This window comes from Psammomys obesus, unplaced genomic scaffold, assembly GCF_907164565.1.
Source record: "Psammomys obesus unplaced genomic scaffold, mPsaObe1.curated_primary_1811, whole genome shotgun sequence".
Taxonomy (NCBI): domain Eukaryota; kingdom Metazoa; phylum Chordata; class Mammalia; order Rodentia; family Muridae; genus Psammomys; species Psammomys obesus.
In genome coordinates, this window is record NW_026587032.1 from 1,979,668 (window position 1) to 2,120,121 (window position 140,454).

At 48.2% G+C, this 140,454-nt stretch overlaps 5 protein-coding genes across 12 annotated transcripts in view; 2 read left to right on the top strand and 3 right to left on the bottom strand.

The window, feature by feature from the left end:
- The first annotated feature begins 7,648 nt into the window (after positions 1-7,648).
- On the top strand, positions 7,649-35,589 carry Septin8 (septin 8). 7 transcript variants are annotated; one of them, XM_055602786.1, is made up of 10 exons: positions 7,649-7,922; positions 19,299-19,419; positions 21,271-21,466; positions 21,746-21,932; positions 22,715-22,876; positions 23,406-23,502; positions 23,891-24,059; positions 24,200-24,332; positions 24,464-24,654; positions 34,213-35,589. In XM_055602786.1, exons 1-10 carry the CDS (start codon positions 7,893-7,895, stop codon positions 34,376-34,378), a joined length of 1,452 nt encoding a protein of 483 aa, XP_055458761.1. In that variant the 5' UTR covers positions 7,649-7,892; the 3' UTR covers positions 34,379-35,589. The 7 variants fall into 7 exon arrangements, with proteins under 7 accessions (XP_055458761.1, XP_055458762.1, XP_055458763.1 ...); XM_055602787.1 differs by having other exon boundaries at positions 34,216-35,589; XM_055602788.1 differs by having other exon boundaries at positions 21,752-21,932.
- An 8,216-nt stretch (positions 35,590-43,805) lies between these two features.
- On the top strand, positions 43,806-78,510 carry Kif3a (kinesin family member 3A). 2 transcript variants are annotated; one of them, XM_055602830.1, is made up of 18 exons: positions 43,806-43,943; positions 46,611-46,884; positions 57,281-57,425; positions 57,522-57,606; positions 58,535-58,640; positions 60,649-60,788; positions 62,001-62,198; positions 62,671-62,845; positions 65,397-65,495; positions 66,907-66,978; positions 71,569-71,725; positions 72,116-72,296; positions 72,463-72,573; positions 73,032-73,157; positions 76,438-76,491; positions 76,777-76,845; positions 77,283-77,407; positions 78,418-78,510. In XM_055602830.1, the coding sequence occupies exons 1-18, from the start codon at positions 43,938-43,940 to the stop codon at positions 78,464-78,466; spliced, it is 2,172 nt and encodes a 723-aa protein (XP_055458805.1). In that variant the 5' UTR covers positions 43,806-43,937; the 3' UTR covers positions 78,467-78,510. The 2 variants fall into 2 exon arrangements, with proteins under 2 accessions (XP_055458805.1, XP_055458806.1); XM_055602831.1 differs by lacking the exon at positions 66,907-66,978.
- An 11,847-nt stretch (positions 78,511-90,357) lies between these two features.
- Il4 (interleukin 4) lies at positions 90,358-96,184 on the bottom strand. Its single transcript, XM_055602837.1, has 4 exons — positions 96,050-96,184; positions 95,722-95,769; positions 91,586-91,738; positions 90,358-90,453 (listed from the first exon to the last, which is right to left on the bottom strand). Exons 1-4 carry the CDS (start codon positions 96,182-96,184, stop codon positions 90,358-90,360), a joined length of 432 nt encoding a protein of 143 aa, XP_055458812.1.
- Positions 96,185-109,302: 13,118 nt separating this feature from the next.
- Il13 (interleukin 13) lies at positions 109,303-112,734 on the bottom strand. Its single transcript, XM_055602839.1, has 5 exons — positions 112,640-112,734; positions 111,731-111,965; positions 110,366-110,419; positions 109,679-109,783; positions 109,303-109,401 (listed from the first exon to the last, which is right to left on the bottom strand). The coding sequence occupies exons 1-5, from the start codon at positions 112,732-112,734 to the stop codon at positions 109,303-109,305; spliced, it is 588 nt and encodes a 195-aa protein (XP_055458814.1).
- Positions 112,735-126,917: 14,183 nt separating this feature from the next.
- Rad50 (RAD50 double strand break repair protein) overlaps positions 126,918-140,454 on the bottom strand; it is a 53,946-nt gene continuing 40,409 nt past the window's right edge. The window contains exons 22-25 of the mRNA XM_055602853.1: positions 131,402-131,487; positions 130,743-130,885; positions 129,029-129,162; positions 126,918-127,545 (exon numbers count right to left, since the gene is read on the bottom strand). Coding sequence (XP_055458828.1) covers positions 127,359-127,545; positions 129,029-129,162; positions 130,743-130,885; positions 131,402-131,487 — 550 coding nt within the window. The 3' untranslated portion in view covers positions 126,918-127,358. The remainder of the gene's footprint in view (positions 127,546-129,028; positions 129,163-130,742; positions 130,886-131,401; positions 131,488-140,454) is intronic.

Consider the following 140,454-nt stretch of genomic DNA (forward strand, 5'->3'; position numbering starts at 1 on the left):
TGAGAGCTTACAGGCCAAGAGGCATGCTTCCCGGACAAGCAGCAAGAAACCCTGTCTCAAACAAGGTGAAGAGCAAGGAACAAGGTCGCTGCTGACTTCCACACGCGTACTGCCCACACACACATAGGAGAGAGACACACAGAGAAAGAGACAGACAGACAGACAGAGTTAGTTTATTTTAGTTCCAGGTTTTGTTTTTGGTTTTTTGAGACACAGCCTCACTATGTAGCCCTAGCTGGCCTGGAATTTGCTATGTAGACCAGGCTGACCTGGAACTCACAGATATCCACCTGCCTCTGCCTCTGCCCTCCAAAAACACTTGCAGATCAGTAATATGAACCAGACAGATGTGCTGTGAGGCCTTAGCCCCCTCCCTGCTCCTTAGGCTTTCTAGGTGAGCTCTGTCCATTAATCAGGTCCTCAGCCCTCCCCTAGGGTGTCTGTCCTCTCCTTATTGCTTATTTATTCTTCTTTCCTGAGTGATTCCTGGTGGTTCTCCACAGAACCTCTCGCCATCTTCCTGGCCAGCCCACTGGCGTCAGGTGAAATTCTTCCTGTCCGCTCTCCAAACTCCGCCTCAGAGGCTCCCCTCAGGTTCCTCCCTCCTGCAGCCTTTTCCGGACTCATGTTGTCTCTGAATAAATTCCCCCAGGAGCCGAGGTTTCTGATTTATTTTTAGCTGTAGAAGAAGCCTTTGTTGAAGTGCGAGCCTGATGTATAAAGCAGATGGGGTTGAGTTATTTGGGGAGGGGGAAGGCTCCACCTGCTGGGCCCTTTCTCTTTGTCCTCAAGGTCCCTCTGGACCCAGCTGGATGGCTCTGTAGGACCTTCTCCCTGTTTTGAATCTGGTCTCACAAACGTACCTGTCCTCTCTTAAATGCTTTCTTTGACGTGACAGCCAGCATGAAGCATTCACTCTCTTCCGTTCTTTGAAGGTCACATTTTTCCCCCCAAAGGAAAACATTTCAACTTTCTCATCCCTGTGCAGCTGCCGTCTGCTCTTATCTCAGCTCTTTGGGGCTGATAAAGCGCTCTGTGCTATAGATTGTATTTCTTTAGTTATTTAGATAGTTGGCACCACCGCCACACCCCGCCCCAAAAGTTCTTTTGGGCCATAGTTAAGACAGATGAAAGCAGCCAGCTCCGTGGTACACACCTGTTATCCCAGCACTCAGGGAGGTAGAGGCAGGCAGTTCTCTGTGAGTTCGAGGCCAGCCTGATCTACAAAGTGAGTCCAGGCAGCCAAGGCTACAAAAAAAAACCCTGAAAAAAAAAAAAAAAAAAAAAAAAAAAAAGTGTGGGGAGGGGGGCAGGAGAAATCTCCTACCCTGTGTGAACCAGAGTTCTAGTGAGCCTAAAGCCAGGCCAGGCCACAGTCAAAGAACATGGACAAATTGCATACTCCTTACAAAGTTGAAGGCTTCTCCCAGACAGGCTTGAAGTGGTATTTCCTTCCTTCTGGGCTGCTCTGGACCATAGAGATGCACCAGGGATCCTCTGGAACTGGAGGTCTAGGGGTGTCTTTATGATTCATTTACTGAGGCACTCTGGGCCTCAAAACAACAACAACAACAAAACAAACAACAAGGAGGCTTCCATTTCCAGATTTCTCACTGGAAGGTGCCCCTTCTAGATCCTGTTGTGTATATTTTTGATTCTAAATAAGTAGCTAACTTCATATCTACTTTGCTTTTATGTGTGTGTGTGTGTATGTGTGTGTGTGTCCTGAGTTTGTTAAATAGAACCTTAAACCAGGGAGTGTTCACAAGGACTCCAACAAAACGTGAAGCCTGCCAATGCAGACTTGTCCCAAGGCTCTGAAGAGAGAGCTTACGCTGCTCTCGGAGGAGCAGCTAGAAGGCAGCGGGACAATGGTCAGAAAGTCTGTCTTTCCTGACACCGTATGTAAGAAACATAAAGAGGATGTGGACAAAGAATGAGGCCATCTTCCCTAAAAATCCTAGTAGAAGGAGAGCCTTAGAATGGCCTCATGCTACGCAGTCAGTTAATAAGAACATAAGGGCTGACGAGATGGCTCAGCAGGTGAGAGTGCTTGTCTCCAAGCCTGAAGACCTGAGTTCAGTCCCAGGACCCAGGGTAGAAGGAGAGCTCTGACCCCCAACAGCTGTCGTCTGACCTCCAGATACACAGATACTGTATACATGTCTGCGCACACACACACTAATAATAAAAATAATATTTTTAAAACAAATCAATTTAATAGCTAGAATGCTCAAAGAGGGAAAAATAAAACCAGAAAAATGAGACAAAAAGGAAACGAGCTGAAGACAAAAAAAAAAAAAAAAAAAAAAAAAACACAACATCATTATATAACAAATATATTGGTCAATTAGAACTAAAAGCAAAAGAATGGAGCCCACTCATGCCAAATAATTAACGTAAATGAAGAGATAAAAGCAGTTCTAAAGGAATGAAGGATAATGAAGAGGACATGACAGACAGTTCTAGAAGAGAAACTAAAGCCAGGGCCAAAGGAGGATTCCTCTAAACCACACCAAAACAAAGCAAAAACCTCCTGCCGCTGCAGACTCCGAACATGCAGTGTTCCAGGAAACACTGGAATACTGACTACTAAGACATCTCATAATTATCTTTTTTTTTAAATGGGCCATGCCTGGTGGTGCACGCCATTAATCCCAGCACTCAGGAGGAAGGGGCAGGTAAATTTGGTGCCAGTCTGGTCTATAGAGTAAGTTCCAAGAGAGCCAGAGCTATGTAGAGAGACTTTGTCTTAAGAAACAAACAAATAAGATTAAAAGTGCTTCCAAAGAGAAAAGCATTACTTCTGATGAAAAAAAAAAAAAAATCATTCAGGTTAGCTTTAGATTGCCTCCTGGAAGAAGAAAAAAGCCAAAGCTACTGCATTCTGTGAGAAAGGAGTTACGATTTTAAAACTATTCTAGGCAGGGCTGGGAGTGAGGTGTGTACACATTCACTAGTACGCCCTGGGCCCTCGGTTCAGTCCCAAGCAGGGCACAGTAGCAGCAGTGATGATTTACCCAGCTCCCTTATGGTTCCCAGGTACAGGCTATTGACACTCATATTTGTTTGTTTTTCTTTTCACTTTTCGAGACAAGGTTTCCCTGTGCATCTCTGACTGGCCTGGAACTCACCAGGCAGACCAGACTCTCCTCAAACTCAGGAAGATCTTCCTGCCTCTGCCTCTTGAGTGCTGGGAATAGAGGTGTGCCCACTCCTGCTGACTAACTGACATTCTTTAAAACAACTTTTTTAAAAAGTTTCCTCTGTGTGTGTGTGTGTGTGTGTGTGTGTGTGTGTGTGTGTGTGTGATTCTAATTTTTTTTTAATTGCAGATGAAAACATATTGTGAAAGGACAGTTGCTGAGCATCAAATGCATTAATTTAAACTGCATACCGAGCAGTTGTGGAATTCTGTTTCCAGAATGGAATGCCATTGTTCCTAGGCCAGACACTGTTAGAATAACAATTAACAAAGCCGCGGAGGGAAGAAACCAAGGCAGCAAAGACCAGCACATATAATAGAAGTGTGAACTTTAAGGAAACAATTCTCTGGATGGTGTTGCAACTTTCTGTTTTACCTCAGAGCTGTCTGTAGGAAGTAATGTCTCCCGCGGTCAGGAAACAGTCTTTGAGGCTCAACTCTTTCTTAACATTCCACTGCAAATTTTTTTTTTCTAATAGGTTCAAGGAATACTAAATAATATTTCAGTAGCATCGATATTACAGATCTAATATTTATTTCTTTGGTTGAGATAAGATCCTTCAATGTAGGCCAACTTAGTCTCGAGCTGCTTCTGCTTCCCAAATGCTGGGCTTAAACGTGGGTCCCATCACTCCTGGCTTTGCATTTGTTTATTTTATTTCTTGTCTGTATGTGTACGTTCGTTCAGACCACAGGGCCCGTGGAGGTCAGAGAAGAACTTTCAGGAGTCAGTTCTCCCAGGTGAGTTCCAGGAACTGTCAGACTTGTGGGCAAGCACCTTCACCCGCTGAGCCATCTCGCTGGCCCAAGGTGGACACGTCTACAAAGCATCTGTTACTTTTCAACCTGTCTGTAGACAGTCACATAAAGCTTTCCAGGATAATGCAAAGTGATGCTTGTGCTGGTCATTTCTGGGTGGTGCCATTGGGGTCGCGTAAACTTCACTGTACTATTAAAATTATTTAAAATGTATATATCATCCTTATAAAGTCTAGCAGGCTGACACCCACAGCATGGGGGTTACAGATCTGTGCTACCACACACGGCTTTTTACATAGGGGCTGAGAATCTGAACTCGGATCCCCATGCTTACAGAGCAGGCACTTTGCACACTGAGCCTGTTCCCCGTCTCCTTTCTAGTATTTCATAGACTTTTTCACTAAACACATGCTGGGCAAAATAAAGACCTCATTTCCCAGTTCTGGCTAGTGGGATGTACGCAGAACTACTGGAAGAACCCTGTGGCAGCCCCTGGAATCACTTGAGAGTGTTTGCTCATCTCCTCTGTATCCTCTCCATTGCCTTTTGCTACCTGTTGCACAGTCACACACAGTATCACCGAGCTAGACCATGAGGGCAAAGCCGTGGATACCGACAACAGGGTGGAAGAGTCGGCCAAGTGTTAGGCTGTCTACCTGGACAACATGGGAAGGAAGGGAGGGAGGGAAGAAGCGTTAATGCTGTTGAAGTGACTGGTCTACCAAGTTATTAAATCCTCTGCAAGACGTCTGTGGGCTCAGCTGTAACTAGAGTGCAAGTACTCCTCTGTGGTGCTGGGGATCAAACACAGGGCCTTGCCCCTGCTAGGCAAGGGCTCTACCGCTCAGCCACACCCCACCCTCCCATCCTTTGAACATTTTTTGAATCTGAGACAAGGATCAAGAACTTCTTTTAGGCTCCCCCCCCCCCCCCCCCCCCCATTGCTGAGGAGGAATCCCAAGAGCCCTGTTCCTGTCAGTTAGGCATTCCCCCTCCAGAGCTACATTCCATTCCAGAGATTTTATTAAAGAAGAAAAATGAAAGCCTTAACAAAAATAACAGGGGACCCATGAAAAACTTGAACCTGAGTGCAACAAAAGAGATGGCAGACTGTAAACAGACACAAGAGAAGCAAGAGGCCAGGAAGGCCCTGTTTCCTGGAGTGAGGTCTGCCTTGTTTAGATTCCTGCTGGTTTTGCTTATGGGGTGGAGATGGGTGGGGCAGGACAGGGCTGGGCAGAGATGGCACAGTAGGCTTTCTCAGTGACAGTGCACATCAGGCAACCAAAACCTCTGAGGACTTCCTCGGAGACATCTCGGCCTGTGATCACGTGACTCTGGGACCCGGCTGCCCTAGCTGTATTTCTGGGTGTATAAGGATCACTCGGGGCACCACTGTAGGAAGCCCTCGCTGCTTGTGACAAGCTTGTTCTACTCACCTTTCCGCCCCCGCAGACAGCCCTTCCTCCTTCGCAAGTGCAAACCCACGGCAGCGTAAACAGAGTAACGCTCACAATATGAGAAATGGGAGGCTTGGACATTAGGAGAAAGTTTTCCTAGGAGTGTGGACACATCTCAGGAGAGAGTAGTAACCTGTCTCCCTGGCACCTTTCCATCTCAGACGCCGGCCGGAAGTGCTAGATGTGTGTACACGTATGTGGTGTGATGTGTGTGCCCAAGGAGGCCAGAGGCAGCAGACAACCCTGGAGCTGGACTTACAGGCTGTTGTAAGCTGCCCCAGGACATGGATGTTAAAAACCAAATTTGGGTCTTCTAAAAGATTGCTGAGCCATCTCTCCCTCCCCTCCTCCTTTTGTTTTGAGGCAGGGTCTCTCTATGTAACCCTGGCTGACCTAGAACTTGCCTCAGTAGACCAGGATGACCTCAGCTCACAGAGATCCACCTGCCTCTGCCTCCAGAACGCTGCGATTAAAAGTGTACGCCATCATGCCGAACTCAGCGGATGTTTTGAAATAGTGCTCAAGCAGAAATGAAAGGGCATTTAAAAGGCAAATTAGGGCCAAGGATGTGTGAGGAAGAAAAAGGCAGCTGGGAGTCACTCCTTGCCTGTTCTAGGAAAAGAGAAGGGGAAGGATGATGACATCATCAGCCACATACATTCACTCTGTGGGGTCGGACATTAGGGCTATTGTGGTCTAGAGGAATTACCACTAAACAATAGATTTCAAACCCAATTTAAAGCCCGCTGCTAATTTTTCTTTATTTTCAGAGAACAGTTTGAGGGAGTCAGTTCTCTCCGTTTTGTGGATCCCAGTGACTGAATTTAGGCCCTCAGATCTGGTGGCAAGGAATTTCACCCCCTGAGCCATCTGGCTGCTCGTGAATACCTACATTTTTACAATCACAGGAGTAGTTTTCATAGGTTAAGAAGCTGGGTGTGGGGTGTGATTCAAACAGGAAAAGTTTGCCATTGATCCACTCTTAAACACCGTGCTGTGACCCCCCTGTTTTGTTTTCTGAGACATCTCCTGGCTGGCCTCGAATTTGTTATACAGGGGAGGATGACCTTGAACTCCGAATTGTCCTGCTAGGTTTATGGATGTACCCCGTCACATCTGTCTTGTGTAGTGTTGGGACAGAACTCAGTGCTTCCTGCGTGCTAGCAAGCAAACACTACGAAACTGAGCTTCGTGCCGGCTGTATTTCTTGTCAGAGAAATGTGCAAGAAACAACAGCACAGGGGAGCACACAACGAAATAAAAACATTGTTAAGTCCGGCTGGGAACCTTGGAGACAAGATATGGCTTGTAAGGAAAGGAGGGAAAAGCCGCTTCAGGGAGAGAAGGTGAGCGGTAGAGCTATGCAGGGGACAGGAAGTGTTCCGCAGCAGCGGCGTGCCAAGTCCAGATGTGGTCTCCAGATACCTCCAGCAGAAACAAGTTTCCACTGTGTGGGAGGACAGGGTTGTTTCTCAAGAAGATATTGGGGGTGGGGGTGCACACTCTTGGGAAGTGGAGGAGCAGAGGCCAATTTTGCGTCACTATCAGAGAGACCGGAGAGAAAGGCAGGGAAGGGAAGACGGGGCAAGCTAGTTCTTGTAGTCACTGAAAAAGACTACGGAGGCCCGTGAGACTTTTTTTTTTTTTTTGAGTGGTATGGTTGGTGAAGAAGACGCGCGTGCTGTGAGAACCAAGGTCCTCCCTGCACAATGACATAACTCCAAACTCGTGGGACAGGCAGGGTGAGGATCACTAGCAATATGCTACGCAGATGGTCGAGCTCCGCTTCCCGAACTGTGCATCTTTCTCCGGCTCATATTGCGCAAGGAGCCAAAGGCTGCCTGGCCGGACGCACTGGTCCAGCCCAGGGTTCCCGCCCTAGCTCCGACTTAGAGCATCAGGTGGGACCCGTGGCACAGGCAGAAGAGACTGAGGGGCCCTCTCCAGCACTTGCAGAACGTGAACCCGCCAGCTGGTGGTCCCAGTGCATTTGCAGCTTCCAGCAGGGACGGTCAGCCTGAAGGCCGAACCCCCAGGGCGCACGTAGCACCCCTCTGCGCTGTGCACCAATGCAGCTTCCTAGGGACACGCAGCAGGCCTCGGGAAGCGCCCCGGGTCCCCCAGACGTGGCAGTCCTGGCCCCCCCCCCCCCCACCTTGCAGACTACAAGTCCCAGCAGCACCCGCAGCTGGTGTCTCTCGCCAAGCCGCGGAGACCCCCGGTCGGTCCCAGCCGCGGGGAGCGCGCTGCGCTGGGGCCGAGCCGGGTAGGGAGGCCGGTCCCGCGGGCGGGGGCGGGGCCGGCTCCGCGGCTTCTCCCGCCGCCGCCGCCAAGGGGAGTTTCCAGGAAGTGGCCATATTGAATCCATTCAGCCGCAGCCGCCCGGGCGGAGCGCGTCCCGCAGCCGGCTCGTCCCCGCCGCGGCCCCGGCGCTCCCCGCAGCCCGCCCGCCCGGTGCGCAGCTCGCCATGGCGGCCACCGACCTGGAACGCATCTCGGTGAGGCCCGCGTCGCGCCGGGGCGCGGGAGGGGGCGCGAGGCGGGCTGTCAGCACCTCACGGCGGGGTCTCGAACCCGGGGACTCCGGAGCCAACCCCGGGAGGGGGCCTCGGAGTGTCAGGCTTCGCTCGACAGAAGCTCCTTTTGGGGGAAGAAGCCAAGACCTAGGTGGCTCTGGGCTGGTGTGAAGACAGACTCGTGTCCAGACGGGAGGATCCCGGACACCCCCAACTCTTCTCTCCCAAGGTGTTCCTGCATCTCTGGGGATTTGCCTTAGTCGCGCAGGAGCTGTTAGCTGGGTGCAAAGAGTGAGGATGGTGCGCCAGGGATCCAGGGATTTTTCATCCCCAGCACACACACTCCCGAAGGAGCTCAGGGGAGTTGCAGACTTTGGTCCGGAAGAACCCAGGCCTTGCTGTTCATCCTCTCCACGTCTCCCCCTATCCCCTAGCCTAAACCCTAGGTGCGACTCCAGACAGGTCCAGAGCCTCAGTGGTAGCGCTGGGTCTGCGGCAGCCATTCCCAGAAGCCGAAGTGATTCCAGATCCAACCCATTGAATGTTTGTTTGGGCCCCAGTCAGGGGTCTGCCTTCCTCCGGGCTGACGTCACTTGGTGGTCCTAACGCGGGTGTCTGTGGACTTGAGCCAGGCCATTGCACGCGGAGGGAGGCCTTTTGGGGGTTGTCTTGCACTGTCTTGGTGTCTAAGGCTGGATTTGGGTGTGTCTGGGAGGCTTGGCTGTGACAGTGAAGGAAGCTGTGTCCTCTTGCCAGCATGAGAGGCCCTGGTCGGCTGGAAGGGGAGGAGGGGAAGGGAGGGAGGAGGTGGAGGAGGGTTTAGGGCTGTTGGGAGGGAGAATTCTGAATGTGTGACCGATAACGAATTGGTTCTGGGGCTAAATAAAGGAGCCAGGACTTATGTAATTATGCTATAAATACTGTCATCTGAATTTATATATGCAAATTTCCTCTTTAATCTGAAAATACATTTGTTGGTCTTTGGGAATATGCATAACAAAGCTGGGGTTCTTGGTTTCGTAATGTGTAGACTGGTGTGTTCTGTGCTCCTTGGGCAGGGGGCCTGTGTGTCTGTTAAGTAAGTTTGACAACGTGGGGAGCAGATGCAGAGGCTAGGCCAAAGCAAGATCCACTTCACTCCCGTGGCTGTAAATGGAATTTATGTACTGCAGGAAAACAGCCGAGTCCTTATAAACCTGCCGAGCCCATGAAGACCAAAAGAGGTGTGTGTCTGTGTGCGGCATTTTCGGTGCTTAGCTGACCAGAAGGTTATGTCTGGGTTTGTTTTGAGGTCAGATGCTTGACTGACTGTTGATCTTGCCCAGATGAGAGTGTGTGTAGAGCAATAGGCGTTAGTGGCCTGAGAGGATTCTTGGAGAGGCCACTTGTTGCTCATGGGACCTCTGGCAAGCTCCTCTTTAACCCTTAGCGTTCTCATCTATACGGTGAGAGGAAAACAGTATCTCCCTCACAGAGTTGTGTGGATTGAGTGAAGGAATGCAGGTGAGGTACTTGATAAGGACTCAGGGAATACCCAGCCGTGGGTGAGACGGCTGCAGGGAATGTGTTTGCCTGGTTGCAGCGACTGCCATCCTGCTGTGGCCAGAGACATCCTCAGAGGGTCAGCTAAGCGTCTACACTGTGCAGCTGTGGCTTGGCAGGACCTTGCCTCTGTTTGCTTTTGGACCGTTTCTGTGGGAAGTCTTCATATTATCCCCGTAGTGGGCCAAAGCACAGGGAGGGGACAGACTGGAGCAGCTGGAATGCTGGCATCCTGGGGCCTTGCTTAGTATGATGGCTACACTAGAGGGATGGCTGCCTTCCTCCGCCCTCTGCACTCTGGGCCATCAGCCTCCTGGGAGGACTTGGATGGGATTGAATTTGGGTGGAGATATTGGGTGGAGTTTGGCCAGAATTTAGAAGTCTGGTCTCTTTTTTCCCTTCCTTGTCATCCTGGGAAGGTAAACTCCTCCCTTATCTTGTGCATAACCACACTCATTCCTTAGAGAGTTTCTTGAAGGTTAACTGTAGTCTTTGGCTTATGGGAGTCATGCTGGATGGACATTTTGCCAGCTGCAAGATCTGGTGGCACTGTGGCAGGTATCCACTGTCCCTCTGGTTTGTGCAAAGGTGGACAGACCAGCTCCTGAGGACCTGAAAACTGTCTTAATCTGGAGCCTACAAAATCACACAGAAGGGATCTGGCTGTAGCTCGGGGTGGACAGCTTACTTAATGTAGGAAGCCCAGTTCAGTCCCCTGTGCTGCCTGGAAGAAAAAATGAACACAGAGTGAGTACTTTGAGATGGAGATGTGTTGGCATCTTTTTTGTTTTTGAGTCAGGGTATCTCTACACAAGTCCTGGATGTTCTGGAACCCACTATGTAGACCAGGCCGGCCTTGAACCCACAGAGATCTTCCAGCTTCTGTCTCCTGAGTGCTGGGACTAAAGACATGCACCACCATGCCTGGTGGTGTGTTGGCATCTTGACCAACTCTTTCCAGCATGATGTATACACCAGAGGCCCATCTTAATTGTGTTTTATTTACGTGTTGTATATATGTTGTCTGAGTATGTACGTATGTGGGTATGCATGTGTGATGGTGTGCGGGGGGTGGGGGGGACAACTTTCTTCCATCATACGGGTCCTGGGAATGGAATTTAGTCTGTCAGGTTTGACAGCAGTTACCCTCACCTACAGCCATCTTGTTGGCCCGATATCTTTGACCCTGACTGGGTCCTGCTCGGCCTTGGGTCAGCTCAGGGGCTCAGGTTGCTGGCTGGTGTCTATGTATGTGGGGACAGCCCCCAACAGGTTCTGTCGTTTCTTGCCCTCCTTGGGCCGTCAGACTCCTTCCATACTCTTAGGGCCCCTCTCTTGTTTCCTGGGTCTCTGATTCTGAGGCTCACTCTCCTCCTACCCTGACTAGATCCTGTGACCATCTTGTCTGCATCTAATGAAGCAAGGTTCAGACTGCTAGCCGAGGGACCTGGCCGGTCCCGGGCAAAGTGAAGATTTGCGGGGGTGAGGGAAGAAACGTGAAGCTGCCTCATACTTGGCATCTTCCCCAGCCAGTCACCCCTCCCATCTCTGCTTTATCCCCGGCACCATCTGTTACATCCGTTGTCACCCCTGTAATCTTGACACTTCCCCAACAAGCATGCTATCCAAGGAGTGCCTATTTTGTCCTGAAGCTAGAGATGTGGGAGGCAGCCTTCTCACCCATGTGTGGCTCAAGGCGCCTGTCTCCTGGGATCTCCCTATCTTGTGAAAATGACCAGGAACCTTGCTGAGCCTTTCTGGAGAGAAACATAGCTGAGCAAGAGATGTCTGTGTAGCTCCCAGCAGGAGGTCACCAGCCTTGAGGGGTCACGTGTGAATGCCCCAGGCAAAGCCACAGCTCTACACTGATCTCTAGGAGATCCTTCCTTCCTTTCCTACCTAACACGCTAGGGGACCAACCTTACTGGGACTTTATGGAATGGATCAGAGCTATGAGTCTGGGGAGAAGGTGTTGATGAACCAAGAGAGCCTCCAACTATGGACTGCTTGAGGCAAGAAGAGACTGACCACTGTCGAGGAGGATCAGAGGAGGTGGAGAACTCAGGGCTTGTCCGAAGCTTTGGATGGCAGGGAGGACAATAGATGTTTTGGGCTCATCGTCTTTTTGATGTCAGCAGGCTGAGGTTGGGTGAGGAAGCAGATTTTGGTTGCTGGCCAGTCAAAGATGGGCCCGATACCCAGATGCTAGTTTCCACCTGAGGGCCCCCTGAGGAGCTTGACTTTTGAGCCCTAGGCTGTGTTTGGGATAATAACTATCCCGATGTCTTTATGGCTGAAGCCCAGCTTCCTTGGGGCCATTGCCCAGCTGCGGGATGACTGGGCACAGGAGCAAGGACCGGCTGGCCTCCAGCTGTCTCTCAGGGCCTCTTCAGCTTCCTGTTTCTGTGTCGCCTTTAGGGTCTCGGGACCCTCCAGCCACCTCCTACAATGCACTCGCTTTGTGGTCAGCCAGATGTGGAACTGGCTAGGCAGGAGGGAGACACATGTGCTTGGGGAAAGGGATGTCTCCAAGATTCAGAACGCCCTACTGGGGAGCTGGAATGTTCTCTATTAGCTTCTGTAGGAGTTGTGTGCATCCTCAGGGCTCATGTGAGGAAGCCTGGTTGGGAAGAGGCAGCAGAGGATGGGGCAGGGGGCTTCTTGGCAATAGCTACAGTTGCCCTGTTTGCTTTGGGGCACATTAGATAGTCTTAGGACGAGTGGCTCCCAGGCACATAGAGGGACAGAACAGAGGAGGCGGGAGTCCATCTCTGATCATGCTCTCTGGCTGTTCTATGAGGGGCCTTCTGGGTATGGGCCACTGGGGACCTGGGCATTGGGAGGGAGGGGCGGCCTGTGGGATGGACCCAGAATTCTCCTCAGGGACAGAGAAGCTCCTTTGTCTGCCTCTTGGGGTGAATGGGCATCAGAGATGCATAGCTGTAGCCACCTCTGGCGACCGAGGCTGGTGCTAGGCCAATCCTCTAGACCTAACCAGCACCACCACCCCGTCCTGTGGTGGTGAACAAGGCAAGGAAACGTTGGAACCCACAGTCCCCCTTCCAAGGCTGGTGCTTCATTCACAAGGAAAGGATGCCTCCTTCTTTCAATGAGGTTGGACCATTTGCTTTCAATGGCTTTCCCCATTTGCAGACAGTGGTGGCTGCCCCAGTCAGCCCCTAGCGAGGCGGTGCTGCTGTGCAGGGCGCCCCACATGTGCAGCGGCAGGATGGAACATTTCCTTTTCCTCTAGCAACACATCAAAGCCTAAGAACGAGTCTGTGTCCCAGGCCTTGTGGGTGGCGGGGACAGGCATGGGCCCAAGGTCTGTGCTTTTTCTTTTTTTTCCCCTTGGAAACCTGATTTTGGTAGAAGTGCGAATCAAACCATCCCTGGTTGATGAGCTACAGTCTGGCGGTCAGAAAAAGAAGAGAGTGTCCTGGGCAGAGAAGCAAAAGGCCAAGTCCTGGGGCTCAAGGATAACCTGGCCTTCCTACAAGAGCGCGGGAATGACTAGCCCAGTGAGAGTGACTGATGGCCCGGCAGCCCTCCTCACCGTGGTGGCACTATGAAGGTTGACCTGGTCTTCCTCCCAGGTGTTCTGCTGCAATGACAGATACTTTGCAGCTCAGCTGTCCTCCGGATTGAGGGCAGGTGTGTCCCTTCTGTTCTCCTTAGGTCCAGGATAACAGCATCTCCATCTTTGCCCTCCTACATACAGCCTTTTAGTTATTTCCCGTAACCTCTGACCTGGGTTTAGAAGCTTGCTTGCAATCCTGGGACCAGAGCTTCAGCCTTTCCTGGGAAAATTCCTAGGATTCCTCTTGGGCTCAAGGACAGTTGTGTTTAACACCACAGTTCTGGCCCGCAGGCCTCTGCTCTGGCTATTTTTAAGGCCCAGGCTGCTCGGAAGTAGCTAAAGCTGCTTTGTGCCAGGAGCATGAGTGGAGAAGGCTCCCCGTGGTACAGTGGTTCCTGGGTCCACTGCTCAGAGTGGTCTTCCCAGGGCCTCATGTTCTCCTGGGGAGTGGGCTTCCTGTCTAACTGACAGGGTAACCATGGATGCCTTGAGATGAACAAGAAGATAAAGCCTTCTGAATTTTAAGCCCTAAGATAGTCTAGGAGGCCAGTGGATGCTAGGCATGGGAGACAGGGACAGATGTGTTTAGAGACCAAGGTACTAGGGACGTATGGAAAGCCTGGCATTAGGGAGCTGCTCTGCATCCAGGATTCAGGAACCACATTTCTTAGATTGTGTGTCTGATTTCTGCGCTGCCCCACCTTCCCCCAACAACCAGCTTGTTTGGGGTTCCTTAATCATCCACAGCTTCGTCAATCTCAGCAGATTTCCAGTCTCTGAGGATAGTCTGTTTTTGTGGGCAGGGGCAAGCTTTGAGACCTGATTTCTTCCCAGATGCCACCTCAATTCTTGGTAAAATGGGCAGTTTGTTGTGTTCGTCAGTTAGGGTTCAGACGGAGCAGTTCCGGACCGGGAGCGGGATGTCCCAGTTACCCAGTGGGCTGTGTAATAAACAAGGTCCTCTGCTTTGTTCCGGATGGCCAGGCGTGCAGGATTGCACTTCCTAGTTGGGTTTTCTCTGATGTGCCAAAGAAAGGGTGACGTAGAAACCCAGGGGCTTGGCTCAGGATCCAGGAGCTTGTTAGTGATTAAAGAGGGGATATTGGCCTTATATTGTGTGTACATCTCCAAGCTGCCACCCCTTTCTGTGCCCAAAGGGTCTTCATGTTTAAAGCGCCTAATGAGCACCCTAGGTTGCTGGATATGAAAAGGGCAGGAGTCAGCAAGATCTACCCCCTGTCTAGGGCCTGCTAACCTAAAGGCTCATCCTCATGGAACAGTCTCCCATGCCTCCATGTCCCCAGAATAGCGTGGACACATCATCTTCCCAGATCTTCCTACCAGACTGGCTCACACAGTAATATCTTTGGTCTAGATCTGTTCTCGAAAATGCCTGAACACCGTGTTGGGCCCAGCATTCTCTTCTTCCTCTTTTTCTTTTCTTTTGCTTAGTTTTTTCTTTTTCCTTTTTACAGCTTTCTTTTTTGAGACAGGAAAAAGAACAGCCCAGGCTGTCCTAAGGATGGCCTTGAATTCCTGATCCTCCCGTCTTTTCAGCTCAGTGCTGAGATTACAGGTGTGTGCCGTCATCCCTAGTTATTCTTAATGTTGTACATCTTTTCTTTCCTTTCCACTTTGTTTTGTTTGGGGGAGGAACTAAGGCTAGAAATTGGGGCCTTTCAGATGGCATGTGCTGTGTCACGATTGCTGCCTTGTTTGTGGTGTTTTGGTTTTGGTTTAGTTGTTTTGTTGTTGTTTTTCTGTGTAGCCTTGGCTGTCCTTTGTAGTCTAGGCTTGCCTCAAACTCAAAGAGGCCCCTGCCTTCCCGAGTGCAGGATTAAAGGCGTGCACCACCAACACAGTGGCTTGTTTGTGTTTTGAGACAGGGTCTCTCTGCGTAGGTCAGGCTGGGCTTGAACTCCTAATCCTCCTGCTTCAGCCTCCCTAACATTGGAATTGCTTGAAGGTGTTGCCAAGGCCTGCTTGGCTCTCTGGGGGGTGGGGGTGGGGTTCAGATTTGGCAACAGTAGACCTGCATTCTCACTGTTGACAGCAGTCCCAGACCTGTGGCTACCCTGAGCCATGGCTGAGCATGGGCTCTGCCATGTCTACCTCTTTCTGGAAGGATTCTACATTTGACCATATCAGCTGCTGTCTTTGAACCAGAGTAATTTGGCCAGAGTGTAAGTCTCCCGGTCACGTCACCCCTACGCAGATCCTGAGCAGCATGGCCTTCTGGAAATGACTTGTGCCCCAGTGCCCCAGCGGTCTCACCTGTACAGTGGAAACCACACTCTAACCTCATGGGTCTGCTGTGTGGAGTAAGATGGAAGCCGTATATTTTAGAACTCAGTAGTAGTAGCTGTGACTGTGGGGGTCCTCAGCATTGCTCTGTCAGTCCTCTTTGGCCATATACGGTGCCTCTCTGGCCTCTGTGGCACTTGAGTTTAGAACAAGCCTGGAGTCAAGGCTGTAGCGCCCTCCCCTCCTCACTGCTGGCTGTCCCGGTGCCTGCCACAAGGCAGATGTGTCCAGCAATGACTGACTGTGATGGATTGGGAGCTTTCCAAGAGTGGCGGAAGCAGAGCACTTTGGCTAAGGGCTTGTTCTGCTTTCCATCCCTGCTGGGCCGGGCTTTGGTTAGTGCCACACAGGATGGGACACAATGACTGTAGCTCTGTTGGTTTGGGTCACACATAGTGGCTCATAGCAAGTGGCTGGTGACCTCCATTTTGCCTCCGAGGCTATAAACTCCTTGCCCCTTCTTGGAGTTTCCAGAGGGTCCCCACTCTGTCCTGACCCTGTGCCTTGTTCTGTGGAGAGTAGCAGTCAAGGCATCCTCAACCACAGCACTAAGCTAAGGTTCTACTCAGCTGGAGATAGAGCCCGGACACAGGGAGAGGGATCCAAAGGTAGGCCAGACAGGGCCCCCCTAGCTGCTCTGGCATTTTCTTGGCTTTAGTTTTAGACTGGCTCCCCCAGATGATCATAAAGGCTCCCCCTGAGCCACTTGCTTTGGCATCATGCTGACTGGCTACCGCCAAATGTCAGAGCTGGTACCCAGTGGGAGACCTGATGTTCTGGCTGAGTCCCGGTCGCTGCATCATGTAGGGGACCCCTTGGGCGTTACTAGTTGTTCCTCTGCTATGACTGCTCAGGCCAGCGAACGTCAGAGGGGACAGTGAGACTGCAATAAGTAGGACATTTTGGGTCACGAGTTATTGATGCCAAATGTGTGATCAGGAAGGCCGGCCTTAGCGAGAGCCGTCTCTCAGTGAAGCCGGAAGGTCACATCAGTCTCCTGAGGACAGGGAAGGACACTACTCTGTCAAGGCAGTAGCCGTTTCTCTCTGTGAGTATACTAAAGATGACACCCCACTCTGGTCCTTGATTGACCTGGGTAGACGTGCAGCCTGGGCAATAACTTGGGGGTGATGACCTCCCCGCCCTCCACACAATTCCACAGAGAGAACTGTGTTGTGTGAGGGAAGGGCAGGCAGGGCTGCTAAGCCTTGGCAGGTGGGCTTGTGTGGTCCTCAGTGTGAGACCTAGGCCTGCTCTCTCTTTCTTTTTCCTTTCTTCCTTCCTTCCTTCCTTTCTTTCTTTCCAAGTTCTCTGCTATGGAGTGTGTGTGTGTGTGTGTGTGTGTGTGTGTGTGTGTGTGTGTGTGTGTTTTTCACACAGCTGACTCGGTCACTTTTGGGGGCAGACTACAGGATGTTGGATTGCCTCCTGGTGTGTCACCCTTGAAAGGAGAGCACGAATAGCTACTCAGCCTTCTCGGCAAGCACAGCACGCCTTCAATTTTGGAGATTTTCAGTCTCACCTAAAAATAAGCTCCAGACTGTTCTGTCCTGCACCTGATCCTCAGGCTGCCACAAGCAGGAAGGAAGACTGAATAACGGAGTCCTGTGTAAGGTGGGCAGGCGACACCTCCAGTGTGACAGCAGCTGAAGATGGTGTTCATGAACCTAAAACTGAGCGGTGGTGTCACAGCAGGCAAGGGCGGCAAGCATAGGGAACGTGGCTTCCCTAGCCTGTGTCGACCTTTCTGAAGTGGGGAGTAGAGAACCAGGAAGCATAAAACGTTAAGGATCGGTGCCAGGACACAGGACCACTGTCCGGGACAGCCTGCTGTGTTGTGTAGGGGCCAGCTAGGGACAGGTGCCAGCAAGAAGGCAGAGAGTCCTGGGAGCCCAGTTCAGGGAAGCTGCTGAGCTTAAAAGGGGAATTTTGGGGCTGAGAGAGATGGCTCAGTGGGTAGAGACACCTGCTGTCAGGGCTGCCGACCTAAATTCAATCCCTAGAATCCACACGGTGGAGGGAGAGAACCGATAGGCTGCCCTCTTACCCTTGCAGGAGCCAGGAGTCTGAGCCCTACTCCTACCCCCACAAACAAATAAATCAACAGTAAACGAACAAACAAATAATAAGTGTGACAGAAGGGGAATGCAGGCATGGCTCAGTTGGCAGTATGCTCACCTAGCATGCACAAAGCCCTGGGCTTGATCTCCAGCACTGCGTAAAACTAGGTACGGCAGCAAGTGTGATTCCAGCACTGGGGAGATGGAGGCAGGGGAATTACAAGTTCAAAGTCATTCTTGGCACAGCAAGTTCAATACCAGCTTGGACCTGTCTCGAAACAAAACAACACCCCCCCCACCCCCCACACAGGAATTTAGAAGTAACCAGTGGGGCTGGAATCGAGCCTGTTGGGAAGGACTGACTGCCTGGCCGGGGGAGACAGGGAGGAGGCCTGGTGTAGCCAAGGCTCTGTGTGATGTGGGCACCTAGGAAAGAAAGCTGCCTGGTGGCCCTTTGTCAGGTCACACATGTGGCCCTAAGGGGACTCGCCCTGAGTGGTTAGAGTGGGACATGATTCCCTGGGAATCAGTAGGTAGGAAGGGTCATTGTGAAAAATAGGTCCCACTAAGAATCTTCGGAGAAAACAGGGTTAGGGCAAAGCTGGCTTGTTGGAAGCACTTTGAAGGGTCACATAAGATCTAGGATGCTTAGAGACATCCTTAGGGATGGTTTGTACAGCTCTAAGTATCCTAAGGCAGGTTGGGTTTTTGTGCCAGAGGCCAGACTGGCTAGAGAGGGACTGGCCAAAGGCAACAGGGTGTGGCTGCCAAGGGCTGATGCCCAGGTGCCGAGGAGGCTCTTGGGTAGCTGAAGCCACAAGGCCTCCTGTCTATCCACCTGCCCTGCCCCCGCCGACTCTTTTGCCCACTCCACTCCCAGAGAAGCCAGAGAAAGTATCCACACAAAGTTGAATCCATCCTTGACTCTCTCTTTGGGCCTGACGGGTTCTCTTAGTGCTGCAGACCAAGTCCGGTGGTCCCTGCGCTCTCAGGGCCTGCTGCCCACATCTCCGCTGAGGTCGGGCCTCCACATTCCCTCCCAGCATCCTCTTTCTAAACAGTCACGGCTTGGGTAGGGTCAGAGATCCCAGAGCCTAAGGTCTCCAGAGGCCACCACGGAGGAGGAAGCAGAGGCCTTCCCTGAGCCCTCATCCTGCATCCATCCTCAGGAGTCTTGGCTCTGCTAGCAGAGACTCTCTCTGTGTTGGATACTTGAGCAGGGAAAAGCCGCTGTGGAGGATCAGCAGCCAGCCCTGACAGGGAGGGCCCTTGATGGACTCAAGTCGGAGGGGCTGGGAAAGAAAGGCCCATGGGGGAGTGGCAGCATTCCCACCTTCTCAGAACTGGCTGCAGGAATATCCACACTCCAACCTGGGTCTCCTGGGCCTCCAAGATCCAGAGCAGGGCTTACCTAACATGCACAAAGCCCTGGGGTCCCCAGTACCACATCTACCCAGCATGGGGTGCACGCCTGTAATTCAGCACACAGGCGGTGGAAGCAGAGATGAGAATGTCATTTTTGGCTATGCAGCAAATTCAAGGCTATCTTGGACTACACGAGTTCCTGTTTAACGAAAAGCTCAGGGAGCTGGATGTGGTGGCGCACACTCATCATCTTGCACACTTTGGAGACCAAAGCAATGGGATAGCAAGTTCAAGGCCAGACTGTCTCAAAAGTGTGTGTGTGGCTGGGGGGCGGGATTGGGAAGCCAGGGCTCCTTCTGTGGGAGCATGACATGGAGTTGGCATCCTGGTGCCTTCGAAGAGTGTCCTGGGCCATGCTGAGAACACGGGCACCAGGGTCAGGGCTGCTCTGATGCACACATATCTTTTCCCAGGGGGCTCACTGTCTTGCTCTGTTTTTCTTGGCAGAACGCAGAGCCCGAGCCCCGGAGCCTGTCCCTGGGCGGCCATGTGGGGTTCGACAGCCTCCCTGACCAGCTGGTCAGCAAGTCGGTCACTCAGGGCTTCAGCTTCAACATCCTCTGTGTGGGTAAGTGGCCTGGCCAGTGGCAGAAGGAGGAGGAGACTTCTCGGAGACAGTGTTCAGCCGTACTGGTCACCTGTCTAGCTGGGCTGAGGGCTTCCCAAGCTGAGGGAGATCTTCGGTTCAGGCTTTGGTCCTGCCTCTGTCAGGGTTAGAGCCAGGATCTGACTCAGATGCCACAAAGAGGAAACAGAAGTGGGCCCATGAAAATGCTGTCTAAAGCACTAAAAATGGGTGTTTATCATAGAGATTCACGGTCATTTACCCTGAGGTTCACAGTTCTCATTTATTTAAAAAAAAAAAAAAAAATTTCAGAGCTGGAGAGATGGTTCAGTAGTTTAGAGCAAGGGCTGCTCCTCTAGAATAGAACCTGCCAGGTTCAATTCCCGGCACCTACATGGCAGCTTGCACCTGTCTGTAACTCCAGTTTCAGGGGATCCATTGCACCCAGCGTGTGCACACAGGCAAAATACCCATAACACATAAGATAAAATAAACAAAACTCAATTAAAAAAAATAAAACAGGTCTTCTGTGGTGGTACACGCCTATGATCCCAGCACTCAGGGAGGCAGAGGCAGGCTTATCTCTGTGAGTTTGAGGCCAGCCTGGTCTAAGAAGCGAGTCCAGGAAAGCCACAGCTATACATAGAAACCTTGTCTGGAAAAAACAAACAACCCCCCTCCCCCCGCAAATAAATAAAAGAAATGAAAAATTTTTTTCACGTGGCTGGAGAGATGACCCAGTGGTTATCTGGGCACTTGCTGCTCCTCCAAAGGGCTAGACCTCTGCTCCCATTATCCATGTCAGGTGGCTCACAACTGCTTATAGCGCAAGTCCCAAGGGACCTGACACCCTCTTTCTGGCTTTCGTAGACACAGGCACATACTCACACACACACATCAATAAAAATGAATCTTAAAACAAAAATCCTCCATCCTTCTGTGTGACAGGGATACAGCGGTGGCCCAGACCCTGCCCTGTCTCCAGGTCTCAGGGTAAATCTCAAGTACACCTTGGAACAAACACAACCTGACGGGGTGGAGTAGGTCTCCATGTGTCCATGGCAAGACTGCAAGGCCCTCTGCAGGTGTCCCCTGGGAAGGAGGCCATGCAGAGTAAAACTGCCCCAGCTATGGGGACCAGCTCCCGATGATTTCAGGTCCTGTTCTGTGGACCCGTGGCCGCATTGGCCTAAGAGGGAGGATGCCAGGACAGGCTATATGTTTGGTGACTAAGTCCCTCTGAAGCCAGCATACAGTGGTATCTCCATCGCCTGGCGCTGCCTTTTCCCCAGTCCCTGGGGAAATGTGAGAGACCCTGAACAGCCATGTCTTACATCAAAGGCTTCCTTTAGGACTCTCCTTTGGAATATTCTTTCTTTCTTCCTTTTTCTTTCTTTCTTTTTTCTTTCCTTTTCCTTCCTTCTCCCCCCCCCCTTTTTTTTTTAAACACATTTTTTCCTTTTGAGGGAACACCTGCCAGTCGACGCTCTCTCCTGCTGTGGGTCCCAGGGAACAAACTTGGGTTCCTAGCTTCTTTACCTTCTAAGCCATCTCACAGACCTGTTTTGTTTTTTTTTTTTTTTTTTTTTTTGTTTTTTGGGGGAGTGCTGGGATGGAACCCCAGGGCCTTATCATGCCAGGCAAGTACTCTACAACTGAGCAACAACAACCCGGCCCTCGCATTTCAGAGGCTGCCTCTGAAATGAGACAATGAATGATGGAGCAGGAGGCTTTCCTTCTCTCACTCTGGAGCTGAGGGTCTTTAAGTCCCCACCTCACCTAGCTGCCAGCTAGAGCGAGCCCTGGGTCTAGTCTTTGATATTCGCTTCTCTCCCTGCTGTTGCCACTCACCAGGGGAGACCGGGATTGGCAAGTCCACGCTAATGAATACACTCTTCAACACGACCTTTGAGACCGAGGAAGCCAGCCACCATGAAGAGTGTGTACGCCTGCGGCCTCAGACCTATGACCTCCAAGAGAGTAATGTTCATCTCAAACTGACCATCGTGGATGCTGTGGGCTTTGGGGATCAGATCAATAAGGATGACAGGCAAGAGGCGGGAAGGGCGGCCCCACCTAGCCTCGTCCACCCCACACTGGTTGACCCCTGTCCTAAAGTTTCCCAAGGACTTCCTGCTTTGAACTGCCCCATACATTTAGCCCTAAGGTGACCTAGAAAGGCCCCGGGGGAAGGGCTGTAGGAGAAGGGTTCAACCAGCCTCCTATAGCAGACAGGGCAAAGCTGTTCCCAGGGGCTAGCCTGGCTTGGGCTCTGGGCTGCCCTTGCTGCAGCCAGGGTCTGCCTCCCAGGTGATGAAGCTGTTTGTAGTTACAGGCCCATCGTTGACTACATCGATGCGCAGTTTGAAAACTATCTCCAGGAGGAGTTGAAGATCCGCCGTTCCCTCTTTGACTACCACGACACGAGGATCCATGTTTGCCTCTACTTTATCACGCCCACCGGGCACTCCCTGAAGTCCCTGGATCTGGTGACCATGAAGAAACTAGATAGCAAGGTAGGTGCCCCTGTTTGTCACCTGACCTCTGCCACCTTCCTCTGGAAGGAGGTGTGGTGACTGCATTTGGCCATCCTGTGGTTAGCTTGGTCCTCTCTGGGAGTCTGGGCTTTCAGTCTGGGCTTCCATCTTAGCCTCTTAGTCTCTAGCTCCTCCCTGCACGTCTCTCCCTTCTGACATGACTTCCCCTTGGCTGTCCTCTGAGCTCACTAGGAGAGGAGAATGACGACTCAGGATTGAACTGTGAACGAGGGTAGAGGGCAGTTTCAGGGGCTGTCAGGAAGGGTTGGGGTCCTGCCTGGAGGACATGTGTCCCTTCTAGTTATCTCTCAGCCCTGTGGCTGCCTTTCCATCTCAGGAGTCAATTGTCACTATGAAAAATGGGGTGATCTTGGCCTGGGATAGCTCAAGGCCCTTTCCATAGCTGCTACTCCTGGGTCATCGTACCTGCTTCGTGGGTGGCTTGGTCACCACGACTGTTTCTGCCAGTGCCCAAACCACTTAAGACCTTCAGAGTATCCAGGGTCCAAGTTGAGTATGCCCAGGGTGACCAAGCTGGGGGCTGGATAGTTATGTTGGGGAGCCGGGACCCTGAGAAGTCTTACAACCCGTTGTTACAGTTTCAGGCATCACAGCAGCCACGGGTGGGTGGGTTTGGGCTGGTACTGCTCATGGCAGCGGCTCTCTTCCTGGTTTCCTGCTCCTACTGCTTGTCCACAGTTGGTGACCACTACTTAAAATAACCAACCCACCGGCTGCTCTGCCTCTCCTGACCCTCCCAGGTGAACATAATTCCCATCATTGCCAAGGCTGACACCATCTCCAAGAGCGAGCTCCACAAGTTCAAGATCAAGATCATGGGTGAGCTGGTCAGCAACGGAGTCCAGATCTACCAGTTTCCCACCGACGACGAGGCTGTTGCCGAGATCAATGCAGTCATGAACGTGAGTGCGGGGAGGGGCCTCCAGAGCCAGAGGGCTTGGAGATGCCAATCTAAGACAGCCCCTGGGAACCCCGCTGCCAGTATGGTACCTTTAGTGTCTCCAGCACAGAGAAGTGGGCACCACACACCTCCCAGGCCTGAGTTCTGCGGCCAGCCACGGGATTAGAGGACTTGGATAGTGGGTTTGCACCAAGGGTCGCCTAGATCTGAGGGTCACAAGTTCTAGACTCAGGGTGGGAATGTAATGCCTGAAGGAGTGAGAAGATGCATGGCTAGGGGTTGGGAATCTGGAAGGAACCAGGCTTACAGTCTTTGTCAGAGAGCTCTGTTGGCCCCGATAAGAGCACGCCACATACAGGAACACCCAGTCTGGAGTCTAGAACAGTCTTCTGAGAGTGATGGGAGGTGACCCTCTGACCCCAGAGCCTTGTAAAAGGCCTGCAGCCCCTCCCTAGAGTGCAGGGGTGGTGAGAGAGTCTGTCCCCTGGTTCCAGCATGCTGCTCACATACATACCTGGGCCCCTTTCTAGGCACACCTGCCTTTTGCCGTGGTGGGCAGCACAGAGGAGGTGAAAGTGGGCAACAAGCTAGTTCGAGCACGGCAGTACCCCTGGGGAGTGGTGCAGGGTGAGTGTGGGAAAAGTGCACCCCCAGCTGCCACCCTGGCTCCGTCTCTCCTTGTCCTGCCAGCTGAGGCCCCTAACCACCATTCTGCTCTCCCTCTGCCCATCTGCATGCCTGCCTCGCTCTGCGGAACTCCCTGAGGCACCTGGCCACTCTCCTGCTGCTTCTCTGCCCATCTCCGCGCCTACCTCATGCTGTGGAGCCATGAGGCACCCAGCCATTGTCCTGCTGTCCCCACAACCGTCTTCGTGTTTGCTTTGCTCTGTGGAACCCCCCTGTCTTACCATCCTATGCCCGTCCGCATACCTCGTGATGCTTCGGAGCCACCGCGGTGCCCAACTGCTGCCCTGTTGCTCCCCCACCTATCTGCATGTCCATCTTGTGCTTCTAGTGGAGAACGAGAATCACTGTGACTTCGTGAAGCTTCGGGAGATGCTGATCCGGGTCAACATGGAGGACCTGAGGGAGCAGACCCACAGTCGGCACTACGAGCTCTACCGGCGCTGCAAGTTGGAGGAGATGGGCTTCCAGGACAGCGACGGCGACAGCCAGCCCTTTAGGTGCTAGCCTGCGCCGCACCGCCTCAGGCAGAGGCTGGGGGGGGGGGGCAGCCCTGCTTTCTTTTGCTCCAGCCTCTATCTGGCTCTATTGCTCTGCCAGCCTCAGTTCTACCTTTGGTCTCTCCTTTGGGTCTCCACAGCCTCCAGGAGACATACGAGGCAAAGAGGAAGGAGTTCCTGAGCGAGCTGCAGAGGAAAGAGGAAGAGATGAGACAGATGTTCGTCAACAAAGTGAAGGAGACGGAGTTAGAGCTGAAGGAGAAGGAGCGGGAGGTGTGTGCCAGGCCTGGGGGTGGGGGCGCCGTGGAGAGGAAATGTCGGAGGGCAGGCTGGCTGGTGTGGAGCTGGGGGGGCTGTCCCACCCACTGTCCCACCCACACCCAGGTGCCTCCCTTTTCCCCCAGCTCCATGAGAAGTTTGAGCACCTGAAGCGAATCCACCAGGAGGAGAAGCGCAAGGTAGAGGAGAAGCGCAAGGAGCTGGAGGAGGAGACGAAAGCCTTCAACTGCAGAAAGGCGGCCATGGAGGCCCTGCAGTCTCAGGCCTTGCACGCCACTTCGCAACAGCCCCTGAGGAAAGACAAGGACAAGAAGAAGTGAGTGATGTCTCCCTCCTTGGGCTGGCTCCTTACCCCTGGGCTCAGTCATTCCTGCCCTCCACCTCTCCAGCCCTCATGCTCACTGCAGTTTGCCCTCACCTCCTCACTTGCTCTCTACCTGTTTCTTGCACTGGAGTTCTTGATGCCTCACCATCTGGATCTTTCTCTCTGTTGCAGCTGTTACTCTCCATCCAGCCCATGGCCTATGCTCACCCTGTCCCCTTTGCTCTCTCTCTCTCTCTTCCTCCCTGCCCTCCCTCATTCTCCCACCACATCCTCAGCATCTGGGGCCTTATCACTGCTGTAGTAGTGAAGGAGCTGGGTCACATGGGCGGGGAGTAGCAGGGAAACAGCCAAGCAGGTGTAGCAACAGGAGACTGGGACAAGTCTGTCAGGCCAGGAGAGCGATGAATGTGGGACTGTCCTCATTTCCTGCCAGATGCCAAAAGACCCCGTGCTCCTGTTGGAGCAGCTGTGGCACATGCCTCCTGGACCTCTGAGGCCAGCTGGTAGATGGTGACCCAGAACAACAGGGACTCCTAGCAGGAGGTGACTCACAGTGGCGGGCCAGTCAGCACTGTCCCAGTCACTGTCGTCTCTAACAGCTCCTTTGGGCTGAAAGCACAGTGGCTCCTGGCCGGGCTCCAGGGCTGTGTCAGGGAGCTGCGCTGCTCCCCTTGTAGGGTCTGGAGCAGTTCCTGTAGAGAGTGACAGTTGGCAAGGAGGCTCCTCCCAGGTGTGTCAACTTACCAGACAAAGGACTTCTAGTCATGTGTCCTTAGCATTTTCTTTGCTTCCAGACTCAGCCCCTGCTGCCTCCCTCTTTTCTTTGCCTTTTTAGGAAAGCTATTTATTATTTATTTTTGTGGTTCTGGGGGCTGAACCCGGGGCCTTGCACATGCTAGATAAGTTTGCTACCACTGATCTTTCCCGTGTCCTTATCTGATTTCCTGTCTCCAGTGGCTCTCAGTCTCCTGCTCTACCTCATTCACAGACTCAGGCCACACCATACCATGGTGTTCCCATCCGCCTCAGTTTCCCTGGCCCTTGGCCTAGATTTGGCCTCATTGTTTCCTTGCCAATCCATAAAATAAGCAAGCAGGTCCATCCATCCTCACCCTCATTCCTGGGCTCCTGTTTTCCCTTGTATTGCTTAAGGATATAAGCACCCAGGCCTTCCATTCTTGGGGGCAGTGGAGTCTAGTGGTCAGGGCCACACAGTGGGTTGTTAGCTGTAGTCCTGGGATGCATCTTCGTGCATAAACTCTCCTGTATCCTGCCTCACTCCTAGGTGGAATTCCCTGATGCACACAAGCTCGCTCTCTCTGTCTCTGTCTCTGTATCTCTCTCTCTCTTTCTCTCTCTCTCCTGCCTCAAACTTAGAGTGCTTCTCCCTGGGGCAGACAATGCACTAGATGCACATGGTGGTTCCCAAGGCTTGCTCTCTGCTTTGGGACAGGTGTTACCCCTTTTTGTAGTCTTTCCCACCCCAGCCGCCTGTTCCCAGAGAGGACCCCAGGCTCAGCTCCCCTCAGCCAGTAGAACTTTACCGTTGCTATCAGCCCTCGTCCCATGCCCAGCCCTTTGTCAGTGAGTATGGAGGACAGTTGAGGTGTAAGCATTGCGGGGCTTTAAGCTGGCAGCTCAGAAATGCGCCTCCTTCTGGGGGGAACAGGGACAGAGCCTGTACACTCAAAACAACTTTGCCCTGTTCTCTGCCAGCTCAGCCCAGGCTACCTTGTGAAAGTAGAGGTCAGTAGTCAGTGTGCCCAAATAAACTGGGAGAAGCCCCCAGGGCCAGCTAGGTGTGGTAGCACAAGCCTGTGTTCCCAGGACGGGGAGAGAAATGCAGGAGGGGTTGCTTTTAGCTTTTGAGGCCAATCTGGGCTCTGTAATGAATTGCTAGAGTAGCCTAGGACCCCATCTCAAAAAAAGAAAGAAAGAGAAAACATAGAGATTGCAGGACAGTTGAGGGTGGCACCCACCCTGCAAAGGACAGACATAATTCTTGGCAGAGGCGCGTGTCTGGTCTCCCAGGATAGGCTGGGAAGACCAGCCCTTCCTGCTGGCTGGATATAGTGGAAAGCTTCAGTCAATTTGGCCCTGGGAAAGAGGACGCTGTACCTCTGGAGCTAGAGTTGGGGTTCAGAGCTAACCTTCCACTTGCACTGGTCCAATGGGACAGGGTAGGCCAGGCATGCATTTGGGGAGTGGGTGCTTTTCATGGCCGTTTAGTTAAATGGCTTTGGTTGGTTTGTACTCATTCTTTAAATTTTAATCAATTTTTGCGAAATTACTTCCCAATCAGATTTTGACCCTCAGCCCGGGACGCCACAAACTGAAGCGAGTTCTCTGCTTTGCTCATCACAAATGCCAAACTGACTGCCCTTTCCCAGTGTCCACCTTGCTGTCTTTTGCTTCTGTTTGATTTGGTCTGCGTATCTTTTAATGTGTCTGTTTTTGTTCTGTTTGTTTTATTTTTATTTTTCAGTTAAAGCACGCACAGATTTACATGTCGAGAGCGGACTTTAGACTTTCATGTGTTAAATTGCTTGAGTTACACCTTGTGACCCTTCTCCCATAACATGGTGTGAGGACGGACTGGGAGCCGGTACAGACTCCAGTGTTTACAGCCTTTGCCTTGTCCCCACCTGCTGGCCCTAGGCTGCCTGGGCCTGGCCAGCGACCCCTCTCTATGCAAATGCGTCAAAGCCATGAATGCTGGAATCCAAAACTGACAAGGTTTATTTTTTCCAGAGCCGGTGGCTGGTCTTCCATTTACAGTGTCACTATTCCTTGACGGAGCAGTTATGTGCCGCTCTAGTGAGGGCCCAGCCAGCAATGCTGGGCCTAACTGATCATCGTCAAAGCCGGCGACTCATGTGGTGCCCTAGGCGTGGCCTGTGGTCTGGTATTTGCATGCTGCAGAATTCGCCTGGTTCCTCTTCATTTTAATTTTTCTAACCTAGAGAGCTTAATTCCAATAACTTTTTCCACAGTCCTGAATTTTTATTTTGGCACCAGCCTAAAGACAGATAATGTCTATATCTTTCATATTTTCATAAGTAACACAGATTCCCTGAAATTTTTTTTTTAACTAAAAAGATCTCTAAACCTCCTTATATAGAAAGCACCCCTATAATATATAGGGAGAGGTGGGAAATAAAGTTCCTATTCTGACAGTGTTTGGGACTTCTTTATGGACGGAAGTGGACCCCGAATGAGACCACGCCCGCGTTTTTTTTTACTGTGAATGTAAATGGAACAACAGCCCAAAGCCCTTGTCTCTGCCCTAGAAGGTGCTGCCTGTGACAGGGACCAACTGCACGTGTGTTCAGTGTTTGACTCAAAACAGTTGCCTGCTCTCAACCAGCGTGTTCAGTGGGGAGAAGGCTGTCACGTCTAGCTCATTATTACTTCTTTCCTGGGCCAGTCACAGGGCAAGGAAATAAAGGTGTCTAAAGTATTAGGACAGTTTGAGAGGGAAAGAAAACGAAAAGGAAAACGAAAACTTAGCAGCCAAGATCTCCCCCTTCTAGCTGTGCTTTCCGTGTGTGGATCCTTAAGAAGTTGCCTGACAGGTGTGATGACCTGTGAGTTTGAAAGCCAGTTTGAAGGCCTTAGTTACATAGTGAGGTAGAGGCCAGCTTGGGCTACGTGAGTCCCTGTCTCAAAAACAAAATAAAAACAAGGAAAGTACTGAAAAACACCCACTTTGCTCTGTTCCCGATGGTTTGCAAGCCTCAGGGTTGAAAATGGGGGTGAAAAATAATGTCCTTAGCACTGGGGCAGCACCAGGCTGGGTTCCGTGCTCCCCCCAACATATACTTCATTCTGAGGAGCTGATTGCCCGGAGGGCCCCTCACTGAGAACCTGAGGGGACCACACTGATTCTGCTGCATTCAGTTTTTTAGCCTATCTGCTGCCCCACCACCATTTCCCCCTTTTGGCCAGGCCGGCGTCACTTCTCCCCCCACCGGTGTGGCTTCTTCCTGTCCTGGTATGATGGTTCATTCAGAGTGAGCTGGAAGGGAAGGGTGTTGTGAGTGCATTGAGGCAGGACTCCCCGAAGGCCGCCTGAACCTGTGAGAGGCTCCCCACAGCAGGACCATAGGATTTGTCGATGCTCTGAGGAAACCTCCTCCATGACCGGGGTGGATCCTGGCTGCGAGGCTGGACACTGATATTATTTACAAAGACTGTCTTAAGAATATAGAATTAGGTTCGGGCCTTAGAAGCTTCTTGAGTGTCACAGCTGATTCATCTCTGGTTATGGTGGAACCAATGCTGGACCTTGGTGTGTGAGGCAGAGGCGAACTGTAGGCCAGTGGCTCTTCTTGGGAAAATATCTGACAGAGAGCATGTTCATGTCGGTCGAAGCCTGACTGTCAGAGCAGCCTCTCCTAGCCATATTCCAGAGACCAGGATGACCCAGCAGGTCCACTGGTTGTATGAATAACAGGACTGCCAGCTTGTAGTCCATGCTGGGAACTCGGGGGCAGCCAATTCCACCACTGTCCTCTGCAGCTTGCTAACATGGACGTGCTGTTTATGGTCGGTGCCTACCTTGGCCCAAAGCTTACCAGCATCCCTGGACCCTGGAGAGACCTAACTTGCATTTTCTAGGCTCTAAGTTTTCCCCTGTGGAGACCATCAGCCGTGGCAAGCTCTTTTCCCGCTGTGTGGGATTTTGTTTTCTTTAGCTGAGGTTAACTTAGTCTTTGGTGTGCAAGAAAGACATGAAGCTTGCCTATTGGTGTTGTGACCCCGTGTACAGCTGGGATTCATTCCTGTTTTGTTTTGTTTTTGTTTTCTCCCTGTCAGTTGTCTTCACAAGGACTGCCATAGGAGCATGTGGCCATTTACTGTCATGTCTCCCCTTTAGTCATTTTGTTTTGTGGTAGAATCACCATGTAAGTTATGGTCCAACTTCTGAGGGAGAAAAGTAATCATGTCAGATCCCTAGGCACTCAGGAGGCTGAGGTAGGAGGATCAAAAGTTTAAGGCCATGTCAAAATAAAATAAACAAACAACAACAACAAAACACTGAGCATGTGCCTCCGTAGCTAGAGAATGTGCCTAGCATGACTGGGGACCAGGTTCTCGCCCCAGCACTCAGAAAAACAAGTCAACAGCCATCAAGCACATGTATCCCAGGCCAACCAGGATGTCCGCTCTCCCTCATCCTGGGTGACTAGAATCCCGGCATCTTGTGACCTGCAGACTGGCCCCGCATATGTTGCTGTGTGCTTGTGTGGACTCCCCTTGTCTGGGGCTCAGACTGGGTAAGAGGAGGCCCAGGGAAGCCAGCTTGCTTGTCTGTTATGTTACCATGCATTTCTAAAAGCACTTCAGTTGTTAATCCATTTACTCCTCCATCCATTGACTCGTTTCTGTTCCTTTCCATCCACTTTGTACTCATTTGTTTTCATTAAATTTTGCATTTATTTTGAGCTTTTTATGGTGTCATTTTTGGGCAGTAGCTTTTCTTGAGCCTGTTAATATCCCGTAGCTGTGGTAGTACACAGCCTGCTTCCCCTGTGGCCTTTCTGGAGGCAGATCTCCTGAACAAACTCCATTCCCTAGTGAATCCTGCTGCAGGCCCCTGTGAATGCTTGTGAATGCTTCCTGCTGCGCTGGAGGAATCACAGGAGAGAGAAACTGCAGTCTGTGCCTCTTGAAGAGCTATGGGCTCCAAGACAGAAGGCATAGCCTGCCCTCAAAGTTTACATCTTTATTAAGAAAGCTTGGCTTGGGACAGCTCGCTTATGTGTTCTCAGCTCTTGTAATGACCTGCTCTAACATCTGTAATCCTCACCATCCTATGATTAGGTACTATTATTGTCCCCATTTTATCAGGGAAATCCCAGAGAGGCTTTATAATTGCCTAAGGCAACACAGCAAGCAGTCGGAGAGCTGGGATTTGAATGTTGGTTATCTGTATTTCTAATTCCTGAACTAAACCTGCCATCCCTGCAGGATAATGGAAAGAGTAGACATGCGGTCGTTCTTAAAGTGTGATGGTGTGGGCCATGAGGCTGAGATGGTTTTGTGGAGGTGGGAGGCCCTGGGAGATGGAAATGTTTGGCTGAGGGAGTGTGGACTGGTAGTTGAAAGGACAAGCTAAGCTACCTTGGGGCTTTCTCTTATCTCCATTTCCTATGGTCTCAGTCCTTCACTTGTCCCCGGTCTTTCCAGGTAGGGACAGAAGGAGGATCGATTGTGTTTCTACTAACCAACCATAGGGATTCCCATTTGTATGTTGAGGTGAAAAACTAAAAGAGGCAAGGAGAGCAGACCCCAGGCCCCCGGTGCGATCCCAGTCTTAACAATGCACAGTGGTATATCGGCAGTGGAGGCCTTAGCTGCCCAGGAAGAGTTATTTCACTTGTAGCCAGGCAATGGTGGCACACGCCTTTATGTCAGGCAGAGGCAGGTGGATCTATGTAAGTTTGAGCCCAGCCTGGTCTACACAGAGCTGGTTCCAGGATAGCCAAGGCTACACAGAGAAACCCTGTCTCGAAAAACAAAACAGCAAAAAGTGATTTCATTTATAGATGTACAGAGCAACAGGCCACATCCTTACTCTGGTAGGAGGCTCTCTGGCTTTCTCCATGAGTTTGAGAATAGGATCAGCTTAGGAACATTTTATGGCCAGAGCCCCTGGTTCACAGGTTGAGACGCTATGCAGGAGACACCCAGTGCCACAGGGAACAGTCACTAGTGCGAGCCCTTGAAATGAGCTCCCATCCCATTCCCACATGGTGTCCACTGGATGGAGCAGCAAGAGGCCAGTCAGCACGTCTATCTTGCTGGAGATACCTGAATGCCAGGTTCCTGGCAACTGTCAGCTCCCACCCTTATCCTCAGGACCTACCTGGATGATGGCCATTGACAGGATCCAGGTATATATGACTCTAGTGAGAGATACTCAGAGTTCCATTAATGGAAAGTAGGCCTCCAGCAGCACTGAAAATCATTCAAAGTGTTTTTTTAGAGCGACCCCCAATAGCCAGCTGTGGTGCCATGTCCTTGGCATTTCACTACTCCAAAAGCTGAAGCAGGATGATTTTTTTGTTTTGTTTTTCAAGACAGGGTTTTTCTATGTAGGTTTGGCTGTCCTGGACTCGCTTTGTAGACCAGGCTGGCCTCAAACTCACAGAGATCCACTTACCTCTGCCTCCCCAAGTGCTAGGATTACAGGCATGTACCGCCATGCCTGGCTGAAGCAGGAGGGTTTTAGGTTTGAGGCCAGCCTGGGCTGCAATGAGATTTGGGCTCAGAAAGATGACGATGATATATGATGATGATGATGGCGGCTGTTGAAATGAGTCATCAGGTAAAGGTGCTTGCTGCTAAGCCTACCAACCTGAGTTTGATCCCCGAGACCCATGTAGCAGAAGGAGAAAACTAACTCCCACAAATTGTCCTCCAGTATCCATATACATACACACACAAATAAATAAATGTGAAAAAAAAAAAAGCTCCTATAAGCAAAACCAAAGAAAGGATTAAATGGTACCTTGGCCTCACAATATGGCCTGTCTGGTCCTGGACCACAGTGAGCATCCAACAGCAGACTATACCCGATCCCCATACCCACCCCATGGCTTAGCACATTCATAAAAGGTCTGTTCACAGTGACAAAGCTTCACAGACCACCTTTAAATTTATGGCCTAATCATTCAAGCCCCCAACTTGAGGACTGACACAAGGCTACCAGCTGGCATCTTGGCCAGCTGGGCTCCATAGTGTTGAGAATGGCTCAACAGCAGCACAGCTTCAAAGAGGCAGCTGGCTTCTTCCCTGCCATCATACAAGTCCTCTTCTCTTCCTGGCAGCAGGGCAGGCTGGGCTCAGCCTACTTAGCCACTCCAGCTTGGGACTTCGTAATTCCCTCCATACTTGCCACAGAAGCATCCTTAGCCTGAAGCCTTCTGGATGAGGGAACTGGGGGGGCTTTCAGAGCTCCCAGGGGAAATTCGATGCTCTCTAATCTGGATGTTCGGAGAAGACATAAGCTACCACTACACAGGACAGGTCCAGAGAGACCATCTTTTAGAGGGAGCTGGGACTGAAGTGCTGCTCCTGTGTTGGGGACAAGTCTGAGAAGCTGGAAGGACCTGGCTTGGCTTGGCAGGAGGAACAGCAAGAAATGGTCAGTGAGGGAGCCTGGCCTAGAGGTGCACACCTTTCATCCCAGCACTGGGCGTGCCAGGGAAGGGGGATCTCTGTGAGTTCTGGGCCAGCCCTGGTCACACAGTGAGACCCTGTGTCATCGGACAGAAAAAGCTAGCCCTGTTCTTCAGGCTGAGGAGAGCTCACCGTAGCTCTTAGGCCAGCTCTGAGGGACACAACCAGCCTTGCTGAGGAAGGAAAAAGTTAGAGTACGGCCTTCTCCCTGGCTTCCTGGCCTCCGAGAGGGGGCAGAGGAAAGACAGGGTCACAGCTTCAGGCCACCTCACCTCTGCTGGTCCTGATCTCTCCTAACTTTCTTCTGAGACTGGGGAGCTTCCCCAGTGGGGCTTTTAAAGCAGTGGTTCTCAGCCTATGAGTCGCAACCCCCCGGGGTTCACCTGTTCCTTTCACAGGGATTGCATATACAAGATATCCTGCATATCAGAGATTTACTGTTTTCACAACAGTAGTGAAATTACAGTTGAGTAGCAACAATTTTATTATTATGATGATTGGGGTCACCACAGCATGAGCAACTGTATTAAAGGGTCACAGCATTGGGAAGGTTGAGAGCCGCTGCTGTAGAATGGTCTCCCAGTCTCCTTATGAGACTCATAAAGCCAAAGAGCTTACAGGCGTGCAAGCATGCTGTGTTCCCACAGGTCTTGGAGGCCTTGGGATGGCGGCAGAGGGGCTGGCTGCTGGGTGAAACAGAATTGGTTGTGCAGGCAGGTAACTACAGACTTGTCAGGTGTGGCTTCCCGAGTGCCTCTCAGCCACACTGTGCTGCTCAGCAATGATGGGTGTCCACACAGAGTGGTAACCTTGAAGCAGAGTCATCTCAGACGCAGGAATGGGCAGCCAAGTGCCAGCGTGGTCACGTGAGGCGCTATGAACATGGCACAACTCCCCTGCTTCATAGCATTAATGTACCATCCTAGGAAACTCCATCTCCAACCTCAATCACCATCATTTTAATCTACCATTTCATCCTAATCTGTCCTGCTGACAACAGCATTCCCCCCGACCCCGTGCCTGTCACTGCACACTCATGTAGCACGGAAGTCTATAATCCTCCATTCATGCTCACGTTATTCATTAGAGTCCTCAGTGTTGAGCTCGCAAGTCCTCTGCCAGAGGACTTGCTATCCTCTTGGCCAGAAGACTGCCTGTATTCTTGTTCCTCGCTGCCAAAACCCCTTCCCCATGAGTTCAAGGTCTGCCATCCTGGGGGAATGCAGAGCATGACCCCGTACAGAAAACATGGCAGCCGCAGTCACTCCTGCCATCCTGCATCTTCTGGAGTTCGTAAAGGAGCAAGCAGGGCCATGGGCCAGCCCGAAGGGCCAAGTTGATGTCTACCTGTGCTTTCTTTAGCAGATCAGATATAGGAGCACAGCAGTCGGGCCTGGGCCTCTCCAGCTCTAAGGTGATGATGGCCAAAGCCAATGTGGAACCCTTGAACTGCAGCAGCTGGTGGCCCGCCATCCAGTGCTGCAGCTGCCTGGTCAGGGACGCGACGTGGAGGGAAGGATTCCTCTGAGGCAGCCGTTCAGCCACGTGGGGGCCAGCTCAGGACCGTCAGGGCGTGGAAGTGGAAGTGGAGACCACGGTTTTTTAATTTAGAACAGAGACTTCCCTCGCCCCCAACCCCCACCCCACCCCACCCCACCCCCAGTTTTCACATATCAATGACCAAAATTGCAAATGGTTTTCCAATTTCCGATCAGGGAGCATCCGGGCGTGGGCCCAACCCTTTTCTTTCCCAGAGAGTCTGATTGGTGACGTGGTCCCTCTGAGGCGGAAGCAAGCGTTATAGATGGCCACGCTTGGATTCTGAGCAATGTGAGCCTACTGTGAGCGGGGAAAGTTACCTGTAACTGCTTGACCTGAGGAGAAACCCGGAACCTTGTCAACAACGCCAGTTTTTCCTAACGGAACTGCCCTTAGTGATTTAACTTTTCATGCTTCATAACAGACCAAGACGCCATGACATTTCCTCATTTGCATAATTTTGCCTTACTAACAAGCACATCCTGAAGGATGTCCCCATCCCCTCTCTCCTCCCCCCCACCCCCGACTAAAACCAACACGAACCGATATCTGATATGTTTTTTAAGTGCCAGATCAGAGGGGTCTAACGCCTCCATAAGGACTGTGTGTAGGTGAATAGAGACAGCTAAGCGAATGTGTGTAAAGTACAGCAAAGGCAGACAGATATTTATATTACAATATTCATAGAATGGAAAGTTCAATATTTTTGCAGTGTGTGTTTAAGAGAGAAACTGACCATAATAGTACCGTCCAAATGTCTCCGTCCAGTGAACCCTGTGTCCTTTAGACGTGCGAGTCTGGTGGAATGGTGTGGGCTAGAAAGATGACGTTTTTTTTTTTCCACCCTGCCATATGTTGTGAGCCTCTGTGAATCAGATCACCTCGCCGTGGTGCATGTGCAAGGTGTTGCACGCCTGTGCCTTGCCTGTTCTGTGTCGTGAAAACAGCTGTTCCAAAGGCACGGATGAGTCTCAGGGAGACTCAACGAACTCATGCTTATTATAAAGGAGAATCCCAGCGACCGTCCCCGCGTGGGGGTCCCGGTGAAGTCTGCTCGGAATAGCCAGTCCCGTCCCCAGCAGCTCATTCGGGGTACAGCCAGAGCCACAATGCTTTATGAAGTCTTTTACACGTGGAGTTGACTGTAAAAAAAAAAAAAAAAAGAAAAGAAAATAAAAGAGGCCAAAGCCTTACATCATGTCACAGTAGCTTTTGTTTTCTTATCCATGGGGACCGGGGCATCCACACACAGTAAGCTTGTCTTCTAGTGGCCTGCCACTGAAAATACTTCTGGGAGAAAAACCAAACCACATCTTGCCTGGCTGGCAAGTCACTAGGAAGTGGTGACTGTCATGTACTTCAGAGGGACTCCCTTTGCAAAAGGTCTGAAACCTCCACTGCCTGCCAGCTCAGCCACAGGGGCGCTTCGGAGGCTGGGCTGCGTCATGTGTGTTCAGCTGCAAGAGCTCACCCAAGTTTCCCCGGAGCTGTGGGTTTCGCTCACTCCTCCTCTCAATCCCAGCAGACAGGCACTCTGACAAACTGCCCAGGGCCTTGATAGCCTGGTAGCCTCATATCTTCCTTCAACCTTATTATCCCTCTGTATGCATGTGTGTGTGTGCGTGTATGTACAGGAGGCCAGAGGATATACTCAAATATCATTCTTTAGGCATCGACCACCTTTTGTGTTTTGAGACAGGGTCTCTCATCTCTTCCTTGCCTGGAACTTGTGGCTCCAGTAAGTGACGCTGGCTGGCCAGCAATCCCTAGGGACTTATCTCCTCGGCCTCCCTGGGGCTGGGATTATAAATGCCTCTCATCTCAGCCAGCTCAGGCTCTCACTCACACAGCAAGCGCTTTACCAATTGATGCCCTGCCCCACCCCCTTCCTTCCGCCTGTATTGAAGATGGTTCAGGTCTGAGAAGACTGCGTCTCTGTCAGATGTGGTACACACACAAAATCCCAGCACTGGGAAGGTGGAGGCAGGAGGCTCAGGTCAACGTTGGCTATCTAGTGAATTTGAGTCTAGCCTGGCTACAGAAGATTCTGTCTCTGAAAGTCAAAACCAAAAGCAAAACAAACAACTAGGCTTCTAACCGTGGAAGCCTTTGTAAACTTCCAAATACCAAAGGCTTTAATGACTTGAAACTACATTTTTAGAGAAACAAAATATTACTATGACCTCCCAAACTACTTATTTTTAAAGGTTATTCACTTGAGGTTTCATTAGACAAAAACAAAATTTAGTGGGCACAAAGTATATCTTTTAAAAAAGATTTTATGAGGCCAGCCTGGTCTACAACATGGGTCCAGGACAACCAATGCTATGCGGAGAGAGAAACCTTGTCTCAAAACACAAAACAAAAAAAAAAAGATTTAAAAAAAATTGTGTGTGTGCATGTGCACTCGCATGTTTATGAGGGGGTTTGTGTATACCAGGAAGCCAGAAGAGGGCAACAGATGCCCTTCAACTGGAGTTACAGATGTTTGTGAATCACCATGTGGGTCCTGGGAAAGAAACCCAGATCCTCTGCAAGAACAGCATGAGCTCTTAACCACTGAGCCATCATTCCAGCCCACAGATTATATTGTAATAAACATTTGTATTCAAGGTTTAGAACTGGACACACAAGCCATATTCTCCTGCTTCCTTGGAGACTGGCATTGGCCAGGGAAGGCGCTGGAGAAATGGCAGGAATGTCCCCACCCTCCAGGTGGAAGAGGGCAGCCGGCGGTGGGAAGGTCTGGGAAGCTGACTGAGAAACCATGTCCTGACAGAATGCTGCAGCAAAACTCTGGCGGCCAAGCAAACTTGCAGCACATACAGAACTCCTGCTCTTTCCTCAGCACCTGGACCTCCTGCCCCTCTCAGAGAAGGGTCTCAAGTCACTAGGGACCACGTTCATGGGCACAGCCAGGTCAAGTTTCTGGAAGTAAACTTGAAGTCACTTGTCCTAGCAACTGTCACCATCCCGTAGGGGCCTTCCTACTGTTACTGTGACCATATTGCCGCAGGAAGATAGCAAAAAGAGCCAGGTTGGACGTGGCCTGCAAGGAAGGGCTGGTTCAGCGGTGAAGAGTGAACATTGCTCTTGCGGAAGACCAGGGTTTGGTTGCTGGTGCCCACATGAGGTGGCTCACAGCTGCCTGTAACTCTAGCTCCTAGGGGGATCCAACATCTCTGGCCTTCACAGGCACCCACATTTAGCATGTACAAACTCACAGGCAGACACACATCCACAGGATTTATGTATATATGTATATGTATATATACTTTGGCTCAGAAAAATAAAAGACGTTCTTAGCCTGGAGAGGATTTCCTGCAAGGCATAGCACATCTCAACTTGTTGGGAGAAGAATCAAGGAGGGTGGCCAGAGTTTTGGCAGAGTCTGGGGTCCAGCAGTGGCAAGGCCTCCTGATTAAGGCGACCAAAGACCAAAGGGGCTAGAGGATCTTAAATCCAGATGGAATTAAGCCCCCTGCTGGCCTATTCTAAGGCAGAAGCTCCTGCTAGCTAGGTGAGGGAAACCACACCGGCAGCACTGGGTCTGGGTCCCGCAGAGGAGGTGATGGATAGTTGCCAAAGCACAGTGCGTGTTTTCACTCGAGATGTGCATCAGGAGGGCAGGCCAGGAGCACTCCTGGTGCCTCTGAGATGCGGCTTAGGCTACTGGTGTCTGGACCCGGCCTAGGCTCGAGGAACCCGTGCTGTTCATCGAAAGGCCACTAGGGGTCCTCCAGGAGAGCAAAGCCAACACACGACAGAGAGATGGCTCATGCCTCTCACCCTAGGCGCCAGCCTGGTGGAGCCTAGATCCAGGCTAGCTTTTCACGGCCACGTGCTGTGACCCTATAGTTGGGGCACCTCAAGGAAGCGGTGGGCTTGCTGGACTTACTTGCTCCGCTGCCGGGTGGCTGCATCTTAGCCCTCGCTGTGAAACTGGGTGCTAGGCACCTGCGTGTGAAAAAGTGAAAGTCTGCACCCACTTGTGAGTGAGAGGCTCCTCCTCTTCCACCCTTATACCCATGCTTTACACCTTTTCCCTAAACAGGCCTGGTCCCCACACAGAATTCCACAGTCTTCCTGGATTGTCTGGTGTGTGCCTGGCCATACATCCTGCATCTTACCTGATAGAATTGATGCGAGGACATGAAGAGCATCAAGAAAGCACTCCTGAGTCTTGGGATAGCTCCTGGCCTACTGCACATTGATCTCAGGGTCTGGGTTTCTGCTTATCCAAAAGGGCGAAAATCCCAGCTGTGGATGTGGCTCAGTTACCCACAATGCTCTGGATTTGAGTCGAAGCATCACATAAACCCAGTGTGGTAGTCCATGCCTGTAATCCCAGCACTTAAGAGGTGGAGGCAAGAGGTTCAGAAGTTCAAGGTCATCCTCTGCTACATAGTGGATCTGAGGACAGCCTGGGCTAGCAAGACTTTGCTTCACAGAAAAAGTGATAATCCCACCCTCTAAGGTAGGTTAGTCATTTCTGCATTTATCCATTTACACAATAGCTGTCTTAGTCAATGTCCTGTTATTCTGAAGAGACACCATGACCATGGCAACTCTTATAAAGGAAAACATTTCATTGGGGCTGACTTACAGTTTCTGAGGTTCAGTCCGTTATTGTCACGGTGGGAAGCATGGAGACACCCAGCAGATGCAGTGCTAGAGAAGAAGCTGAGAGTTCTACATCTAGATCAACAGGCAGCAGGAAGAGAGAGACACCGGACCCCCAGCTTGAGCATTTGAAACCTCAAAATCCACCCCTAGTGACACACTTCCTCCAACAAGGCCACACCTCCCAACAGCACCACTCCCTGACGACTAAGCACTCCGCTCTCTGAGCCTACGAGGGCCATTCTTATTCAAACCATCTCGGCAGCCTTGGGATGGTGTTGAATAGTGGTGGAAAGGGGTACCAGGAATGTGTAGGGGGCTAGTAATGGTTTTGTTTTTGAAGCAGTAGCATGTATTTCTGGCTTGCCCGGGATGCTCTTGAACTTCAGAACCTCCTTACTTCCCAAGTGCTGGCATTAGAGGCATCACCAGGAGAGGGCACTAGGGATGAACTCAGAGCCTCACGCATGCTAGGTGAGCTCTCTCCCAACTGAACTACGTTCTCACCTTGGAACTGGCAATGCTTTGGATTGTTTGTTTGTCTGTTGTTTGTTTGTTTTTCTCTCTTCTGGTCTCCATGAGCACCAGACACTCACTCACATTGGTGTACATACATGAATACAGGCCAGAGAAAGGGTTATGACATCAATCATGCTAAAAATGTGGACGAATTCATTCGCAAAAGTCACCCATGACGTAATTCCATTTGCATGAAATGTCCAGACTAGGCAAAGACACAGAGACAGAAACGTTGTGGGATATTTACCAGAGAAGACTGCTCACACATGGACTTAAGCCAACAGAAAGTCTTTATTAGCCAGCCAGCAACTACGCTGGGTGTTTGGGATCACAGCGTAGCCCTGAGCCTTTCTCAGGATGAGCTTTTAAGCACAAACATATGGGTTGACATCACTCAGTTAACAAGAACAGTTAGCCAGAATCAGAACTACAGAGCCAAAAGCAAGGTTGGTACATTTAGAGACTTTCACAGAGCTTTGGTAGGTTAGGTTTCTGTTTTCATTTTTGGCAGGCGGTGCTGTCTATGTGCTGAGTTTTACAGTGTGAATGGTACTTCCCTCACGGAGTCAGTCATGCTATGGTCTGTGGGCCCACTAAGTCTGGGACCCTGTCACAGAGTGACTACTCTAGGCACAGAACTTTTTAGGCTTACACCTCTTTTTAGGGTAAAGGAGTTGATTGTAGTTATATAGACATGCCGTTCCACCCGTGTTAGCAAAACCCAATGAATTACGCAATTTAAATTGATGAAGTGTATGGTGTGGGGTATTAATTATATCTTAACAAAGTTTGTACATAGGGTGAACAAGATGACCCAGTGGGTAAAGACCTCCCTGTCTTGCCTGATGACCTGAATTTGATGCCCAGGCTTAATATGGTCAAAGAAGAGAACTCACCTTCCCAAGTGCTCTTACCCACTGGGCCGTTTCTCCAGCCCCTTGGGTTTTCTGTTTGTTTGTTTGTTTGTTTGTTTGTTTTGGGGACGGGTCATACTTTGCTGCTCTGACCTGGGACTCGCTATACAGACCAAGCTTGAACTCACAGATAGCTAACAATCTGTCTCTTGCCTCTGAGTGCTGGGATTACCATACCTGGCTTCCTCTGTCTCATGGATCTCAGGTTGTCTCAGACTCACCATGTAGTTGAGAATGACCTTGAGTTTCTGATTCTCCTCCCTCCACCTGCGTATACCAGGTTTATGAGGCACTGAGAATGGAACCCAGGGATTCAAGCTTGCTGGGCAAGGACGCGCCAACCAAGCCACAGCTGTTACCCCGTAAGGATGCTATTATGGAAACCAACTCTGAAAGTAGCAATGCCTGTGAGGGACCACAGTGGTAGTTGTTGTGGTTGATATGAAGCTACTATGTTTTCAAATGTTAACTGTTTGCTTCCCAAGTTCCTTAGGAGCAAAGCCTCACGTATCCTCACGTATCCAAAACCTTGCTTTCCAAATTGTCCCTGATTGGTGAATAAAGTGCCTACACCTGGGCTGGGCAGGAAGAGGTAGGCGAAGCCTAGGTTTGAGGGCTTTTGGGGGATTGCAGAAGGACCAGGAGGGGGTCAGGGAGGAGAAAGAAAAGAAGAAGCAGGTTGCCATGGGTCAGGGTGAACCAGGAATATGTGGCCAAAAGCAGCTCGCTCTGAGGACTGGCCGAATGGAACAGGAACAGCTCAAGTGGAACCTGTGCAAGCATTTGATGGGGCTTTTAGATGGAAAATAGACAAGCTAGCTTAGAGGGGTAACATCTTCCCAGCCCCAGGCATATTAAGGCTTATTAAAAATCTAACAGGTTTCTGTGCCCATTTATTTCTAATACAGCGGGTTAAGGGATAACTGTCACCCTAATCGTCATATAAATCAATATTGAACGTTAGTAGCCACTTTTTTTTTTTTCCCCCACAACAGGTAGTGATGGTGAGACACAAACTCTGCTTTTACTTTAAGGCAGTAGGGAAGTGAGGGATGCTAACCGGGGAATGGGCTTTAAACGTTGACGGGATAAACTTAAAGTATCTGTTACACACCCAAGTGGACTGACACCCAGGGGAGAGGTTGGGCTGGAAGGAGGTGGATCTTGGTTCTTCTGGGTGAGGGTCTGTGCTCTGCTGTGGTGAGGCAGGCGAGGATCTGGGCTCGCTTTGAAGACACTCCCTTCCTGCTGGTGGTCCATGAAATAAACTAATTAACCAGCAAGGCCATTCTGAAAGGTCCTTTGCTCTGCTCCCCAACTGGAACACAGTGTACAATGGCCATGTTTCTTCTATTTTTTCCTTTTGTACGGTATTAATAACATGATTTTTACACAGCTAAAAACCTTTACACTAGTAGAAGGTATCTGAATGCAAAGCAATGCACTCAAAATGGGTTGATTTCATCCTTTCAGCAAACATTTTAATACTCTTTCAGAGATGTAACACAGAGAGGAAAAAAAACATACATAAAAAGCCTCTAGATTCAAGATGCTTATGGTGGCCTAAATATCTCGATGTTGTGTCGTATGATGTAATACGACATGCATTTGAATGCAGGATTATACCAGGAAAAATGGGCATAGCCATGAAACTGGATTCATTTAGAATATATTAAAAAAAAAAAAAACTTAAAAAAAAATTTGCCTGCATGTGTGCCTGTATGCCAGTAGAGGGCACCAGATTTCATTATAGATGGTTATGAGTCATCATGTGGTTGCTGGGAATTGAACTCAAGACCTTAAGGAAGAACAGCCAGTGCTCTTAACCTCTGAGCCGTCTCTGCAGCCCCTAAAGACATCTTTTAAGATTGCTCAGTGGGTGGAGGTGCTTGCCACTAACCCTGACTACCTTGGTTCCATCGGGGGAAGAAAGGACCAACTGCTATGGAGACCAACTGCTAAGAGAGTGTCATGAATGCCTGAGCTGGGTGCTGGGACCCTAACGCCACCCTCTGCAAGAGCGGTGTGTACCCTTAATTGCTGAGCCCTCTCTCCAGCCCCAAGCTGAACATTGTAAATGTTGACACAAAACATGCTTTACAATTTCTTGCAACTTAAAATCGCCGGTAACTCCCAGGTGCAATGTAGATGGCTTTAATGCCGGCACTGGGGTGTCAAAGGATCTCTGTGAGTTCAAGGCAACTCCCTGGTCTACACAGTGAGACCCTGTATCAAACCAAAACAAATTCCCGTAACTGAAGAATCCAAACCGGTTCTGTTGAGCAAATGCCATCTAGATGGAGATTCTGCTTTGACCAGTTTCTGGAGTGGATACCTTTACGTCTCAAACCAGGGATAAATGGCTAACTGGGTTGCCTATTTAACTTAGGAAAGTGGACCTGGCTGCTAGGCTCTCCTGGCATCCCTCAGTCCCTGCCTGTTACAGGGTTTGCCTCCCCCTGAACTCTCCTGCCCAGGCGCTGGCTGCCCTTCTGGGGCTCTTCCCTATATAATCCAACCATTTTGGCTCCACTAATCCGCTGGTTTCCTCCATCTCTTCTCTCTCCTCCTCACTCTCCTCGTAAGACCTGGCTCAGGGTCACGTTCACCCTGAATTCTCCCAGATGTCTCTGACTCTGGCTGTGCCCTCTCTTTTATCTACAATAAACCTCCTCCACCATACCTGGGAACAGTCATGTCCTTTCCTTTTCCTTTCTTTCTTTCTTTCTTTCTTTCTTTCTTTCTTTCTTTCTTTCTTTCTTTCTTTCTTTCTTTCTTTCTTTCTTTCTTCTTCTTTTTTTTTTTTCATTCAGATACCTCAGGCCAGAAATAAACCTCTGTCTGCAAAGAGCTCAGTTTTAAATAGGAGCGTGACCATTGCCCAGCATGTCTGAGGCCTGAGGTTCAATCCATGGCACCACCCCCAAACAAAAGCCCTCACCTGTCTACTGGAGCGCTCTACAGTCAACTGAATGGTTGAGGAATGCACATAAACAGACTAAGTTCACGTAGCACAACTTCTTACTCAAATTCTCAAACTGCTGGTGCAGGCAGAGATATCCAGAACCCAACCTCTGATATTCCTCATGAAATAAGGATTCATCGGAATTCTGGTGCTTTATTGTCCACTGCTGTTTTTAATATTTGGGATATTGGGGGCGCCAGAAGCTCCGCGCAATCTGGGCGGGTCAGGTGTCCCCAGAGTCGCAACCTGAACCTCCAGGTTTGCAGCGCAGAGACAAGGCAGCGCGGCGTCCGTGGAGATGGACGCGAAGAGCCCCTGCGCACGCGCACTCCAAGAAGCCCAGGGCACCCGAGCTGGGGCGGGGCGAGCTCGGAGTGCGCCTGCGCCCTGCGCCCTGCGCCGAGCGAGCCGCAGTCCCTGGAACGCCGAGGTGTTTCGGTCGCCTGCGGCCAGCGTCGCCCGCAAACCCGGGGTTGTTGGGCTGCATCCCGAGCGGGGACGTTGGCGGAGCACGGGGCGCGGCCACCATGCCGGTGAGGACGGCCACTCGGCCGCTGGGGCTCCGGCTCATCGTGGCGGCCCTGCTCGGGGGCGCGGCCGTTGCCATAGAAGCGCGCGGCGGGCGGGCGTGGCCGCGAGGCCCGGGAGGGGACAGGGCGGCGGGGCTGGGGTCCAGCGGGCGTCCGGGGGCGCCCGGGACCCGCCCTGTCGCCGCCCCGCCCCGCGCTGCCTCCCACCGGGCCTGCGCTGTCCGACGGGAAAGCGCGGCGCGGGCAGCGGGGGCTTGGTGGCTGCGCGCGGCCGCGGGGGTCGTACGGGGTGCCCGCGCCCCTAGAGCCCCCGCCCTGGCCTCCCGTTCCCGGGGTGTAAGCTGTCATTCCCTTGGGGGCACTTTAGCTTATGGTGCAGAGTGTGACCCATAGGTGTCTTTGTGTGAGTACGCGGTGGCGATTTGGTTACCTCCTAGGGTTTCACGGATTGTTATCGTGCCATAATAAGGGGGTGATTTTAAGTCCCATTGGAGAAGACTCGAGCCACGAAAGGTTATTTATTGGTTATGAGGCCTCTGACGGTTATTCAAATTGCCTGGACCCTTAGTTCCCACACAATTAAACTTTTCTTCTTGGGGTTTTTATCAAGGCGAAATAAAACAATGCACAGGACACCTCAAGGACTTGGCATTTAACACAGAATGCTCAGTGTTTGTTTCTATTCATTACCTGCAGGGTATTCGATAAATATTGGACACTAGCCTTATATATATGTGTGTTGGTTATATAGGTGGTAGGGTTGGTTGAGCGAAACTTGCCAGTTTTTGTGTCTTTATTTTTACTTTATGTGTTGCATGAGCGTTCGCATGCGTGTATGTGCACCACGAGCCAGGGGAAGGAAGAAGACGGCGTGGGACCTCTTGGAACTGGAGTTATATATAAGCAGTTGTGAGCTGCCATGTGGGTGCTGGAAACCCAGCCCAGGGCCTCTGCAGGATTAGAAAGTAAAGTGCTCTTGACTACTGAGCCACCTCCCCAGCCCCCATTTGCCAGATTTTTGACTTGGGAGAAAGAGAAGCTTGCCTTTTGAGGCAGAGGTGAAAGCCATACATAGTAACAGAGAAAAGACAGTCTTAATAAATGAAGTGGGTAAGTGGCATATGATAGAAGTGGGCTCTGGTGAACTGGAAAATGCTGGCCTACGGATACCAGATCTACTTTTCAAGAGACTTAAGTTGCTATATTTGTAGAGTTTCTCAATTTTAGCAGCTGATTAAAATACTGAAAACTACTGTGAGCCAGCTGGCCAGCATTTTGAAAGGCTGAGGGAGGAGGAGGATAAAAAGAGTTCAAGGCTAGCTAGGCGGTGATGGCACCTTTAATCCCAACACTTGGAAGGCGGGGGCAAGTGGATCTCCATGAGTTCGAAGGTAGCCTGGTCTGGTCTACAGAGTGAGTTCCAGGACAGCCAGAGGTACACAGAGAAACCCTGTCTGGAGAGAGGGGGAGAGAGAGAGAGAGAGGAAAAAAAAAAAGAGTCCTTGACTTCTTGATAAGTTCCAAGCTGCCTGAGACCCCAGTGTCTGAACAAAACAAAAATACTCTGGACCAAATGAAAGAATATTATGGGCTGAATTCAGCCTGTTGACTACTTGTTCTGAGCTCAGGTGAATAGAATGACAGATATCAATCAAGGAGCAAAGGAGTAAAATTGTATCCTTTAAAAGCAGGATGTGCTGCTCTCTCTTTCTCTCTCAGAGTCTATTAAAAAAAAAAAAAAAAACCGTTTGACCTAGTCAGAGAAGTGTTCCCATAGGAAGTGGCTGCTGAGCTGAAAACTGAAGGATAAATAAGTGAAGGAGGACATGAGGAATGTTCTAGGCAGAAGGAAAGCCAGGGTGAAGAAGTGGGCATTAGAAAAGATCACGAAAGTCTGCTAAGAGGAGCCAGAGTATTTGGTGACGCCTACAGGCATTTCTAGACCACCTTAACATTTTTATTTTTAATATCTGTCATCTGTGGGAGATTTTCACATTGGAGAGTAATGTGGTTTGGTTTGTGTTTACACCACCATGTAAGAGGACAGACTGAAGGGCAGTTTAGTTAGATTTAGGAGCATAGTTAGGAGACTAATTCAGGGCCCAGGTAATATGCCAGAGCCTAAGGTGATGAAGGCCAAGCTGGGGAGAAGCATATTGATAGTAATGGGACTGTTTGGACTTAATTTCCTAGCCATGTAAAATTTTGAAAATCAAAACTTTATACAAATGTTCCTAAGACATTTTTCTCTGTATGTCATTGTCCTTAACTTACTGTTGTGCAGAGAAGGTCATGTATAGATGTGTCATGATAAAAATTTCATAAATGCATTCTAGAAAATGAAATAAGCTGTCCTGGGAGAGCAAAGGCCCTCAGACATGGTTGCTTTGTTTTGAGACAGGGTCTCACTGTATTACATAGGCTGGTCTCAGACTCACCGAGGAACACGGGCCTCTTTTCTCTCTCTTTTGTACTGCAAAAGAGACATTTTCTCATTGCATCCTAACAAACCCTTCCTGTGTGTGTAGAGATCTTTCGTCGCATTTGACAGAGACTTGTGAAGTCCTAACACATTCAGGGTGCTGAGGTGGAAAAGTCATCTTTTCCAGTTACAAACTTAGGACAAAAATGAATGTTCTTTCTGTTCTTTGTAAACCTTGTCTCCATCAGATCAATAAATCTGAGAAGCCCGAAAGCTGCGATAATGTGAAGGTTGTTGTGAGGTGCCGGCCCCTCAACGAAAGAGAGAAATCAATGTGCTATAGACAGGCCGTCAGCGTGGATGAGATGAGAGGCACCATCACTGTCCATAAGAACGACTCTTCCAACGAACCTCCGAAGACATTTACTTTTGATACTGTTTTTGGACCAGAAAGTAAACAGCTTGATGTATATAACTTAACTGCAAGACCTATTATTGATTCTGTTCTGGAAGGCTACAATGGTGAGTGACTATGCGGCTTACTTAAAAAAAAAAAAAAAACAAACAAAACACCTTTATTATTGTATAGGTGATGCCCAGTACATAGGTAGTCCATGTAATCGCACCTGCAGCTTGATAGTCATGGTAAGCATACACAGTTGTGAGACCTCCCTGAGGTTCTGTTTTGGAATGCTGGTGGCATCCTCAGGCATTCCTTTCCACCCTTCTTGCACTCTCCTGCCCTGCATCCATTGACCTGCTCTCGTGTCACAGTCGTTTTGTCTTTTTGAAATCTCACTGAAATGATATCATAAGATGCTACCTTTTTGTTTTTAAAGATTTATTTTTATTTTACGTGTATGAGTATCTTGCCTTCACGTAGGTCTGTGCGTGCTCTGCATACATACAGTGCTCATGGAAGTCAGAAGAGGGCAGGCGGTTCTGGGGCTGGAGTTACAGATGGTTGTGAGCCACCCTGTGGGTGCTGGGAATACAACCTAGGTCCTCTGGAAGAGTAGCCAGTGCTCTTAACTGCGGAGCCATCTCTCAAGCCCATAAAATGCAATTTAAAAAAAAAAAGCCGTTTTCTTTCTCTTTGTGTAATGTTTTTGGAGTTTACTGCTCTTTTCATGTTAATACTTTGTGACTTACCAAGAAAAAAAAGATTTATTTGTTATTTTATTTGTACAATTGAGCGTTTGCCTCTATGTATGTGCACCATGCGCATTGCTGGTACCCTCAGAGGCCATAAGAGGTCGTTGATTTGTGAATCACCAATTGGGTTTCAGGAGCCTCACTTAGGTCCTCTGAAAGAGCAGCAAGGGCTTTTAACCACGGAGCCATCTCTCCAGGCCTGACCTACTGTATGCTTTTTATTTTGCTTTTGGTTTTTCAAGATGGTTTCTCTCTGTAGCCCTGACTGTCTTCTGTAGACCAGGCTGGCCTCAAACTCAGAGATCTTCCTGTCTTCCTGCCTCTGCCTCCCCAGTGCTAGGATTAAAGGTTTGCACTACCATCCTTGGCTTATCTCGTGATTTTATTCTTTTTAAATTGTGTCCCTTTATTGAGACATGGTCTCAAATAGCCCAGGTTGACATTGAACTTGTTAGTAGTTGAGGCTAGCCTTGCACTGATTCTTAAGCATCCACATTTCTGAATTGCATTGTACTGTAAGTATGTAACACCCTGTCCATTTATCAGTTGATGGAAGTCTAGACTTTTTGCTAAGATAAATAATACTGCTTTAATTCTTGGTAAGGATGTAAAGTTTGTCTTGGATAGCTACCTAGAAATTAGATTGTCAAATGGTAAGCACATAGACAGATTTAGACATGTATATAGATACCAAGTTGTTCCAGCACTGTTTAGTGCTGGTGGCCTGTGCCTTTGATCCCAGCACTTGGGGGTGGAGATCTCTGAGTTTGAGGCCAGCCTGGTCTACAAAGCAAGTTCCAAGAGAGTCAGAGCTACATAGAGAAACCCTGTCTCAAAAGACAGAAAGAAAAAGAAAAATCCACAAAACAAAACCAATAAGTCATTCCTTCTTTTGATATTGAATTGGCTTTTGGGGGGGTGGGGTGTCAAAACTCTGCTGACAGAGGTGTGTATACTTACTTTTCGGACTGCTTGTTCTGTCCGTGTAGAGTCTGCCTTGATGGCCGTAGCTTTGTAGTGTGCTGTTGAAGTTAGGTAGCAACTCTGAGCTGGCAACCATTCTCCAACTTGGCTGGCTTTCTTTTTTGTCTGTTAGTTTCCATAATTGGTTTTTTCCTTTGTATTTTCATATAGATTTTATAACTACCTTAGCAGTTTCCATAAAAATCCCTTTTGGGCTATTGATCACAGTGTGTTGAATTGCTCTGTTGACGCTTTTGAGTCTTCTTTTTCATTAACATTACTGTTTATGTCTTGCTTAATTAAACTCTTTCACTTCTTTTAATAGTCTTCACATTATTCTTATGAACTTAAAAAGTTACATTTACTTACTTAGGTGAGGAAATTTGTGCGATGGCATTTGTGTAGCGACCAGAAGACAGCTTGGGAAAGTGGTTTCTGGCTTTCCACCATGGGATTCCAGGGTTTGAACTCAGGTGTCAGGTCTGGTGGCAAGTGTCTTACCCGCTCAGCCATCTCTCTCTCAGCCCACTTCTCAGCATTCTGTGGCGAATAGAATTGTTTGCATAATTTTATATTGATATATATATTTTTTATATTGTATATATTGCTAATATACAGAAATGTATTTGATTTTAAAGTAATTTTTCTTACTAGATAAAATTGAAGTGACATAAATCCACTCATCATTGGACAGTATAGGATTCACACGTTTTTCAGTGGATCACAGTGTGCAAACTGTCACCACCACCTTTGTTAAGATTGTTTGCAGCAACCCAGGAAGCAGTCTGGATCTCGTTTTCAGCCACTTCAGTCCTCTTCTCGCATGACTGCTCTGTTGGAGTTTTCCTGCTCTGGCATGTCTTGGAAAGAGGCTCACATACCACAGTGTCCTTTATCTGGCTTCTTTCATCTAGCACAGTGTTTTTCTGTGTTCTTATTGTAGACTGTATCAGCATTCATTCTTTTCATGAGCAAATACTATTCCTTTGTGTAGATGCATTTTGTTTGGACATTCACAGTTGAACATTTGGGCTGAGGAATAATGTTGTTTTGCATATTCTTGTACAAGCTTTTAACTTTTTCCTGAACATACACACCTAGGAGAAGAGTTGCTGAGTCATGGGGTAACTTTCTTTGACCAACTGCCAAATGGTATTTCTAGTGTCGTCACCATTTCACATTCCCACCAGTGATATGAACGTTCCAAGTTTCTCCGTTCCTTTGCCAGCATCTGTTACTGACATTTTGGTAGCATCATCCTAATGGCTGTTTCATGACTTGCAGTTGAATACCTTGTATCTGAAACCTTACTAAACTTAATAATTCTTGTTGATTTTAGTGTTTTTCCCTCGGGCAGGAGGTGGAGATCAAATTCAGACTCTTAATACTTAAAAAAAAAAAAAAGTTCTCCAGGATTTTCTACATGCATAATTGTATTGTCTGCCTGTAAAGACAGTTTTTACTTTTCTTTCCAATCTTTTGCCTTTAATGTACTTTCTTGCCTGATTCCCTGGCCAGAAACTCCAATAAATGTAGAACATAATTGGAGAAAGTGGACATTGTGGTCTTGCTTCTGATCTTGGGGAAAATGTACTTATTCTTTGATTGGTGAACTTAGTATTCGCTATAGATAGAAATGTTCTCAGGCAGACTGAGGAGGTGCCTTTCTTCTAGTTCAGTTTGCTGACAGTTTGTTTGTTTGTTTGTTTGCCTTTCTTTCTTGCAGGAGTGTATATTTCATTTTTTCAAATGTAGTTTTTTTGTTATTAGGTTTTTATAAGTGAAACCAGCTTTGTCACTTAATCATGGATTTTTGTTCTTTTTCACATATTGTTACATTTGATTTGCCAAGTTTTTATTTAAAAATTTTGCACCTGTGTTAATGACAGATATAAAACCACAGTTTTCTGGAAATGTCTTTTGCTAGTTTGATTATCAGAATAATGCTAGTTTTCTTTTTTGGTCTTTGAAGACAGGGTTTTTCGGTGTAGCCCTGGCTGTCCTGGAACTCACTCTGTAGACCAGCCTGGCCTTGAATTTACAAGGATCCGCCTGCCTCTCCCTATGAGTGCTGGGGCTAAAGCTGCTAGTTTTCTTAAAAGACTTATTTTTAACTGTGTGTGTGTGTGTATGTGTGTGTGTGTGGGGGTATGTGCTGGTGGAGGTCAGAAGGTGTTGGATCCCCTGGAGCTGGAGTTACAGACGGTTGTCAGCTGCACAGTATAGATGCTGGCAGTGGGACATGGCTCCTCTGCCATCTCTCCGGCCTCTAGTTCTCCAATAACCTCCAATTATGATTAGTCCCTTTTTAAACTTTTAGTAGAACCTGTGTAGAATTGATATTGTTCCTCAGACACTGGAGAGCACTCATCAGTGCTGCAGCTGGGTGCAGCCCTCTCTGTAGGTAGGCTGGTAAGCTCTTCAGGTGCAGTTACGCAAGTGGGTCCAGGACTTTTCTTCTCTTGAGCGAGCTTCTTGTTTTGTTTTGTTTTGTTTCTGAGACAGAGTTTCTCTTTGTGTAGCCCTGGCTGACCTGGAATTCTGTAGACCAGGCTGGCTTCAGACTCAGAAACCTACCTGCTTCTGCTGCTGCCTCCTGAGCGCTAGGATTAAAGAGGCAGTTGTCATTTTAATCACGAAGTTGTTCTCTGTTCTCATGGCTCCAGGTGTTAGAATGCTCAGTGCTAACCTTTCTCTTCCCCATATGGTGATTCTTTTTCCTGACTAGTTGACAAGATTATACCTTGGATGTTTTTCACTTTTCCTGTGTTGTTTGATGTTTCTGTCCTGTTGCTCTGTTCTGATCTTAATTTCTTCTTTTCTCTGACTTTGGATTTTAATTTGTTCTTTCTCTGTTTTTGTTTTCTGTTTGTTTGAAACAGGGACTTTCTACATTGCCTAGACTGACCTAGAACTTGCTATGTAGAACAGCCTAGCCTGGAACTCAGAGATTCTTCTACCTCTGCCTCCCAAGTGCTGGGGCTAAAGTCATGTACTTGTGCCCAGCCTCTGTTGTCTTATAGTGGGAACAGGGGTCACTGTTTGGAGACTTTTCACCCTTCTGTATAGGAGTTTAGTGATATACCCATATCCATCCCCACATACTGCTTTAGTGTCATCTAAAACATTCAGACCGTGTTTCACATACACCATTCCAGAATGCTTTCTATTCCACTGTGGGTGTGTATGTGCATGTTTACGTGTTTGCAGCTTTATGTGTGTGCCAGTGTGCATGGATGTGTATTGTGCACATTGTTTGAAGGCCAGAGGTCAACCTCGGGCGTTGTTCCTCAGGAGGGATCTCCCTTGTTCTTTGAGACCGAGGCCCATGTAGGCTAGCTTGTGAGCCTCGGGATCCTCCTGTAGACGCCTCCCCAGAGTTTGAATCCAAGCACATGCCACCACCTTTGGCTTTTTATGTTGTGATTGAGCTCAAGTCCTTACGCCTGTGTGGCAAGCTCTTTACCAACTGAACCACCCATCTCCCAGCCCCTTGATTGCTTCCTTGATAATGTGTTATTTAGTTGAGATATTTTAAGTTTTTTTCCAGAGGTTTTTCTTTTGATTCTAGCCTAATTTCATTTTAGCTAGTGAACATACTTTATGTGATTTGAATCTTTCTAGGTTTGTTGAGACTTGTTTTCTTTCCCGGAATGTAACTTGTTAGTCAATGCTTTGTGTATATTTGACAATGCTGTGTGTTCTGTTGAGGCAGGGGTGTCCTTTTAATATCTACTACACAGTTGTTTTACTATTATTGGTTAGCTCTTCTGTCTGTTTGGTCTAACAGTTACCGAGAAATCTCTTAGTATCTTTTCTTTGCTTTTTGTGTTTTTTTCGAGACAGGGTTTCTTTGCCTTGGCTGTCCTGGACTTACTTTGTAGACCAGGCTGGCCTCAAACAAAGATCTGCCTGCCTCTGCCTCCCAGTGTTGGGATTACAGGCATGTGCCACCATGCCTGGCCTTGGAATAGCTTGTCTGTTTTCTGATTTGCCTTTTTTTTTTTTTTTTTTTTTTTTTTTAAGACAAGAGTCTCACTATATACCCCTGGCTGGCCTTGCACTCAGTGCTGGGATTAATGAAACTCATGAACCGCCATGCTGGACTTCCTACTTTCTTGTTGTTGTTATGTATTTTGGAGCTCTGTGAGAAGGTGCGTGAATGCTTAGGGTTTTTTTTTTTTTTTATATTGGTGACTTTTTTATTGTGAAATTGTTCTTTCTGTTTTTGGATTCCCTGTCTCTCCCCTCAGGGCTTAATGCATGTGCTCTGCTATTAAGCTATATCCTCATCCCTGTGAAATCACCCCCTTACTCCTGGTGATATTTGCCCTGAATCTGCTGTTTGGTATTGATATAGACACTCTGACTTTTCTTTTATTGATATGTGCTTTTCTCCATCCTTTTAATCAATTTGTGCTTTGATATTAGAAGCATATTTTTTTCTAAAGTGTCTGTGTGTTTCTGTGTATGAGATGCTAGAGAGAGATGAAAGAAACAGAAGTGGGGCATGTGCATGCCACAGGGCTTGTGTGGAGAGCAGAGGACGCATCTGAGGAGTTGGTTCTCTTTCACCTTCACAGTAGTGCCAGGGTTCAAACTCAGGTGGCGAGTGCCTCTTTGCCTGCAGAACCAGCTCAGTGCCCTAAGCATGGAATTGTAACAGGGGCTGCCACGGAGTCCGCCCCGCCATCATCTCAAGTATGTCTGGCTCCTCAGCTGCCTTGAAGACTTTCTGCTTTATCACCGGTCTCACTTCATTTGATTTTAATATGCTTTGTTGGGTTTTTCTTTGTGTCTCTTGTGTTTGTGGTGTTAAGCTTTTTGGATTTGTAGATTATTGACTTCATCCTTTGTGGGGCATTTTCTGCTGTTCTTTCTTCAGGTATTTTACAGTCCTTGCCATCACTCTTAGGGAAACTCCAGAGATACGTAGGAGTGCTAAAAACTGTCCTGGCTTCCTGATGCACTGCTCTGTCTTTGTTTTCCAGTTTCTCTGTTTTGCTTGCTTGGGTATGTTTCCTAGTGTTCTGACCTCCTCTGCGATGCCTCGAGTGCCCTTAGCCCCTCACTGCAGTTTCTATCACCCACACTCTGGTCTGCAGGTCTAGATGTCTGGGCTCTGTGTGTCCTACGCCCACGTTCCTAGCGCTGTTGATGTGCATACTGATTCTAGCCTCTGTCGATTTTGAGTTAGTTTTAGTTGACAGATTTCTTTAATAGACCATATCATTTTTTTTCTTTTGTAAACTTGGCAAGTTCTGGTTGGAAGCTAGACATTGTGATTTTTACTTTAATTTTTTATCTTTTTTTAGTTTTTTTATGAACATTTTGTTCTCAGCAGTTACTTGAAAACCAGTTTAATCTTTTTAGGGAGACATGTTCTCATTCTCTCTTCTTTTTCCCCTCCCTCCCTCTATATTTTCCTTTTTCTTCCTTTCTTTCCTTTCTTACTGTTGGTTTGGAGTCAGTTGGCCTTAAACTTGCTATATAATCCAGGTTGGCCTTAGCCTCACCATGTAGCCAAGAATGATCTTGAATCCTCCTGTTCTGCCTCCCAACTGCCGCCATGCCTGGCTTCAGGTCTCCTCCAAGATTGGCTAGTAAAAACCAGAGCAATGTCCCCCCTTCTCCACTGTCGTATGATCCTTTTGTGTACTGTACTAAACATCCAGGGTTTTCCAGGCCGGCTGTCACTTGGTAGTGTGAATGCTGACCATTCCTCTTTCCAGTCTCTCCAGATGCCTCTCCCCCACCCTGTTAGATGACTTTCTCATATTCTGGTGGGCACTCAGCTAGGTACTTGAGGAGGATCCTCTGCCAGTGTCCAGAGCTCGCTCTCTCTCTCTCTCTCTCTCTCTCTCTCTCTCTCTGCTGCCTTCTCCCCAGGACACTGCCTCCTCCAGGCTCTGGTCACTCTAGTCTCACTTTGGAGTTCTCATGGGAAATCGGCTGTTCTCTGTTTGTGTCCCTCTCTTGTTCTGTGACTTGGATTTGTTCTTTCCCAGGCTCTGTATTTGACCCAACTGGCCTTGAAAACCCCAGAGATCTACCCGCCTCTGCCTCCTGCATGCTGGTGCTGAAGGTAAATGCCACCATATCTGAATTAGATTGTTTAATTAACTGTTTTGAAAGCTGTTGCTTTCGTTTTGGTTTTGGTTTTCTATTTTCAGTTCTAGCCAGTATGGCTCACTTAGTCCTTGATAATCCATCTTGGTTGGAATCAAAAGTGTTACTTCTTTAATTTTGAGTTAACAGAATTATGACTGTTTAAAAATAAATACTATGGGGGTTGGAAAGATTCCTCAGTGGTTACGAGCACTGAATGTTCTTCCAAAGGACCTGATTCAAGTTCCAGCACCACATGGCAGCTCACAACTGTCTGTAATTCCAGTTCCACAGGATCTGACACCATCACACAGACATACGTGCAGGCAGAACCCCAATGTACATAAAACAAAATAAATAATTAAATTATAAAAATAAAAAATGAATAGTATGAAGAATGGTCTTTGACTACCAAGAGATTGTACCTGTTTTCCATTGTCTAGTGCCTACTCTAGAAACTGATAACAGTAGAACAGTTGGGAAGAGATAATTACATAGGAATGCTCTAACACTTAGTGCAGGCCATTCTCCGTTACTGAATGTAATTCGGGTGTAATCTTTAGGATTCTCAGGGGCTGCCATTAATCTTCACCTGTTTTAAAATAGTATTAGCTAGGTTCAGTGATGAATGTCTATTCCGGCTTGAAGATAGCCAAGGTAGGAGGCTCACCTAAGCCAGGCGTTCAAGGTAAGACCCGATGTCAAGAAATAATAATAGACTATTTTTAGAGCAGTTTTCGAGTCACAGCAAAGTATAGACAACGCCGATGGAGCCCAGTGCTGTGTGCAGCGCTTCCTCAGTGTGACTGTCCCCACCAGAGCCAAGTGCCCTGAGGCCGAGGTCCCAGCGTTGCCACGCTATCATCACCCAGAACCTCTCCTTCATACTCAGGTTCACTCTGCAGTGTCCTGGCCAGTGACTCCGGCTCTCTGCGTCTCCAGCTTCCTTGCTTGCTCCTTGGCACTTGGAGCCACGGTGGTCTGGAGGCTGCACTCTGACAGAACAGTCGCTCTTGCTTTGCTTTGTTCTAGGTTGTGGTTTCTGTGAGCTTGTGTGATTAGGGACCTGTGAGTTTTTCTGGCTTGAATCCATCCTCCTTTTCCCTCTCTGTTTCTCCCATCCTGACGGCTTCAGTTCCTAGAAGTCTCCGTTCTTCTTGCCTCTATTCTGGTTCTTCATTGTGCTTTCTGGTTCTCAGTGTAAACTCACCTATTCGGGAAATTGTTCCCTGACCTCTGTCTTCTTGCACCCCCGCTACCCTGCCCGGTTTACATCCTTACTTCATCTAGATTGGTTTCTCACCATAACACCAGAGTTTGTATTTGTCCTTGGTGCCTAGTGCTATACTTAGGTGTGTGAGGTAAATATTTGTAAATAGATAGATTTAGGAAGTGTAAGTTGTAACCAGTTGCCTAAAATAATTATCACTTTTTTAGTTAATAGCCCCTGTATTTTACAGAAACTGTTACTTTAGACCTTTTCTTTTCTTATTTCTTTTTTTCTTTTCTTTCTTTTTTTTTTCTTTCTTTCTCTGTAGACCAGGCTGGCCTTGAACTTACAGAGATCCAAACAGCCTCTGTTTCCCTGAGTGCTGCAATTAAAGGTGTGCGCCACCATGCTCACAGACCATTTCTTTTTAAATAATAATTATTTTAGAATTGAAAAGAAGAAAATGCCGTTTTAACCAATATCCTCAATCAGGTATGTGTTGATTACTGGATGTGAATCGCTTCATTTAATTCTTCCTGTTGCTATGTGGAGTAGGTTATCAGCCTGTTTTACCTCTGTGGAGACTTCTCTGGGAATTTAACGTGTCTAAGGTCAGGTGGCTAAAGAGTACCGGTTACGGTAGACTCGGACATGTGTCTGCTCTGCTTCTTTGCTGTGCTTTAACTGACTCCAATTTAATGGTCTCTTCCAACTTAATTTCTTAGAATTAACTATAATGTAAATTGTCTTTTCTTTTTTTGAGACAGGGTTTCACTGTGTAGCCCTGTCCGGTCTGGAACTCACTGTGTAGAACAGTCTGGCTTTGAAATGCCAGATATCCAGCCAGGCGTGGTGGCGCACCTATGGTTCCAGCAGCCAGAGAGGCAGAGACAGGCTGATCTCTGTGAGTTTGAGGCCAGCCTGGTCTACAAGGGACAGTTAAGTCCAGGACAGCTAAGGGTACAGAGAAACCTGGTGTTGAAACAAAACAAATGAAAACAAAACAAAAAATCCCAGAGATCCATCTGCCCCTGCCTCCCAAGTGTGGGGATTAAAGGCATGCCGTGTCCAGCCAGTGTAAGAGTTTTACGTTTAGGGTTTGGGATACTTTTTAGAGATTAATTAGAAGTGTTTTGTTGATCCTGGTGCTTTAACAGTATTTTGCTTACTTGGCATAACACCTATTGTTGATGTTGATACTAAAGGTCAAACATATATGAGAATATGTTTTTGTTTTGTTTTGTTTTGAGACAGAGTCTCAACTATGTAGCCCAGGTTGCCCTGGAATTTGCCATATAGCCCAGGCTGCCCTCAAACATGCAGTGATCCTCCTACTTCCTCTCTCTAGTACTGGGATTATGGATGTGTGCCGTTGTGCCCAGCTGGAGAGTGGAGTTTTAATTCAGGGAATTAAAAGTGTCAAAAGCTTAATGTTAAGATCACCAGACTCTGGAAGTAACAGACTCTATGCCTCCTTCTCAGGGACCATTTTTGCATATGGACAGACGGGGACAGGCAAGACTTTCACCATGGAAGGTGTTCGCTCAGTGCCGGGGCTCAGAGGGGTCATCCCCAACTCATTTGCCCACATATTTGGCCACATTGCAAAAGCAGAGGGCGACACAAGGTGAGAGTGCTCCCAGTTCCTAACATGAGAGGGAGGCCTGGGAGCGCGGGGATTATAAACACAGTGAAGACATTGACTATTCTATTGTACTTACAGGTTTTTGGTGCGAGTGTCATACTTGGAGATATATAATGAAGAAGTTCGAGACCTTTTAGGCAAGGATCAGACTCAGAGGCTGGAGGTAAGGATGGAATTAGAGTTGAAATAAAAATTAGAATAGAGTGCTTGTCAGATGAAGGTTCTTTTGCATTCATTTGTGTGTTCTCTTCCTATAAGAGGTGCTTTTAAAAACCACCTGCTCTGTCCCTCTTTACCAGCAGACCCATTTGAGCAAAAGTCGCTGAGCATGGCTGCCGAGTCAGGCAGTGAATTTGATAGATAGTGCCATCCTAAAGATACTTGAAGATACAAAACAAACTCTTGTGTTTTTTTGTTTTTGTTTTTGTTTTTTTAATTTTTCTTAAAAATTAGCCTTTTAGGGAGTTGGGGATTTAGCTCAGTGGTAGAGAGCTTGTCTAGCAAGTGCAGGGCCCTAGGTTTGATCCTCAGCTCTGGGGAAAAAAAAAAAAAAATAGCCTCTTAAATGTTAGTATTGGAATTTTTTTATTTTTGTAAGTGCCCTGTCTGTGTTTTGTTTGTTTGTTTGTTTGTTTTCATTTGAAGATCCTTGCCGTATTCTTTTACCCCAGACCAGCCTGTCTTCGATTTTTGAAAATTTTAGGTTAAAGTCATGTTGCAGAGGCTTACCCTGTTCCTTTCACCAGCTCCTTGTCCCTGAATACATTCCTGGGCTAAGGTGCATGCCCAAGGGCAGGTAAAGGGCTCGCCACTGAGCCTGAACCAGGCTTTGGTCTCTGAGACCACAGGTGGAGGAGGGAAGCGTGAGCTGTTTTCTTATGCTGTCTTGTGTGCTATGGCATCATCACAGTTAATTTAGTGTTCAGTATTCCTTTCTGAGTTCTTACACATTTTCACCTCTGTGAAGCAGGCATCTTTCATAACCGTACCCTACTGTTTTCCCACGTGTAACGGTAGATACTCAGCAAATAACTGGAAAACTTCTCTGTTATAAACCAAAGTCTTAGGCGTGATTTTTGCTTGTTTTTCAGGTTAAAGAAAGGCCTGATGTGGGAGTGTATATCAAAGATTTATCAGCTTATGTGGTCAATAATGCTGATGATATGGATAGAATCATGACTCTGGGCCACAAGAACCGTAAGTGCGGACATTACTGTGGTGAAATGCCCGTATTTGAGTGCTGGATGAGAAGCAAAGAAGTTTGGCTTTTGCCCCGTAGAGGTTGAATTCTTTTATCCTTTTATTTATTATTATTATTATTTGTTGTTGTTTATTTTCTTATTTTGAGACAGGGTTTCTCTGTGTAGCCTTATCTGTACTGGAATTTACTCTGTTGACCAGCCTGGTCTCAAATTCACAGAGCTCCACCTGCCTCCGCTACCTTAGTGCTGGCACTAATTCACTGCCCAGCGAATTTTTATTTTTTAAAGTCCACTCATTTTATTCACCATCTAGGGAACATATGTGAATGAACAATAGCACAGATTACTTTTCATGCTGACTAAAGTTTTCTCTTCGTTAGTACCAATCTTTATTTTTTTTTAAGATTTATTATGTATACAATGTTCTTTCTGCATGTACACCTGCACGCCAGAAGAGGGCACCAGATCTTATTATAGATGGTTGTGAGCCACCATGTGGTTGCTGGGAATTGAACTCAAGACCTTCGGAAGAGCAGCCAGTGCTTTTAACCTCTGAGCCATCTCTCCAGCCCTAGTACCAATCTTTATCTAATTATTTAAAGACAGGGTCTTACTGTCTTACTGTCCTAGTAAGGTTTTACTTATTTTTATTTTATGTGTATGAGTGTTTTGCCTGCATGTGTGTAAGTACACCATGTGCATGCAGTGCCCACAAAGGCCAGAAGAGGGCACCAGATTTCCTGGCACTGGAGTTACAGACAATTGTGATCAGTCATGTGAGTGCTGGGAACCAAACTCAGGTCTTCTGGAAGAACAGTCAGCACTCTTAACTGCAGAGCCATCTCTCCAGCCTCTTTGGTTTGTTTGCTTTTTGTTTTCTTGAGAGATGATCTCTACAAAGTCTTGGCTATTTGGGAATTTGCTATATATACAAAGGTAGCCTCAAACTCACAGAGCTCTCCCTGCTTCTATCTCCCAAGTGCTGGGATTAAAAGCGTGTGCCACCAAGCCCGGCTCTCCAGTCTCTTAATAGTGCCAATCTTTGAAGCTGTTTTACTAGTTAAAAATCTTTTTGTTGTTGTTGTATTTTGTTTTTTGGAATAGCGTATCTCTGTGTAACCTTGGCTGACCTGGAACAGGCTGGCTTTGAACTCAGAAATCCGCCTGCCTCTACCTCCCGAGTGCTGGGATTAAAGGCATGTGCCACCACCAACCGGGCAGGTTAAAATCATGATAGCATTTTGCCTGAGCACTTAGTGGGTGGGAGGTGCTTGTGCTGTGTGCTGTTTGAGGGTGCTCACTGAGGCTTCACTGTAGTCTTTGGGGATTTGGGAGCCTGCCTTGGCCTCCTAGGTAGACACCACCCTGTCCAGTTTCACAGCTAGGTTAATCTTTAGATAGTAATCTTTTGGCATGAAGTGAAGAATTTTTGGCCCTGATGATGTTTTAATGCAGATTCTTTGGTTATAGTGTGAATTACAAAAGAAGTATACAGGGGGTCATGGTGGTGCATACTTGTAATCCCAGCACTCAGGAAGGCAGAGGCAGGTGGATCTTTGTGAGTTCGAGGCCAGCCTGGTCTACAAAGCAAGTCCAGGACAGCTAGGACTATACAGAGAAACCCTGTCTTGAAAGAGACAAAGGAAAGAGAGAGAACGAACAAAAAGTATTCAATGGCAAAACACAACTTGTGGTTTATAGTTAACCCTTGTCAGTGGCTTTGACTGTGAGGAGGCCAAGTATTTTAAATGTTCTAGGAATTTAATTAATAAGGGTACTCTTTGGGCTGAGGATAGCTCAGTTGGTAGTGTGTACCTAGCATGTGGAAGGCCCTGGTTCAGCCCCCAGCACTGCATAAACTGGGTGTGGAGGTACTCAAGAAATAGAGATAGGAAACCAAAGTTTAAGGATAGCCTGGGCTACAGGATGCCCTGTCTAAACAAACAAAGCAAGCGTAAAGGCATTCTGTCACAGTTTTTAAGGGTTTCTTTCCTCTGTTAAAGGTTCTGTTGGTGCGACCAATATGAATGAGCACAGTTCCCGATCCCATGCCATCTTTACAATCACTATAGAATGCAGTGAGAAAGGCGTTGATGGAAATATGCATGTCAGGATGGGGAAACTCCACCTCGTGGATCTTGCTGTGAGTGACTGCATGCTCCTTACAGTTCTCTGTGGCCATCTATCTGTTAATAAAAGTTAAAGTCTATACACAATGGAATACTACTCAGCAGTCAAAAAGGAGGAAATCATGAAATTTGCAGGCAATTGGTGGGATCTAGAAAAGATCATTCTGAGTGAAATATCCCAGAAGGAGAAAGACAAACACGGTATATACTCACTTATATAGACCTATAAGATATGATAAACATAATGAAATCTATACACCTAAAAAAGATAATCAAGAGAGCGGACATGGGGTAAGATGATCAATCCTCGTTTAGAAAGACAGATGGGATGCGCATTGAACGTATGACAGGAGTCTACTGAGCGCATTTGAAAGACTCTAACTAGCAGTGTTTTCAAAGCACAAAGACTCATGACCAAACCTTCGGCAGAGTACAGGGAATCATATGAAAGAAGGGGAGTTAGTATGACGGGGAAAGGATAGGAGCTCCACAAGGACCAAATATATCTGGGCACAGGGTCTTTTCAGAGACTGACATTCAACCAAGGACCATGTATGGATATAACCTAGAACCTCTGCTCAGATGTATCCTGTGGTAGCTCAGTAACCAATTGGTTTCCCATAGTGAGGGGAACAAGGACTATTTCTAACAGGAACTCAATGCCTGGCTCTTTGACCTCCCCACCCCCCAAGGGAGGAGCAGTCCTGTTAGGCCACAGAGGAGAGCTTTGCAGCCAGTCCTGAAGATACCTGATAAAACAGGATCGGATGAATGGGGAGGAGGTCCCCCCATCAGTGGACTTGGAAAGGGGCACGGTGGAGATGAGGGAGGGAGGGTGGGATTGGGAGGGAATGAGGGATCGGGATACGGCTGGGATACAGAGTTAATAAAATGTAACTGATAAGAAAAAAATAAAATAAAATAAAAATAATTTAAAAAAAAAGTTAAAGTCTAAAGTACGACCTCCATGGAATTTTAAATTATTACTCTAGGATGTGTCTGAAAGTAGATAGAGTAATGTCATGATTCTCTGTACTTCTGTCACCATTAACAGCTGTCAGCAGCTGGCTAGGCTTTTGCGTGTGTGTTCTTCCCTCATTACTTTGAGGTGAATTCCAGACGTCATATTTGATATTTTAAATTACTTTTAAAAAACCAGATATTAGAAAAAACACATTCTTGATTTAAAAAAAAAATTAGTTCAACTTTTGTCTGTTTATTGCTAGGGGTCAGAAAGACAGGCAAAAACTGGAGCCACAGGACAGCGCCTCAAGGAAGCGACAAAAATCAACCTTTCGCTGTCCACCCTGGGCAATGTCATTTCTGCCTTGGTGGATGGAAAAAGCACTCATGTGCCTTATCGGAACTCTAAACTGACGCGTCTTCTGCAGGATTCCTTAGGAGGGAACTCAAAAACCATGATGGTAAGACTTCAGTCATGGCAGAGTTAATTCATATGAGGCAAATTTAAGATTGTAATTTATGCCCGTAACCAATGTGAATATAGCATTTTACAAATCAATCTCTTTTCTCTGTGTAATGCACCAAGTAATTGCCTGTGGTTGTATGTTTCCATACCTACATGATTAATACTGATTTTAAGAAGGCCAAATTGCATATATGCTTTACTATATGTTTTGGTAATGGTGGTCTTACAGTTGGTATAAAGGGTTGGAGAGATGGCTCAGAGGTTAAGAGCACTCAATGGCTGCTCTTCCAGAGGTCTTGAGTTCAATTCCCAGCAGCCACATGGTGGCTCACAACCATCTATAATGAAATCTAGTGCCCTCTTTTGGCATTCAGGCATACATGCAGGCAGAACAACTATACAGAATTAATCTTTAAAACAAAACAAAAAGAAATGATGTAGAATGATTTACATTTCTAATTCAACAGTGTGCAAATATTGGGCCAGCAGATTATAATTATGATGAAACCATCAGTACCTTGCGGTATGCCAACCGCGCCAAAAACATTAAAAACAAAGCCAGAATCAATGAAGACCCAAAGGATGCTCTGCTTCGCCAGTTTCAGAAAGAAATAGAAGAGCTGAAGAAAAAGCTTGAGGAAGGTAACTTCTCACAAAAATTGCTGTCAGCTGAGGCAGACTGGTGACCAAGCATTTGCCTTCCGTCTCTAATATTGATACTTAAAGTATCTGTGTGTGTGTGTGTGTGTGTGTGTTTGTGTGTCTGTGTCTGTTTGTGTGTTGGACATGTGTGAATACTACCACTCACATGCCACAGTCCATGTGTGAAGGTCAGAGGACACCTGTGGGAGCTGGTTCTCTCCTTGCACTCTGGTTCTAGGGATCAAACTCATGTCAGGCTTGCATGGAAAATATGTTACCTGCTGAGCCATTTGTGGTCCCTAACACTGACATTTAAAAATAATATATCTGAGGGATATGTGTCTTCTAAGAAAATGTTTTTGGAGAGGAAATCGTAGCTGATGGCGGTGAGGAGCTTCCTGGTGAGTTCCGGGCACTTCCTCTCTGTCAGCAGGAGCTCTGACTGCCGTAGAGCTCCCTGTGCAGCAGGCGAAGGGCCTGGAGACCAAGCCTTTGCAGTCTCTGGAGAAGACCCAGAGGTGCCAACCTGCCACTCCTGTATCCGGGGAAAAGCTAGATTCTGAGAAAAGGCAGGAGAAAAAGCCTCACAGAAAATGAAAGTTGGTGTTTTTAAATGGCCACTAGGTGGCATTTATAGCTAGTTCTTTTTCAAAATCTTTCATGTCACAGTTGATGCTGAGCACATGCCTTCATGTTGATGATTCGGTTATTTTTCACATTTTTATATGTCAAATTTACATAGTAGAAGTTGACGTTTGACTGTGTAGGCACCTCACATAAGGAATTGTTTTTGCTTTTGTGTCCATCTTATTCACAGTGTAAGGGCTTCAGGGCTTCAGGGCGCTGTGGCTTGTGAGGGTTTCTTTCTAGATGGCTGGGATTCCACCCTGCTTGTACACTGCGTTAGGGATGTGAGTTGCTGCACCCTGTGGTCTGTGTGACTGGTGTGGTTGTACACGTTAGATACACACAAGTTCAAGTGCTTGTCCACAGTGTGCTGGGTGCGCACCCAGAGGCAGAGCACACACTCATATTCTTTGTAATGTGGTTTACTTTATTCGTGTCCTGAGCCTGAACTCTTTGTCTTTATGATCTAGTTAACAGAATGGTCAAATCAACAACAAAATGCAGGCAAAAGCATTAAAGAAATAACTTTATAAACTTGTTTTAAGATTATTTGAAGCTTGTAGAAGTTTATATAGAGTGGAGAATTTCCATCTGCCCTTGCTTGGCATTACTCACAGCCAGGGTCTTGGTACTGAGTCCAGAAAATGCTGGTTCAGAGTCACTAACCAACCTGCAGGCTCCCCCGACTTTGTCAGTTTCCTTCCCAGTAGATCCCTGTGTGAGATGACAGTTTATGGCTATTGTTTTGATACAGGGTCTCACTCAGTAGCACAGGTTAGCCTCGATCCCCTGGCAGTCCTTCTCACTTCCAAAGGCTTAATTCTCTTAAAAAACATATATGTAAGTGCTGGAGAGATGGCTCTGCAGCCGAGAGCACTGGCTGATCTTCCAGACGATTTTTTTTTTTTTTAAAGACTGATTGATTTATACACTATTCTGCTGCATGTTTGCCCCCACACCAGAAGAGGGCACCAGATCTCACTATAGATGGTGGTGAGCCACCATGTGGTTGCTGGGAATCAAACTCAGGACCTCTGGAAGAGCAGCCAGTGCTCTTAACCTCTGAGCCATCTCTCCAGCCCATGATCCGGTTTCTATTCCTAGCACGCACACAGTCGCTCACAGCCATATGTAACTCCAGTCCCAGGAGCTAGGGCACCCTCTACTAGACTCTGTGGGTACTGCACACATTTGGTGCACGTACACATGCAGGTAAAACGTGCCTGTGCGTAGCATTCAAAACAGAACAAAGGCGGATTTCTTAAACAGAAAACAGGAGAAAATGCTCCCCCAGAGGATCACGTTTTTACAAAAGCAAATGCTAGTGCATATTCCATGTGTATGTTTAAAGCTGTACTCAGCAGTGGGTCAGATTTTAACTTCTCTTTCAGGGCTGTTAAATAAAATTGCTAGCTAGGCATGAAGGAACACGCCATTAATCCCAGCGCTCGGGCGATAAGCAGGAAGTGCTGTGTGTTCCAGTCAGAGCTACTCAGTGTGATCCTGTCTCAAAAGCGTATTTTTTCTTAAAAAGTAAAGTAAAGTTTCCGTGTCCATTGTGTGTGTGGTTGCGTGGGCAGCTGTGCCTGTGCACAGGCTTAGAGACAAGAGGACAGTGGGGGCGTTGCTCCTCAGCTAGTGTCCACTCTCGCGGTGGAGCTGGGGGAAGACAGGCTCTCTCACTGGCCTGGCATTCCCTAAGTAGGCTAGGCTGGCTTGTCAGCAAACCCCAAGAATCCTCCATTTTCCACCTGCCCTTATGTATTTGTCAGTTTAAGCATATCAGATACACTATTTATGAACATTTAAGTAGACGTTCAGTTTGTGTTTGGAGTACAAAAACTTAAGAGAACAGACGTAGGCATTTTCTAAATACCCAATGACTTGGTACAGACTAAAAATCATTGTTGAATTTCTGTCCAAGGGGAAGAAGTATCAGGCTCTGACATCAGTGGGTCAGAAGAGGAGGACAATGAGGAGGGGGAACTTGGAGAAGATGGTGAAAAAAGGAAAAAGAGAAGGGGTAAGTTCAGTTCATGGCCTGATGGTGCAAGTTTCAATGTGCTCTTTTAATTATGGTAGTGGCTCCGGCAGGGAATGTGTGCTGTGTGGGTACCTGTGTAAATGCTGCCTCCTGTTTACCTTGCTGACCTAGGATGCCGTATCACCCTGTAAAGCTCTGTGGTGGTAGATACACCATCACGTGGTTTTACATCTGTCAGCTTCCTGCCTGCTTTTGAAATTAGGATAACGGGGGATTTCTTCTTCAAGTGAGGTTAGCCTTTAAAAATCACTTGCAGGTGGTAAATTTGAATGAGGATTATAGTTTTTCATTGACTTCCTTTCTTTGTAAACTGTGTGTCATTGTCACCTTTCTCGGGGCGGTTTCTAAGTGTGAATTAAAACCGCAGTACCGAGGCTGCCGATGGCAGGTAGAAAAGGGTGTCCCTGCCTCATTCCAAACTCGGAGCTCTCCTCAGCTCCTGCAGGCTGCTGCACAGCCACAGTTAACCAGGCTCGCTGAGGGCAGACCCGTCACTGTTGGAGGGAGCCCAAAGTAAACACTGAAGATTCTGTGTATTCAAAACGCAGGAAAAGTAGCATGTAGGGCAGAGGTTGGCAGAGTACAGTGTGCCAGCCAAAACCTTGTGGAACCTGATTCTGTAAATAAGTGTTCTAAAGCAGCCACGCTCGGTTGTTTGCCTGTGCTCTCTGGCTCTTTCACACCAACGCATGTGGCCTGGCTGTTGGTCCTTTTACAAAAACTGTTAGTCGGCCCTGACTTAAAATGGGTTTTTATTCATAGCTAGTTTTTCAGAGTAAACTATTCTTTTCTGGCCTGGAGCAGATAGTAGACTTAGGAAAAAATAAATTTTATGTAGGAAAAAAGCGCCAGTGTTTAATATGTTAGAATATTTTAAAGTAATATGTTTTACCCTGTGCTGAGAGCCTTGACATTTTTCAGTGAGCCTCGTCAATTATGCTGTCAGGCTTTAAATGTAAGTAAAGTCTGATAGCTTGATGTCTTGAGGGAAGATGGGGAATTGGAGACAATATTGACTGTGCTGAAGGGCAGCTTATTCTGTAACAGGAATTGTGTGTCTGTATGCTTTAAAGTTGTCTCTCTTTCTTAGCAGCTTAAATAGACTTGCAGGTCAGCAAGTGATGTTTTTGTCACTTCAGCCCCCTGATGAGTAGTGGGGTTTGCCACTACTGCAGATCTTTACAGAAATGCGATTTTAATTCCCTGCATGGCTTTGTGACAAGAGGACAGTGGCTGGACTACCTAGTTTTAAGCTAGAGTGAGTTGCTCTTGAATGCAAAGCTTAATTGTGCTCTAAATTCTTCCTGCACAACTCAAGTTTTCTCTGTGTATTTGTTCCTTTCTTGTTCCCTCTCTCTGGTTCCCGTGGGCTCGTTTCTTTGTCTTCCAGGCAGTAGCAGCAGCAGTAGCTCAGACTCCACATGTTCTGTCATAGAGAAGCCTCTGGATGAGTCCCTGCCTCGTGAGTGGCGGCCCTCACCTCTCTAACAGAGCTCTGGCTTCTCCATCACTCATGGGCTTCATTCAGGAGATGCTGCCCCACTCCCTGTCATGACTGGTCCTTGTTGGGCTCCCAGTAGAACAAGCATGTGATCCCCGCCCTGCCATGGCTTCAGTTAACTGTGAAACATAGGCCAGAGCCTATGTTTGAGACGGTGGCCGAGAGAATCCTGCTTTTGCCGCTGAGATAATGTAAAGAGAGGTAGTAAGCTGTGTGAAAGAAGCATCATCAGGGCCCTTTTCTATGCTGCTTGTACATCTTTAATTCTGGTCAGTGTCAGAGACACGAACAACGAATCTGGAATCCCTGCAAGTACAGCAGCCCCCATTGTAACAAGCCGTACGAGCTTCAGATAAGGAGCTGTGTAAAGTCCAAGGCAAGTAGAGAAGATTGGGTAGCCGTGTTTCATCCAGCTGGATGTGCCCCCACTGCTGAGTTACCATCTTGATTGTAAGACTTTCTGAGACATGATTAGAAAACTCAGCCACAAAGAGATCATAAGGTCTGGGTAGACTCATTTCAGACTTAGAGTTTTTTTGTAAACCATTAGTTGAAAAGCATTACTTAATTTTGTCTGTTTCTACTTTCAGAAGAAAATGGAAGCGAAGCTTGCTTCCTCCAGCTCGCAGCTTGCTGTCTCTTAGAGCATTATCTTTACCCTGACCCAGACTAATGCCAGAAGCCATTGCTCTTAGCTTTACTAGGGAGTATTTTAAGACTCAAGACACTGTCTGTTGACACTGTTGAAGCAGGTTACCAGAACAGCTGATCTCACCGGATAATTTATAAATGCATGGCATTGTTCAGACACCACACAGAAGCACAGTTTTGCATTATAAACTGTGAAATGAGGGGAAACTATCTGAGTAGGAAGCACTGTAATTTAACTTCTGTCCTAAACTTACCATTCTTGGGGAGTAGTTACATGAAAGTTGTGAAATGAGTGCTACCTTATTCAATTCAGGACTGTTTTCCCGTTCAAGAAGCTTTCATTGCTGTTTGCACACCTAACATTTACCTTTGTTGTCGGAACATGGATGTGTTGGGGAGGTGGAGAGATGGTTGTCCCGGCATGTGGTTGCTGTGTGTAACTTGTGTGTGACCCCCCAGTAAAAAATACCAGTGGCCGTTGATGTCCCTTGCTTGAGTCATCAGTTGCCATTTACTTTGGTCGTTATTGAATACCCAGAACTGTCTACCCATAGGCTGAGTGTAAGTTTGCTGTATACAGGTGCACTTCATTTTATGTAATTAGAGGGCTGCTTACAAATCAAGTTGGGAAATAAAATATTGTGAGCTTAATTCTTAGCCCTTTTGTTAGTCACATGACCAGTTTAAACTCCCATAAACTAGTTCATGTGTTCTGTTGCTTCAGGTCTACCTGGTAGATTTTCTTAAAATGGGGCACACCTGTAATGGGTCTGTATCTAGAAGAAACATTGAATTGGGAAATTTTGGAAATGGACAGTAAGAGACTTGTTACTTTTCATTTACTAATTTTAAAAATTGACTCTATTTTTGGTTTTGCCCTTCTAGATGTTTCCCCTGTCTTAGCAGGTTCCCAATTCCATGTCTACTCCATCAGCACAAGCACATGCACTGAGCTGTACCACCTGCAGGGGGCACTGTGGGCGCCTGAGGTTGCGTGGGAACCACAGAGTGAACCGAGTCTAGCATTCGTGATTGTCTTATGGAACATGCTTTCTTTTTCTGTGACTATTTCAGTTTTGGTTATTTGATTCATGTCTATGCTCATGCTAAATGAATGCTGTTACGTTTTCTCCTTTTTACAAAGGAAATAATGTTTTCCTTTCTTCCCTCCTCATCTCTGTGCACATGCTTCCTGTCTGCGACTCGCTTACCGCTTCTTTGCAAGACCAAGCAGGTTGGTGTGATTGGCTTGCACTCCCCGTGGTGCACTTACTCATTTTCTCAAGACCTTTCACTTAACTATTTCACTTTTTAAAATTTAACAATTTTTACAAGGTAAGTATCTGTCTTTAAAAACAATTCCATTTTAGCTATTAAAAAACAAACAAACAAAAAAACTTTTCCCCTAAATTCTTAAAGATCCGCTAAGTGTATTTTGAAAATACACTCGTCACTGATTGGGCATTCAGGCATTTCCCTCCTTTTGAAGGCCGAGAGTCAGTTCCTGTTGCCCGCATCATAGGTGCTTGTGAAACACACAGCATTAGTCCAGCTGTCACTTGCTGCAGCTCCACCCTCACCCACTCTGCCAGGTCACCCTCACTTGGGCAGCACCTGGCCACGGGGGAACGGAAGGCTCATAACTTCCCTTTGACTTAGCTCAATATTTTTTTATATTATCAACATGCCTTTTTAGATTTACTTTTAGAGTACTTAAAATTTTTGTGCTGAATTTTATCATTGAGAACTAAAAAAAGTTCTGAGGTTGTTTTTTTTTCCCCCTCTTGGGGTTTTTTATTGTTGTTTTGTTTTTTATTGATTTGGCTGATAAGACTGTGTGATGGTCTTGAGAATGAACCCAGGGCTTTGCACACGGTGACCAAGCACTGAGCTCCACCCCATCTCCGTGTAAAGATCTCCTCAGAGCACATGTAGTCTCTCATCCTACTGAGGGGTCACAGTGCGCATTGGCTGCACGGAAGGCGGCTCACTGCAGGCTGCTCACAGCAGTGGGAAACAGCCCGCTGCAGGCTGAGGCTTGTCTCGAGGGGAGCACGGGATGAAAGCTCCATTCCTTAGAGATTTATGTGAAGTTACTCTTGGCAACCCAATTTTTACACAGTCACATTTAGCTTAAAGGGGTACTTGAAAAAAATAACGTGGCTTGGCATAGTGATTCTAGCTAGAGCCACGAGGGACTTGGATGTATGGACCTTTGAACTGACCCTAGCTAGATGGAGTGTTTTCATGAATTCCTCTTGAGCACAGTGTGACATTTTCTTCTAAAGCATGGGTTTGAAGGGATTGCTGTGTAAAGCAGTCAGTTAATCAAGAAACAGCATTTGTCTATTTTTACATGCCAGCCTTTTTTGCATAACTGCTGGTGGGTATTTGGAACTGTTGATAGCTATTAGCAAAACACTACAAATCCAAAAACACAAAACTACGTTCCTATATTAATCCAGTCATTTCACCTATGCCGATGGTTACCCCTGCCTTCCGCACACGCTGTTCTGGTCTTAACGTATTTGCCACCTTGCTCTAAACGTTTGTAATCCTCAGGTGGAAGTTACGTGTTTTAGTGTGCAAGTACTTCCTGTAAACCTGAACTTAGACTTTTCTCCTCATAATTTTAATAAATGTTATTACTGATAGAAAATCTTTTGAAGGAATTCATTGGGAATAGGAATGAAATTATTTGTGAAAATTACTCTTCTACGGTGTAATTCAGGAGGTTCAAGGCAGCAGCTGTGCCGCCGGGCTCGGGCCCACCTCCGACATGGAGTGCAGTGAATCACACCACACCAGCCGCCCGGGTCACAGCTCCTAGTTCCTCTTTGGTTTTGTGCCTTAGATTTTGCTGTAGACTTTGGTTCTGTAGGAGGAAGGATGCCGTTAAACCCTTGAGTTTCTAATGAGATTTTGTCTCGAGAGTTGGAAAAGCGCAGACCCTTCCTCTCATGGTTCCTACGAGAAGATACTCAGATCTGACGTGCCATCCTGATTGTTTTTCAGTCTTTTCCTTCCTAGCAGGAGGGGCTTCATTTGGGGTGGAGTATTAATTTGTAATCCTCTGTCCTTGTCCCTCGGGAAGGAAGTTGAGAATGACAAGCTTTCGGGAGAGTCTCAGGCCTGACAGTTCTATGAAATGCTTGTTGTTCTGAAGGAGTGCATTTCTAAGAACTTGCATCAACCAGAAACGAATTGTCATTGGCTCAGTTTCAGAACCACTTTAATACCCAGTGTTTGTTTTGTCTTTGTGATTTTTTTTTTTCATATAACTTGATGGTTTTGAGAGTCATTGGTGAACTTTGTGTGAGCAGGGTGCAGCTGTCTATCTACACACGCTTGGACACTGCGGTCGGCTGGAAGCTGCATTCCACTGACTCTTGGTTATTAGTTGGAAGTGCTTCTGCTGACTGTACTTGGCATGTTTGATCTGAGTTAGGAACTTTGCTCATCTAGTTTGACATAGTAAGTTACTTTGGTGACTCATTTATGATTTCCCAGGGCAGTTTATCAGTGAAACACCTGCCCCAAGTAAGTAACTTACATAATGAGCGTGCAAGCCATTTTTAGCTTCTGTGTGCTGTTTGGGAACCCACAGGCTTTGCTTTTTTCTTTTTCTTTTCTTTAATTTGGCTTTTCTATTAATTTTCTCTCTGTATTTTTCTGCTCATCTGTATTGTTCCTCTTTCATTTTTTTCCTTACATATCATTACACAGTAAGACAACAGTTTGAAATTATTAATAAATTAAAAAATTTCAGAACTGCTAAGTAGAAATGGAAGCTTAACATTTGCTGATGTCTGACTGCGTATAGGCAGTGCTATGCTAAGATAATTCTTATGTCTGAAACAGACTGCTTTAGTGACTGCTGCAATTAAATGACTCAAACAGGTAAAAAGAAAGTTTCCCCAGATAAGATGGTGGAAATGCAAGCGAAAATTGATGAGGAGAGAAAAGCACTGGAAACAAAACTTGACATGGAAGAAGAAGAAAGAAACAAGGCTAGAGCTGAACTCGAGAGACGGGAGAAAGACCTTCTGAAAGCCCAGTGAGTGCTGGTGAAGGTGTGGTGGGTTCATGACTGAGTTTCTAGTGTTTTCATAGGATTGGGTATCAGGAAAATGGATCAATTAAAAGCAACCAAAAGCTTGACTGACTCTTGTCTCCAGTGTAGCTGTTTTGGGGAAGAGGGTCCACGGAGTGTGACACATTTCTAAAATTGGCTCTTTCTGATTACCAAGTATCTGTGTAGGGGAAAATATTGGCCAATTGAAATTGTACCTTAGGTGATGGTTTAGTGCCATGTGATGGTATGGTTCGGATAGACGCCACGTGACTGAATTTCTGTACGTGTACATCTTCAGTTCCTCTGAAATTTTGGGAGTGAGATTAGAGCAGCAGGTGATGGGGATTTAGAATGCTCTTGTTTTAATTACAGACAAGAGCATCAGTCTTTGCTAGAAAAACTGTCTGCTTTGGAGAAGAAGGTAATTGTCGGTGGTGTGGACTTGTTGGCCAAAGCTGAAGAGCAAGAGAAGCTTCTTGAGGAGTCCAATATGGAACTGGAAGAGAGGAGGAAAAGAGCCGAGCAACTTCGGAAAGAACTCGAGGAAAAAGAGGTACCGCCATGTTGGGTGTGCTGTGTGCAGCGTGCCCACTCTTTTCCAGTAGGGAGCTAAGTGCGGAAAATACAGCAGAAAGAGACTATGGATCATTTTGAAGACAGTAGCTACTAAACATCTAGATCATGTGTTACGTTGAATTTGTGGCCTGTTTTTATTATAGCAAGAACGCTTGGACATTGAGGAGAAATATACCAGTCTGCAAGAGGAGGCTCAGGGGAAGACCAAGAAGTTGAAGAAAGTCTGGACCATGTTAATGGCTGCAAAGTCAGAGGTTAGTGTCTTGGAAATTGCCTCTAATGCGGTTTAGAGCCTCAGTGTGTGCTTATGGGTTTTTGTTTGTTTGTTTGTTTGTTTTTAATTGGTTGGTTGGTTGGGGGTTTTTTGCTTGTTTTGTTTTTCAAGACAGGGTTTCCCTGTATAGCTCTGGTTGTCCTGGAACTCACTCTGTAGACCAGGCTGGCCTCAAACTCACAGAGATCCACCTGCCTCTACCTCCTGAGTGCTGGGGTTAAAGGTGTGTGCCACCTCACCCTGGATTTGTGTGCTTACAGTTTTAAAGCACTGAAACAGTTACTCCTGTCTGTATATTTAAAACTTGACTTATTAAGCTCATCCACCTTTGAGCTGTAAGTAATAATTGGAAATAGTCAATGACCGTGTCAGTGTGTTCAAGAACTTGGCCAGATGCAGTGCTTGTACTTAAAATCTTGTTCATGTGTCCTCTGGCAGATGGCTGATCTCCAGCAGGAGCATCAGAGGGAAATTGAAGGCCTCCTGGAGAACATTCGGCAGCTCAGCCGTGAGCTTCGGCTTCAGATGCTCATTATTGATAACTTCATACCTCAGGATTACCAGGTGAGGGGAGAGTCCGATCTAGACATTGATCTAGGTCATTGATGAGAGCTAAAGAGCAAGCCAGTGTAGCTAATTTAAGATGTTAAATGTTTACATTGCAACTATCTTCTGTAAAGTTGCTTTGAACTAGTGCTGTAATATAAAAGTGTCCTAGTTAGGATTACTATCACAGTGATGAAATGGCATGACCAAAAGCAAGCTGGGGAGGAAAGGGTTTATTTGGCTCACACTTCCATATCACTGTTCATCACTGAAGGGAGTCAGGACAGGAACTCGAGCACAGCAGGAACCTGGAAGCAGGAGCTGATGCAGAGGCCATGGAGGAGTGCTGCTTAATGGCTTGCTCCTTGTGCCTGGCTTTCTTATAGAACCCAGGGCTGCCTGCCTTAATGTGTGCTTAATGATTTGGATAGATACCATGTGACTGGATTTCTCTAAGTGTGCATTTTCAGTTCTACTGAAGTTGGGGGCGTGAGACTAGAGCAGCAGTTGCCTGGGATTCAGAATTAAAGATGAGCATCAGTCTCTGCTGGAAAAACTGGGCAAGGAGGGTACTGCCCATATGGGCTGAGCCCTCACCCATCAATCACTAGTTACAAAAATGCCCTACAGCAGGATCTTATGAAGGCATTTTCTCAACTGAGGTTCCCTCCTTTCAGATAACTCTTGAGTCACATTGACACAAAACTAGACAGCATAGACTCAGAAAGACACAGCTGGTATAGACTCACTTAGAAGCAGATTTTAGTCATGTAGTACAGGACAGACATACTACAATGCACAGACCCCAAGAAGATGAGTCCGATAAGATAAGTTCATGTGGACCCACTGGTTAGGGGAGCAGGGAGTGTCTCTGACAAAGACTATGTTGCCTGCTTTTTTATCACTTCCCCGTCATGGGACTTCTCTACAAAACCACATGGGAGGAAAATGAACTCAGTCCTCATGTGAATAGGTGAGCTGGGGTGTCTCAGTTGGGGGGGCTCCCCTGTTATGAGGAATAGGGGAGAGAGGATGCAGGAGGAAAGGTGGAACTGGCCGGGAGGGGAGGGGGGGGGCCAATGTCCAAGATTAATTAATGAATCAATAAATAAGCTACTCTATGACCAAAATAAAAAGCTAGCCAGCATAAAAGATGTTGACTTTGTTTTTTCAAATGGTTTTTCAAGACAGGGTTTCTTTGTGTGGCCTTGGCTTTTCTAGACTCACTTTGTAGACCAGGCTGGCCTAGAACTCACAGCAATCTGCCTGCCTCTGCCTCCCTGAGGTCTGGGATTTTATAAAGGTGTGCACTACCGCGCCAAGGGTGATGTTAACTTTCTTTAGAATGTAATTGTCTTTTTGAGTATCTTAAGTATCTAAATAAGAATGTGTCAGCCCATTGCAGGGACCTTGGTTCACATAAATACATGCATAATCAAGGTCCTATTGATTCGTTAACATATTTATGTACTTAGAAAGTAGAGAGGGAGCTGGAAAGGTGGCTCAGTGGTTCAGAGCACTGGCTGCTCTTCCAGAGGATCCAGGTTCAATTCCCAGCACCCACATGATAGCTCACAACCATCTGTAATTCCGGTTCCAGGGAATCCAACGCCCTCCTTCTTCTCCACAGGCATTAGGCCAACATGTGGCGCACCTCCCGGGTGCTGCGATTAAACACCTGTGCGCTCCCCCCAAGCTACATAAATAATTTTTAAACAAAAGGAAACAGAATGCGCTGCTGTCTTCTCCCTTGACGGATGTGCTCTGGTCCCCTCAGTGTGTATGTGTGTCTGTGTCTGTGTTTGTGTAAATAGACAGAACATGAACTTGCCCATTCTAGTCATCTGTACTTATACAGTTAATAACTCCAAATTCACTCACTTGCTTGTACAACCAACCATCATAGTAGCCATTTTCAAACAGGTAGTAATGTTATCACCAGCATAATTTTACCTTTTTCTTCGCAAAATTTTATTTTATTTTTAACTTTCTGTATTTACGTGAGAATATGGGTTTGTGCACAGAGTCCAGGAAAGAGTGTCGGTCACCTAGAACTGGAGTGAGAGGAGGTGGGAGGCTGCTGGGTGTGGGTGCGGGAGCAGTGGGCACCCAACTCCTGGAGCCATCTCTCCAGCCCACCCTCTAGTGTGTCTTAGTAAGCTTTAATGTGTGTGTTTAATGTTGTGAATCTCAGCAGAGCTATGAGAAATTTGTCTGCATTTTCCTTTGGGCCCTGAGTACCCAGGGTCAGTCTCGGGTTTCTGGCACACTCCAGGATGCCCTAGTTCCACGTTGTAACTCATTACCCAAAATCAGAGCTGAAATCTAATCTAGACTGTAACCTATTTTTAGCCAAATGATTTTCCAACCTTTTTACTCCTTTACCTCTTCTAGCCCAGCCCGTCTGTCTCCTGATTCCCAGGATCCCAAGTTTTGCCTTTTCTTTTTATGTAGTTGAATAGAACCTACATGGGTTCCTAAGATGTTTGTGAGTACATGTGTGTGTACTTAAATTTATTTTTATGTATGTGGATGTTTTGCCTGTATGTGTGTATGTGTGCCGTGTGCAAGCCTGGTGCTCATAGAGACCAGAAGAGGTGTCGGATCCCTGGAATCAGAGTTACATTCTGTTGTCAACCACCATGTTGTGACTTGGGAACAGAACCCAGGGCCTCTGCAAGAACAGTTGCTCTTAACCATTAAGCCACCTCTCTAGCCCAAGGAGTGTATGACTTTAAATGCTCAAAGGTAGTGCATGCCTTGAATCTCAGCACTCAGGAGGTAGAGGTGGTTGGATCTCTGTGGGTTCCAGGACAGCCAGCATTACTCAGAGAAACCCTGTTTCAAAAACAACAACAACAACAACAAAAAAAAACAAACAAACAAAAAATACTTGATGTAGTACATAATATTTAGAAGCAACTTTTTTTCACTTAACATTGAAAATGTAGGCCTAATGAGGTGGTTTAGCAAGCGAAGTTATTTGGCAACCTGAGTTTGATACCAGAACCCACATAAAGGTCTAAAAAGAGAAAACTACTGACTCCACAAAGTTGTTCTTTGACCTCCACATAAGTATGTGACGTGTCTGTCCCCCACCATGCAAACGTGGATATATATTACACAATAGTGATAAAAATGAAGTGCCTTTAGAAGAGCTCAGTTCAAGCCACGGGGAGTCAGAGGGATTGTATGAGCAAGATAGAGTGATACAGACATCACGCATGGTTATCTTGTCCTGTAAATATTTTCAGTATCTTAACTGTTAACTAAGAATAAGCTTGGACTCTTTTTGAAGGAAATGATTGAAAACTACGTGCATTGGAATGAAGACATCGGAGAGTGGCAGCTGGTGAGTATCCTTCACACTTGGTGAAATTAGGGAGACGGTGCTGGCTGCTGCGGGAGGACAGACGCGAGCTCAGTGGCCTGGATAGGACACGTGATTCACAGCAACGTGGAGGCCATGTGTGGCAGTGGGTTAGCCCTGGGCCTTCTCGGTTCTGGGCGGCCTGTTGGGTCCATTCTGCTCCAGGAGTCACGCTGTTTACCATCGAGCTGTCGGTTGTCTCGCAGCAACCTTCCCAGTTCACAGTATTAACTCAGACATGTCTCTTCCCTCTTTTCCTTTTTTGAGAAATGTGTGGCCTACACGGGAAATAACATGAGGAAACAAACTCCAGTGCCCGACAAGAAGGAGAGAGATGTAAGAACCCCTTTAAACCCTGCCTTATCTTTAATGAATGTGGCTCATTGGTGCTCATCTTTCGTGAACAGAAGCTCTTGGGTGGGGCTGTTAGGACAGGTCTGCTCTCCAGTACAGGTCCCTTTTCCGATCCTTCCACAAGTGCGGCCTGCTGTCACTCTGACGTGCCGTGCCGACCACTCTGGCCTGTGAGGACATGGCAGGGTCTAGGATGCCTTGCTTCCCTCAGCCAGAGGGCAGCCAGAGAACTTTTTTTCTTTACATCTGGAGAACTTTGTGTCATGGCAGGGTCTCTAATTCTTAAGCTTTGCGTGCTGGGGTAGAAGAGACGCTTAAAGGGCTGTTTGATTTTGTCTTCAGAAGTTCTGTCTGGCGTCAGACGTGTTTTCAGCCCCTCCCAGATCTGCTTTAACATCTCTTGTGTGTGTTTTCTTTAGCCCTTTGAGGTAGACCTTTCCCACGTGTACCTCGCCTATACAGAGGAGAGTCTGCGTCAGTCTCTGATGAAGTTAGAAAGACCACGGACCTCCAAGGGAAAAGCAAGGCCAAAGACAGGGAGAAGGTGAGGACAGCCTGAGTCCCTGAAGCGACAGCGTCAGACTTCAGTTAACAGGGCATATAATTTGAAATTATATTCTTTCTGCAGTTACGCTTTGATAAGCAAAATAGAGATAAAGAATTGTACTCTGGACAGTTTTGGTGGCGCACGCCTTTAATCCCAGCACTTGAGAGGTAGAGGCAGGTGGATGGATCTCTAAATTTCAGGCCAGCCTGGTCTGCACTGCCGGTTTCAAGACAGCCAGCGCTCCATAGTGAGACCCTGTCTCTTAGAAAACAGAAGGAGAGCTGCCTCTTTCCAGCTTCTGCCCACAGGAGGGACAGAGCTAGCCTCACTCGCCTTGTTCTTTCTTAGTGTTTACTTTCTACCTTCTGTCTGTTTAGAGTCTTCATTTTTGTATTAATTCTTCTACTAAGATGATAATTTGCCTAGTTTGATTCCCAAAATATTGTATTCAGCTGATCAGTTGTTTCTAACAATAGATATTGCCCCAAAGACACTGATTGCCTAGATCTTAGGGGAAGCTTCTGTGACTCTAGCACCAGTTTTGATAGTTGGGTTGTCTGTGTGCTTCGTCAGATAAGCTCAGTGGGAACCTGGCTTGGGGCTAATACTCCTCGTGTTCCTACATTGAGCAAATGCAACCAATAGCAAGACTTTGGCTCCTCACCACTCTGGAACACTGCTGTGGCAGCATGCTCTTTTGCTTGCTTTTGGTGACCTACAAACTCTGCCATGGTCAAGCATGGCCAGCATTGGTCCGATCATGACAGTTGGTCTTGGGGAGGGGCATTCGTGAAGAAGGGAGAGGGAGGGTGGGATTGGGAGGGGAGGAGGGAGGGACTTATGGGGGAATACAAAGTGAATAAAGTGTAATTAATAAAAAAATTAAAAAAAGAAAACAGAAAATTAAAAAAGTTGAAAAGACAAAAAAAAAAAAAAAGTTGACAGCTCCATCTCTTAGGGAAAACCACTCACCTTGCATTTTTGTTTATTTTTTCTTCTCTCAACAGAAAGCGTTCTGCAAAACCTGAGACAGTAATCGATTCTTTACTTCAGTAAATGTTACAGAATTAAAGTTACAATAAAAAAGAGTGATATTCCCATGCCTGGACAGAAATCCTTAATTAAGACACTGAAGACGTCTGTATAATTCATGTTCGGAAGCTGTAATCATGGAGTGAGACTGGAAACTGCAGTTTTCCTAGTATCTTTTAGACTCTTAAGTTCCTGTAATGTGAGTGTGCACACATGGCTCACGGTCGTTGGGGACACCGTGCTGTGTCACCCTGCTCTGTAGGAAGTGAGGGCACGGTTCCTGCCAGGTGTTGCGGTTGTCCGTGAATGTGCGGTCTCTTAGCCCCGTATTCAACTCCTCTGTATCTAGGTAAGCAGAACCTCAGACTAGAGCAAAGTCTGTCTGTCCGCACACAGCGTATAGAAGATCGCTCGCCTTGTCCTGGGTCCTGTGTCAGTATCTAAGCAGTGACCTGCGCCTGACCCTGACTGGCCTGTCTGAACGCAGTCCGGCAGTATACTAAGGTTCATTGCGTCTGAGTCTGAGATGCCTGACTGTGGTGAGCTCCTGTAGACAGTTGTCTCATTTGACAGCTTTGCAGGTTTACATTTACAGTCGCGGTCTGCTCATGTGCTTCGTCTGGGCACCTCCAGTCTTTGTCACTCTGACTCCACCCTCAGCCTTTGTCATTGCTGATTTGGATTCTCCATGCCTCCCGAAGCCAGCGCCGGCCACTTACCTTTGCTCACACACATCTTTAAAATGCTCTTGGACAAGCCGGATGCAGGGGCGCACACCTGTGATCCCAGCACTCGGAGGCAGAGGCAGGCGGATTTGTGAGCTTGAGACCAGCCTGGGCTACAGAGCAAGTACAGAACAGCCAGGGCTACACAGAAAAACCCTGTCTCAACCCCTCCTCTCAAAAAAACACCCTTGGACATATGGCTTACAAACACTCCCTTGTCTGAATGTTAAGTTCGATGGAAACAACTGTATACAAATTGAAACCAGTCTCATTTTTCAGAAAAATGAAGCAAAGCCAGAAAAATAGCTTGTAATCTTCTCTGAATTTCTCACACTAAATAAGCCAGTTAGACCATATTCCTCTCAAGAAACATTATATTATATTAATTCTATAGTATGATAAATTATAATAAATAGGTTTTTGGTTTTGTTGTCTACTTACAAAAAAAAAAAATGTTTGACCACTCTATATGCTTCTGAAACTTGCCATGCTTTCTACATTTGAAATTATACAATCAACTCTGAGCTGTTTATTGCAGAAGTTTTGAGACTTCGAAAGTTAGGATTAATTAGATTGCTATGATTTTAACAAGCTTGGATAAATACTGGTTTAAAATTGCAGAACTGTCTTAGGCTGTGGATGGCTAAGTAGAGGCACAGCCCTGGTGAGGGTCAGTAGAGTTCTGGGTTTTCCAGAATTGGAGTGCCGAGTGTCCTGTCTCTGCAGGGTGCTGATGTAAGCATGGCCAGCATCTTCAAGGTACTGGGTGTGGCTTGGGGACTGTGATTTTGATGAGCTAAGTGGGTGTCTTGCAAAAGACTCATGTGAGCGTCTTGGTGATGTCAGATTTCTCCATCATGTAAATTTAACTGTTAGTAATTATAGAATCTTAATTTTACCAGTAAGGAAAATAATCTGTATGTTTTCATTTTAAACAGTTCATGTTTCTATCAAACAGTTTGTTTGGCCTGGAAGGAATATCTGCTTTTAATTACGATAAAAACATAAGAGAAATTGAAATAGATAGTTAAAGCCTATCACAGTAACAAAAGTAACTCGATAAAACTGAAAATATTAGAAATTTCTCTAAGCAGCTTGACTTAGTAGTTTTGTTTGCTTGTTTGTGTGTTGTTCGAGACAGGGTCTCTCTGTGTCACCCCAGGCCAGCCTGGGCCTCGTGATCCTTCTGCCTCAGCCTCCCAGGTGCTGAGATGGCAGGTGCATGTTCTCAGGCCAAGCAGTGTGTTTCTTAAAGCATTTGTGTTAAAACTATGATCAGGTGGACATTGCTCATTTTATGAAAACCAGGTTGGAAGATGCACTTGAAGATGGCAGGACACCCACTCTGTCACAGCAGTGCTGTGGCCACATCTCATTTACTGTGTTTTTGTTCACAAATGGAATTGTTTGTATTTTCAGTGTTAATTTCTTAAGTGGATATAGTTGAAGAACAAACTTGTTTAATGTTTAAAATAAATGTACAGATTTAAATGAGTGGAACACGTCTATAAATAGGTTGTCGATGAGTACCCTTTTTTCCCTTAATTTAAAAAGTAGTATTTATTTATCTGAGAGGAGCTGTAACAGGAGGTCGTGGCTGGCTCTGCAGGCCAGGCTCTTCACTCAGTGTTGCTCTGACAGCCTTCAGGCTCGGCTGAGGGAAATGCTCTGCAGCCAGTGTTTACAGAACCCTCTGGCAGGCTGTCTCGTTTATATTCTGGAAAAGGTGACTTTCTAATTTATGTTTTCTGGGCACTGGAACATCAAGGTTATTTTGAAAGGAGGGGGGAAAGTGTTACTTCATCTTCAATATGTTTTAAAGTTAGGATTTTAGTTTCAGCGTTTTAATCTCCATTTTAGGGGTGTGTGTCCTATCCCCCCTTTTCTCTTTTAACTTTTGTTTTTCGAGCCTGGGCTTCTCTGTGTAGCCTTGGCTCTCCTGGACTCACTTTTTAGACCAGGCTGGCCTCGAATTCACAGAGATCCACCTGCCTCTGCCTCCCTGAGTGCTGGGATTATAGGCTCACAGCTTTCTCTTTTAACATACAGGACACCCTCTTTCCTGTAGAGCTGTGAATTGAGGAATGGGCGGAGTTTACATTCACACATAGCTGTGTCTGCCTAGTGTCTCCCTTCCTTTCCTCCCCCCTCCCCCCCCCCGTCCATTTTGAGATAGAGTCCCATGTAGTCCAAACTGGCCACAAACCCTCTCTGTAGCCCAGGTTGGCCTTAAACTCCTGATCCTTCTACGTCCACCTCATGACTGCTGGGATTACACTTACGCACCACTCTTCCCAGATTCTCCTCCACCCCACTTTTTAATTTATGTAACTTTTTTCTTAAAATATTAGGAAACGACATCCTTCCTAGTGCCTTTGAGCTGACCCTGCCGTTTGACCATTAGAATCAGTGAGAACCTGAATAGCATTACTCTATTGCTGTTACTGACCAGGATACAAACTCTACAGTAAGTTTGCCGTGTTAATTAAGAACCCACACTTGAGTTGTATTTTATGTATAAATTGTACTTGTTCAAGCTGTGTATATATATACATATACATATCAGTGTGCGTAATGCAGCGTGGTGAGATGAGAAATAAAATGCCTCCCCAGTGCCTACTGTCTTTTAGAACATCTTTATTCATTTGTATTTTGTTGTGTGTGAATGTCTGCCTGCACATGCGTGCACCACGTGTGTGCTGTGTGCCTGTGTTGACCAGAGTGTGTCGGATCCCCCGGAACTGGAGCTACAGTTATGAGCAGCCATATGTGTGGGAGGCAGGCTAAAGAAATTCAAAGCAAGCCTTGAGAAGTTTTGATTTAATGGCTAGTTCAAAGGACTTTTTTTTTTTTTTTGGAAGTTAGCATACGAAGCGCCTGAGTCTGATTATGTCATTTTCAGACCTCCGTCTCCTTAGACTTTCTTATTCGCCCCCTGCTTTCATTGTTGGTCTCTCCTTTACCCAAATCACTCCTCTGCTTACGTGCAAAGGATTCTTTCTGTTTGAATTTTTAAACACGGGGTTTGCTCCCTTCCCAGCCAGCAGCCTTTAGAGGACCTGCCTGTCAGGTGCTGTACACCCTGTCCTCTGAGCCAGACTGCAGCCATCTTTAGCAGTCCAGCTGGTCTTGACAGTCCCTGGGAGGAGGGCACACGAGGTGCCATCCCCAGCAGGGATGGTGTCTTCTCCATGCTGCATAGGTGGGACCATCTCTCTCCATCCTGCCCCGGCAGGGGCCAGTTAGGGAAGAATCACACACAACTGCCTGGGGGCAACGGCTGGACACAACATGCTCATCTCTAAAGCCGGGAGTATTGTGGGAAGAGGGTTTTGACTTTCCTTTCCCCTTCTCAAGATTGAGTTATTTTATGTGCTGGCATGATCTTCCTGCGTCTGTGTGCGTGTGCCTGGTACCTGCAGTTGTCATGAGAGGGCATCATGTCCCTCCGGACTGCAGTTGTGGACAGTTGAGAACCACCACGTGACGTGGGTCCTGGGAACCGCACCCCAGTCCTCTGCAAGAGCAGCAGGTGCACTTAAAGGCTGAGCCCTCAAGTTTTTCTTGATTGAATTGTAAGATGTAACGGTTGCCTCCTTTCCTTTTGCCTGGTGGACTCTGAATCACCATTTCCTAGTCCCTTTGTTCTTTGAGACTAATAACATTCGTTTTGGGGCTGCGTGTGTGTAGGTGCAGGCCTCTGTCTGCTCTAGGGCTCTGGTTAGGCTATGTTAGTGTACAGGCGATTCAGCTAACTGGCCTTCAGCGTCCTAGCAAGGTCTTCTGTCACCACCTGCTGCCACCTCCAGGTGTGCCAGGTGTGTGCAGAGGAGGAGGGTAAAAGGGCCCACCCACCACCACCCCAGCTCTCTTTCTCTGCCTCTGTTTCTCTGTGTTCCAGCTTCCTTCTGTCCCCATGTTCTCTCTTTCTCGTTCTCTGTCCTTCCCTGTCCTCAAGGCTCTGTCCCTGTCTGTCTGTCTACATATCCAGTCATCTGCCTCTACCTCTCCTCCTGGGGGCCCTAACTCCTTTCCCCCTCCCCTCCCCCAAATAAACTTCCTTATGCCAGGTATGTTGCATGGCGTAACCGTACAGCATTGGTGTCCTGACTCAGATTGGAACAGAGGTGGCTGTGGCCACAACACAGGGAACTAACCGCTGTGTTCACGGGAGCCGCACACCACCAACCTGAACTCACCCGATCTTGTCTGAGCAGGGTCGGGCCTGACTAATACTTGCATGGGGACCGCCTGGGGATACCGGTGCTGCTTGGTCTGAAGCAGCGGCAGGCTAGGCTGGCAGACCAGTGAGTTCCAGGGACACACTCGCTCCTTTCTCTGCCTCCTCCCCAGGCCCATTGCTGCTAGGCTAGGGTCAAACTCAGCAGTTTACCTACTGAGCTATTTCTCCAGCCATGTCCCTTCCTCGCTCTTAAGATTTTCTGTTTGTGTTTGTTAGGGGGGTGGGGATGGGAAGCTATGTATAAATGAGTGCCGTCGCCCATGGAAACCAGAAAGGGGTGTCAGATTCCCTCAAACTGGGGTCAGAGTTAGGAGCCACACAGCATGAGTGCTGGGAACTGAATTCCAGTCCTCTGGATAAGCAGCGTGTATTCTTAACCTCTGAGCCATCCCCACAGCCCTCCCTCCTCCTACCCACCTCCCCCGTCCCACCCCACAGGCCTTCTTCTGAAATGGGATCTCATTTAGCCCAGGCCAGGCTCCAACTCTGTACGCAGCCAAGGGTGGCCTTCATTTTCTGATCATCTGACTTCACCCCCTGAGTGCCGTGATCAAGGCAGGAGCCACCAAGGCCAGCCATCGTTGCTGCTTCCTCCCCTTTTCCGGTGAGTCACTCAAATTCATTTGTAAAACTAGGTAGTATCTATCTGAATGAATGATGATCACAGTCCAAGTCCAGCTAGAGCAGTTCAGAGGGCTCTGAAGCCCCGGCCTGAGCTTCAGGCCGAGGGGCGGAGCCTCCAGGCCAATCTGTCAGCGCATTAGCAGAATTGCTCCTTAAACCAGTTGATTTGCAAAGCAAATCAGGTATTCCGTCTTCCTTCGGAAGCTGGGCCCTTGTGTGGGAAAGTGATTGCCAAGAGGCTACTTCAAAAACAACCTGTTTCCTCTCGGCATTTATCTTGGGCTTCCTGCGACCCAGCCTTCAGGTTACTTTTATCAGCCTTATCAGAACATCGGGTTGTCTTACCCAAACACGGTTATGGCTCTCGCCGAAGCACAGGACGGATCAGACGGTCTCCCACACGTGCCCCTCCCCCAGCCTCCCGGGAGGGCTGGGGAAATTTGAGTTGTAATCAAAGGCTGCATAGCTAAGAGTTTAACTGGGACTTTACAACTGAATAAAATTTTCTCAGAGTCCGATACCAATCTTAACAGAGAGGATATTGCCTAACCCGACCTAAAAGTACCAGAGACGCTGCAGAAATCCTACGCTGGCCTCAACCTCTGATCTCCTGAGAGTTTTGCCCCTCACTGGCCCGACGGCCTCCTTTTTGTTGTTAGCTCTTTAGCACACGGAGTGGTCTCACTCTGCCTCCCCTGCCCCTCTTCACATAGCCCCAGCCTCTGCCTCTCACAGGTCACATGGTACCTCGCCCTCCCTGTCCCTGGAGACCTCCCCCTCCTCTCTCAGTTCTTCTTCACTTTGCCCACGGGTACACACTCTCGAGTACACTCAGATTTAGATCCAGATTCTGCACAAAACGGAGCAATTTGTCCCCCTCAACCTGGCTTTATTTCATTTGACGTAATCTCCGGGCTACGTCTGCTTTCCGTAAACGTGGTGACTTCGAGCTTCGCTCCTGAGCGCGATTCCACTGCGCATGTGAGCAACATATTCTCTACTTCTCCGTGGACGTCTGTCTTGGCTCTTCGTCCCCATGGCTGTGGTGCCGCAGCGACTGTTGAGTGTCCAAGCGTCTGTGTAGCGTGCAGTGTGCGGGCATGCTGGCGCCCTCTGTTAGGCGCATCTTGGGGCTGGAGAGATGGCTCCGTGGGTGAGGACACGGGAAAACCGGAGGTCACTTCTCCAGCACGCGTGTAACAGGCATGTAACAGGCCATAGGTGCCCGGAACCCCAGCACCATTGGGGGACGGAGACTGTCGAGGTCCCGTCTCAAAGACACAAGGCAGTGTTGTAGAGCAGGACCCCCAGGGTCCTCCTCCGGACTCTGCCCTTGGGCCTGCTTAAGGCAAGTGCACACATGCGCACACACAAACAAACAAAATTAATCGTGTCTCTCCTGTGCTCCTTGTGTAGCAGCAGCGTCTCTGTTGACCACCTCCCCCACCCTCCACCCCCACCTACCCACCCCCGAGGCATGTAATGTGTCCTTGGGGACGTTTATAAAAAGAGAAAGTAAGCAATTGAGATCGACCCATGAAACTGTCCGGTCTTCACATTGCAGCGTAAGGGCACATACGCATACACACACACACACACACACACACACACACACACACACACACACACACGCGGTCTGGAGAGCTAAGATGAGAGTGTCATATCCCAGGGCTGGAGAACAGGAGGGCCGAGGGTACACCTCACAGTGAAATGCTTCGCTGCTGCACACAAGGCCGCGGGTTCAGTCTCCAGTGCAGCAGGAGGGGGATCTATTTTAAACTTGCTTTTGGTGTTTCAGGACAGGGTTTCTCTGTGTGGCCCTGGCTGTCCTGGAACTCACTTTGTAGATCAGGCTGGCCTTGAACTCACGGAGAATTCTGGGTGCTGGGATGAAATGTGTGCACGGTCGTACCCCAGCCTAACTTTTTTTTTTTTTTTAAAGAAAGACCAGTTCAGATGTCAGCCATGACAGCTACTTACAGGACTACAGTTCCTGAGAGCGGACCCCTACCTTGGGTTGAATAAGTTAATCTTGGAAGTTAACAGGACATTAGCCCCAACACTAGAGAAAGGCCCTGCCTCGCCCTAGGTGCAGGATGAGAGGAGTTGAGACACTGGCCTGGGTGTTGATGGGACCCCTCCGTGTCTCTTTCACGAGGAAGCTGCGTGCTGCTGTTCGCTGCATCCTCAGAGGATCTTGGTATTGTGGAAGAAAAAAAGTCACAGGCAACGGTGCAGAGAGACCAGTGTCTTGAGAAGAGAATGCTCGGCTCATTTTAAAATTACAGTTATTTATTTGTGTGTGTGTGTGTGTGCATGTGTGTGTGTGCATGTGTTTATGTGAGCGTGTGTACACACAACAGCACACGTGGTGACTAGAGAACAGTTTGTGGAAGTCAGCTCTCTCCTTCCACCATGTAGGTCCTGGGGACCAAACTCAGGTCTTCAAGCTTGGCAATGAGCCCCTTTATTTGCTGAGCCATCTTGCCAGCATATCCCCGTGGCATTTTTACCAGAGCCCACACTTCTTAATGGCCTCGCAAGAATGTTGCCAGCAAGACACGTTCTGTGGTTTTGGTAGGTGTCTACCCAGCAGGTACTTGCTACCCGTTGCCAGATGCCAGTTAGAGGGAACCCGTCCACTGGCTGAGGGCAAAGGCAGTGATGGTGTCCACCTCCGCCGTCAGTGACGGCACACTCCACCGAGCAGGCGCTGGCTGTGGCTATGTGGTCTCGGCAACTGCTCCAGCCGCAAGCCTCAGGATTTTCACTTAATCCTAAGGTCACGTGTTTTCTCTCTGCCCTTAACCTGCGCTCTCTTTTTCTCTTGGTGCAATCAGAGGTGGATGGTTGGATATGTAAATCCAGAGTCCAGGACTTCCAGTTTGGATGCCAAGCCAAAACGTTAGTGTGTCCTAACGTCCAAGCTTACAGTGCTGACTGACCCGGAGCCTGTGTGTGTCCTGTGCTCTATTCTAGGTCTTTCCTTTTGACAGCCTTTCCTTTATCATCTCAGCCTCATACACCAAGGGCAGACCCACAACTCATATCCTGTGGCAGACATTAGCCAGCACATGCAAATGAGTTTCAATCAGAGGAGAGTGGAAATTAGAGTTTTCACTGTGCACCTTCCCCATTGGCCTTAGAAGCGTCTATTGCCCTTGGCATGCTGGTATTTCATGTGGGCAGGGTGAAACTGACTGTGGTCAGGGTGAGATTTTAGGCTTTTGATTTTTTTCCCCCTTATTTTGAAGGGGTTAAAAAAATTGGTATGTATTTTTGGTGTGATTTTAGTATTGGTGTTAATTTTTGTCACATGAGTTTGATTGAGGGTCAAAAGAGTGCCAACTCATGGTGACTAGGTCTGCTTCCTGCAGGGTATCTTCTGATGGGCAGGTTTGGTAGCATGGAGCTTGCTTAGCTTTGTACACTGTTATTAAGATATAATTATTGCTCTTTATTTTTTTACCCCCACCGAGACAGGATTTCTCTGTGTAGCTCTGGCTGTCCTAGAGCTCTGGCTGGCCTGGAGCTCAAAGAAATCCACCTGCCTCTGCCTCCCAAGTACTGGGACTAAAGGCATGGGCTACCATGCCCAACTTAACTCTCTTGCTCTTTTTAAAAAATATTTTTATTCTTATTGTATGGAGTTTTGCTTTCATGGGTGTATGTAGTGTCTGTTGATCCCTTGGAACTAAAATTTTAGATGGTTGTAAAATGCCACAGGGGTGCTAGGAATTCAAACTGGGTAAAAAAGCAAAACTTTATCTCTTTTTATCTCTTATGCACACGAACAGGAACACACACACACACACACACACACACACACACACACACACTACTCATGTGCATGGGCACACAGATCTAAAATGAACTGACTGATTGCCAATAACCCCCTCCAGCTTGCTTCATCCCTCCTGAACCCAAGACCTGTCTTCCCTTTGGTTTTTTTTATTCCTCCATTGACTAACATCATACATCTAAAGATTTTTTTTTTAATTCATTCATTGCTTTTCACTTTTAATTAAGAAAACTCAAATACGTGCGAAATCAAAATAGTTCACCCTGTGACCTGTCCCCAGCTATAGCCATCACAAACCCATGTCTACTCTCTTACTGAGATTTATTCTTCTGTCTCGTGTGAGTGTGAATGTGTTGCCAGCGTGCAAGTTTGTGTTCTGCCTGTAGTGCCCAAGGGGTCAGAAAAGGCTGACAGATGCCCCAGACAAAACTGGAGTTATAGGTCATTATGAGCCACCATGTGAGTGGTGGACTTGAACCCAGGTCCTCTGGAAAAACAACCAGTGCCTTTAACCACTGAGCTATCTCTTCAGCCCCAACTCATGACTACACTTACCTATTTTCTTAATTATCAATTTTAGATATATATTGAAAAATAAAGATTTATTTCTTTTGGGAGTGGGCACAGAGTTGAGGCAAAATCTCTACTTATTCAGGTTGGTCATAACTCATGTTCTTTTTAAAAATTATTTATTTATTTATTTAGTTAAGTTTTTTGTTTGTTTGTTTGTGTTTTTTTTTGTTTTTTTTTTTTTTTCCATGATAGGGTTTCTCTTTTCGTAGCCCTGGCTGTCCTGGAACTCACTCCATAGACCAGGCTGACCTTAAACTCGGAGATCTGCCTGCCCCTGCCTCTCAAATGCACCACAGGTAGGCTGTTTTTTTCTTTTAAAAGATGTTTGAATGTGTGTGTCTGCGTATGGATATGTGTGCATGATTTCAGTAATCTCAGAGGCCGGAGTTGTCGGAGCCCCCAGAGTTATAAATAATCGAAAGCCGCCGTGTGGGTGCTGGGAAACAGCGTGTGCCATTTGCAAGAACAGCAAGTGCTCTTATCTACTGAGCCATCTCTGCAGCTCAGGAACTCATCTGGTTCTAGTTTTGTTTTTTTCTTCGAGACAGGGTCTCACTATATAGTCTGGCTGGCCTGAAGCTCACTATGTAGACCAGGCTGGCCTAGACTCACAGAGATCCACCTGCCTCTGCCTCCGAAGTGCTGGGATCAAAGCGGTGCACGACCACACCTAAGCAGTTACTGCTGCTCTTAAACCTGGCCGGTCTTAGTCCCTGTCTTGGTTACTATGATAAGACATCATGACCAATGCAACTTATGAAAGAAGTATTTAATTTGGGGCTTTGGGTTTCTGGGGGTTAGAGTCCACGATGGTGGAGCAGAGGTAGGTTGGCAGGGACAGCTGGGAGCTCATGTCTTGATCCTCAAACTGGAGGCAGAGAGAATGGCTCTGGGAATGGCCGGGGTTTTTTTTGAAACTTCAAAGCCTGTCCCTAGTGACACACCTCCTCCCAAAAGGCCACACCTCCTAACCCTTCCCAAACAGTTCCACCAACTGGAGACCAAGTATTCAAACATATGAGCCCATGGGGGCCATTTTCATTTAAACCACTACAGTCTCCCCCAGGACTAGGGCAATACCTCCGTGGCTGGATTCCCCACGAAGCAGGAGTCAAGATTTTTGTTGTTCTATTATGTTAACAGTTTTAAACACTTCAGTCTCTTGATTTTCTTAATACATGTATGTCCGTCTGACGCACATGTTGAGGTCAGAGGGCAACTTTGTAGAGCTGGTTTTCTCCCTCCGCTTTTCCCTGGGTTCTGGGGATCCACGCTGGCCCCCTTTGAACTGGATTGTAGGCATGTGCTACTCATTTCTTGTCCTTTCAAAATGTACTCTTACATTTCTGGTTCTTGTTTCGTTAACTGCAGTTTCTCCTGTCTCAGTGACCCCTCTTCATGGAAGGTAGAGTATGGTGACATGTCTCTTTGCTTCTGATGTTTTATTTAGTTCGTGTGTGTGTGTGTGTGTGTGTGTACCATCTCATTTGTGCCTACGTGCATGTGGTCTGTGTACCTCCACAGGAGGCCAGAGGAGAGCATCAGAGCCCCTGAGACAGGTGTCATTGTTTTCAGCTGCCATGTGGGTGCTGGGGAATCAAACCTGGGCCCGCTGGAAGAGCAGCAAGTACTCTTGACTGCTGAGCCATTTCTCCAGCCCCACCCCTCGTTCTATCTTTCAGTGATCTTGTGCGTTATATTTGTGAGGAGAGTGGGAAGTCCTGGAGGAGGAAGCTGGCTTCCTGTCATGCGCACACATCACTTGCAGCCACAGTAAATAAATAAATAATACTCTGGAACAGTATGACCTGTGACCTCATTACCAAAATTAAGTGCCATTAGTCACCATTGCAGTTAGATTATACATATATTTTATTTTATCAGTTATAAATATATAAATATTAAAAAAATAAAACCATTAAAAACTCATAAGTTAAAACATGGAAACTCAATCCTGCCAGTTTTTCATTTGTATGATCCTTCTTAGGCTTTCCAGGAAGTCATTCAGTGTTGTGAGTGTGGACGTGTTCACAGTACAGCTTTCCTACAAAAGAAACGTTGCATTGAGTGAATATTTGGGTCTTGCCACCAGGCCTTGGTCAAGCTTGGTCAAGCGACTCTGGTCGCCTCCAAAATAATAGTGTTCAGGGCTTCCAGACTATCTCAACCCTGACTTTGTCTGTCAGCTGGCCAGCAAATTTTGACCTGCTTTTTTGGCATGTGCTATGGTCACGACAGGTCTGCCGTCAGGGCTCCACAGTCTCTAGGGTGGCACGTCACAGGCGGGGATGGCTGGAGGGCATAAAAGAACATGCAGGTTCAGACTGTCGCCATTCAGCCTGGGGAGCGAGATGAAAGTCTCCCTCCTCTCCTGCCCAGGAAGCAGGTGCCTCTCACAGTGAGGACGGTCCAGGAAGCAGCCCCCAGGCCAGCGCTGCCGTTTGGGGTCTCCGATCCACCCGTTACTTATTACGTAGTCTCACTTACAAAACCCTTCCCTGGGGGTCAACTGCGGGGTGTCAGGGAGTGCTGACATCATCCATCAGTGGAGATCTAGCCACCTCCCTTGTTCCCGGTCTGTGTAACCAGCTTGTTCTCCACTTACCTGCACCCAGGGCAGAGTGAACAATTATCACTGGGCACACACCACGGGCACCCTGTGGGTGACTCTACAGGTGTTTCCCTCCGTCCCGGGACAGCATCCAAAGGCTCCCGGCTGCTAAACGTACTTTCTTTTATCGTTTTTCGAGACAGGGTTTCCTCTGTGTAGCTTTGGCTATCCTGGACTCGCTTTGTAGACCAGGCTCAGCTCGAACTCACAGAGATCTGCCTGCCTCTGCCTCCCTGAGTGCTGGGATTAAGGACGTGTGCCACCATACCCGGCTTTAACCTATTCTCTTGACTCTGATCTGGCCACCCTGGGAACATGCATTTCACCCAGGCCCTTGTCTGTTAGTCACATGGCCTGCTTCCTCCCTTAATCCAAACCAGCTACCCGCTCTCTTTATTCCTGTGTCTTTCGTCACAGCAGGAACACAGCTGGGCCTTGACGGCTGGTTGGCTCTGCTAACTACTGCCCTGGAACATTGCGTGAGAGCAGGAGCTCTGTGTGCTGGTCTTTACTGCTGTTCCCACTGTGCCAAGCCACGTGCAAGCTGTGGTCCTTCCCTGCCTACCTGTGGATGCAGGGTACTGATGCTCCGACAGAGTTTTCTCAAGTTGCTGAGGACCGCGGAGCTGTTCTTCAAGCACGGAGTCACCTCTCGTGGGAAGTAGAACTTGCGGAGCACCCTGGAAGCTCTGCAGAGGAGTTCCTTCTCCGTGGTGTTCTGCAAAGAGACAAGGTGAAGAAAGCTGTCAGCTGCTCCGTTTAAGGTGGGTCTGCCCAGCTTTGAGTCTGTACGAAAGTGTTTCCGAGGAACCTCCCGGCTTCTTTTCCATGGAGGGTTTTCTTGAAGGCTGGCTTCAAGGAAAGTCGCCCACTTAGGTAAACGGCAGGGTGGGGAGCACCTGTCCGCATTGCCAGTCCCCATCTTTCTACCCGGTGGGCTTTCCTTTCTGCTCAAGGTGCCCACATGAGCACTTAGCCAGACATGGTGCTTGTCCCTGCAGGGCCCCGAAAATCCTTCATGTTTACCGATGGCTGACTACCTGCTGGGGACATGCCCCATGTGGCTCTACCCGAAGGAGAGAGCAGTGTCTGGAGACAGTCGTTGTCCAATGGAGGATTAAGGCTTGTCCCCCAGAAAACCAGACCTAGGAGCCCAGTGTGGGGAAGGTATCCAGGAGCCTGGCCTAGCATTGTCAGAAAAGGCTTCTGGGAGAGGGTGCCATTGACCTGGGCCTTGGTTAGCCTTTGCCCATCATTGGTAGAGATAAGAGCCCTTGGGCTCTTCTTGAGGACTCAGATCTTAAAAGACAGAATGCACCAAAGGGGAACCTGGGAGAGGGACCGTCTCTGTTTCTCCAGGCCTCACGCTTCCTCTGAAACTCGCAGGCAGATCATGGAGAGTGAGTATAAGCCAGTCTCTGAATCGCACTGAGAGAAGCCTCTTCTAGCTTATGCCACAGTGTGTGCAGATGTGTGCCTAACCCTAGCTACACAGCAGCCTGCACACCAGGAGCTTGGTAGCAACTCTCACACCTCACCCTGGGCCTACTGAGTCAAGATGTGCAGTGAAAAGACCCCAGGGGGAGCTGACAGGTCCAAGCAGCTTAAAGCTGTTTCACTTTTCACAATTGCCTAATTTTTTTTTTTCTCTATGAAGGTCGATTTAACAAAAAATGAATTCACTTATCCCACCAGCCAGAGATAACTCTTATCGTGTTAATATTTTGGTAAATATCAGGACTGGGGGTGAGCTCAGTGGTAGAGCACTTGCCTAGCACATGTGAGGTCCTAGGTTCCAGCTCCACTACAGTGAAAAAAAAGAGAAGAAGCAAAAAACCCCAAATATCTTACTAAAGTTTTGTTTGTTCGAGACAGGGTCTCACAGTGCACTCCTGGCTGGCCTGGATCTCACAGAGATCTGCCTGCCCCTGCTTCCTGTGCTGGGATTAAAAGTGTGAGCCATCAGGCCTGGCTTCTAGTAGGTACCCTCTAAAAATAATCAGATAAAAACGGAATTGGAAAGAGACTGCGCTGAGTGGGGACACTTCAAAAGAACTAGCCCCAAAGGCAGCTTAGACAAAGGACAGTCCGATTTTGGTTCCACTGATTTCGACACCAAGGGAGCACACAGTGACAGATAGCCAATCATGTACCTCAGCCCTCCTCACCACAAGCTGCTCACAAGACGGGCAGGAAATGGCTACCTAGGAGGTGTCTCCTGGGGTGGCAAGCCTCTCAGCATCCACGGTAGGTCTCCACCGTCAGGTCTCCACAAGACCTGTCTGAGCCCATGAAAATTTAGTCCTATCCCTATTAAACTTCTTTATCTCTAATTGGGCCCAAATCTAATCAGCCAGTGCTCTAGATGAGGCAATCCGTTAAAAGCAAACAAATAGGGCTAGAGCACTCGTCTCCAAAGCCCAAGGAGCTAAATTCAATCTTTAGAACCTGTATTTTTTTTTTTTTTTAACAGCTGGACGTGGTGGTGACCTTAGTAATCTCAGGGCTGGGGAGGCAGGGACAAGAGGATCCCTGAGGTTCACCAGGCACCCAGCCTAGCCTACTCGCCAAGCTCCAGGCCAGAGAGAAACTGTTTTCAAAAAAAAAGGCAACAATACAGAGGATGCTACATGAGCATGACCCATCCACTCATGTATGCACGCATGTGAACCTGTACACACACACACACACACACACACACACACACACACACACACACACTCCTCAGAGCAGCTCAAGGACTTCAGTCTTTAACTCTCTTTTGTCACCTGGAAATACCCCAGCTGATGAGCCACCCAGAATCCCTTCTCAGAACAGCCAGCTTGTGCTTGCCACTTGCTTCTCCTCAGATGACCACCGATGCCCCAACTGTGCCGCCTGTGACGCCAGGATTTACCTCAGCACGCTCTTTCTAACACCAGCCCAACGTGGAGATGCTGGGATTTTTGATCCCCAAAAGAGTTAAGGTCAACATACCAGATTTTGACTTTTGCAAGCTCTAGAGAAGAATAACCTTTCCTAGGTCAGAAATGCTACACTGAAGGTAAGCAATGCCGAGTCTCCGGGACAGGCGAGAATGGGAGGGAGAACAAAACCAACAATCCAGGAGGCACTGAGGCAGTCGGGGCAGGGAGCAAGGTGAGGCTGGTTTTCAAGCCTATGTAAGGGCTGGGGCGGAATGAGGAAGAGGAAGGGCAGCAGGAGGGTAAGGAGTGGGAGTGAGGCACCCTGGGTCTTCCAGGCTCAGCCTTCAAGGAGTAGGCCCAGTAAGGAGCCACGTAGGCATGGCCGGCCGGCAGCCCTCCTGCTCTGCAGCCAGGCTGTGCCTTTGGTGAGAGTCTAGAGCCATCCGCAAACACTGCCAATTCAATTCCTACAACTGGCCTCTATGTGAGCCCTTAGATGACCTTCAGAATCAACCTCTGTAACTCCAAAGGTGAACACTGAGGCTCCAGGGTTTGTGACTGCCTACTACCAAGGCCAGATGGCTAGTGACTGGCTGAACTGCAGCCGAAACCAAAGGCTTTCACGCCCAGGCCCCTCAGCTTTCAGTAGCTACCATCTGAGTTAGAAGGACTCAGAATCAGTAAATACTTAAGGTTGCACATATATGAAACAGTGATATATATGATATATAGCCTTTAGATAGCTAGGCACACACACACACACACACACATATGCACAGAAACTCATCCTGCTTCAGACTCCTGGAGTTGAGACCATCCAGACAAAGCCCATCCAGGGTGGGGTGAGCAGCTCTCCTTCAAAGAAGGATAAACCTTGCCCATGGCCTGGGTACTGGGCTGTGACCTCAGCTACCCAACAGGGCTTTGCTCCTGACTTCGCCCCTGTCCGGCACACGTGGGAAGCCGGCAGTTGGGAGACCACTGGTAAGCCAAGGCTTTTGGGGCTTTCATGGAAACTGTGTGTTTCCATGAAAACAGGAACTTGAAGTGTACAGAGCTATTGATACGGCGGTAGCCGGTCATGTGTTTGTCAGAGAAAATGCACTATCAGCTGTCACATCTGTCCCTCCCACTACAGATGGAGGGGTGGGGGTGGCTCAGTGCAGGAGGTGGAAAGGTGACAGAGATGCCCAAGCAGAAGCAGGAATGGCCAGACTGCAGACAGAGAACAGTCCCGAACCAGGCTGAAGGGGACTGCGGCAGGACAGGATGAGCTGAGGAGCCAGCCGGACAGCCGGCCACCATCCCATCGGGCTGCACGACCAGAAAGAGAACTGTAGGGACCGTAGGAAGTCTCTTAGACAAAGCGAAAGCCTTCTCAGCCTGTAATCTCCATATCTGTTTTTGAGAGAGTACTTGGTTTTTTCAGAAATGGGCCCAGAGACAGACAGAGAGACAGAGAGAAAGAGAGAGAGAATTCTCTCATCCAACAGCACAAACTGTGTGTCTCTCCTATGATCCAGGTGCTGCACCAAGGCCAGGCAGGACTTCAGAGATGTCTGCACCCTATCTGAGTTAGGATGGACAAATCCGGCCTCTCTCTGGCATGTCTTCTAAGACTAGTGGAATTCAAAACTACAAAGCAAACTAGAGCACAGTACTCCGCCTCCACAGAGTACAAACTCCACCGAGTTTGGGCCTGCTGGTTTTCCGTCACAGAAGTTTCTCATTCAGACTCTTGTAGGTGGCCCCCCTCCCTGCCGCATGCCAAAGCAGACCCCCCGGGCCCACTTACCTTCGTTGCTGTGAGGACATCTGGCACAAACATCTCTGTGCATGGTGTCTGGACACAGATGGGCGTAAGATGGAAAAATAAAGAGTTAATCCAAGCAGGCCGGAGAAATCATTGATCCACCTTTCATTCCTTCACCCTGAGAAAGCTCCTTCCACCTCCAAGGTGGACATAGCAGGGTCCCTTGAAGGCTGGCTAGGTCCCTAGTCCTGCCACCAGCCACCAGCCACCAGCCACCCCGACCTCTCTAGCAACTCAGTTCTCTGAGCTGAGACAACTGAGATCCTGTCACCTGAGTATCTGGAGAGATGGTGCCTGATAGCGTACTCACCCCTTTCTTTACGACCTGGTCCAAATTGTGGATGATCTCTTTCAAGTCTGTCCCTCTGTCCTGTCTGTGAGCATAGTTCCCGGTACACGCTAGAAGGCAGAGCAGGACAGCAGCTAGCTGGGGGCTGAGACCCATCAATAGACCTCTACCGTCAGGGACGTGAGACAATTAAGTTTGTCAAGAGATGCCAACAATGCACTTCTGACAGAGATCTCTCTATATATATAGGGTTAAAATTGCTGAAACCAAGGGAAAATGAGTTTACATTGGAAATTTTTCTTTCACCAGATTGTCAGTCATTTTGGGCCAATCAGCACCTCTCTTCCAGGAGAAAAAATGCCTCAGAGAAACAGGTAAATTTTCCTGTGAAATCAGACCAATTGGAAAATGAAACCCCTTCTTTAAAAAAAAAAAAATCTACAAAGTTTCAGCATAGGAAATTACACCATAGTCGGCCCTGCAGATTAATCTTATCAGCGTGGGGTTGCCGCTGGCTTTGCCTCTGCACAGAAGGAAGAGGCCGCAGGTGTCCGAGGGCGCCGTCCTAGGGAAAGACAGAGTAATCTCAAGAAAGTCTGGCTTACGAGGCCCCTGGGTTTAGCTCCTTCCTGCCATGGGGGCACCTGGGAAACTCTGGGCTTGTCCCTGGCAGAAGGATAATGCAGGCAGACCTTCTTCCAGGTGCCATCGAGGCGGGCCTCGTTTGGGGTGAGCAGGACCATGAGGGCCTTATCAAGAAGGAGGTCCTGGGCAGGGTTAGAGATGGTCCCTGCGAAGGCCTGAGGAATGCCTGCCTTAAAAAAAAAAAAAAAAAAAAGTTTTGAAAATTCATTGATTTCACGTGAGTGTGTATTTGTGCACGCTGCAGGATCAGTGTGGAGGTCGGAGGGCAGGCTGCAGGGATCAATCCTCTCCTCACACCGTGTGGCTCCTGAGGATTGAACTCATGCTTGAAGTCTCCACAGCGGGCGCCTTTTCCCACGGAGCCATCTCCCTGGCCCAAGAACGGCTGGCTGCTTTTGAGGTGAACTTAAACACATCCACCATTAATCGAGACACAGAGCCGAGGCTCGAGAGTTGCCCGGCTGTTCTCAGCCAGCGTCTTCTGCCGCCCATCCTGCTATTTTACTCTAATGCACGTGGGCCCTGGGGAGGTGCCCATTGCCCCTCCGAAGCAGTAAACACACTGACCCTCCCTGCCATTTGCCTGGAAGCAAAGGTCTCTCTGCAGTGATCCCTTCCCTCCCATCCTCTGGAGAAAGGGTTTCTCATCCGCCCCCAGATTCCTTACTCTGAGGTTCCTGCCTCTACTTCTGACTTCTACCTTGTGGAAGATCGCCTAGAAACATTTGTTGCTAAGGTGGTGATTGATTGCGTGTCGGATTACTTTCCCCTTATTGTTATTTAAGGAATAAAAATCGGGTAGAGAACTCCTGTAGGTGAGGCTGGCCTCAGATGCACGGTAATTCTTCTGCCTCCACCTCCCAAGTGTTGGGATTGCAGCTATGAGCCACCACACCTGGCTTACAAATATCTATCTTTCAATTGTGACTGTTGTGAAGTTGGACACAGTCACATTCCTGCAGTTCCAGAGACATGGTCAACACTTAGGGAACTGTTACCTACCAGGCACGTGAGAAACAAGAGGCAAAGCCCAGGTCTGTCCTCCTGGGCCGAGAGCCAGGATAAAGGCCAGAGCTCTCTTTGGGTGAAGGAGATTCATTAAAAAAATAAATAAATAAAAATTAAGGCAGGCAGTGGTGGGCCACACCTTTAATCCCAGCACTCGGGAGGAGGCAGAGACAGGTGGATCTCTGAGTCTGAGGGCCAACCTGGTCTACAGAGTGAGTTCCAGGACAGCCAGGAACACTGTCTCAAAGAAAACAAAAATAAAATAAAATAAAATAATTAACTTTTTATTTAGAGTTGGCTCTCGCCTTGGCTTTTATGCGTGTCCTACGGGTCACACTCAGGCTCCACCCTGCCCCGCTGAGTGTCTCTCGCTGGCTCTGAAGTTGATCCTTCACTGTGTATTTTGCTTTTGTGTGTGTACCAAATGTATACCTGGTGCCTATGGGGGCCCAGAGAGGGTGTTGGAAGGCGTGGAACTGAAGGTAGAGATGGTTGTCAGCCTCCCTGTGGGTGCTGGGAACCCAATCAGGGTCCTCTGGAAGAATATCCAAGATTCTTCACCAAGAAGCCAGCCATCTTGAAGGGTGGGGTTCTTGAGAAGAGCATTTGGAAGGCTGCCTCTAGGACAAGCAGCTGACCGGCTGCTCCGATTAAGGGTGGCTGGGGTTGAGCCTTCAGGTGAGCAGGGGCGGGGCCTCGAGAGAATGAGACCAGGAAGGACCTTGTCCTCCACAGCGGGAGGAATCATGCTGAGAAGGGACAGCCAGGGCAGGGCTGGATGCGCCTTAGTCCTCCGGGGCTCTTCGGAAAAGATGATGAGTCAGGAAGGGATGTCACTCGGGAATTCTCCACCCAGGGGTGACTTTGGTTTATGTCGCTTGTTTCAGTGGTTGAATGAGGCCAGAGAAGAGAGGGCAAATGGACCCAGACACCGAGTCTTCCCAATGGATAGAAGGGGATGGTCCACCCCACCCCACGGTGACAGGCGGCCGTGAATGGAGCTGACGAGGCGGAGGTTGGAAACAGTGGCAGCCAGCCTGCAGGAGCTGTGGGCATTGGAGGGACAGGTGACTGTCTCTCGGGCCCTCCCCTGCCCTTGGTGAGAGCCGAGAGCTACTGAGCAGAGAGTGGAGTCCAGCAGGCAGCTCCGTGGGAGGCTCGTTCACTCTGGGTCTCAGTTTCCACAGTGAAGAGGGAGCTGTGTATCTACCAACCCCACCCCGGGGCTCCTGTGAGCCGCAAGTCAGAGATCCATGGAAAGCGCTTAGCCTGAGTCACACGATGAAGAGGCACATGGTTGCCACGTGACGGAGAACGAAGACTCCGGGCCCCAGCAGCTTGTTGGGCCGGCTGGTCCGCGTCCTCCCACGTGACCTTGGCAGAACCTCAGCCACAGCCCCCAGACTTGCACTTGTCTTGTGAGGCTGTTCTGAGCACTAAGTTCAGGTACTTAGATGAGCACCCTGCACTCGGTGGGTGCTGTGGCAGGGTAGTTTATCCATCACCTTGTGGTTGGGGGACCGACTGCAGTACTCCTACAGTCCTCAACTCTGCACGTTCGAGCTTTGTCACCTGGTTGCTGCCCACACCTGCCCCCAGCCCTCAGGCAATCTCCTCTTATGTCTTTACCCCCCCCCCCCCAACTTGTTCCTGAAGAATCTCAGTGTTGACCCTTCAAGCCTCAGATGTATGCACCTGGTAGCGAAGGAAGCGGACTCTGCCCTGCCATGGGCACTTGATTCAGGAAAGGGAGGTGGGTGCAGGCGGAGTGTGAGGAGGCTGCGGGAGTTGAGGCATCCTGGGCCTCGGACTCAGAGGAGGGCCTCGAACTTGGGCGGTGCAATTCCTCAGATGTGACTGTGACGCCTTCTAACAGCTGCCAAGTCACACCAGAAGAAAACTTGGTGCCCTCACGGCCCAGCGGATGGGTGGACCTCCCTTCCGCCGGGCGAACCCCTCTGGAGAAAGCAGCTCCTCGCAGACTCACGTCAGCGGATGCTCAGACATGCCACCGGAACAGCCAAGCCGCGTTGCTGCTTGCACTGTTGAAGGAGAAAGGGACAGAATCAAGCAAGACCGAGGTGTCCTCAGACCTGGCTGGCTGGCCCTGCAGCCTGCTCGCCGGAGCCAGGCTTGCCTTGCGTTCTCTCTCTGCAGCTGAGGACGGAGCCTCGCTCCCTCACAGGCTGGGGTCGGGGCTGGGGCTGGCACTGTGGGCCTGAGAGCCAGGACCAGGCAAGAGGCGGCACGTGGGAGGCCCGCTGTGGTGTCTACGAAGCTCTAGAGAAGGCGAGGGGTGTCCGGGAGGGAGAAAGGACAGACAGGGGCAGTTAGAACCTGGGCGTGGCCGCAGTGTGGGAGTAGGAAGGGGCCTGTGGCTTTGAGCGGCCAAGGTGTGTGTGTGGGGGGGGAGTGAAATGACTCAGAGGGTCAAAGCCTGATGACCTGAGTTTAATCCTCAGGGCCCACACAGAGGAAGGAGTAGACTGACACCCTGGGAGCCGTCCTCTGACTTCCACACACACACACACACACACACACACACACACACACACACACGCAGGCAGACATATCTATACACACACACATCAATACACACCCATTTGCACACGCATCTATACACATGCACACACGAAGAAAGACTCAGAGCCAGCTGTCCTTGAATCCAGCTCAGACACCTTTCTGAGCAGCTCTGGGAAAGTTGTTCTGTCTGGGTGTCCCAGGAAAACCAACTGACAGCAGAGCAGGGGTGTGGGAAAACTGTAAGTGCCAAGTGCTGGTGTGGTATCTGGAACATTAGGAGAAAAACAAACAAACAAACAAACAAAAAACAAAACAAGCGTAAACGCATTTAAAAAACCATAAAACAACGCTCCCTTTCCCGCCACACACACACACACACACACACTCACACTCACACCAGCCAAACGCGTCACCAACAGTGGTGGCGGCAGCCATGGTGCCGAGTGCACGTTGAGGTGAGTGAGGAGTCAGCTGCAGGCGGCCCAGGTTCCTGGCCCAGAGCGCCTGCCCTTCTGGGAGATGGTAGTTCAGAAGGTTCATGCTAAGGGTCAGAGGTCAGCAGTGCTGAGCGGGGCGGCAGGGAGGAGTTTGCAGTTCCTGGCCATCGCGGCCAGTGGCAGGTGGCAGCATGGTGACGTCAGCGGAACGGCAGCTGCTTCTCTGCGCGGTGGGGACAGAGGCAGACCGGAGGGGCCTCCATGGCAGGCTGTGCCGTGCTCCAGGGAGCCACGTGGTGTCCACAGTTGGCCTTTGGCCGAGCACCCCAAAGCGCAGGGTGCTCACACACAGGGCGCCTGGACCTCGCCTGCCGCGTCCGGCCCTCCACAGCCTCTGCTTTCACCGGGGTTCTGGATGGAGTCGTCGTCGGTAGGGCCGGGAGGAGTTTAGGGATGAGAGGAAACTGGCCCTCGCCTGCAACCGCTGAGGTTGGGTGCTACCTGTGGGCTGGTTTTGTAACTATTCGAAGGTTTTGATGATACATTTCTTAGAGGGTGGAGAGGTGGCTCAGCAGTCAGCGTGTGCTGTGCTTGCGGAGGACCCCATAGGTTCCCAGCACCCACACTAGCCGCCTGACAACTGTAACTCCAGCTCTCGGGAATCTGATGCCCCCTCCTGGCTGGCTGGGGGTACTGCAACACACTCAAACGGTTTTTTGTTTTGTTTTGTTTTTAATTTAAAGATTTAAAAATAACTGACATGGGGGACAGGGCGTGGTGGCTCCTGCCTTTAATACTTGGGCAGCAGATGCAGGAGGATGTCTGTGAGTTCAAGGCCAGCCTGGTGTACATATCAAGCTCCGGAACAGTCAGGACTACCTTGTCTCAAAAACAAAAAACAGAAACAAACAAAACAAAATTGCTCTGGGACGTATAGCTCCAAAATTGCTAGGAGGTATAGCTCAGCGGTAGAGCGCCTGGCGAATGTGTGAGGCACTGGGTTTCACCTCTGGCTCTGCAGGAAAGGGTAGGTAGGTAATAAATCATCTTGAGGGTAAGAGCGCTCTCGGAGCAAGCATGAGGTCCCGAGTTCAGATCTCCGGAAACCACATAAAAGCCAGCATGGCCTCACAGGGACCTGTGACCCCAGCACTGTGGAGGATGGAGACAGGAGGGTCGACAGGCTTGCGGGCTGCCCCTCTCGTTGCAGGTTCAGAGACGCTGTCTTCCATAGAGCAAGACATTTGACATCCTCATGCGGCACACAGACGTTCACCCCCGACATTAAAAAAAACCACATGTATGAACATGCAGGAGGTGTTTTCTGCACATTTACTTTGTATAGTATAAAGCATAAACACGTGATTTGCACATGAATTGCACATACACACGCCTCCAACATTAGACCGTCTTCTTACCCCTCTAGCGATTTATCGGCCTTTCCCTCCCCCCTGGGTCTCTGCAGGAGCCTGGTAGGCAGTCTTCCTAGCCCCGCCCTCTGCGCAGGGAATGGCTCTGAATCAGATATGGCCTGTCCTGGAGATCTTGGCTATCCCTCACAGCTGTTGAACACCTGATCCTCCTGCCTTCCCCTCCAGAGGGCGGAGTTAGGCGTCTGGTCAAGACTTGGGCCCTTCCAGGACTCCTGCCTGACGCTTTTCTCTTCCTAAGGCAGAGAGCTTTTCTCACAGGCACTCTGTCCAGCCAGACCTCCGCTTTCATCCGTCTCACGAGCGAGGCGCTCTCGTTTTCCTGTGCTCCTATGACCTCTCTGTGCCCTGGAACAGATCTGGTAAGAATGCAGTGAATCCTTGCTTGCTTGCTTGCTGGCTGGCTGGCTGGCTGGCTGGGTGGGTGGGTGGATGGGTGGTTGGGTGGGTGGATGGAGGCATAGAACCCTGCTTCAGGGGCTGGAGAGGTGGTTCAGTGGTTAAGAGCACTGTCTGTTCTTATAGGACCCAGGTTCAATTCCCAGCACCCACATGGCAGCTCACAACTGTCAGTAACTCCAGCTCCAAGGGATCTGATACCTTCAGGCTGATGCACATAAAATAAAATAATTTAAAAAAAAAAAAAAGAACACTGCTTCAGAGTGGCTCCTGAGACTTGGCCTAAGGGACAATTTCTGCAACCAGTGACACTGTGGGACTTGAAGTTAGAGTTTATTTAACGCTGAGTTCTTGCCCTGAGCCCTTCCTTGGCTGCATGTCTGCCTGTGTCCTCAAAAGGTCTGAATAATTGGCTAGAGAGATGGCTCAGAGGTTAAGAGCACAGAGCACTGGCTGTTCTTCCAAAGGTCCTGAGTTCAATTCCCAGCACCCACATGGTGGCTCACAACCATCTATAGTGGGATCTGGTGCCCTCTTCTGGCCTGCAGGTGTACATGCAGGGAGATATAAATAATAAATAAATGTCTTTTAAAAAGGAAAGGTCAGGATGAGGGACCCTGATCACAGACACAGAAGACCCTACCAAAGCGTGGGCACTGGAGAAGAGGGAACAGCAGCAGCTGGTGTGTGGACAAGGGTCTGGGTGGGCTGTGGGCTCCTCTGTTCCCTGATACTCCCCACTGAGGAGAATAGCTACTCTCATCTGTCCACAGGACTCTGGTGTCACCGCAGCCTCAGACTCAGAGCTGAGTGAGCGGTCCCTTTTGCACATTTCACGTCAGGGTCAGGGTCAGATCTGAAGGCCTGGAGGCCCTGGAGAGGACACGGCTCTTCCGGTCGGCCTACTGCCGAGGCTTCCCAGACCTGATCCTTTCCCGGAAGAGCTGAGGATGCTGTCGGTCCTGTCTCCAGCCCCAATCCTGATCCGTGGCTTTCTTGGACCTCAGGAACGTTGTGCTCTTCTCTCTTAAATTGTTCTTTGCCCCTGGCCAGACTGGGGCATGGATGTACACTCATTATTTTAAAAGTATGTAGCAGAGGTGAGCAAACGGGAGAGGAAGGACGTGAGAAGTTGCTTTTCCTTCCTCCATGTCCCTGGAGCTCCTCAAGCGGGAATCCGAGCAGGGCCAGGGACCACAGATCCACAGGTCCTCGTGGCCGATGGCCAGGCTACAGGGGACACCGGGGCTGCTGCTCGGTGAGGGGGCGGGAAGAGTGGCACAGCCCCCACGCACTGGTCCACCGTGATGCTCAGGGCGGCGGTGACGAGATCTGCTATATTTAATCCTGGCGCCTGCGTCACCTCTGACCACACAGCCAGGCAGGGCAGGGCTGGGGGCGTTTCTTAAGACACTCCGCGAGGGGCTCACTTTCCACTCGAGATGGCACCACGGTGAAGGGGAAGGAAGAGAGAAACAACAGAAAGTGAGGTCGTAGGTAGAAAATTGCTTCTGGGATTTCGCATGGCTTCGTCATGGGGGCCCTCCCTGCCCCCTGCCGAGAAATCAGTTGATCTGGGAAAGTTCGTTGCAAGCCATGCGCTCTGTCACTATTGGGTGGAGCTGAGAAATGAATGAAGATAATGAGGCCCTCGTGACTCTTAGTTTTCAGAGTAAGAGAAGGGCAGCGTGGGGGAAGGTGACTGGGGATGCAGCTCTAGACCTGACCAACCTAAAGCGTGGGACCACACACCAGGGACACACACACACACACACACACACACACACCACACAGGCCAGGACTCTCAGGCTGGCTCACGAGCTGCTGCATCTACCACCATCTCAGGAGGGAGAAGCAAGGCTTGAGGCTGGTTTCCACGGGGGCCTGCCTGACTGTGGCCTAAACAGGACAGCTTGATTGGTCCCACCCTCTGAGCTGCCCGCAGACAAGGGGACAGACACAGGCATTGTCCGGAGCGCCTCCGGGACCAGCCTGGGAGAAACCCCTGGAGCGACTGTGTTTTCAGCACCTTCCCTGAACAGCTGGGGTGTTTGTTGGCTGTGGAGTTCAGCGCAAACTAAGTGTGTGTCTCGCTTCTCACCTGAGCCCCCGGCCCTTGGCAAAACCTCCTGAGCCTGGGGGGGCGAGGGGGCCTCTCCCCCATGTCTTGGCTGGCTCTGGCTCCCACTCACTGAGGGCTCCCAGTTCTTCTCAGCTCCGCTGCCTCTGGGCCTTGCTTTGAGTTTTCCTTGCCTATGGGAGACAGTCCCCAGTAGCTTGCTGGGAGCTGCGAAGGCCATCTAGGACCTAGAGTCTAGGTGATGCTCCAGACTGACAACTGACATCTCTCCTGTTTCCTCCTCTTCCTCTTGCTCCGACTAGGCCACCTCCCTGCTGTCAGCTATGGAAGCTTTGTTCTGTGACAGTGTAAGGCAGCTTTTCTTTCTGAAGGGCCCAGGGCACCCTACTGAGGGCCACAGGTCCCTCCTCTGCCCGGAGGCACAGAGTAGAAGTGTGAAGGGTTGGAGCGGTGCCGTGGATAACGGCATGCTTAGCTGTGGCCCCCTAGTGGCAAGACCTGGTGTGGCCCCTTCTGCGCCTTGTACCAGGGGAAAAGCTCCCTTGGGAACTGCGCTGGGAGAGAGTCCTCCTCCATTTAAGAAAACTGCTCAAGTGCACAGGTACCTGCACTCCTGTGTGCTATGGATGCAGGTCAACGGACAACTTTTGCTTCTCTCTTTTGACCTTTACTTCTTTCTTTCTTTCTTTCTTTCTTTCTTTCTTTCTTTCTTTCTTTCTTTCTTTCTTTCTTTCTTGACAGGGTTTCTCTGTGTAACAGCCTTGGATGTCATGGAACTCACTATGTGGCCTCTATCTCACAGAGATCTGTCTGCCTCTGCCTTCTGAGTGTTGGGATTAAAGGTGTATGCCACCACGCCCAGCTGAGGTTTTCTTTCCTTTCCTTTTCTTTCTTTCCCTCCCTCCCTTCCTTCTTTCTTTCTTTCTTTCTTTCTTTCTTTCTTTCTTTCTTTCTTTCTTTCTTTCTTTCTTTCTTTCTTTCTTTCTTTCTTTCTTTCTTTCTTTCTTTCTTTCTTTCTTTCTTTCTTTCTTTCTTTCTTTCTTTCTTTCTTTCTTTCTTTCTCTCCTTTCTTTCTTTTTTTTTGGTTTTTCAAGACAGGGTTTCTCTGTGTAGCCTTGGCTGTCCTGAAACTCACTATGTGCACCAGGCTGTCTTCAAAATCAGAGAGCCTCCTGCCTCTGCCTCTTAAGTTCTGGGATTAAAGGCATGTGCCACCACTGCCCAGTGAGATTTTATTTTCTTATCTTATGTGGTAAGGGTTTGCCTGCCTAGACCTCTGAGCCGCATGTGTGTGCAGTACCCATACCAGCCAGAAGAGGGCATCAGATCCCCTTGGACTGCAGTTACAATCACTTGTGAGCCATCGCGTGGCTGGGAATGAAACCCGAGGCCTCTGGAAGATTAGCCTGCGCTCTTAACCACGTGGGCCTGAGCCATTCAGCCCCGTGTTTCCCTCTTCTTCCGGGCTGGCCGGCCCATGAGCTTGTGGGCGATTCTCCTGCCTTCACCTCCTGCCTTACTGTAAGAGCGCTGGCATGACCTTTAGTCAGGGTTCCGGGAAGCGAACTTAGGTCACCAGGCTTGGACGGCCGAGTGTTTCTATCCCCCTGAGCCACCTCCCTTATTTCAGACAGACAGGCCGACACCTTGGTCGTGTTTCCTGGGCCCTGGGTGGGGGGAGGGCTCAGTGGGTAAATCACTCGCCGTGGAGCCATGAGGAACTCGGTGGGACTGCACTCCTGCGGCTTCAGTGCTGGGGAAGCAAGACTGAAGGACGTTTGGGGGCTGGTGGCCAGCCAGCACAGCCTATGGGACAGTTCTAGACCAGTGAGTGAGAGACGTAAAAAGACAAGGTTTGCTGCTCCTGAGAGACAACACCCAAGGTTGAGCTCTGGCTTTTTTTTTTTTTTTACTTATTTATTATGTATACGATGTTCTGTCTGCATGTACACCTGCAGGCCAGAAGGGGGCACCAGATCTCATTATAGGTGGTTGGGAGCCACCATGTGGTTGCTGGGAATTGAACTCAGGACCTCTGGAAGAACAGCCAGTGCTCTTAACCTCTGAGCCATCTCTCTTGCCCCGACCTCTTGCTTTTTATACACATACACACATACACGCACACGCACACTCACTCACACTTGTACACATATATGCATGCACAGTCACACACACACATGCATAGTCACACACACACACAATGTGCGCACACATACTTCATCCCTTCTTTAAACAAAACAGAACAAGCTGCTCACTTCTGGCACACACCTTTAATCTCAGCCCTGGAGAGGCAGAGGCGGGTGAGTCTGTGAGTTCAAGGCCAGCTTGGTCTACACATCCGAGTTTCAGGACAGGCAGGGCTTCACAGAGAAACTCTGTCTCAAAAACGAAACAACTGCCATCTAGTCTTTGAGTTTCGACTATAGGTAGGGAAGGACGCAAGAAGATCTGACTTTCCAGCAATGCCCAAGGCAGGGAAGGCAGAAGGATGTAATGGAAGCTTTGGCTTCTGTAAAAGCTCAGTGACGCAAATACGTTTTTGTTTTAATCCGAAGTGTAGGATTTTAGTTTGAGCTTTAGTTTTTCCATAGCTGATAATTGCTTCCTTCGGGTTCCGTGGTCTTTGCCAGCTGGTAATGGCCTGCCTCCGTGTGGTCTGGAGAAGGGCGTGGTCCAGGACTATTAGGGATGTAAATACAAGAGCCCGGAAAGAAAAGATGTCGCAGTTTGGAGAGACCAGAGACAGATCTTGGAGGAGAGACAGCTTGCTGAGTTTACTGTTGACAGAGATTGGGATAGCCCGCCAAGATTCCATCGACCCTAAACAGCCGGGAGAAGTAAAGGGGTCTGTGCCCCTCTCCCCACTAACCTTCTCTCTCTTCCCTAGGGTTAAAGGGTTGGTGGAAGGGAGGAGGAGTTTAAATACCCCAAATGCAATAGAGTTGAAAAACAAGCACAACAGGGGAGAGAATCCTCCTCACCACCTTTGTCACTTCTGCCTGGTAACATGTCTGGGTGGTACCCAGTTCCCGGTCTGGGTGGCTGCTGTTGTGCCCGCCACAGGTGGTGCTCGGCAAATGGGACCTCTTTGGCACTGTGTACAGCAGCCAGTCCCACCCTGCTATCCACCTGGCAGGGGCTCACTCTCTTGCAGGGTGGCAGGTCTCCAGTGCCACCGCTGGGCTTCTTTTTCTCTCCTTGTTGGCACTGAGGCCTAGGGGAGACTGACTTCCCCAAGAGTTAGCCAAGTTTCTGCTACATCCTCCGGTGTTGCAGGGTTGACGTGCAGCTGTGAGAATCCCAGATTCTGGCCCCGGAAGGGTGCCCACCTGTCATTCAGAGTTTGAGTGGATCCTGAACCCCACCCCACGCCTGCTGCACAGGGGAGGCAGGCCACCTACTCTGAGGTGCCGTCTTCCTTGGCCTTGTCTGTCCGGTCCCCGACATGTCAGCTGTCTCACCTGACTTATAAAGCAATGGTAGGTGCTCCAGGATTCAAAGAGCTTGTCCCTGGAAAGCAGTGACTTCCTAGCACACCCAGACAGGCTGCAGAGAGGAGCCATGTATTCAGGCAGGTGGCTTTGAAAAGGGGAGGCAGAGCGTGGGCTTGGCTTCCTCCCAGCAGGTGCCTTGGGCAAGCCTCCTGCCCTCACCCTGTCTCAGGCTCGTCTGTGCCTCCCAGGGTGGCAAGGGAGACCCGAGACTGTGTGGGTGGTGCAGACACAGCTGGCCAGTCATCAGAGATACCCAAGAGGTTACCGGCCTGCTCCAGACAGCCCCCCTGAACCCCAACTTCCTGGCCCAAGCTCCCTCTGTTCACCAACAGTTAGACAGGGGGCTTTTCTGCTGGCCACATCCCCCTGCCCCCACCCAGCCCAGAGGGCTTACTTTCTTTCAGCCCACATCTGCCCTTCAGTCCTCCTACCTCCTTTGGGCAGCCTACCCAACCCTGGGATCCCACAGACCAGCATCCCTAAGGACCAAAAAAAAAAAAAAAAAAAAAAAAAAAAGACAGCAAAAGCAGGCCGGCCTATCTGTCACCATCTTTCTTTATTTCCGGTTTCTAGTTTGACAGTCAATGACAAAACTTGTTCGATGACAAACCTACCACCCTCCCCCCACTCCCCACACACCACCTTGTTAACAGGCCATTCTTCCATATATTATTAACTCTTTGCTAACCTATTTAATACTTTAAATATAAGGACAAAACAATAAGTTAGTTCATGGCTGAGGGCTGGTTGCTGCCGGCTGGCAGGCAGGAGGGTTGATCCTGTCTCCCGCCTGGACGAGATCTGGAGGCTCCAGTGAGGTAGCACAATTGTGTATACAGTAATTATCGCCAGGGATGTCCAGAGCCCGCCGCTTCAGTGCTGGGGCCCCAGGGTGTAGGCAGCAAACCTTTGCCCCAATACTGACAGACTTATTTAAATAACATAAAATCATAATAAATAAGATCAAGAAGAAATGCGCCCAAGCTGATCTCTGCCTCAGTTGCCCTGTGTGACCCAGGCCGCAGGCTGGACTCACCGTCATGCTCCAGTTTGCTGTAGGGATGGGATGACAGGGGAGGTGGCCAGACTGAGCCCTCTGGCACTAGGCAGGCAGTGCAGGCTGAGGTCAAAGCTGAGGCAATCGCGGTCCCTTCCCAGCCCTCCCCCCTGGCTCCCCAAGAAATGTCTGATGTGAGAGAGAAAAAAATGGGTCCACAGCTGAGGTGTCCAGGGCACCTCAATGTGTGTTTTTCTCTCTTCAGGGGAAGGGGCCGTGGCGATAAAGTTGCTTTGAGTGGCCGAGCAGATTTTTTATAAACTGGGCAGCTTCAATCTTGGTATCCGGGACTCTGGAAACCTGTGAACGAGGAGAGAGGCCCGTCCATTAGAGGGACGCCAGCACCCACTGGGGCTTTCCAGGGACTGTCCCATACAATTCTCCCAAAAGTCCCTGCCATGGGGGTTCTGGTTTTGCCCCTTCAGAAATGTGGAAACTGAGGCTCAGGTAAAAGGTAGGAGCCCTTGAGCCCAAGAATGGTAACTCCCTAAGCCTGGGTCCTTCTTGCCACAGTGGACAAACACATGGGGTGCTCAGCCGGCCAGCAGGAGTGGGCACAGGGGTGGGGCCAGCTTACCACAGCGGGGGCCTTGCGGGCACACAGCCCATTCAGAATCCTCTGGGTCTTGTGGATGGCGTTACAGCTGGAGATGTTGGTCAGCGAGTCCAGGGCTGCACAGAACTGGAGGAGAAGAGGGGAGATGTCGGGTCTGGCTCAGGCCACAGGAAAGTGGTTGGGCTGGCCAGATGGGTACGGGTGGAAGAAGGAGCTTAATTGTGAGGAGTGAGTGGGTAGCTCGTGGGACAGCATTTCGCAGCCTTCGGGTTTCGATCCCGTCAGGGGCCGCTTATCAGACATCCTGCGTATAATATTTGCATTATGATTCATAGCGGTAGCAAAGTTACTCTTAGGGAGTAGCCATGGAATCATTTCATGGCTGGGGTCACCACAGCTCGAGGAACCGTGTTAAAGGGTCCCAGCATGGGGAAGGTTGAGATCCGCTCTCGTAGAGTTTGCTTTTTCAGCTGAGTTCTATGATGAGGCAGGCTCTCATTCTGTAGCCCAGGCCAGCCTGGAACTTACTATATAAAATTCAGACTGGCCTCAAACTCATGGTAATCCTCCTGCCTCAACCTCTCAAGTCCTGATATTCCAGGCACGCCTCGCTCTGAAGGTTGTTTGGGAAGTCCCAGCTGCATGAGTCCGGCTTAGAGAAAGGACACCTATAGCCGCCATCACATCCCCGAAGCCCAGGCTCCTTACCCCGCCGGCTGCCAGGTCCACACTCCATACCATGCTGCCATTGCACAGGGGAGTCTGAGGAAGCAAAGAGAGACCGTGAGCAGAACGGTAGCAGGAGTCGTAGGCTTGTCCCAGCCAGGCCAGGCCCGCAAGCACCCCTAGGGTAGCAGAGAGGCAGACTTGACAACACCCTAAACTCCATTGTCACCTGTGCCTGAGGGGGATGAGTCAGGGGTTAGACCTGGAGTCGTGAGAGGGAAATTGAGTGGCTATTGGCAGGGGAAATGCCTTTCTTTGTTGAAGCTTGCCACAGTCTGGGCAGGAGGACGGGGGACCTACAGAGAAGGCCAGAGTTCGGAAGAGGAGGGGTGGGAAAGGCCGCTGTTGACCTGGCCGCCTCGGATTCGAGGCAATGGGAGCCTGTTTAGGAACACACATACGGCCTCAGGTGATTCTTGCAAGGCTTGGGTCTAGACTGACATCAACCCCCCTGGGACCTTAAAAAATGAAGCCACCGTGCCTGCCTCTGGAAGTGTCAGCAGGATGACACAGAAGCCAGCGCCAGGCTTAGCAATATTCAATGGTCAGACTCTGTGAGATGATAAGCCCATGGGGACAGGAGTTGATGCTCCAGAGCCCTCCTGTCCAACTGCCTGAAATCATGACAGCGACATGGCATAGAACATCCAGTTTGGCAGATGCCAAATGGTTCTAGGAAGCTGCTGGCCCTTCCCTGTTTTCCTCTGTGGAAGAGTGCCGTGCTGGTAGAAGTGCAGCCAGGCCCCTAGTGACTCTGCTAAGCCCTGCAAGGTCCAGTTATTAGCCATCGCCACACCATTTTGAAAGTCCTCCCTTTTGGTTAAACAATGGCAGTTTCTGGAAACCACAGTAATCAGTATTTCAAAAATAAAGCAGCTCATTTTCCTAGATTCATGTCACCCTCAGCACCGGCCCCCACACTCCTGCAAACCCTTAACAATGACGATCTAGCTGTGGAGAGCTTTGAGGATCACCTGGCACTCTTGCTCACCATTCTTTAACTACCCCCAGCAGGCTTTGGACCCACATTCCTAGCCTTCCCTGTCCCCATAAACTATCCCATAACTAGACTGTTAGTAGTCTGAGGGCTGTCTGGTTTCCCCGTCTAGAGATCTCTCTTCTTCAGGTTTTTGTTTTTTGTTTGTTTGTTTTTTGATTAAACCTGTCCCATTGTAAAGGCCTTTCCTTTGGGGGGGCCCTTCACTGTCCACACTTTTGCACTCCCAAACTGGCTTCCCCTGTTCCTCACCTTTGAGCCCCGGGGTCTGGGGGCTTCTTCTGTCATTGACACAGGCCCTGACCCAGCCTGCTCATGCCCTCTTCTGGGAGGGTGTGTATGTTACTCACCCTCTGATCTTGTGTGATATTGCTCAGCTCTTCAATAAGCTCCTTCAGGGCCACGGGGGGAGACACGGATCGCCCCACTGGGCCTGGGACAGCGAGACCACTAAGGCAGGCGAGAGCCAGGACTGCAGTCAACCAGAGTGCCATGAAGCCCAGAGCCAGCGGGAGAGGAAAGAGGAGCAGAAGAACCTCGGGCCGGCCTAAGCTCGTGGCTGGTGGCCTTAGCCCGTAGTAGCAGCTTTTATAAGCCCAAGTGGTGACGTCTCACTCCTGGTCCCTCGTTGTGGGGCATTATCTGAAAACCACATCTTTACTCATCTTGATTTTTTTTTTTTTGATTTTTTTTTTTTTTTTTTGGAAAATCCAGTGCCATCTCAAGGAAAGAGTCTGATTTAGCGGATTTATTGAGAAGGGTCTGGGACAGAGTTTCCAAGTTCTGGGTGGCTTATTTCCAGGGTGGGCATCAGCAAAGCCAGCTTCTGCCCCAGTAATTCCACCTGCTGACTGCCCCAACTCTTGGGCAGCCAGCCCAATACTGACTTCCGTGGGTCACTAAGTACCTGGCCACCTCTAGGCACGTGACAATATCAAGTCTAATAGCTGTGAGAGTGGGGAAATTTTCCTCTCTTTCTTTCCTTCTTTTTTTTCTTCTTCTTAATTTCAGTAAACATATCTCATAAATCATCAAAGCAACGCACAGTTCGAATACAAAATTCAAACAGGACAAGGAGAATAAGGAGAGCTAGCTTCCGTCCACCCCACTGTTCCTTCCTGAGTGGGAGGGGATGCTCACACTGCCCGAAGGTTCACTGAAACGCAGCCAGCTCAGGTATTCCCCTGACGTTTCGTTTCACGTGTAACATTGTTTTGATGCTAAACTCTGCCAACGGGCAGCCTGGACACGGGGCCCACCAGGGCCTTCTCTTGGCCATTCTGCTGGCACACTCTATCTGGGTTGGGGAGGCAGCTGGTGGCTGCTCAAACTCTCGCCCAGTTCTGGCCACCATACTTGCTTCCCACCTCGGCCCTCCAAGGGCCTCAGAACGCTGGGAATGTTAGGAGTGATTGGAGGGCCGCTCCTGGGCCTGTCTCCTGCAGGCAGCCCCCAGTGCCGCAGGGACACCGGAAGAAGGCCTTTTCCCTACTCTTTCCTCCTGCTGAACTACCCACCCCCGCCGGAGGCCACAGCATTTGCCTATTGGGTAGTGATGTCAAGATGCACCCTCACCCACTTCCTCCCTCAGGCCAGCAGCGGCCCCTCCATGCCCCCCTTCTCTCTCAGACTCTCCCCCACCCATTTCTTCCCTTCAGCCAGACTCCATCTGCTCACAGATGTCCTCAAGGGACTCTGGAGCCTTCATTCTCGCAGGACCTAGCCTCGCCCAGCTCTCTTCCCACTGGGAACAGCCCTGGCAGCTCTCTGTCCACAGCGGGGGCCGGGGGGGGGGGGGGGGGGGGAGCCCCCGCGGCCCCCCCCCCCCCCGGGGGGGGGGGGGGGGGGGGGGGGGGGGGGAAGAAGCCTCGCTGTCCAGCTACACATCTAGGAAATGGAAACCCGCTTCTGTCCCTTGTCCCCGACAGGATCTGAAGCGCCTTGCCTGGCCAAATGACCCCTGTGGGGCCTCAGTTTCTCAGTCCGGAGGCCAGGGTCTGCAGGGGGCCAGATCCCTTGGAGGTCGGGGGCGGGGAAGACGAGGGGAAACACCTTGGGCGGTGCACGGGTGAGTCAACGTGGCCCCTGCCCCTCAAGACGAGCCGAAGGCGCCCGGGGAGGCGCCCCCCGCGCGTGGGAGAAGGCGCGCTGGCGCGGCGATGGCCCGCGGAGATAGGGGCGCGGACTTATGTAACGGGAGATGGGGTCGATAAGGGGACGGCGGCGCCGCCTCCGTGATCTTCGGGAAGGCGCGGCCAGAGCTGCCCCGCAGGGAAGCGGCCGCCGGCCGCCAGGCGGAACGGGGCCCGGCTGGACCAGTGTCCCAGCGCACCTGCGCATCCTTGAGCACCGCGCCCCTGCCCCTCGCCAACCCGGCAGGAGAGGGGCCACCGCCCCCAGGGCCCCTGCAGCGAGAGACTGAGAGAGCTGAGAACCTTTTTCTTTTCTTGGTTTTTCGAGGCAGGCTTCCCCTGTCTTGGAACTCGCTCTGTAGACCAGGCTGGCCTCAAACTCAAGAGATCCACCTGCCTCTGTTTCCCTGGGTGCTGGGATTAAAGGCGCGCAGCTTTAATCCCACCTGGCTGCTGCTGCTTCGTTATTTTATTTATTTATTTATCTATTTATCTATCTATTTATTCATTTATTTATTTATTTATTTATTTATTTATTTATTTATTTATTTATTTATTTATTTATTTAAATTTCAGGGTTTTGAGACAAGGTCTAGCTTTGCAGCACTGGCTGGTCCAGAGCTCCTGCAAGCGTGTCCAACTCGCAACTACGAAAGGAGCCAAGCACACAGTCTTTAACTTACTGAAACATGAAGATTTAAAAACAAGACAAACGGCGAGTGTGTGTGTGTGTGTGTGTGTGTGTGTGTGTGTGTGTGTGTGTGTAACTTAACTGCTGTCCTTGAGTGTGAACTTTGTAGATGACAATATCAAAAGGTTGGGTATGTTTTAGAACAAGATGGTCTTGAAGTCATGGCAATCCTCCTGCCTCTGCCCCTGGAGTGAGAAGGGCAGGGGTTGTTCTTCTTATCCAGCCTGTTCTAATCACCTATTACATCATGAGAAACCAATTCTCACAAACTACCAGAGGGTGTGACCTGACCTCAGAACACTTACGGGCCCATGGCCTGCAGCTGGGCAGTTTGCAGTTTTCTGGAAGTAACCCTGATGTGGGGGTAGTCCTGCCTGGCCCTCTGCTCGCCTTGGGACTGGCTGGAATTTCAGGACAGCTGCCTCTTTCTGGATTGCCGCAGGCTTTGGGTCTCTTTTTCGGGGGGGAAAAAAAAAAGGTGACGGCGTTTGGAAGGAGTGCGGACTGTGTGAGTTGTTTGGTTTTTCGAGACAGGGTTTCTCTGTGTAGCCCTGGCTGTCCTGGACTCATTTCGTAGACCAGGCTGGCCTCAAACTCACAGAGACCCGCCTGCCTCTACCTCCCTGAGTGCTGGGATTACAGGCCTGCGCCACGTCGCCCGGTGTGAGTTGTTTTAGTAGGTATAACTGTTTATTCAATTTCCAGGGAAATTATGTTTGCCAGGAACGTCAGAAAAGGAACCCGGCGATGTGGCTCTCAGTTCTCAATAGGGCCTCCTGCACTTATCCCCTGAGTGAGCCTGTTGTGCTTAGCTTTTAAGGGTGTCTGCACAACACAGGATCCAGGAAGAGAGAGATTCCATCTTCCTCAGAGCAAAAGGCAGGCAGCTCAGTGCTCAATAGAAAAGGCCAGGCAGGTCCCTAACCAGGGGCTTCTGCCTCCTACCACAGCCTACTACTGTGTGCGTGGGATGGTCTGGCTCTCTGCACCATGCTGGGAGAACTAGGTTTCAGGACACAAAAAAAAATGGCTGGGGCTGGTGGCCTACCATGCTGGCTGGCTGTGGTAAATTCTTGTCTTGGAGCCAAGAATCCTCTCCTGTTGGCATCTGTTAAACATGCCAATGGACTTCCTTAGCTTGCAAGTAGGATACAAATCTCAGGTCCCACAGGGTTTGTTGTCATCGTTGTTAGTTTGTGGTTTGGGAGTCAGGGTCTCCCTGTGTAGACCAGGCTGGCTTCAGACTCCGTTTTTCCATCCCTCTCCCTCTGTCTTGAGTGCTGAGATTCCAGGTATGGGTGGCCAGGTAGTTTTCTCTACTTTTTTTCCAGGGAATTTAACCCTGAACCCCACCCCCTCCCCAGAAGTCTCCTGTGGGCCTGGTAGGGAGCCACTGTCTTTCCAGGTCACTTGTGTGCAGGGAGTTCCCTGCGCCCCACCAGCTCCTCTTCATGCTCTCCTAGTCCTCTTTCTCAATGAGACACCTGTGGGAACTTTCTTTCGAGTTTTAACTTTTTTTATAGTTAATTTTAAGTGCTATCCAAAACCACGAATGTTGTGCGTATTAATGGGGCAGCCACGTAATGTCCGGCACACTCCAACACCGTGGGATGCTTGACTCAGGCAAATAGTCATATTCCGATGAGTCTGTCTTTTGATGCCAGCCTGTATCTGTGCGCAGCGTGTGTGTGCACTTACCTCTCACTCTCTGTAGTGGACGCATGTGTGTGCAGTTGTCTCTGCGTATGTGTGCGGTGCACACGCATAAGCTCGTGGTTGATTGTAGCGGTCTGCTCCCATCCTCTCCATTTTTTTTTTTTTAACTTTTTTTGAGACAGGGTCCCTCACTGAAACTGAAGCTTGATGCTTCAGCTAGTGCGGTTGGTCAGGAAACGCTGGGGCTACAGGTGTGCGCCACCGTGCTCAGCCTTTATATGTGGTGTTGGGGGATCTGAACTCGTGCTTGCAAGGCTCTTGTGCTTGCAAGGCAAGAGTTTTATCCACACTGAACCACTGCTGAGAGCTTTCTGATTAAAGGTGTGGAAGAGGTAAAGTTTTTGAGAACCTGTGTACCTAAGTATCTTTATATTACTCTTAAATAGGTGCATAGTTTAGCTAAGTATAAAATTGTAGATGGAAAAAAATGTCATTCGTTCAAAATTTTAAAAGTCTGTCTTTCTGAGGCTCCAGCGTCCTCCCTTAGCCTTTCTCTAGAAAGTGAATGGATTTTCTTGGTCTTTGCTCCAGTTCCCAGTGATGTGCTCTGGAGCAGCTGATTCTATCAGCTTTGATAAACATGCTCAAAGCTCCTGAACAGGGAAAGCAAAGGTCTGCTAAACTAACCAACCTCTTCCTACCTCTTTCTCATTTTCTTTTCTTTTTCCTTTGTTTTGCTCTTCATGTGGCACATAAATTAGAACAATTATGCATGCATATAGTCCACACATGAACACTCCTAGAAAACTGGGGTGGGGGAGACAATGGTGACTTTTCCCTATATTCTCTTTTCTAGTTGGAACTGCTGTGGGTGTTTGTGTTTTATGCTTCTTGGAGCCTGGTCTTCAACTTTTCTTATCATTTCTCTCCTTTGGAAAAATTTCCCTCTGCTGGTACGTTTCCATAGTTTTCTTTTCTTTTCTTTTCTTTTTTTTTTTTTTTTTAAGCCCAAGAATATTTCATTCTTTGGGGCAAGTATGTATGTGTGAGAAAGACAGATAGACAGACAGACAGACAGAGCGATAGAGACAGAGAGCCTGCTCACAGTTCTTCGTGGAGCACGTACTCGGAGGCCAGTATTGATGATGGGGGTCTTCCTCAAAGACCCTCTATCTTAATTTTCTTTTAAAAAAGTAGGCTCATACTATACCTGAGGCTGATTCCCTAGAATCAGCTGCCAGCTCTCCCCAAAGATTATCCTGCTTCTGTCTCCTCAATGCTTGATGACAGGCCCAATGTGGGTGGGCTGTGTAATGTGGGATGTGGCTGGTGTGTATTGATCTGAACTCAGGTCCTCACGTTTGTACAACAAATCCTTTATCAGCTGAGCCGTGTTCCAGCCCCTGACCCAGTTTTCACTGTTAGGACTTATTTATTTATTTATTTAGTTAGTTAGTTAGCTTGTTTGTTTGAGACAGAGTCTCACCCTGGAACCTTAGGTGGCCTGGAACTCAAATGCTGGGCCTTGAGAACCACCTACCTTCTCCCTCTGATGCACTAGAACTGAAAGCATATGCCACCACTCCCACAGAGGTCCTATAATTTTTTTTTAATAAAGTGAACACTTTTTTAAAATTTAAATTAATTTTAATTTCCTGGCATCAAGCCAGGTATCCTGTAATTGAAGCACTCGGGTAATCTGGGTGGTCATGAGTGTGAGGCTATTTTGTCCTGCCCGAGCTTTTTACACTTTTCATCTTCTGCCCTTGAGTCAGCCTCTTCCGGGAGCCTGCCTTGTTTTCTTGAAGTCGGTGTTTTGAAGTCATGGTGCAGCACCCTGGGTGTCATTACAAGCACAGCCCCGTGTTTCATGACAACATACACATAAACCTCACCTTCTTCCATTTTTTATTTACTTATTTTTGGTTTTTGAGACAGGCTTTCTCTGTGTAGCTCTGGCTGGAACTCGCTCTGTAGACCAGGCTGGCCTTGAACTCAGAGATCTGTCTGCCTCCACCCCCCAAGTGCTGGGATTAAAAGCATGTGCCACCATCGCCTTTTCCCATGTTTACCTGTTGGGCAGAGGATTGTTAAGCAGCATGCTCTGCAACTAAAGCCCAGAAGTTTTCAGAGAAACAGATCCTGCCAGCTGCTCCCAATCCCAGCTCACCCAGGCTCTGGGGGCATTGCTGCTTTGGTCTCTATAAACTTGGTTGTTTTCCATACCCAGTGCATATGGCCTCATGCAGTAGTTTTGCTTCTGCAACTGGCTCTGTGACTTGGCCTGATGTCTTCAAGGTTCAGCTGTGCTGCTGTGTGCATCTGAAACTCCTTCCTTGGTAGGGCTAACATTCCACAATGTGACGTTCCACGTGTGTGTCATCTCCTCCTGCCCCTTGGCCGCTGTGCCAATCGTAGATCTTTGAGAGTACTTTCAGTTGCTTTGGGTATACTCCAGAAATGCCAATAAAAGCATTTATTTGGACTTTTGTGTCTCTGAGTGTCTGCCACAGGACTGTGGGTGCGCATGGAGTTACAAGTGGTTGTGAGGTGCCATGTGGTGCTAGGAACTGAGCTCGGGTCTTCTAGAAGAGCAACACAGGTTCTTCACTGCTGGGCCATCTCTCCTGCCCCTAAATCACAGGTCTTAAGAATTATTGCCCATAACTCCAGCCTCAGAGGATCTGACAACCCTGGACTCTGAGGGCACTACAGTAGTGTGCACACACCCACACACAGACACAAACATATAAATAAGGTGTTTTAAAAGGATGTCTTCATTGTTCCTACGAGCTACCACAGAAGCGGCATCATTTCTGCATGAGACGGACTGACAGAGAAATAGAGAGCTAGCAACCATCTTAACAGCTGTGAAAGTATTGTTGTGGCTTTGCCTGAACACACACACACACACACACACACACACACACAGGTACGTGTGCCATGTATGCCTGGTGCCTAACAAGGTCAGAAGAGGGCATCAGAACCCATGAAACTGGAGTTACAGACAGTTGTGGGCCAGGACATGGGTGCTAGGAATCAAACCTGGGTCCTTTGGAAGAGCATCCCGTGATGTTCACCACTGAGCCATCTCTCTAGCCCCACATTGTGGCTTTGATTTGCACTTCCCTAGTATTTAGGGATGTTGAAAGCCACTTGTGAATTTATTAAGCAGTTTACTTATTTAGGGCGAGATGGCTACGTTAAAAGTTTAGGAATAAAGAACACTAGCTGTTTTTTTTTTTTTCTAAGATTTATTTATTATGTACACAGCGTTCTGCCTGCATGTGATCTCATTAGAGATGGTCATGAGCCACCAAGAGGAACAAGGTTCAGCACCCATGTGGATTACAATGGTCTGTAACTTGAGTTACGGTAGACCTGGCGCCCTCTCCTGGCCTCCATGGGCACTGCACCCACATGGTGCACAGACCAACATGAAGGCAAGCACTCATACGCAAAAGGTAAACGTTCATTTTAAACTCTGCTGCTCTGCTTACTTATTTGGGCCATTGTCTCCTATCATGTAGATGACACTGATGTTTCTCTCTGTGCTAAACTCTCTCTGCTCTACTGACCAGGTCCCTTCATGCTCTGAGGTGTTCCAGTGTATCTGTATTTTCTTTGGTTGCCCATGCTTCTGGCTTGTATCTTTTTTTTTTTTTTTTTATAAGATATTTGGCTTGCCGGCATGTTTTCATAAGCTATTGCACTGGAGGAGAAAGGGTAATGGAATTCATGAGATAAGAAAGCAGAAGAAAAGTAATGGGGGAAGGAAGGGGAACCTCCAGCAGGACGGTAGGGGAGGTATAGTGCCACATACATATGCAAATGTCCTAGTGCCACATACATATGCAAATGTCCTAGTGCCACATACATATGCAAATGTCCTAGTGCCACATACATATGCAAATGTCCTAATGCCACATACATATGCAAATGTCCTCACGACACCTGCCCTTCTGTTTCCTGGTCTAAAACTGTTAACAGACACAGCGATGGCTTTCTAGTTTCCTGGCTGCTATCAGTGTAATCCTGACCTTTCAGAATGAACCTGACTGTTCCTTTCTCCTTTTCTGTTTTTAAAAACGGTTTGAAGAAAATCGGTGTTACTCTACGTGCCAAACAGACATCACTAATGATGTCTGTTTGTAATAATAAACTGTGTTTGTTTACAGCCAGCGTCTCATGTACCCCAGGTTCCCATAGCTTACCATGTAACCAAGGCTGACTTTGAATTGCCAGTCTTCTGACCTCCTCCTCCAGAGTGCCTGGGTCACAGGCGCACGCGTCCATTGCTGGGTCATGTATGGCCCGAGGCATGCTAGGCAGGCACTCTACCAACCGAGTGCTAGCTTAACACCGTTACATGTCAGAGGCTGCTTTATCTGCAGTGTGTTTGGCTTTGCCATCCATCCTGAGCTCCGACTTAGGGTCTTATAATTTTCCGACTTTGTGATGGTGCAGAAGCGCTGAGTGTCCAGAGCAGAGCTGTCCTTTTTAGATTTTTTAAAAACATACTGTGCGCACCTGCATTTGTGCTCATGTAGAGAGAGCTCAGAGGATGACTTTGTGGGATTGGTTTTCCCCATCCACCTTTATGGGGGTCTCGGGATCGAACTCAGGTTGTCAGGCTTATTGACACACGCCTTTGCCTGCTGAGCCATGTCACTGGCCCTAGAAACTACTTCTAATGTTGACTCCTAGGCCAGTCATGTTATGAGATCTGTTACAATGCTGGGCAGTGGCTGAGTCCACTCAGCTGCATGTCTAGATGTGGGAACAGCCTTCACTGTGTCGCTGAATAGGACAACCAATAGGCAAGTGTCGCCTCTCTGAAGTCTAATTTCAGCTAGATGGTTATTCAAATTATTCAGGTTTTATTAGAGATGCTATCTGGACCAGAGTACTGCTGGTTTTGATGATAAGGCCTGGGCAGATCCTTGATTTTTTTTTTTTTGGGGGGGGGAGGCAGGAGGGAGGAAGAGTTGTTTGGTTAATTGGTTTGGTTTTCTGAGACAGGGTTTCTCTGTGTAGATTTGACTGTCCTAGAGTCACTTTTTAGACAGGGGCTGGCTTCAAACTTAGAGATCCACCTGCCTCTGCCTCCTGAGTGCTGGGATTACAGGTGTGTGCCACGACTGCCCAGCTTAGACGACTTTAAAAAATATTTTAGAAGTGTATTTTCTTTCATATATATGTGTATTCATGTGCATATGTGTGAGGTCCAAGGACAATCTGTGGGAGCTGATTCTCTTTCCACTACATGGGGCCAGGGAATGGAACACAGAATATCAGGGTTTGGCTGCTCACTGAGCCATCTTGGTGGTCCCCTGGGTGCCTTCTGAAAGTGGAGCTTTAAACTGATGGAATGGATGTGAACTGAGTTAAACAGAAGACGCTGGGCTTGGTGGAGGAACTGCACAGATGTGCGGTCACTAGTTGGAGTTTCTGCAGGAGAAGCGTTCTGGGTCATTTTCAGCTGCAGATGTTCGTTAGATAGTCAAGTGTGTCTGGACGGCCAGCTGTCTGCGGGCCGCTGGGTGAGTCAGTTGAGAAGAGATCTGGACTGCAGACAATCACTGACCAGCATCAGCATATGGGCCACTGGGGCAATGCCCACATGTGAGGACCTGACCTGTGACTGCCACTGCCACGAGGAGCCATCTCTCCAGTCCTTTGTAGTTTTTATCTGTGGATGCAGCTCGGGGGAGTCCACAGGCCAGCCACCCCACTAACAGGCAGTATATTGATAGGCATCTTGCCACGTCTCAGAGTCTCCCTGTGGGATCAAGCCCCCACTGCCCACTGTGGTAGCTGGTCTACCAGCTGGCTGCCTTCTCTGTGTCTCCCCAAGCTCCCACCCTGGCTGACTGCTATCTCTGAAGCCGTTTCAGGCTTTGCTGTGGGAACCCAAACTAAGAAACTAATTCTAAAGCTATGAGGCTCGGTGAAATCAGGGAATAAATGAGTGCAGAGAAGAGGGACAGACAGGCTGAAGCCTGCAAGTGAGTCTAGGAAACAAATAGCAAAGGAGATCTCATGTTAGGAAGGAGAGTCGACCTCACCCAGAGCTAGGTAGCCAGGAGACTGAGTAGAGAGGACAGGCCACCCGCCTAGGAGCTGTGATAGTGGGCTACAAAATTTAAGCTGTAAGGGGGGAAGTGAAGACATGAAGAAAACAAATGGTGGGAAGGGGATGGAATAAGTGGCATACAATTGCAGTAGAATCCAGGACTGCTGGGGTTTCGGTGCTCTCTGCAGATGAGGTTAACACTGAGGTTAGCTCCAGTGCCAGCCCGCAGTACCGGCGCCTTCCCATGGGGTGGAAGCCAGGAAGCTGGATGTTATAACGACTAGGATACTGAAATCACCCATGATTATAAAACTGGTTTGGAATGACATTTAACTGGAAGCTCAAGTCTTCAATGATCAGAGGAACGTGCTTTTTGTTTTTTGTTTTGTTTTTTGTCAACTTTGTATGTACTGGAGTGGCCCAGAGGGAGCCTCAGTTGAACTGCCTCCTCTGACTGACCTAGGGAGCATTTTCTTGATGACTGATGTGGGAGAATCCAGACCACTGGGCAGGTGGCCCCAGGCAGTCTAAGACAGCAAACTGAGCCAGTACGCAGCACCCCTCCACGGAGTTCTAGTTCTTGCCTTTAGCTCCTGCTCCAGCAGATGATGGACAGTGACGTCGAAGGGCAAGCCCCAAACCCCTTCCTTCCTCAAGTTGGTTTTAGCATTTCAGCACAGCAGTAGAGAAGCAAGTGAAGACAGAAATGGGTACTGACGACGTAGTACTGCTGTGGCAGGACTGACCGTGTTGTTTTGGGGAGGACTACGGTGGCATTTAGAACTCTTGAGACAGAAAAGCCATTGTGTGTGCAGAGCTCAGTGGGCTGAGCTTGGAAAACAGAAATGGCAAGAGGTGCCAATGATGGAGGCCTGGCTTGTGAAGTCTTAGAGGGAAGCCAGGACTACGGGGGCTGTTTGTGTAATACTGTGAATTAATAATCTGTTGTTTTAGGTCAGCTGACACTGAAGAATTGGTGTGATCAACAAGAGCCCAGCATCACTGACGCGAACTTTGTGTTCAACTATGCTTCAGAGGGGCCGACACTGGACCTCAAGCTGGCAGCCAAACTCGGTAACGTGTTAAGAACCTCCCATGTGGCACTGGGCTTGAAGGCATATGGAAAGATGCTGAGGCTTGGCACTATGTTGAAAAGTCAGAGTACTATGGAGAGGCCTGGTGGTCGCTTGTGAAGGTGTGGCCTCAGATGCAGGTGGAGCTGCCAGGGCTGTGCAACTTTTTTGAAAAATTAGACTCATTTATAAATTGATATTACTGTAAGAGCTTATGCACAAAAAGTTACAGTTTAATAGAGTCAAGGGGCCTACTGTACTGGCTGGTGTGTGTGTGTTTCAACAGAACCCAGAGCTGGCCAGCAAGAGAAAGCCTCAGTTGAGGAACTGCCCCTAACAGAGTGGCCTGTGGGCAAGTCTGTGAGGCACTTTCTTGATTGACGTCCAAGAGTCCAGATCACTGTGTGGAGCCATAGCTGACCGGGGGGCCTGAGCTGTGAGAGAAGGCAAAGTGAGCAGGCCTTGAGTGCACGCCAGTAAGCGGTTTTCATTCCTCCGTGGCCTCTGCCGCGGTTCCTGTCCTGCGCTCCTGTCTTAGCTTCCCTTAGTGACAGGCTGTGACTCAAGGAAGAGTAAACCAAATAAACCCTTTTGTCCCCACGTTGGTTATGGTGTTTTATTACAGCAATAAAAAGAAACTAGGACAGAGGGTACGACCAGGCCAAAACCAGAGTAAGACCAGACTGATGAATGAGGGCTCCTATGCGCCAACGCTCAGCTGGTCCTACCTACTGCTTCTGTGTGCCAGAGGGTGACTTTCTTTCCAAACAAGGTAGGCCAGTTAGCCAGCAAACAGTGGCATTGGGATTCAAGCCCAGGCAGTGCACCCCACTGTGACTGCTAGGTGAAGGGGGACCCTATTTCCCATGTGTGGGGAAGGCTAGCACTTAGTGAAAAATGCCTAAAAGTAGCGTCAAGAAAGGCACCTATGCCACTTCAAAGCCTGCTGGTGTGGGGGCTGAGTGAAAGCAGCTCTCGAAGGAGCTTTAGGGGAACCTGTCCCGCGTGCTGACTAGATCTGAAACTGGGGTGCTTCTCTTATTTCATACAAAGCTTGCACTGCCGTTTTCTTTTTTTGAGATGGGGTCTGTGTCTGTGGCACTGGCTGTCCTGGAACTATGCAGAGCAGGCTAGCCTTGAGTTCAGGGACCTGCCTGCACCTGCTCCCGAGCTCTGGGACTAACGGTGGAGCACTCCTGGTATTGCCTTTTCCAATCATGCCAACAGGACCTCTGTACCTTACTGGCAGAGGCTACCGTTTGTGTGTTCTATTACATGCTGCTGGGTTTTAATTTCGACTTCTTGACAAGTAAGATATTTGTGTTAGGTATCTGCCTAGCACATCTGCCTTTGGCTTTCCTATGGTTAGTGGGTAGGCTTACTTTCTGGACATCTTGGGTCCTTGGGATAGACAGTATGGTCATTGATTAGTCTAATAAGCACCAGAACTGATATGCTCTTCTGGAATTCATTAAGTGAATCTTCGATCTGTGAGAATGGCCTGCTGTTCTTTCTGTTATGGACTTGGGTGATCCTTGCCATGAGGGACCTTGGAGTAACAAAGAGGACCCAGACAGTGGAGTGGTGGCCCTGTAGCACAGCCCTATGCCCAGGACACGGTTGGGACCCTATTTCCTCAACCAGGCCTGACCAGAGACAATGGTCTAAACCCAAGAGTCAGTAGGTCCATTCCTTCTGTACCCGCTGAGGGACAAGATAATTCTTTGCCCTTTTCGGACTCTAGGAGCTGTCTATCACTTAGCTTGGAACCTTTTCTCATTTTCAAGGTACACTGCCCCAGCCTGCATCCGCACATTTCTCTCACATCTCACTCCCTTCTGCCATCTTAGTAGGGCATTTAAAGTGACATCTGGGACCTTACAGGACAATCTCAAGTTAGGATGTTTAACTTTCATCATTTCTACAGACTCCTTTGCCATGCAAGGTAATTCAGTTCTAGGAATGACAACCTGGGTATCTTCAGGGCTGAGAAGATTCTGAGGATGTTAGGGAAGACAGTCTGTACCTCAGCTTCTTAAAGGTGGGCCACAGCCCCACAGTATGAGGGCCACCAAAACTTTGGCCACAGTAAAAGGTTTTTGGACATGAAACAACCAAAAATCCAAAATGCAATGTCTAACGACTCCAGGGCGTTTCCAGTAGAACTTGCCTGCACGGCAACTGCACGTCACTTCAGCCCAGCTGTGGACCCAGGGCACACTGTGTACTAGGCATGCCGCGGTAGCACAGCTGCGGAAAACACGCTGGCTCAAGTCCAAGACTGCTGTGTTGTACATTAGCGTCCCACCACACACACTTGCACTTTTAGAAGCGCCTCAGTGAATTATAGAAAACAAAGATGTTCCTGCCACCATTCTTCAGTTGCTTCAAAGCCTCCCACCATTCCCAATGTTTTCAGCCTCCTGCTTGAGATGTGCGCTCTTGGCTGTTCCTGCTCCAAAGCCATGGACTCTAACCCTCCAGGATCAAGCACTTTCTTTCCTGAGTTGCCTTGGTCATGGTGTTTTATCACAAAAACAGAAAAAAGTAAGGGAGCAATGTCAAATTAACTGGCCTTGGCTGTGCTGTGTTAGAATGCTTGTTTTAATGTTCTTGAGTTGTTGATTTGAGTTTCACAGAGGAATCAATCATTAAATGATCTGGGGCCAGGAATGGAAGTCAGTCAGTTGAGTGCTTGCCTATTGTGTAGGAAACCCTGGGTTCGATTCTCAGCACCACACAAACCAGGCTTAGTAGTGCACCTTGTAATCCAAGCACTTGGACAGCAGAGGAGCAGAAGCTCATGCCCATCCTTGGCTACACTGTGGGTTCAAGACCAGCCTGGGCTTGAAGCCTTTTTCTCACAGAGTAAGAAAAATTTTGGTTTGGGAGTTAGAATTTCCAAAACCTTTAAAGTGTCCATAAACAAAGCCCTGCCATTTTATAAGTATTTTTCTTTTTTCTTTTTTTTTTTTTTTTTTTGGTGTGTGTGTGTGTGTGTGAAAAATATGTATACAAGACTGGCCTTGAATTCACAGAGATCCACTGGCCCCTGCTGGGATATCACACCTGGCTATGTGAAGCAACTGTAAAAATTGATTGTAAAAGCCAACCAACTCTTAAAAAAAAAAAGTTTTATGTTCCTGTGAAGTATCAAATATCCCATCAAGATTTAACTCTATATACAAAACAAGCATATCCATGCTACTAGAACATAATTATTTGCTTTTGTCTTCAATAAATGATAAAGGTGTATATACACCAGAGAACTGTTTTGAAGTAAATTTCCCTGTGATCTATTTTCAGCATGCATTTGCATTACATATCTGATTTATATACCTGCAAGAAAGGGGTTATGAGTGGAAGAAGGAGCCCTGTTCTGGAGCTGATGCCCATCAAGTCTGCAGATGGCACAGAACTGGCCTAACCAGCTGAGTGACAGAACTGTAAGGTGCTACCTACAAGCATGTGACCTTGATGTGCCCTGTCTACAGAATACCCACAGGAGGCTTCAGATGGCTATTCCACATGTGTGTACTGGACCTCAGCAGGATCAGCCTCTGGAGTGAAAATGAGGTTTGGCCATGGGGAGCAGGCCCCAGCTGTGGGAGAGCCTAGCTTTCCATCCACACGGGAGCCTGCTGTGGAGAGTGGTTGGGATTTATGGTTAGGCCACGTGGAGGAACATGACACAGGGGACGGGCTTCTGCATGCTTGGCAGATCAGGTCAGGAGCAGGGAAGTTCCTCTCTAACAACTGGGCAGGATAACTGTCTGGCACGGCTGCATGGGGAGCACACTGGGTATTCCATTAGGTGATCATCTCCGGCTCCTGTCACACGCCAGCCTCCAGTCAATGACTGCGCTTTCCGCTGGAGAAACCTGGACTCAGACAGGTTGTGTGCATGGATCTATGTTAAAGCAGGGCCATTTATTGAATTTCACATCAAGCTTCAGAGAAAATATTAACTTTGTTTTGTTTTCTTTTTCAAGACAGGGTTTCTCTGTGTAGCCTTGGCTGTCCTGGAACTTAACTCTGTAGAGAGACCAGGCTGGCCTTGAACTCAGAGCTCCACTTGCCTCTGCCTCCCAAGTACTGGGATCAAAGGCATGCACCATCACTGCCTGGTGAAAATACTAACATTTTTAAAATGCCGTCTCCATAAACCACCAAAGGACCCTCCTGTCAGCACCGCTCTGACAGTGTCACTCATTTGGATAATGTTCACTTGGGGGTGAAAGGCTGAGCAGACCAGGGAGGTTGCTAGGCTGTGGGCACTGTGCTCAGCCTTCATTTGAAGCAGCCTCTACCGTAGGATCTTGCAAACACTCCGCATCCCCACAACACAAGCTAGTGAGCGTAGGAGCCCAGGGAGTTAATGCTGCACGTCACAACCTCTGAGCACTGGTCGATGTTCTTCCTCACCCTGTAGAATTTTTCCACGTACTCAGATCGCCCTAAGAGCTCCACGAAATCTTCATCGTGAGTGATTACCAGAAGCTGGAAGTTACGCTGCTGGGAGCGACTTTTTATGATCCTGGAACAATACATTGAGAATGCTTTTTTTACTAATGGACATAAGTTTGGAAAAACCACTGGAAATCTGCTCAGATACAACAGCTGTGTGGCAACCAAGCTTTTCCTGTGACAGGACCTTTGGCTGCCCTGTAGGAGATGGAGGAGGGTTGAGGCCTTCAACCTAGGCAGCCAGGAATTCTGTGTCTCCTTCGACACCGTGGGGTACGGAGTCTCATTCCCCACACATCCAGCTAAGAACCAATTCAGGAATTTGGACCAGTTTCTCAAGATCCTAAGTTGCTATTGATACTAGGGAAAGTCTTCTAGGAAAACCTAAACCATCGACTGCCAGCTCACCCTTCTTTCTAGAAGTAACTCAGGGAGACAACAGGTAGGGGAATAACACTGCCTTCTGAAGAGCTGGGTCTACCCAGAACTCTGCCACCACTAGTCACTAGATGCATCAGTGCTGTGGCACACAGAGGGCCTGAGTGGGCGTATGGGGACATTTTTGCTCAGCATCAGCTTGCTGAGGTATCAGCTATGAGTGAGATGCAACAAGAGTTTTAACTCAAACTTGTTTAACACTTGCTTGGGGCTGGATACACTTCATGCTTCAATACCACAACACTCTCCTTTCTCAGGAGTATCCAGAGCTGGCTGTCAGTCATCCTGGAGCCAGGGGTGGACAAAGTAAGAGCTGCCCTCCCTGGAACCTTTCTGACATGAGTGATCAGGGCACAGGATGACTACAGCTTAGCACCTGTCATCTACTCACTCAGCAGTGTGCTTCCACAGAAGCTCTCATTCCTCATAGTGGTCATGTGATACATGACAGCCAGTCCTGGCTCTGCTACCACCATCTCTACGCGTCTACCCAGGGCACACTGACTCCTGCGCTTGACGAGAGATTCACAGGAAATCTGAAGCCTAGAACTCTTCACTCTCACTTGCCCTATGAACACACTCGGGGCGAAGCAAGATATGGCTGTGTTTCAATACTCTAGTTCCTTTTATGTGTACTCATGTTTTGCCTGCATGTGTGTCTGTGTAAGCGTGTCTGACTCCCTGGAACTGGAGTTACAGACAGATGTGAGCTGCCATGTGGATGCTGGAACTTGAACCCAGGTCCTCTGGATGAGCATCCAGTGCTCTTAACTGCTGAGCCATCTCTCCAGCTCCTCAGGTTCTTTTTCAAGAGATTCTGGAGAATTACTGTTGAAAGGCAAAGTGCATAGCCTGGCCTAACTGCTTTCTTTTTGTTTTAGGCATTTTTTTTTTTTTTAATATTTATTTATTCTGAGCAAGGATCTCAGTGTGTGGCCCTGGCTGACTTGGAATTCACTGTGTGAACAAGGCTGGCCCTGAACTCAAAGTGATCAGCCTGCCTCTACCTCCAAATGTTGGGATTAAAGGTATGTACCAACACACCCAGCTCTGATTTTGGTATTAAAAAAAAAAAAAAAAAAATTACAACTTGCTCCCAGACTTGAAATACTTACTCAACCAAAGCATGTGCAAGAGATTCAATGTTTTCTCGGTCAAGATTTGTTGTGGGCTCATCCAAGGCAAGGATGCCACAGTTCAGACAGAAGGTTTCAGCCAGTGCCAGGCGGATGATAAGAGAGGCCAGCACCTGGAAAAAAGTTGCACAGTAGAACTTCTTGAGAAGGGGACAGTGCGAAGAGCTGAGCGTGGAAGCGCTCGCCTTTAATCCCAGCGCTCAGGAGGCAGAGGCAGGCAGAGCTCTGAGTTCGAGGCCAGCCCCGGCTACACTGTAAGACCATATCTCTAAAAACAAAAAAGGGTCGGAAGAAGTGGGAAATGTCACAGGTCACTGATGTTTAGGGACAGTTCAATGGAGGCTCATGTTTTTCTAGAAATGGACCATTAGCGACACTCTCGGCCTGCCATGTGCACTGAAATAAAACACTGAGAAACAGCCCTGCTGGCATCCCAGACCTACTAAAATTTGACATCACAGGCTAAGGATACATACACTTTTTAGCAATTGATTTTTTTTTTTCTTTTTGAGACAGGGTTTTTCTGTGTAGCCTTGACTGTCCTGAACTCGCTTTATAGACCATGCTGGCCTCAAACTCTCAGAAATCTGTCTGTCTCTGCCTCCCTGAGTGCTGAGATTAAGGGGCATGTGTCACCAGAAGCAGTTGATAATTCTAATAGATGTCTCAAGATTCACCTGCAACTCACTATGTAGACCAGGCTGGCACCAAACTCAGATTTGCCTCCCGAGCGCCGGGACTACAGAGTATGTACTGTCACACCTAGCCATAAAACTTTTTGATCTGGTAAGCTTCTCAATGATGGAACTTACTGGAAAATGTAAACAAACACGTTACATTTTCCTGAGCCGCACAGGAACTTTTAACTTTTTACAGAGTCATCTTTAAATCTCCATGTTCTCTGGTCTAAAAGAGAAACCAGATAGCACGTTCTAAATCACACCACAGTGCCTACTTGTGTGATTGTGAACCAAATGATTGCCTCATTTGGTTCAACTCAGGCCCTAGTTTGCAAGTGTTTGTTCTTGTACAGACCAGGCTGGGCTCACACTCACTGTAGCCCAGGATGACTTGGAACTTCTAAATATCTTGCCTCTACCTCTGTAGTGCTGCTTAGGTAGAAGTTTAGGGGTCAAGCCAAAGTCTGTTCATGCTGGGCAAGTACTCTACCAAGTGAGCCACAACCCCCTGGAGGTGTTATGATTGGCACTATAATTAACATTAATTCTGAGACGTTACTGACTGTTGTTATACCAGAATGTATCTTTGGGGGCCCATGAAACAATGATTTTACTCTGAGGATTGTTGTGAAGTGAAAGTGGATTTGAATAACTTCAAGCTGTTCCTCTCTCTCTCTGAGACAGGGTTTCTCCGTGTAGCCTTGAAAGTCCTGGACCAGGCTGGCCTTGAACTCACAGAGATCTCCTGCCTCTGCCTGAGTGCTGGAATTACATGGGTGCACCACCACCAGCAGCTTTGACACTTTTTCTTAATAGCAATCTTCAGAGTGCTAGAGTGCTAGAGGGCATGTGAACTGGCCCCAGGACGGGGCAATGATGGTAGCACGTCTGTTTCACAGGGTGGCGAGGAAGCTGTAAGGAGCTTCTCTTTCATTTAAGGGTGGTCTTAGGGCTTCTGCAATAGCCGGTCCATGTTTCAGTTCTTTAAGTTGGATAGACTGCGAGATACCTGCCTTTTGTCCAGCACTGCATCGTCCCCGCATGTCCAAGGCTGTATCCCCCTTCAGCATCACCACTCGGTAGTTATAATTCCGCCTCTTATCAGAAGCCGATACATTTTCGTCCGCATCTGAGCGAATTTCTATGTATTCAATATCTAATAGAGAAAGCAGAGTCTTTAAGAGAACCCACATCGCACTTCTGTCACTTACACACAAGGTCAGGGAGCCTGGGCACAACAGTGAATCTCATGTCCTTAGAAGCACTGACTGCCTTGTAAACTCTCTAGCCAGGAAGTCTCAGGAGCCACGTGGTCTGCCAAGATGCAGCCTGGATGGTCCACCCCCAGCCTGGGCCCAGCTCCTTTTCTAAGAGTTTCCTTTGGGTTTTTCTTATCACTTTTGGGCCTATCCCTATCTGTGCTTTCACAGAACCCATTATGTCATCAGCTAATTGTGTCTGCAGCAGCCAATGTGAATCCTATGGGGCTTTAGAAAAGAAACTTTGCATTTTCTTTTTGTTATGAGATGTTGCAAAGATAAGAATTCTTAGAAAAATCTCAAAGACATGCTCAGGAAGGGGTTGGAGAAGGCAATGTTGGCACAGTGTGGTCATACAGGAAAGGCTGTGGACGGAGCTTTGGAACAAGCATTTGGGACGTCATGTTAGTTACCTTGTCCACGATAGGTACTCCGCCAAAGATCACGGATGATTTTGTTGATTTCTTCCATTTTCATACTGTGGAATTTCATTATTGCTCTGTGAAAAGGAAGACACTTTTACTCGGTACAATATGAACTATTTGTATGACAGATGTAACTATGCAGTAGTAGATGCTAAGTGATGAATATGTAATACACGTAATGATAATAAAAAGTGTCACTGCCCCAGGACTTTCAATTATAAAAGCAGACTATGAAAAGGGCTAGAAAACAATCAAACAGAACCAAGCAGTGTTGTTTCTCTAGTACTGAGAACTGCCAGGCAAGTGCCAGGCCCCAAATTTCACATGTCCCCATATTTCACATGTCCCCATTTTGACTCTGAGATCCAAGAACAACTTCCTTAAGTACTCAGAAACTGCAAGGGCTGAGTGTGACGCACACCATTAATCCTGCACTCAGGAGGCAGAGACAGAGGTAGGTAGAGTCCATAGTTTGAGGCTAGCCTGGTTTACATAGCAAGTTCCCCAAAGCTACACAGTGATACCCCGTCTCAAAACAAACCCCCCAAACTTTTCAGAAAATAAGTCTTTAACAGACTTCTTTCCTAGGCACTGAGAGCACAATAAAGAAGCAGCCTCTCTGCTGCCTGCAGAAGGCCTGTTGTCGGCAGACCTATGAGCTAAAGCTGAGGGTGCAGCTAGCCAGGGGATCCTTGTCACAGAAGACGAGGGAGTCTCTGGAACTGTTGTCTGTCCCTCCTAGAATAATAATAATAATAATAATAATAATAATAATAATAATAATAAATTTTTTTTTGAGATGGTCTCTGCATAGCTCAGGGCTGTGTACTATAGACCAGGCTGGCCTTGAACTTAAGAGATTCACTTGCCTCTGTCTCCTGAGTGCTGGGACTAAAGTTGTGTACACCACACCTAGGTCTTTCTAGAAATGTTAAGGTTTATCAAAAGCCAGCCCTTATGCTCTTTTATTTCTTAGATCTGTGAGAATTTTGCCAACTCGAAGGCAGCTTTGGCTCAAAAGGATGACTTACTTTTAGAAGCCTGACTCTAGTCAATCACAAGTGCTAGTCAGAGTGTATCCGCTGACTCCTATAGGCCTGCCCTTACTTGAAGCAGCAGTCTCTAGACACTGAAAGAAGAAATGTTTGTGAACGCCAAAGCTACCTGTTAAATTTGAACACCATGCTGCCCTAGCTACCTCAGATCTCAGGAGGCAGGGCTAGCAGCTAACAAGAGTCACTCCCGTGGTAAGAAGCCAAGTTTCACAGCTATCACCATGCAAAGGATGTGCGCGAACTCCCTTCCATTTGCAGGCCTCTTATCTGATATATACAAAAAAGAAACTAAACGTAATGCTGCTGCATCTGTACAATCATTCTGTGATCTTCTGATCATCAGCCAAAGAGAAAGAAATGACTCAACATAAATACGTCTAAATATCAGATGGAGAGCTGCTGAAGTAGTAAGGCCTGGAAAAAGCCACTCTGCTTCACCAAGCCTCCATTTTCTAGTTCATGCTCACCTCAGCCTAACATTTTATGCTTTTTTAATAAAAAGTATATGAACCAGCTGTTGGTTTCTTAAAAAAGGAAAACCATAACAAAAAACACTTCACAGAATTTTCTGGGCGCCAATCATTTCTGAAGACTACCCTTCCATAGCTTTATACACTATAAACCTAATTTTATAAATGACTTTTTAAAATGTTATTTTTTCCAATTGATAAATAAGCATGTGAATGGAGAACAAACACCAGGTAGGGCAGGAGAGTCAGAGTGGTGGGAGAGTGCTCCAGTGCAGAAAGCCAGCCCCCCTCAGGTGTTGCAGAGAGCTGATCACTGCTACTGTTGACTGGGCCAGCAGCTAAGGTTTGGTTTCTGGGAGGTAAATGCACAGAAGGCAACCACTGGGTACCGCAGTAGGCCACCTACAGAAGCAGATAACGTCTTTACCAGGTGCGGTGGCACAGGCCTATAATTCCAACACTGGGAGGCAGATTTCTGAGTTCGAGGCCAGCCTGGTCTATAAAGAGAATCCAGGACAGCCAAGGTACCCATAAGCTTCACCTTCTGAAAAACAAGCCATGCTCAAAGTCACACATTTATCTCTGCAATCTCCGATTACTAAGCCAACAAATCCTTTAAGAATTTGCCCAAGATACAGAAAGTGGCTAGGACACTGGCAGCTTGATTACGATAGTGTTTCTCTCTCTCTCTCTCTTTTAAGCAGTGAGCAGACAAGATGAGTATTATCAAATCCTTAAGGTGTGCCTACTTTCTGGGTATACAAAATAGTATAAAGCAAGGAGAAATGGAAAAGAGCAAAAACTTTTGGACCTGTTTTGCCTGTAATGATAGAAATAGCATTCTAAATAACTGTCTTTAGTCATAGGGGCACTAACTAGAACACATGGCTGTGGAGATTTCACTGCTGTGTGGACCTGGGGCAAGCACATCTTAGACAACTGTACCATCTAAGGAGCCCCACACCCACCACGCACCACCGAGTGGTCTCTATCCCTAGAAAGCAAGGACAGCACAACAGGAAGAAAGTTGTCCAAGGTAACTTAATGCATACCAGACTAAAGAAAAACTGATGAGCCGTGGATATAAAAGAAGGATTTGTGCACTGACACTGAGTTTTAGCCACTTGAGGTGGCCCACGCCTGTAATTCCAGAGACAGAGGCAGGAGGATCTCTAAGTCTAAGGCCAGCCTGGTCTACAAAGTGAGTACAAGACAGCCAAGACTACAAAGAGAAACCCTGTCTCAAAAAACCAAAAAACAAACAAAAAAACCCAAAACACTGAATTTTGGTAAAAATCATAAGTAAGTGACTAATGTAAGAAAATGTATCCGTCAGGCATGTTCAGCAAAAGCAAATACAATCTCATGCAAATACAAGCACTCTTCCCAACAACCAAGAGAGGGGTGCTAGCCCAGCGCTAGAGCAGTAACTCATAAGACACGAGAGAAGGGGGTAAGATGACAGTAACAGACAGTCACTGTTTCTGTGCATAAGGTTTGACTGTATACCTAAAGATTAAGGAAAATCAACTGATGAAATACTAAGATTACCAAGTGAACCAGAAATGAGCCTGGGTATGGTGGTACAGGCCTTTAATCCCAGCACCTGGGAGGCTGAAGCTGGCGGATCTCTATGAGTTCATGGCCAGCTTGGCCTACATAATTAGCACCAAGAACCAAATACATAGTGAGACCCTATCTGAAAACAATTTATAAAGTAATACTTTCTAGTTTCTAACCCTGGTAGGGACAATAGTGGGTCGGGGTAAGGGTTATATAGGTCAGAGAACAAAATACTTAATAGTAAAGTCCAATTTAGAGTCCTAGAAGCCTTGTAAAAGCCAGATGCAGTGGCTTGTATCACTGGGGAGATAGATACAAGAGGACCCTCTCAAGCTCTGAGCCCCAGAAACCTTCTTCCAAAACTAAGGCTACACAGAGATCCTGTCTCAAAAAACAAAAACAAAACCTGCTACTACATATGTGATCTCTTTCTCCATCCCTCCCTTTCTCATGTTCATGCACACAGGCGCATACACACACAGATCCTATTTACAAATGGCAACAAAAACATAAAATATGGCTGGATGTGGTGGTGCACACCTTTGATCCCAGCATTGGGGAGGCAGAGGCAGGCGGATCTCTGTGAGTTCTAGGCCAGCCTGGTCTACAGAGTGAGTTCCAGGACAGTCAGAGCTACACAGAGAAGCCCTGTCTGGGGGGAGGGGTGGGAGGATGAAACAAAAGCATAAAATATGTAGGAAGAAATTTAAAAAATGTACAGGCTCCAGGGGGAAAAGTTATAAACTTTTCAACAGGGCAAAAAGAAACGACTGAACAGGAGACACATTCTAAAGGGTTCACAAGGGCAGATTCTTCGAAAGTATTCCATAACAGAAGCAAGTCAAGCAAAAATACCCTGGGGGAATTTAAAAAGAGAATTCAACGAAATCTGTACAGAGACTCTAAAATTCTGAGAATACACACACACACACACACACACACACACACACACACACACACACACAACTGTGGCACTGAGGCAGGAAGAAATTAAGGTTTGTGGACACAATTAGCACAAATAAAGACCTCTTGATAATAATGTAACTGAAATTTCAAATCAATTGGAAAACTTTCAATACTCTTGGAAAGGAGAAAAAAATAGCATCATGACTTTGTATTACACTCCAGAATAAAATTCAAATGACCAAGAGTAAAAGTGGGAAGCTGTCTCCATTGAGTAAAGCACCTCCCCAGGCAAGTGTGAGGATCTGAGTTCAAATCCCAAACCTATGTTAAGCTGGCTACAGTACTGTGTGCCTGTAATTCAGCTCTCCTGCGGGAGCTGTGCACACAGGGAGTCCTGGAGCACAGGGAACCTGTACATAGAGATCCTGCACCAAAGCAAGGTCTAACACCACAAGTGACTCGTCTCTGTCTGTCTGTCCTTCTCCCCCCACACGTACACTAAAGTTAAAGTAACCAGTTTGGTAGCACACACCTGCTACTCAAGAGGCTGGTCAGGAAGATTACTACAGAATAACCAGAAGAAAAGTATTTTTGTAATCTTTGGATTGTGGTGCGATCTGTTTAAGGCACAGAACTACAAAGATATAAATTAAGTAACAAATGATACCACGAAGAAAGAAGTTAAAGGACTCGTGCTGAACTAGACAATTACAATGAGCACAAAGTGTTAATTTTAACCAGAGCATTTCATGCAACAATGGTGACACTGACACAAAAATGTTACGCTCATATACAACAAGTGGAAACTCTCTAAGTGCTTTTGGGACAGGTGGTGGTGGCACACACCTTTAAATCCAGCACTTGGGAAGCAAATGGAGCTCTTTGAGTTTGAAGGCAGCCTGGTCTACAAAGCAAGTTCCAGGACAGCCAGGGCTACACAGAGAAACTCTGTCTCAAAAAAAAAAAAAAAAAAGGGCTTTTGGGAACCAATCTGGCATTAACAAGTTAATGATCATACCCCCTGACCTAGTAGCTTCATTTCTAAGAAGCTATCTTTCTGGTCTATCTGCACAAGCATGCAAAGTCAAACCTACGGCAGCAGCGGTGGTGGCCATCTATCAAGTGTCCTAATGTCAACGGCTGAAATAGGCAAAATCTATCTTATGGATTACACAGACATAAAAGCAATGAAGCGCACACACACCTCTATGAACATAAAGGAACTGCATGATTATTTAAAAAAGAACAGAGTTGGGAGGTGATGGCAAATGCCTTCAATCCTGGCACTTGGGAGACAGAGGCAGGCAGATCTCCGAGTTCAAGGCCAGTCGGCCTATAACTAAGGCTACACAGAAAACCCTGTCTCAAAAAAACCAAATAAAAGAAATAAAGAGCAGCATCGTCGACACTGTGTATACTGTGTGCTAAGGCACCGTGAAGAAAGCAAGAGTAGTCATGTAGCAACCTTTGGTGAGTATGAGGCATTGTCTCCAACTGAACCTATGCCTACCCTGACCTGTATTCTGTGAGTGTCGATGTGAAGTATGGAGAAACACAGGTTACCTGTAACACATGTGGCACAAGTAATATGGACTGAAAGGGAAGGGCAATCCCTTTCTCTTTGGCAGGAGCTTAAGGGAACATTCCAAGGAGAAACAGCGCAGAAAAACATGGGCGTTAAGGGAAGAAAACTGTTGAGCTTGGTGGGGGCCTGTGAGTCGGGACCAAATGGGGAAGGTGAGGACAGAAGTCTTTCCTATAATGACACCAGGAACCACTTATTAACCTGGAAGAAAAACAATGAGTACACAGGGGTGAGAACAGTATGAGGAGCAGAGGTGGGGACAGCTACCACAGCAGTAGGTGAGGGACAGGATGAAGCTGACAGAAGGAAAGCAGCCTTGAAGCAGTGCCATACAGGAAGCCTGTGCAGATGGGAGCTGTCGATGGGCCGAGTTACAATCTTTAGCACCCGTTACAGGTACTTAATTAAGTAACTGTAAGAATGACCAGAGGAACTGGGGATGTGGCTCAGTTGGCAGAGTACTTGCCTACCACGCACAAAAGCCTGGGTTGGATTGCCAGTACTGCATAAAACCATGAGCCTGTAATCCTGACACTGGCACTGCCGAGGGAGGGGAAGCCTTGCCCACACAGTAAGTTGCGTTACAGCACTATAAGCAACTCTATGTCAAAAACAAACAAACAAAAACCTCTCTTGAGTCAACAATTGAAATGACATGGGCTTACGACCTTCCAGGACAAGTATTTATCCGGGAAGTACACAGCCCTGCTGTGGCCTAGAGTGCTGTCTGTCAGCTAAATGAATACATTAATGTACGCGGAAGTGGTATAATTTCCTCCTAAAAATTGGTTCTCAAAAGAACCAAGATTTTCTAAGATGTAAGATAACAACGATTTATAAATTTTTTCAGTTTTATAATTAAATACTCATTACTAGCCTGAAAGAGTCCCTTAAAACTTTCTCTAATACTCTATTGTATTTTCTGAAGATGAATGGTCATCCTGAGCCTTAGAATGTGATCTTCCAAATGACAAAGGTTCCCACTGGAAACAGCAGCATCATATGGCCAGAAAGTCAGCAAGTATGTTAGTGAAGCTACTGTGATGGAGGCCTATCTTAAACACTGGTCACACTACAGAAGGTACCACCAACTGCGCATGGATGCACACTGGACTCTGGAGGGCAGTGGCATCAACACAGGCTCACTGCCAACTCCAGCAAAGGAAGCAGAGGGTGGAAGCAGTTATACCTGTATGGGTGTGGTGGAGAGGTAAGAAATCTCTGTAACTTTCTTTCTGAGCAATTTTGTTACAAACTAAAACTGCTTTAAGAAATAAAATATGAAAAGAAAAAGCCAAGCAAACCCAGAGGTGTGACTGCAGGGTGCAGAGCTGTTCTAGCATGCCCCTCTGCTTCTTCACACAGGCACCCTTTAGATGCCAGGGGACTGTGCTGTCTTCAGCTTCTGTGCACCAGAGCTGCTGCCCCAGCAGGGAGCTGTGCTTCCCTCTACTCCCAAGCCAGCCTGCTGCCTCCCATGCTTCTCTGTGAGTGAGAAGCTTCTGCGAGCCTGAGTTGCCCTCTTCCTAAGTAAGCACACATGGCTTCCAGGCCTTTTGCTTTACTTTAAAGACTACTTTTTCACCTCAGCATCTGGTCACTAGTGTAGAATCAAACGCTTAAGATGCACCCAGGACAAAAAACATGCCTACGGTTAGAAGAGCATCATCTAAAGAGACCCAAGCTTCTCCTTCCTCAGCTCCTGCTTCCCTCCCTACTCAAACTATCTACAGGACTCAAGACAAGACCACAAGCCATTAATGCAAAATCTGAATTAGTGCTCAAAATAAAAAGCGCACAAAGGCAAACCCTAAACCAGATTTCCCCATACCCCAAGCCATCTCACTGACTAATAACAGAAAAGACCAAATACATATGGACCTTTTTGTAATTCTTATTTCAAATTCTTAATTTGAAAGCATAAAAACTAAGTTAATACAAATCAAATTTGAAAAAAGCAGTAAAGATACTTTAAAGGCATTTTCAAAAATATACTGGTTTCACCTGTGTTTAAAATTGCGCCAACCTTGATATACAGGTTGCCAAAAAACTGGCTATGGTTTATTAGCCTTTAAAGTATTATTATTATTATTATTATTATTATTATTATTATTATTATTATTATGTTTAATTATGTCTGTGTGAGCCTGTGTACATGAGTGTAGGTGCCAAAGGAGCCCAGAGGTAGAGGATCCCTGGAGCTGGCGTGGGTGCAGGGAACTGAACTCAGGACTTCTTGTAGGAGCAGCACAGGCTCTCAACTGCTGACCTGTCTCTGCAGCCCCAATATTAGCCTTTGTAATGCGGACTAATGTTCTACTGTCCCAGGTCAGTACCAGGGGAACTTCCTGCCTCCTTATATTTGGGTCAGCAGAAGTCCTCCTGCCAAATGGTGTCATGAGTACCATGTTCCAAGGATTTTGCTGGCAAATTTAAGTGACTTTTTTTCTAAGTTAATACTATTATAGCTTTACTAAACTAATTTCCTCTAGCCAGCCTCCTGAATATCAGCTTTTAACATTAGGCAATGATTCAACCATTATCACAAGATAGACATTTGTTTAAAACCACAACCCTGTAGAAGATGTGAAATGCCACTGGCTATCTTTAAATTTCTAATAAGTCTCCTACAGGATGCTACCATGTGTGGGCAGCACAGAATGAGCCCTGACTAACCTTCTGAAGCAGAGCTCCCCTTGAAGGCAGGAACCGTGGCTCTCAATAGCCTGGCAGATACAAAGCTGTGAGAGCTGCATGTTTCCTGAGTCTTAGAAGCAGAAGGGTGTAACCCGTGATGGTTCACATCTGGGAAAGAAAATATTGGAGGGCATTTTGGGCAAGCAACATATGCCAATTTCATTGAAACTGTGATGCCGTGTGTGTGTGGCTTAGGTCATGTGTCTTAAACCATGCGAACCCTCCTCAGCTCGTGTCTGCCAATGCTTCTGCTGTTTCAGGTGATTACTGACAACAGATGCTAATCAGCTCTTCTCGAAAATGCACTGCTGGTTTCCTGTGTTACCTTAAATAGATCGCTATGCAGCAATGACACTGGCAGCACACTTTATTCAAGACTTGAAACAATGAGGGAAATTTTAGACCTTTTTTTTCTTTTGGCAAGGAGAGAAGACAAATTTAGGGATCACAATATAAATCTCGAGACATCACTGTTTGCAGGAGAAACCCCACAGACTCTGTTTGAAGAAAATTTTACTACCACTTTTCTTTTTATTTAGAACGATGCACTGATTAACAGATAAGAGACCTCACTGAACAATCTGGCTTTGCTCCTAAGCAAGCTAAATTTCTGGAAAGCACCCCTGCATCCCCTCACCTTCACCCACTCCTGGCTGACTCCAGAGAGCTCCCAGCTCCTCCTTGCTTACTCAGTGTGATACCTCACGGTCCTCTGTGGAAATGCCCTTCCTTCCCCAGGCCAGAGAGCCTGGAGATATCAAGGCA

What these genes read in the sequence shown, in the direction of transcription:
- Il4 (XM_055602837.1), bottom strand. Translation starts at nt 96,184, where the DNA reads ATGGGTCTCAGCCCCCAGCTAGCTGCTGTCCTGCTCTGCCTTCTAGCG. An exon ending in ATGTCCTCACAGCAACGAAG is followed by an intron (nt 91,739 to 95,721) that starts GTAAGTGGGCCC and finishes GTCTCTTTGCAG; the next exon opens with AACACCACGGAGAAGGAACT. An exon ending in TCAGTACCCTGCATCCACAG is followed by an intron (nt 90,454 to 91,585) that starts GTAGGCAGGGAA and finishes TTTCTTTTGTAG; the next exon opens with GAAAGCTGTACTGTGAACAC.
- Il13 (XM_055602839.1), bottom strand. Translation starts at nt 112,734, where the DNA reads ATGGTGGCCAGAACTGGGCGAGAGTTTGAGCAGCCACCAGCTGCCTCC. An exon ending in TGGACCTGGCAGCCGGCGGG is followed by an intron (nt 109,784 to 110,365) that starts GTAAGGAGCCTG and finishes CTTCTCCTCCAG; the next exon opens with TTCTGTGCAGCCCTGGACTC. An exon ending in CCCGCAAGGCCCCCGCTGTG is followed by an intron (nt 109,402 to 109,678) that starts GTAAGCTGGCCC and finishes CCTCGTTCACAG; the next exon opens with GTTTCCAGAGTCCCGGATAC.
- Kif3a (XM_055602830.1), top strand. An exon ending in TCCACCTCGTGGATCTTGCT is followed by an intron (nt 60,789 to 62,000) that starts GTGAGTGACTGC and finishes GTTTATTGCTAG; the next exon opens with GGGTCAGAAAGACAGGCAAA. An exon ending in CCGACAAGAAGGAGAGAGAT is followed by an intron (nt 76,846 to 77,282) that starts GTAAGAACCCCT and finishes TGTTTTCTTTAG; the next exon opens with CCCTTTGAGGTAGACCTTTC.
- Septin8 (XM_055602786.1), top strand. Translation starts at nt 7,893, where the DNA reads ATGGCGGCCACCGACCTGGAACGCATCTCG. An exon ending in CCGACCTGGAACGCATCTCG is followed by an intron (nt 7,923 to 19,298) that starts GTGAGGCCCGCG and finishes TTTTCTTGGCAG; the next exon opens with AACGCAGAGCCCGAGCCCCG. An exon ending in CTTCAACATCCTCTGTGTGG is followed by an intron (nt 19,420 to 21,270) that starts GTAAGTGGCCTG and finishes GCCACTCACCAG; the next exon opens with GGGAGACCGGGATTGGCAAG.